General features: G+C 56.0%; 6 protein-coding genes and 2 long non-coding RNA genes across 9 annotated transcripts; 4 read left to right on the plus strand and 4 right to left on the minus strand.

The window, feature by feature from the left end:
- Nucleotides 1-15,529: 15,529 nt before the first annotated feature.
- On the minus strand, nt 15,530-18,004 carry LOC104564136 (folate receptor gamma). The gene is made up of 4 exons (XM_062020311.1): nt 17,858-18,004; nt 17,069-17,257; nt 16,076-16,211; nt 15,530-15,891 (listed from the first exon to the last, which is right to left on the minus strand). The coding sequence occupies exons 1-4, from the start codon at nt 17,999-18,001 to the stop codon at nt 15,530-15,532; spliced, it is 831 nt and encodes a 276-aa protein (XP_061876295.1). The 5' UTR covers nt 18,002-18,004.
- Nucleotides 18,005-31,849: 13,845 nt separating this feature from the next.
- LOC133624902 (uncharacterized) lies at nt 31,850-70,011 on the minus strand. Its single transcript, XR_009818185.1, has 3 exons — nt 69,277-70,011; nt 34,619-34,716; nt 31,850-31,979 (listed from the first exon to the last, which is right to left on the minus strand). It is a non-coding gene; the product is annotated as an uncharacterized LOC133624902 (long non-coding RNA).
- On the plus strand, nt 57,536-60,361 carry LOC133624900 (hemoglobin subunit rho). The gene is made up of 3 exons (XM_061990013.1): nt 57,536-59,011; nt 59,111-59,333; nt 60,185-60,361. Exons 1-3 carry the CDS (start codon nt 58,920-58,922, stop codon nt 60,311-60,313), a joined length of 444 nt encoding a protein of 147 aa, XP_061845997.1. The 5' UTR covers nt 57,536-58,919; the 3' UTR covers nt 60,314-60,361.
- Nucleotides 66,050-67,418, plus strand: LOC104554582 (hemoglobin subunit beta). Its single transcript, XM_010197670.2, has 3 exons — nt 66,050-66,192; nt 66,295-66,517; nt 67,178-67,418. The coding sequence occupies exons 1-3, from the start codon at nt 66,101-66,103 to the stop codon at nt 67,304-67,306; spliced, it is 444 nt and encodes a 147-aa protein (XP_010195972.2). The 5' UTR covers nt 66,050-66,100; the 3' UTR covers nt 67,307-67,418.
- A 476-nt stretch (nt 70,012-70,487) lies between the features above and the next one.
- On the plus strand, nt 70,488-76,979 carry LOC104554581 (hemoglobin subunit beta). Of its 2 annotated transcripts, none has more exons than XM_061989989.1 (3): nt 70,488-70,683; nt 75,422-75,644; nt 76,732-76,979. In XM_061989989.1, the coding sequence occupies exons 1-3, from the start codon at nt 70,592-70,594 to the stop codon at nt 76,858-76,860; spliced, it is 444 nt and encodes a 147-aa protein (XP_061845973.1). In that variant the 5' UTR covers nt 70,488-70,591; the 3' UTR covers nt 76,861-76,979. The 2 variants fall into 2 exon arrangements, with proteins under 2 accessions (XP_061845973.1, XP_010195971.1); XM_010197669.2 differs by lacking the exons at nt 75,422-75,644; nt 76,732-76,979 and adding exons at nt 70,774-70,996; nt 71,744-71,991 and having other exon boundaries at nt 70,507-70,683.
- Nucleotides 72,582-75,412, plus strand: LOC133624901 (uncharacterized). Its single transcript, XR_009818184.1, has 3 exons — nt 72,582-72,993; nt 73,116-74,271; nt 74,778-75,412. It is a non-coding gene; the product is annotated as an uncharacterized LOC133624901 (long non-coding RNA).
- A 14,498-nt stretch (nt 76,980-91,477) lies between the features above and the next one.
- On the minus strand, nt 91,478-92,452 carry LOC104559985 (olfactory receptor 51E2). Its single transcript, XM_010205173.2, has one exon. The coding sequence runs from the start codon at nt 92,450-92,452 to the stop codon at nt 91,478-91,480; it is 975 nt and encodes a 324-aa protein (XP_010203475.2).
- Nucleotides 92,453-97,119: 4,667 nt separating this feature from the next.
- LOC104561363 (olfactory receptor 51G2-like) lies at nt 97,120-98,094 on the minus strand. The gene has a single exon (XM_010207012.2). It carries the CDS (start codon nt 98,092-98,094, stop codon nt 97,120-97,122), a length of 975 nt encoding a protein of 324 aa, XP_010205314.1.
- Between the last annotated feature and the right edge of the window lie 38,494 nt (nt 98,095-136,588).

Here is a 136,588-nt window from a genome sequence, read left to right on the forward strand (position 1 = left end):
GGCAGCATTTTCCATTCCCATTCCTTGCTTTTCATTTCCCACTTCTCATCTGGAAATGTTTCCAGGCAGAGTGGGGTGTAAACAAGTCTCTGCAGCCCCGGCTTCGGCCGTGCAGGCACGAAGGGCTTGCTGCAATCTGCTGAGTGACGCCAAGAAACGGGCTCACAGCCTGCTGGCAGCCAGGAGGTGAAGCCTGGGCTGGGCAGAGATGTGACAGTCCTGCCTGTTCTTGGGCTTTTGGTGGCATTTTGAAGCTGATTTGTGTGTGGTGGCCAGATGAGGCTGGTGTATTTCACTGCTCTGATCAAGGCCAGCACACCTTGGGCTTCCCGACATCTGTGCTGTCGTCTCTTTCTTTACAGTGTAGCTCCAAGAACAGCACTTTAAATGATGCTTTGCAGAGCCTGAGTGCCTTCTGGCACTGGGATCACCATGGACCAGCAGCTCCTGGTGCAGGACTCTTCCCTGTAAATGGGAGGATTACTTTCACCACGGTTTGCCAGGATGAGGTGACAGCCCAGGACCCTTCAGACTCCCTGGATTCACCCTGCCTCTTGTCCTGTCTCCTTGCCACACACTCAGAGATGAGCCATGGTGCTGGACCACCCTCCAGGCTCCAGGAGGCTTCTGTCACCGTCCTTGGCCTGGGGTGGGAGGTGGTGTGGTTGCAGCAGGGTCTGCTGCTCACGGGGGACGTGCACAGACCCTGAGACAGCGCTGTGCTTGTTGGGGGCAGCTCCAAGGTCCATCTGGCTGGTGCTGTGACCTGGGCCGTGCTCAGGAAAGCAACCAGTGCATGGCAAGGCATCATTCCTCTGCTGACCTCTATGGACCTGAGGCTCCAGCACTTGCTGAGCCAAGAGCAGTGTTTTGTGTTGGATGTTCTTTGATGTTGTTGTTTCTTCCTGTGGATTTGTCTTGCTTTGCACCTGAGCCCCTGCAGGTTCCTGGCGTTTGCATCTCGCTCTGTCAGGCTGCTCCAAAGCTTAATCCTGTTGAGTGAAAAGCTCCTCCTGTAATTGCCTTTAAATTTGCCACCTGCTATTTTATTTAATGCATCTTTGTTCTTGTATTAAGAGTCAACAAGCAATTACATCTGAATGTCCTCTTCCAGTCCACTCCAGGTTTACAGAGCCCTTCCCTGCCTCTTCAATCATCCCTCTCCCAGGCTGGAGAGTCCTGCTTCACACAGCTCTCCCTTGCCTGGAAATTACTGTAGGCCTTTGACTGTCATTTCTGCCTCTTCCCAAAACACTTCCAGTCTCTGCAAGGGTAAGTGGAAGATGAGAGCACCTGCTTCGCTGAAGTTGCCAGAGCAGGACCTTTGCAACTCAAAAGCAAGAGTAACAGGGAGAGGCACAAACCACAAACCTGATAGATGTGAGGACAGCAGCAGGCTAAAACTCTCCAGCCACGAAATGATGGGCCATTGGGAAACTCCAAGCTCAGCTTTGGAGAGGGTCAGCCTGGCCTCTGCAGCTGGTGAGGAGGAAACGATGGACATGAGGATTTGGGATATCTGAGGGTGCTGTAGGACTGTGCAAACTGATACAGGAACCCTCAGGAGAAGGTTCAAAAGTGGGAAAGGGGGGTTGGGGGGAACAGAGGGGCAGGGAAAATGTGCTGGGCTACCAAAGGGGCTGATTGCAGCCTCACAAACACTGAAGCAGACTGAAGGATCCATCCTGCCCTGTGTTTCTGCAGTGCAGCCTGGAGGAAATGTAGGAAAGTGGGCAGGAGCCACATTTGGTACGTGCTGGGAACCTTTCCAGCCTGGTCATTACTCCAGAGACTCTCTGTCTCAGTATCACTAACACACACTGCACTGAACCCAGCAGCTTGTTTATCTCCAAAGCATCTTCCAAAAGGTTATTCAGTCAAATTCTAAACCACTGAAGAGCTGGAGAATTCAACATGTTCCCAGTGTTCCTCCCAACTCCTTCCAGTGGTTAAACACACAGAGCAAGCATCTGCTCACGTGGACTCTGACAAACCCGCTTCTTGACCCTGGCACTCTGGTTATTCTGGAAAGCAAACTCACCCAGTGAAATCCCTCCCCTGTGGGGTGACTTCTGAACTCTGCAGAGCAGGTGGTGAGTTGTTGTGCTGATCAGAGCGAAACGAATGTGGTTGCTGGGGTTTTGGGAGGCGCAGGGATGTGAACGAGAGCAGCGTTTGGGTTTAGCGTGATGCATGGGAAAACGTCCCTGGTGCAGAGGAATCAGTGAGTCTCATGACTGAAATGGGATGAAAAGAACCAGATCCCCATTCCCCTGAGTCCTCTCAGGCTTGGTTTGTGTGTCTTTCTGCCTGAGAGCAACTTCTGCATAGCACAGGTGGAAGAAACCAGGCAGCTTGGGTACCACGGCGAGCCCAGCCCTGACTGAACACAGCTCACTGGAGCTGCCTGAGTGCTCCAAGCTTCTGGGAACACACTGTCTGCCTGCACTGAACTCTGTTCTGTCACAAAATGCCAAATGTTCAGCCATGCCTGTGCTAAGCTGCAGTGGCAGCTGCTGTAAATGCAGCTGCAGACCTCCCACCTCACTGGGCATGACACCCCCAGCACTGCACAGGGCAGGGAGCTCGTGTCTGCTCACACTGTGTCCTGTGAGCTGCTGTACAGCCCTTCTCTCCATCTCCCCATCCTGTACAGGGCAGGGAGCTCGTGTCTGCTCCCACCATGTCCTGTGAGCTGCTGTACAGCCCTTCTCTTCATCTCCCCATCCTGCACAGAGCAGGGAGCTCGTGTCTGCTCACACCATGTCCTGTGAGCTGCTGTACAGCCCTTCTCTTCATCTCCCCATCCTGCATGGGGCAGGGAGCTCGTGTCTGCTCCCACCATGTCCTGTGAGCTGCTGTACAGCCCTTCTCTTCATCTCCCCATCCTGCATGGGGCAGGGAGCTCGTGTCTGCTCCCACCGTGTCCTGTGAGCTGTTGTACAGCCCTTCTCTTCATCTCCCCATCCTGCACAGAGCAGGGAGCTCGTGTCTGCTCACACCGTGTCCTGTGAGCTGCTGTACAGCCCTTCTCTTCATCTCCCCATCCTGCATGGGGCAGGGAGCTCGTGTCTGCTCCCACCATGTCCTGTGAGCTGCTGTACAGCCCTTCTCTTCATCTCCCCATCCTGCACAGAGCAGGGAGCTCGTGTCTGCTCACACTGTGTCCTGTGAGCTGCTGTACAGCCCTTCTCTTCATCTCCCCATCCTGCATGGGGCAGGGAGCTCGTGTCTGCTCACACTGTGTCCTGTGAGCTGCTGTACAGCCCTTCTCATCTCCCCATCCTGCATGGGACAGGGAGCTAGTGTCTGCTCCCACCATGTCCTGTGAGCTGCTGTACAGCCCTTCTCATCTCCCCAGAAACCTGCACAGGCTTTACTGCCCAGACAGCAGCTCAGCTTGCCATCACCAGGGATTTCAGCTGAGCTGAGGTGTTTTCCAGGCTGTGTGGACCGCCTCAGCCAGACCTCAGTGCACGTCCTCGCTTGCACGTGCAGACAGAGGTGATGGACACAGCTGAGGCAGACAGGGTGGCTTTGAGGCTGCCAGTAGTCAGAATGGGCATCCCTTTGAGCAGGTGAAGCACACTGAGCAGGTGAGATGCCAGGTAGGTGTGTGCCTGCTGCAGTCATCTCTTGAGCAGAAGTAGGGCAGTTTGGGACCTGGATATCTCAGTCCAGAGAAGCTCTTTTGGGTGGCTCTCATGGCTGGGAACCTTTTCACCTTCACCTGTCATCGTCTCACCAAGGCAGGAAGGATATTAGCATCTTATATGCTTTCTTTTAGCATAGGTGACATCTCTCTATGGAAAGCACAGCACCAGCTACATCAGTCTTCTGACATGGGGCTAACTATTCCCCTTTTGTACTTATGGGGGGAAATCAGCATCGATGAGGGGTTGTTTGTCTCATCCTATAGATGCATAGCATGAGCCAGGCAAGCTCCTGGCAGCGTCTGACTCTCCACTGGGTAGGGAAGGTGACAGTAAGCATTCAGATGGACACCTTTTCAAGGCTTATGGTGCTTGGCCTCGAGCCAAGTGAGCTTTCCCCAAAACCTTCTCTTTTGTGCTCTGATTGTTATGTCCTGGATCATTTATTGCCAGGAAAATGAGAGCACAGCACCTGCCACGCTACGATGCAGAAGCCTTGCAAGTTGTCTCTTTCATCCCAAGCACAGTTCATAGATGTCAGAGGCTCTATGCACCACGAATGTGTTTGTTCCTGTTTTCAGCCTGTTTGCTCAAACTGTTGACTTTTGCAAGCTGCCCAAGGTGCATTCAGCTGTGACTAGACAGGTAGTTCCCCAGCATAATGCAGAAGAGCCAGTCTAAAAAGCAGAACCCATGAAGCAGAGCACAGTGGAGCTGGACTCAGTGTACAGGGCTAGAGAAACCTTCAGGGAAAACCCAGATGAAACCTGGCACAAGGGGAAAAAACCCCAAAGAACTCAAAACCAGGGCACACTGACATCTTTCCCAGGGTTTTCCTTCTAACCACATTCCCAGTTTGGAGATGAAGAGCTCTGCTCCCATGTGATGGAATTCAGACCCTCTGGGGCTGTTGTGTGACTCGAAATGACTTGGGCAGTCACAGAGAGCATTGCTCCCCCTGGAGCAACGGGTGCCATTTGTTTTTTGCATGTGGGATACTAAGATTTGGGTCACATTCAGTGCCCTGAGTGCTGGGTGTGATTTGCTGTGACAGCCAGGCTGGGGGCTGACAGATCCAAGGGAGAAGGTTCCTTGCTGTGTGTGGTGTCTCTCAGGAAACAGGCGCTGCTGAAGCCAACCAGGCTGATGAGGAAAGAGACTGGATAGCAAGGTCATGGCTGGGATAGTGGGCTGAGTTTTCTGAAGCCCTTCATTGGGTATAGAAACCCTGCTTTTGATCACTTGCAGGTTGAACGCTGAGCTGCTACTTTTGCTTCCCCTTCCACCTTTACATCTCGACCAGCTGGAGTGTTGGGCACAGAGGAACCTCATGAGGTTCAATAAGGACAAGGGCAGAGTCCTGCAGCTGGGGAGGAACAACCCCCTGCAGCAGCACAGGCTGGGGGTGAGCTGCTGGAGAGCAGCTCTGCAGAGACAGACCTGGCAGTGCTGGGTGATAATGAGCTCAGCAGGAGCCAGCAACGTGCCCTCGTGGGCAAGAAGCCAACGGCAGCCTGGGGGCAGCAAGAAGAGTGTGGGCAGCAGGGCCAGGGAGGTTCTTCTCCCTCTCTGCTCTGCCATATCTGCTGAGGCCTCATCTGGAGTCCTGTGTCCAGCTCTGGGCTGCCCAGCTCCAGAGGGACAGGGAACTGCTGCAGAGAGGCCAGTGCAGGGACACCAAGATGATCAGGGCACTGGAGCATCTTCCTTGTGAGGAAAGGCTGCGGGCCCTGGGGCTGTTCAGGCTGGAGAAGAGGAGACTGAGCTCAGGGGCAGCTCATTAACAGTGACAAACATCTCACTGGTGGGTGTCAGGAGCTTGGGGCAGCACTTGTTGTATCCAGCAACAGGACAAGGGGTGATGGGATGAGGCTGGAGCACAAACAGTTCCATTGAAGCACAAGGACAAAGTGTTTCCCTGTGAGGGGAGGGAGCCCTGGCCCAGGCTGCCCAGGGAGGGTGTGGAGGCTCCTTCCTTGGAGCTCTTGGAGACCCCCCTGGACACGTTCCTGTGTGACCTGATCGAGGTGGGAGCTGCTCCTGCAGGGGTTGGGCTGGATGAGCTCTACAGGTCCCTTCCAGCCCCCCCATGCTGTGACTCTGTGATCCAGGTGTGATGGATTCCAGCTGATGGATCCAAGGGGCCAGGGTCACGTGCGGTTTCATCATCCAGCTCATCTCACAATTGCTCCCAGTTCTGGGAAACAAACCCTTATGGAGCCCTACTGACACCTCCTGCTGACCTCTGCTGTGCCCCTGCCAGTGACAGTCGTCACATCAGGGTGACTCACTCCTTACAACAAGGTTACTTCCCCAGCAGCAATTATTTCATCTTTGTTTATCAGAAGGACAGGGCTTTGCTTTTGGGAGCAGCGAATTCCCCTTTAGGAAACGGGCATGGATCATCTTTTTGAGCAGCTAATCCCTTTAATGCTGGGTCCTTTTTACCTCCAGCAAACAACCACCACTGACGACTGAAAACCACTGCTAATTTGTGAAAAATGTGGCTTCACCAGGTGTTTGCTGCCTGGCCTGCTTCACAGGAGGCATCATTCCTCCTATTAGCCCCAAGGAGGTAGCTGGAAGATGAAGCTTGTACAAGAACCTTTGTTCTGCTGTAGATAACAGCCTCTGATGGCACCTGGCTGCTGCCACTCTCTGCTCCATCACTTGGGCTTGTAGGGGCCCTCGTGGTTTCATACACAGAGGAGTCAGCAGGGGAAACCTCCCTCTGTGGGTTTCTGGTGGGAAACTCAGTGTCTGTCCAAGTTACAACAACACTTCTGCTCCAAGCCAGATGGATCTTCAGACCTGAGCCTGGATGAGGGGGCTCCTGGGGAACAAAGTCTGGCTTCAACTCGGGAAATAGGTGAGAAACCCAACCTGCCTGTGCAATTTGCTGATGAAAACACAGGGAGGCCAAGAGTGACCTGACCTAGGTGGGAGCTGCTTCTGCAGGGGGTTGGGCTGGATGAGCTCTAAAGGTCCCCTCCAGCCCCCCATGCTGTGACTCTGTGATTCTAAGAGTGAGGGCAGGTCTGTGCCAAGACCCAAGTGTTATCATCACTGAGATAAGACCCCCCCCATCACTGCTTAGTGATGGTCAACGTTATCACTAGGCAGAAGGTGCTATCCCATATGTTGATGGTGGGTGTCAAAACACACACACACAACAGATGAGGTGCACAGGACAGTGGCAGAAAATGCTCCTCTAATGGGGAGGTGAAATGGAATAGAAGGGACCTCAAGAGATCTTGCAGTCCTCCTGCCACCCTGAAAGGGAGCAGCTTACTTAGCCTGACCCTGAAGGGTGTTTACTGGTGGGAGCAGTCCAGGGGTTGTTGGCAGATTTCTCTGGGAATGAACCAAAGAGAATGAAAACCGTTCCTGGAAAACCTCACCCCTAGAAGAACTCCTCATGCTCCATTTTCTGTGGAGGCTTTATTGCTTTGTTGCTCTCCTTTTGCTAATGGGACTTGGTGTTCCCTCACAGAAGGTGCCCAACCTGTGGGTCTGGTGCTGAGAAGGGGAAAGTTACTCCATGAGCCCTGAGGAGAATCACAGAATAGAATCATTTGGGCTGGCAGAGCCCTTTCAGCCCATGGAGTGCAGCCTCTGTCCCAGCCCCATCACCCACCAGCCCACCCGGCTCTGAGACCCCTCCAGCAGCTCCCTGGGCAGCCCCTTCCAATGCCTGACAGCCCTTGCAGGCAAGAAACCCCTCCTCACATCCAGCCTGAAGCTCCCCTGGTGCAACTTGAGGCACAGCACTTGCACACCGTCCCTGACCCAGCCTTCACTTTGGGTTTTACCTGGTTTGCTTTAGCAGGTTGTGACACTGCTGCCAGCGCTGGCTGCCTGGTCTCTGCTGCTGCCCAGACCTGTGCTCTAGGGGTGCTGCCCACTCAGTTTCATTAAAGATCCACCTCCCACCCCCACACTCACACTGGGATGTGCTGATTAAAGGCCAGGTCTCTTCAGCAAGACCGGTTCTACTCCCCACAATGACAATGGGCACATTCACACCCAGAGAAACCACCTTTTCCCTTAAGGCTCCTCAATGAAAACAAGTGAACAACTGCAGAGATAAGACAGGAGCCTTCAAATCCCTTTGCTCTGACAATGAACAACTGGTAACTTTTCATTGAAAAAGTCCTTTTTTCCCCCAACAACTCCTGCCTTTGCTTCCTGGTGGTTTCCTTCAATCCTCTCTCCCTTCTCTTGTTCCTGGGTAGGTGAAAAGTGCCCAAAGCATAACTACAGCCCAGGCAGAGTTAATTTGCTGCTTCTTCCCTGCCAGGGAGGTGTGTTGTCCCATCTAAAGGGGGCATGAGATTGCTGTGTCAGCTAAGGGACCTGTCAGCAGCCAGTGCTGCTGATTCCCTCCCTGTGCCACGTGTGCTCTGGGAAGATTTGTCCTGTCTGTTTCAGTATTTGTCAGCACACAAATGTTGATCCCACTGGTTTCTAGTTCCCTGCTGCCCCTTTACTCTCTCCCACCTTTGTGAAGCGAGGATGCCCTGGGGTTACCTTCTGCCAGTCTGGTTTTCATTCACATTCCTCTTCATTCCCAAAGAACTCTGCCAGCAACCTCTGGACTGCTCCTGCCCCGTCTCTGAGTGCTCTGAGGGGAATGTCACTGCCTTACACTGCCCTTGTCATGGTTTGGGTGGGTGTGAGGAGGCTGGAGCCAGGCTGTGCTCAGGGATGGGCAGTGACAGGACAAGGGACAAGCTGGAACAGAAGAGGTTCCAAAGCAACACAAGGACAAACTCCTTCCCTGCTGAGGTGAGGGAGCAGTGGCAGGGGCTGCCCAGAGGGGCTGTGGAGGCTCCTTCTCTGCAGCATCCCAACCCAGCTGGATGAGTCCCTGTGTGCCCTGCTCTAGGTGCTGCTGCTCTGGCAGGGGCTGCACTGGCTGAGCTCTGCAGGTCCCTTCCAGCCCTTGAGATTCTGTTGTTGCCCATGTGTTTTACTTCACTGCTGATGTTTGGCTACTTCAGGGAGAAACAGTTCATAGTTTTTAAGGAGATGCCTGTTGTGTGTGCTCCTGCCATTCCTCATTCAACGTGGCATGTGGACAACAAAACCTTTCTTGCATTGTGTCCAGCTAAATGCAAATTGCTTTTTGCCTTCCCCTTCCTTCCTCTTTTTGCTCTGGGTGCCCTTGCTGTTTCTTCCTATACATCATTGCTCCTTTGACCAAGCTCAGACACTCCTGTCTTTTCTTTGCCTCATGCTAGGGATCCCTGCAAAGGTGGTGATTTATGCATGAACATTTCCACTGTCTTGCTTATTCATTCTATTGGTGAGGGCTGAAAAAAACAACCCCCATACTCTTTTTTATTGCATCATTAATGAACTGCACAGCTTCCTGAAAAACATCCTCCCAGGCATTTCCCTCATGAGATGCCTCAAGCTCAGCTCTGCTGAAGCCTGGTGCTTTCAACAGTGGAAAACAACCAACCAACCAACCAGCAAAAGCAAATAAACCCCCCCTGCAGAAGGAAGAACTTGTAAAAGTTGTGATTCCTTTCAGTGGCACTGCAGCTTCCCTGGAAATAATCACCATGGATACTGTGGGAAACTCAATACTCCCTGTACCTGCCTGCAGAGCTGTTGCTTGGGCAAAGACATAAGCCCCAGACACAAGTCAAATATCACAGGGGAGAGAGAAAGGTGTTTTGGAAGAGAGATGAGAACAGTTTCTGTTCATCTTGCTACCAGATCCTGTCTCTCTCCTTGCAGCTGCCCATCTCCTCCTCTCCATCCCCTCCTGCCCTGGCTGTCCTTGGATCACACAGTCACAGCATGGGGGTGCTGGAAGGGACCTTTAGAGCTCATCCAGCCCAACCCCCTGCAGAAGCAGCTCCCACCTCGATCAGGTCACACAGGAACGTGTCCAGGGGGCTCTTGAAGCCCTCCAAGGAAGGAGCCTCCACACCCTCCCTGGGCAGCCTGGGCCAGGGCTCCCTCCCCTCACAGGGAAACACTTTGTCCTTGTGTTTCAATGGAACTGTTTGTGCTCCAGCCTCATCCCATCACCCCTTGTCCTGTTGCTGGATACCATCGAAACAGGACAAAGGGGCAGAGCCCTTGTAGAGCCCAAGACTGTGCCCATCCTCACCCTGCCCCATCCTCAGCTCCAACAACATCCCCCAAACGTTGCTCACCCAACAGCCTGTGCCACAGCAGCCTTCTGCAGAGCAGCCACCTGCTGCTTTTCCACTGGTTGGTTTGGGGATGACATTCCTCAGCCTCTCCATGTTTTCCTGGGCAAGCTGTGTATGCAGCTTCCACCTGCACCAAACCCCACCACTTCTGGGATGAAAACCAGTCAGATCTGGGAGAAACTGCTGGAAACCACAGAGTTGTTTGGGTTGGAAAAGTCTTTTCAGGTCATAAAGTCCAACTGTTAACCAGGCACTGCTGTGGCCACCACTAAGCTTTAGGCAGAACTGTGTCCCTGAGAGGGGTGTCAGCCCTGTGCCAGGCTGCCCAGGGAGCTGGGGCAGTGCCCAGCCCTGGAGGGATCCCAAAGCCCTGGGGTGAGGTGCTGAGGGGTCAGTGCTGGCTGTGGCAGGGGGAGCTCAGGGCTGGGCTCCAGCAGCTTCAGGGGCTTTTCCAACCCAAATGATTCTGTGTTTCTATGATCATGCCCCTAAATACTCAGCCCTTAGAATCTGGTGTCCTCCCACCACACCATCCCTGCAGGAGGATGCTGGGGGACACTCACAGACACTGTGGCTGTGCTGATGCTGCCCTTCCATCCTCCTCTCACCCTTGGCAAACCTTTCCTTATCTACACTGCCTTGGCGTTTCCCTGGATATCCTGATGTTTCCAAAGCAGTCAGTGTGCAAAGGTGACCCCCATTTCATCAGCCCTTCCTCCACCCCATCCTGACACCCACTGGCTGCCTTCCTGAGTCTTGGTCTTACTGCCTCACATGGGGCTTTCACACTGTCCTGACTCTGGCTACTGCCTCAGGGATTTAACTGGATTCTACTCAGCCCCCACCAGACCCCCCTGCAGTGCTGCCTCGAGCTCTGGGCACCAACAGCAGAATGACACAGAGCTGCTGGAGCGAGCCCCGAGGAGCCACAGGGATGGTGTGAGGGCTGCAGCCCCTCTGCTCTGCACACAGGCTGAGAGAGATGGGGGGGCTCAGCCTGGGCAAGAGAAGGTTCCAGGAGACCTCAGAGCAGCCTCCAGCCCCTAAAGGGCCCCCCAGGAACATGGGCAGGGGCTTTGTGCAAGGGGCTGGAGGGATAGGACAAGGGCTGCTGGCTCCAGAGGGCCAGAGGGGAGACTGAGGGGAGCTGGGAGGCAGAAGCTGTTCCCTGGGAGGCTGCTGAGGCCCTGGCACAGGCTGCCCAGAGAGGCTGTGGCTGCCCCAGCCCTGGCAGTGACAGGATCAGGGCTGCCCCAATATGGGACAGAGTTGTTGAGAGCCTGAGATGTTCCCTCTGGGATGTGATGCTCAGAACAACCCTATGAACCAGCTGATCTCAGACACAGGTGAGGGCTAATGCCAGAAAGAGACTGGTTAAAGCAAAGCCACATCAGCCACTGACCTCAGTGATGTCTGCACACAGCAGCGTGGTCAGGTCCTGATGCACACAGTGGGAGGGCACATGGGGCTGGCAGAAGGGCACATGTGGGGAGGGACAGTTGGTACAGCACATCTGCACAGGGCAGAGAGCCCAATCCTGCCCATCCTGGCACTGGTGAGGATGGAGGAGCATTTCCATGGGTAGCAGATGGCCACATAACATTCAGAAGCTGTGGCCAGAAGCAATGAGAGCTCCAGCAACCAGGGTGAATGAATCCTAAAAGCCTGAGCAAAGCAAATGTCAAGACTAACGTGCCTGGTGTAAAACCAGAGCACACTCATCACAGCTGGCAGCGTAGGCAAACCCAGAGGAGCTGGCACAGCAGCTGATGGAGCCTGGGATCAGTCCTGGTGATGCTGCCCAGAAGGGACACGCTGCAAATGAAGGTGAAGAGACACAGATGTGGTCAGTTTACAGCCCTCAAATACCCATAAGCACAGATGTGACTGCTGTGGGCACGGGCTCCTTGAGAGGCACGCTGTGTCAGACACAGCCTGCAGAGAAACATCAGAGCTCCAAGTGGTGAGGCTAAAGGGACACAGCAAACACTTGTAAAGGTGACAGATGTGAAGCCCAAGCTGAGAGAACCCGGGTGTCAAACAGGGACATGGACCAGATGCCACAGACTTCAGGTCCTGGAGAGCCCAGCAGATGGGCTTTCAGTTATCTTAGGGTACAGGCACACACAGCAGACATCTACAAAGCAGCTCATTTTGGGGTTCTCTGCATCACAGGAGCTGCAGCACTCTGGTTTTCAGAGAGAGTGTTGCTTATAGAAACAGTTCTGCACACACTAAACAGAGGGGACTGGAAAATGTACCTGTGTCCTATCCAGCCCAGTCTGCCCCCAGCCCCAGCCTGGGACACTGCCAGGGCTGGGGCAGCCACAGCCTCTCTGGGCAGCCTGTGCCAGGGCCTCAGCACCCTCCCAGGGAACAGCCTCAGCAGCCTCCCATGTCATCTGATTCAGAGAATGTTGTTAAAAAGGTGTTAACATCTGACTCACAGGGGATGTGACTTGAGTGGGGTGTTGGACCACAGGTCCCAGACCTCCCCTCCCCACCTGCATGACTCTGATCCTGGTGCACTGCTCCTGCAAGGAAGGAGGGTCCTGGCTTGAGGGGTGGGCAGGGAGCTGCTGGTGAGGGATCTGCAGGCTCCTCCAGAAGGGCTGTGGGCAGTAGTGGGGAGAGGTTCTGCTCCACCTCTGCTCTGCCCCCATGAGCCCACAGCTGGGATGTTGTGTCCAGCTCTGGCCCCTCAGTTGCAGGAGGACAGGGAGCTGCTGGAGAGAGCTCAGTGCAGGGACACAGAGATGCTGGAGTGCAGCATCTGCCTTGTGATGAAAGGTGAGCCTGTGGGCAGCAGGAGCTGCCTGAAGGAGATTTCCCTCAAGTAGCTTTGCCTGGACATATTTTGTGTCCCTTATGAATGTCACTGTGATGGATGCACTCGATCCCCCATGGCCAGCACTGCAGTAGTTTGGGATGGGCTCTAAAGCAGGCAAAGGCCAGACCAAGAACTGCCCCAGGAAACCCACAAAGGAGCAGGGTGAGCCATGGGGCACCCGTGGCTGTGAGCATGATTCATGTGCTCATTGCAGGAAGAACGAGTGGGCTTTCCAAGATTTGTCAAAGGAAGGAGTGGGGCCAAGGAGTCTTGTGCAAGTCTCTCCTTCTGGATGCAATTTGAGTACAAGGCAGACACCTTACACCAGAAATACATCAGCTCCAGTGAGCCTTCTTTGAGCTCTCCCTGCTAAGCTTTCCCCCTGAGCTGGGACACCCCTCAAAGCTGCTTCTCAAGCAGAGAGACCTTTTTACCAACAATGGGTCATTGGATGAGCCCAGCTTGAGTTCTCCCTGAGCTGCAACTGCACTACAGGGCTGGTGTCCCTCCCCCCTTGAGCTGGACACCTCTCAGTGTTTGAGACTCCTTACCAGAGACTGAGTCTTCTTTACCCGAGGCAGAGACAGCCCTTGTTTGCAACAGGGTCCTCAGTAAATGGCTGATGGCATGCTGAATCAATGCTGATGAAAGCCACACAGCTGGTTGTTAGACATAAACCACTGACCAAGCCTGAGTCCTGTTGGGCTGAGCCACGCCTGGGCTCCATCAGCAGTTTAGAGACTGATGTCTCCTCTGCACCTCATGACTCAACAGGAGGGTTTTTTCCTTACCCTTTGCATCAGTTCCATTGGAAATAAACCATTTACTAAGTCTGAGACCAAGCCTGGATCCAGACACAGTTTAATCCTCTCTGAGGGGGAGTTTAGAAGACAAGAGGGTCCATCCTGAACCGTGTGGCTCAACAGAGGCTCTCCCTGACCCTTTGGCAGCTCCAGTCTCTGTGTAAGCCATTCTGGCTCAGTCCTAACTCGGTTTTTCCTGTGTGTTGCTTCCATGTAGTGAGCAAAGGAGTGAACCTTGCCATCAACCCCTGTTAAACTGCATTTTTCACCAGTCAAAGTCCCTTTGGGCAGCACCTTCAGCAGCATTTCTCTGCAGGCTCCAAACCACTCACCTGTCACAGGAGTCGGCTCCAGATGCTTCCTCTTCCCCATCCCCAGCTGAGTCAGGCAGGGCAAACCCACAGCCCACACATGGGCCAGAAGACCTTCATGACTTTAAGCTGGGGTCAGTCCTAGGATCAGCTCCCACTTTTGCAGACGAGGTGCTCGAGTTAGAGAGCGAAATAAAGAAACAAAGCTTCTGTTTCCTACAAAGGCAAGGAACAAGCAGCCAGCCACAACAGAGGCTGTACCATCAGGAGCATTTAAAAACCCCAGTAAAGCAGGAAAACTTCAGGGAGCAGCTGCTTTGGTCTAAAGGCTCAAAGAATGAAGCACTATAAAGCTCCACAGAGTGGGCTGTGCCTAACCCAAGCAGCCCTCTGCATTTCCCCATCGCTCTCTCCTTTGCCATTGCTTTCAAGAGTTGCTAAAGCTTTGCTATAACTTGTGTTTTCCCTTCAAGGAAGGAAAAAGCAGCACAGGGTGAGCCTTTGCACAGCTGCCAGTGATGTCTGTGAGTCCCAGGTGGGAGGCTGTGAACCACTGCCCCAAGGAAAGAGAAAGTTTTGAAGCAACACAGATATTCAGCCCAAACCAGGTCATGGGCAGGAGGGGGAGGAGACGTATCAGCAGCCTAAACTGCCCAGCAAAGGGAAGGGAGCTTTGCACATCCAGTAACAGAATGGTGGGGGTTGCAAGGGACCTTTAGAGCTCATCCAAGTCCAACCCCCCTGCAGCAGCAGCTCCCACCTAGATCAGGTCACACAGGAACATGTCCAGGGGGGTTCTCTGGACATGCTGCAGGACCAGGATGGTTCTGTCAAGATGCTGCTCAGAGGGACTTGCTGGGCTGGAAAAGCAGATGCCACTGGCACCAGGCTGCAGCAGGGATTTGCACGTGGCTCCATGCACAGGTCAGGCTGCTCCTGCACCCAGCCCAGAGGGAAGGGGAAGAATCAGAGAGCTGTTTGATTGGAAAAGCCCCTGAAGCTGCTGGAGCCCAATCCTGCCACAGGCAGCACTGAACCACAGCCCTCAGCACCAGGGCTTTGGGATCCCTCCAGGGCTGGGCACTCTCCCAGCTCCCTGGGCAGCCAAGGAGCACGGAGCAGAGGCTATGACCAGGGAGGAGACACTTCTCATGGCTGGCTGTGGTGTGCTGCAGGCAGGCAGGTGACTCTGCACCTCCTCCAGCAGGATGTGGCACAGCAGCTGAGGATCCATCAGTACCCCAAAGATCTGCATCTACCCAGGAGGTTACATCCTTCCTACTGCCCTGGCAGACTCCTACATGTACAGATCCTCACACCCACCACTCCCAAGTCCAGACCAGCCTTGTTCCACCCCCTCAGAGCACTTCTGTCCCCTCCCATCATACACAACCTTCAGTACAGCAAAGCTGATCCAGAGGAGCATTTTATTCTCACCCTTGAAGGAGACAGAGCAGTCTAAAGCACCAGACACCACAGCTCAGCAGAGGACCTTGAACAAATCACAGACAACCCAGCCATGGAGTGGGAACAGATGTGAAGATGCTCCATCCTCAGAGCAGGGACACATGGTATTGCCCCTTTCTAGAGTGGAAAGAGCTGCCTGTGTCAGCAGCTGCAAGTAGGGACAAGTACCAAGGTCCAACAACACAGCCCCTGCAGAGCACTTGCTGGGGTGTGTAAGCAGCCTGAACAGACCTGAGGTGCCTGTGCCAGCTCCTCATGGGCTGCCCCATAAGCCCCATCCCTTAGGGAGCAATCACAGGGAACCCCATCCACGGGACTCACAGCCCCCAGCTACCCCAGAGACCAGCACGAGGGTCAGAGGCAGCAGGACCAGGACAGCCCGTGGCCGAGCACACGCAGCTCTGCCGGTCTCAGGAGCCATGTTCTCCAGCCCAGCAGAGGAGGATCTCTTTTTCCAAGCATAGTACTTGGCCACAACCACGTTGGGGTTTCCCTGGGCAGGGTCAAACCACATCTGGATGCAGCGGCCGCTGCCGCGCCGCTCGGCCGTGTATTTGTAGGAGTTGGACCAGATCTTCTCACACAGGTCCTTTGGCCGGGGGAACACGAGGCTGAAGGGTCTGCACATGGAGCCCCAGGGACAGCGGTTTGTTCCTGCAGACAGCACCCAGAAAGAGGGAGAAGCGTGAGCTGGCACATTGCACCTCAGCTGATGGGTGCTGGCTTGGCCACCTCCTAGGCAGCAACACCACAGGCAAGTCTTGGCTCCAGCCAGGAGAAGGCAGCAGTGACACTGCCAGGGTGAGGAGGACATGCTTCCCCCACACAGCCCACCAACCTGTTGCCCAGTTCCAGCCCTTGTGCCAGTTCTCTTTGCACGTGACAAAGTCCTTGCAGTCCTCCCACCACTCCTCGCAGTCCTCCCTACAGAGGGGCACGTGAAGAATCCTCTCCCGGCGCCAGCTGCTGTCGGCCTGCGAAGGAACAGGGTCACACACACACAGCAATGGCCTCTGGGACCTAGGGGGCAGGATCTGGCACATCCCAGAGACCCACCCAGCCCCTTCCATCAGGCTCCACAGCTGATCTCTGAGGACTTTCAGCCCCACGCCTCGACAACAAGCTGCTCTTCCATCAGCCTGGCTGAATACCTGAGCAGAGGCTTAGCAAAGCCTTTGGAATCTTTCATAGAATCCCCCAATGCTGGGGCTGGCAGGGCCCTGCAGAGCTGCTGCAGCCCCAGCCCCTGCTCCAGCAGCTGCCCCTGGCTCAGGGGGCACAGGAACGTGTCCAGGGGGGGTTGGAAACCTCCTGAGCAGGAGCCTCCACACCCTCCCTGGGCAGCCTGGGCCAGGGCTCCCTCCCCTCAGCACCAAAGCACTTGCTCCTGAGCCTTTCAGCACCTTGCAGGAGCCTTTAGGTGCTTGTGAGTGTTGCTGAGGTGCCCCTGAGCTCAGGCTTCTGTTCCCCAGGCTGAGCAGCCCCAGGGCTGCAGCCTTTCCTCCTCACACACATGTTGCAGCCCCTCAGCACCTTGGCAGCCCTGCACTGGCCTCTCTGCAGCCCTTCCCTGTCTCTCTGCAGCTGGGCAGCCCAGCCCTGGCCACAGCACTGCAGATGTGGCCTCCCCAGCTGTGGCAGAGCACAGGGGCAGCACAACCTCCCTGACCTGCTGCCCACACACTTACTGCATGTTTCCAGCAGCAGGAAAGCCTGCAGTGTCCCTGGAACACATGCTCCCACACATGCCATTGGAGAATCAGCACATAACAAACACACCACGAGGCCAGCACAAACCCTGCTGTCTTAACCCCAGCAGACCTGCTCCTACCTGGTCAATCCAGGGCCCCAGGTTGGGTGAGCATTCATACAAACACGTGTCCTGGATGAAGTGGCGCTTGCACTTGGGTGGCATCAGCCCACAGTGGTTCCAGTTGAAGTTGTACAGGTTGGATTGGTCCTTGTGGGCTTCAGAACTGGTGTTGGCTGTGCAGCAGGCATTGTCCTTCCAGGGAGCACACTGCAGCAGAGCAAGAGGCAGGCAGGTCAGGCAGCAGCCTGGTGGAGTCAGAGGGTGCTGCAGGTGCCAGGTCCCTGTATACCCTGCAGCAAGAACCCTGCAGCAGCATCCCTCCTCCAGCAAACCCTTGGGCACTTTGAGCTGAACAGTTCAGGGCTGCAGCAATGTGGGGTTGGAGAAAGAGGTCAGATCCTCACCAGAAATCAGTGCCAGCCTGAGGAATACAAACAAACTCCCTTCCCTTGCACCTGGGTTGCTCATAGCCACACTTCCACCAAGGACTAGGTGAGCTTCAGTTAGCAAGGGGAGGGTTTAACACAGAGTGGGAAGAGAAGAGAGTGTCTTTCCTTGACATCTTTTACCTTGTTTTGATCTTGGATACCTAAACTTTGGGAAGGGAAGGCTTCCTGGTGAACAAGGGGCAACACTGAGCTAGCAGAAGCCCACACACCACTGCATCAGCCCTGACAGACCTCACATCCAGCTTTCTTCCTCAGGCAAGAGGTTGCTAAGCCCAAAGCACAAGCCATCCTGTATCCTCTGAGGAGACAGGAACAGGGCTCCCCAAGAACCCCACTGAACCCATCCATGGAGCCATACCTGGTTGTGCAGCATCCCCTCTGGGCCAGGCTTGGTCTTGTGGTGCTTGGCATCCATGCAGACGTTCAGCAGCGGGTCCTTGGCAGCCAGCACCACACAGGCAGCCAACAGCAGAAGCAGCACTTGCCCTGCTCCCATCCCCATGGCCAGCCCAGGCAGTCAGGGAGCTGGACAGGAAGGGGACAGCATGAGAGGGAGCTTGCCACAGTCAGAAATAAATCAGCCTGCAGAAGAGAAGGGATCCCAAAGCTGTGGGGCTGAGGGCCATGGGTTAGGGGTGGCTGTGGCAAGGTGAGGGGAGGGTTGGGCTCCAGCAGCTTCAGGGGCTTTTCCAACCCCAATGAGTCTATAGAATGGAGGGGCATGGAGCTCAGGCACTCCCAAGGACACAGAATCACAGATCTCAAGGGCTGGGAGGGGTCTGTAAAGCTCATCCAGTGCAGCCCCCCTGCCAGAGCAGCACCACCTAGAGCAGCTGGGGTTGGGATGTCTCCAGAGAAGGAGCCTCCACAGCCCATCTGGGCAGCCCCTGCCAGTGCTCCCTCACCTCAGCAGGGAAGGAGTTTGCCTTGTGTTGCTTTGGAACCTCTTCTGTTCCAGCTTGTTGCCCCTTGTCCTGTCACTGGCCATCCCTGAGCACAGCCTAGCTCCAGCCTCATTCCATCACAGCATTAAAACACAATCACAGCCCCAAACTAAATGTTGTCCCCTAGACAATGCCACACAGCCCTTTTAGTTCTTGGGCTGTTCAACTGTTCACCTTAAGCTTCCCTGATGGGAACAGGGATGCTGTGAGAGCCATTCACATCAGGGTCCTTTTGCATGAAGCCACCTCACTGTTTCAGCACAGAGCTTTCAGCTCCTGAACTTTCTGCAGCTAGGCATTGGTAGTTAAGGGATCTCTGTGGCTGGTGGTTCAGAGGAGGTGTGTGCATCTTGTGTGCATCATGAGCTGCAGCACATGAAGCAAAGAAAATGCCTCTATCTGGGCCTTTGGGGACCCACAGCTGAGGTCTCCAAGGGAAACTTGACTTAAGCAACAAAAGCCACATCATCTCATCGTGCTTTCGCCTCCTCTGCCCACCTAGAGGCTGAAAGGGCTTTTGGAGTAGTTAAAGACCCCACAAACCAAAGCCAACAACAAAGAAACCTACCAAAATTGCCCCCTTAAGACAATTACCACGGTCCCTGCAGGAGCCCCTCACGTCACTCAGCAACACAACATAAGGATGTACAGAAAACCCACTAAAAGAGCCCCAAAGTCACCCTTTAGAACACATTTTGCAGAAGACAGGAGCAAAATGAATCCCTCATAGTGCTGAAATAGCATAGAACATAATAAAATGCAGCACATATGGAACTAGGGAAGCAGACATAGACCTGAGGACGAGGCAGCAGCCAACTGCACCAGAACTATGGATATACAGAAGAAAAGACCCCACCAAGATGAAAAAACCCCTCAGAAACAAACCTTACCAGTCCAGACAACCTCAAGAACACTCAGCACAGCAGCTCCCTGGGGTCAGCTTTAATAGGAAAGTCTCCTGCCACAGGTGCTGGCACTTGAAAGTACCTTCCTAATAGGTTTAATGAGGTTTAACTTCTGCCAGCCTTTGTTGGCTTAGAAGTGGTTGTTTTGTTGATACCCAGCTTGCCCAGCTTCTTTCACAAGCAACACTGTCTTGCCTGGGAAACAGTCCAGTGTTTCTGTCCAAAGGCAGGTCTCTTATCAGCCTTGGCTGTTCATAACAAGCCCTCCTTGCTCCAGGCAGCTTTCATCTGCACCATTGCACGAGACAACAACAAAGCAGCCCAGCAGGGGCAGAGCCAAGATCCTGCCATGCACCAAGAGTAAACAGAATAGAGCTGATGCCCATCACAAGACAAATGCCATGCTGGGATGTGTGTGCTTGCCTCAGAAGGAAGGACAACACGCCTGCTGATGAGGAGGAACACTGCACCCTGTGGCAAAGCCCTGGGAACAGGGGCTGAAGCTGGAGGACAGGGTTTTCTCACAAGCCCCCTGGGAAAGCCCTCCTCTCTGGCAAAGGGGAAGGGTCTTCCTCCAGGAACAGCAAAGGGCTTGGGGCTGTTTTGCTCTTTTCTTCAATCACATCACTGATCAGTCACAGGATCTCAAGGGCTGGAAGGGACCTGCAAAGCTCATCCAATGCACCCCCCCTGCCAGAGCAGCAGCACCTAGAGCAGCACCTAGACTCATCCAGCTGGGTTGGGATGCTGCAGAGAAGGAGCCTCCACAGCCCATCTGGGCAGCCCCTGCCAGTGCTCCCTCACCTCAGCAGGGAAGGAGTTTGTCCTTGTGTTGCTTTGGAACCTCTTCTGTTCCAGTTTATACCCATTGCCCCTTGTCCTAAATGATGTTCTTGCCCTAAATGATGTCCCAACTGATATCCTGATGATGCTCCTTGCCTAAGGAGCTCATCTTCCTCAGTTTACCACATGAACACGTCTGGCTGGAGGAGACCCTGCTTTAGTGATCCCCACAGCCTCACACCACACCCCGTGAGCAATGGCCCCTGCTCATGAACCAGACAAGTGCTGTTGCAACGTCCCAGGCTTCCAGCTCTCACACTGGAAGTGACGAGGAGCAGATCTCCCCTCTCTCCTCTTCGAGCCTTTGCCACCTCTGTCATATCTCCCCTTCCTTGTCCCTTTCCAACAGAAGCCACGGGCTGCTCCCTCATCCCCCTGAGGGGTGTTTTGCTCCCTGAGGCACCAGGACTGCAGCAGCCTTTCAGATGTCCTGGACCCGTTTTCTGGCCCTTGCCTGGGAGCTTTTGCTGTCTGGATTGTTTGTGGAACTGTTGGTCACTGACCTGTGTTGTTGTAACGCTGTCAGAACTGTGACAGCTTGTTCCTGAGAGATAATTGTCAGCCACCAGCCTGTCATTTTCTACCCAAAGTGTTCCCTGTATTCTTTGTTCCCCAAGTGCATCACTGTGTGTTTATCTGAGCTGCCTTTTCTTTGTCTGCTGTTTCATTGTTCAGGGACTCAGCCTTATTGGGGTCTTCTGTAGATTTTTGCAGCTGGTCCTCCTGTTCCTGGAGCAATTTAATATCACCAGGAACTCGGTTGCTTTGCTGTTTTCCCTCCCTTTCCCAGCAAAAAGTGGGAATCCCAGTACAGATTCCTGCAGGGCTTCACTGTAAAGGGCTGCCAGGCCCCTTTATTTCATGCAGCAGTGCTGTGTGAAGGTTTGCTCTCATTCCATGGCTGATTATTTGGTGATCTTCAGTGGTGACATTGCTCAGAGCCCTTTGGAATCCAGGTAGACTCTGTCACCTGGCTCTGCCCTGGGCAGAGCCCTTTGCAGCCTTTGGAGGATATGCAATATGTTATAGGCAGTCTTGTCTGCCCTTAGAAGAGTCCACACTGACCCTTTCCTTGTGTCACATGCCCATACACATGGCTTCAGCCCTTCCTTCCCACACAGACACCACGTCCATGCTTGTGCAGGTCCCCCAGTCTCTCCAGGAAGCCTTTTAAGGTGTCCCCTGTGAACGTGCAGAGCTCGTCCTTGCAGGAGGTGCCTTTACAGGTGACAGGGCAGAACATGAGGAAGCTCTCTCCCTCTCACTGAGCCCTGCCCATATCCTTGTGCTCAACAGGACAACCACAGCCCCAGTTTCTGCCTCTCCCCTGGGATGGGTGGCTGTGTGCATCCACGTTCACTCCATTGAGACGATTTGCCTTGTGCAACCCATCTCTGCTGCTTGGATGCTTCTTCCCTTGGGTCAGACCTGGATGAGCAGCAGCTGTCAGGAACGTGCCCAAAGGAGACCAATGGCAGCCTGGGGGCATCAAGGTCAAGGGAGGTTCTGCTCCCTCTCTGCTCTGCCATATCTGCTGAGGCCTCATCTGGAGTCCTGTGTCCAGCTCTGGGCTGCCCAGCTCCAGAGGGACAGGGAAGTGCTGCAGAGAGGCCAGTGCAGGGACACCAAGATGATCAGGGCACTGGAGCATCTTCCTTGTGAGGAAAGGCTGCGGGACCTGGGGCTGTTCAGTCTGGAGAAGAGGAGCCTGAGCTCAGGGGCAGCTCATTAACAGTGACAAACATCTCACTGGTGGGTGTCAGGAGCTTGGGGCAGCACTTGTTGTATCCAGCAACAGGACAAGGGGTGATGGGATGAGGCTGGAGCACAAACAGTTCCATTGAAACACAAGGACAAACCTGTGAGGTGAGGGAATGGTTTCAGCTGGAAGACACCTTTCAGCTCATGGAGCCCAGCCTTTGTCCCAGCCTATCACCCACCAGCCCATTTCCCTCAGTGCAACATCCACCCACCTCTGAAACACCTCTTAAACACAGCTCTTGGATCACTTTGGCCTTGTAACAGGGAATGAGAAGGTCCCTGAGCCGCTGCACGCCAGGGAAGCTTGTTGAGCTGCTGAGGTCAGTGGGTCGTGGTGGATGATGAACCAAGCGGTTCTGTCTGAGCGGATGGCTCAGATGAGACAAGAAGCTCTCTCTGATGATCAAAAGGATGCTGGTCACTCAGGTGCCTCAGGGTGAGGAGGTGAGGGTGGGGGGACAGCAGATACACGTAGAGAGGCTGCAGAAGCTTGTTTGTTCTGCTGCTGTTCTGCCACAAAACATCCGACTTTGTTTTAGTGGGTAACACACTGGCACACGCTGCTGGCTGCAGGGTCAGGGACACAAACTCCCTCTTGGTGATAAAGTGCTTTAATATCTCTGAATGAAGAGGCTATACATATGGAAGTAAGCTAAGTGTGAGACAGAACCTGAGAACAGAAAGCAAGGAAGGACCTGGGGACCGGGGATGCTATAGTGAGAGATACATGGATGAAGACAGAGCCCCAGAGGGATCTTTCTCAAGGATTAAAGCTCCTACCTGACAATTAAATGTCTCAAAAGCCTCAGAGACTTCCCAGGGAGGTTACAGACGTGTTGTCTCAGACACAGAAAGGGAAGAATCTCTTCGGGAGCCACGAAACGAGATGGAAATTGGCCTCTGAACACACAGGCTGGGAAAAGAAACCCATGTGCACGTGGGAAATGCAGAGGGAAGGCAGCTCAGCACAGAACGGAGAAAACTGAGTCCATCCAACTGCTAAATCCTGTATTTTGACTTGTTTCCATTAGATTTGTGTTGTTGATGGTGCTGTCTGGAGGTGAACTGAGGGTGTTGCTCCAGTGTCCTGGCCCAGTGCTCCCAGTGCATCACACAGACCAACCCTGGCACGAGCTTCCTCGCTGTGCATGAACGTGTTGTAACACTGACGAGGGGTGAAACTGGAAGAGTGAGGTTTTAGGCCCCCAAGATCATCCCTGAACACCAACAATGAATCAGAGAATCGTTTCACTTGGAACAGACCTTGGCCAGCACTGAGCCACAGCCTCGGCACCTCAGCTCATGGCTTTGGGATCCCTCCAGGGCTGGGCACTGCCCCAGCTCCCTGGGCAGCCTGGCACAGGGCTGACACCCCTCTCAGGGACACAGTTCTGCCTCAGCTCCAGCCTCAGCCTCCCCTGGGGCAGCTCCAGCCCCTTTCCTCTTGTCCTGTCATTCATTACTGAAGTATGCAGCTCCTCATTTTGTCTCTCTGTTCTGACACTGCTCTCAGCTCTGCTGCATCCCCTCCACCCCAGCTTTCACCCCTGGGGCTCTTCAGCCTGGAGAAGAGAAGACTTAGGGGGAACCTCATTAATACTTAAGTACCTAAGGGGTGGGTGTCAGGAGGCTGGGGCTAGTGTTCGGTGTGTGGTGGCCAGTGGCAGGACAAGGGGGAAGGGGCAGAGGCTGGGACACAGCAAGTGCCCCTGGCCCAGGAGGTGCAAGTGCTTTGGTGCTGAGGGGAGGGAGCCCTGGCCCAGGCTGCCCAGGGAGGGTGTGGAGGCTCCTGCTCAGGAGGTTCCCAACCCCAGCTGGACACGTTCCTGTGCCCCCTGAGCCAGGGGCAGCTGCTGGAGCAGGGGCTGGGGCTGCAGCAGCTCTGCAGGGCCCTGGCAGCCCCCACCATCCCATGGTTCCATGTTGCATCAGTATTTGAGCTGTGGGAGGTGGGTGGCAGAGCAAGACCATTGTTCCTTGCTTGGTGTCTCCTCTGAGGGTGTTTTCCATGTCAGACCATTGCAACAGTTCTGCTCCTTCCTCACAGAGCAGCAGCTCTTTGGCTGCCAGTGTCCACACAGGAGGTTGCTGGGGTCCAAATGGAGGGTACAAGGCTTTGGCCAATTTCTTCAGTCCTTTCCCCCCACAGTGCCCCAGCTCCCACTCTTGTTTTACTGGTGATTTTTGACTGCTCACTAGAACCCATTTTTATTGCCTCATTAGCTTACAGAATCACCTTTGAACTCCCTGACGTTGTCCCCCCTTCACGTCTGAGCGTGGAAACGAGTTCCAGAAATGTCTCTGTGAAAGAAACGTTGTTCTCTGTGTCAAACTCCTTTCCTACTCGTTTCAAGGAGTTTTAGCGTTGGTGGGTGACTCCTGAGCCTCCAGACCAACACTTCCCAGCCTCATACATCTCCTACCAAAGCCTGACTGGCAGCAGTCGTTCATGTCTGCTCAAAAGTGATGCTTTGCCAGACAAACTGCCAAGGTAACATCAGTGCAAAGATGCTTTATGTGTGGTTGCACAGGACTGTGAGAGCGTGGAGAGACTTTCTGGATGAAAACTTGATGGAGATACATGGAAACCTGTTGGAGACACATGGAAACCTGTTGTTGGAGACACATGGAAACCTGTTGTTGGAGATCCATGGAAACCTGTTGTTGGAGACACATGGAAACTTGTTGTTGGAGATCCATGGAAACCTGTTGTTGGAGATCCATGGAAACTTGTTGTTGGAGACACATGGAAACCTGTTGTTGGAGATCCATGGAAACTTGTTGTTGGAGACACATGGAAACCTGTTGGAGATACATGGAAACCTGTTGTTGGAGACACATGGAAACCTGTTGGAGATCCATGGAAACCTGTTGTTGGAGACACATGGAAACCTGTTGTTGGAGACACATGGAAACCTGTTGTTGGAGATCCATGGAAACCTGTTGTTGGAGACACATGGAAACTTGTTGTTGGAGATCCATGGAAACCTGTTGTTGGAGATCCATGGAAACTTGTTGTTGGAGACACATGGAAACCTGTTGGAGATACATGGAAACCTGTTGTTGGAGACACATGGAAACCTGTTGGAGATCCATGGAAACCTGTTGGAGATCCATGGAAACCTGTTGTTGGAGACACATGGAAACCTGTTGTTGGAGATACATGGAAACCTGTTGTTGGAGATCCATGGAAACCTGTTGGAGATCCATGGAAACCTGTTGTTGGAGACACATGGAAACCTGTTGTTGGAGACACATGGAAACCTGTTGTTGGAGATCCATGGAAACCTGTTGGAGATACATGGAAACCTGTTGTTGGAGACACATGGAAACCTGTTGTTGGAGATACATGGAAACCTGTTGTTGGAGATCCATGGAAACCTGTTGGAGATACATGGAAACCTGTTGTTGGAGACACATGGAAACCTGTTGTTGGAGACACATGGAAACCTGTTGTTGGAGATCCATGGAAACTTGTTGTTGGAGACACATGGAAACCTGTTGGAGATACATGGAAACCTGTTGTTGGAGACACATGGAAACCTGTTGGAGATCCATGGAAACCTGTTGGAGATCCATGGAAACCTGTTGTTGGAGATCCATGGAAACCTGTTGTTGGAGATACATGGAAACCTGTTGTTGGAGACACATGGAAACCTGTTGTTGGAGATCCATGGAAACCTGTTGGAGATACATGGAAACCTGTTGTTGGAGATACATGGAAACCTGTTGTTGGAGACACATGGAAACCTGTTGTTGGAGACACATGGAAACCTGTTGGAGACACATGGAAACCTGTTGTTGGAGATCCATGGAAACTTGTTGGACACTCTCATTTTTCCACAGTTAGGGGGAAAAAAAGTGTGATTTTTGACAAAGAAAGGGAAGCAAATGGTCAGGAAAGAGCTGGGACCAGTGTGTAACCACAGAAGAAACGCACCTGCAGCCAGCCAAAGGGTTCTCCTGGTATCCAGTGTGCTCTGAGCAGGGCTGACAGCTCACATGCCATTCTCACTTTGGGTCTGTTTCTATCTGTGGGTAAATAATTGAGGGAATAGGGAAGAAACCAGCTGAAGTCAGGGGTGCCTGTCCCTGCCAAGCCTCATGCCTGGGATCCCTGGCAAGCGAGCCAGAGCGTGGGACGTCCCTGGGACTCTTTTGAGATGAGAGAGCCAGAAGCACACGAGGTCTGACTGAGTGAACATCAGCTCTGTGCAGCACAGCAAGGGCTGCTCCCTGATTCCTGTTAACACTCTCTTTGGTCTCTTTTTCTCTTTTAAATCCTTCCAAGTGTCAACCACAGAGCTGCTGAGCAGGGAGCAGACAGATGGTTCAGCGTGCAGCCCCTGGCCCTGCTCTGCAGCCTGCTGAGAGGCACTGACAGACAGAGCTCAGACCTTCACTCAGGAAAGACACCCAGGGCTGGAGCCTCCTGTTAGCACCAGGCACTGGATAATGCAAAACCAGGGCTAAAAATGTGCTCCTGGTTTTAACTGAGCCACCAAACCTTTGTGCCTTCAGCAGCTGAGGCTGTTTCTCTCTGCCCTGCTGCCTCAGAGCGTGCTCTGGTTTCAGAAAGCTGCTTCCCAGCCACAGTGGCAAATCCACTCTGAGCTCAGGTTTACCTGCCCAGCATAAAATAAGATGCTGGTGTCTGGTGTGAATTATTCAGATGGGCATTGCTATGCCTCGTTGTGCTCCACTGCTCAGTCAAAGACAGTCAGAGCAGACGTCCTGAGCCCTGCCAGGGCTGAGGAAACTCTCCATGGATGAAAGGAACACACAGCACTTCTGTGGATGCACCCTGTGTGTTTGTACAAACAGCACAGCTTTCCTGTCAGCTGCTTCTCCAAGCCTGTTGTAAAGCACAGGAGATCCATGCAAGGACCCAAGGGATATTCCCTGGCTGTGTTTAGGTAAGGGAGGGATGTGTGATACAGTGGCACCTGGAGATGTGGCTCCTCAGCTGAGCTGAGCTCCTTGAAACCCAGGCACTGGAGCATTGGTTGGGTGGGAAGAGAGGAGAGTGAAGCCTCATCTCCTCCAGCAGCCAGGGCAGAGTCCAGACTGCTGGGCAGCACTGTCAGATTCATCATGGGAAGGGAGGTTGTGACTTGTGTCTGGAAGCAAGAAAACGTGTCAATGGCACAAGGTGTCTCAACTCCATAAAGCAGCAGCCCTGAAATGCCACAAGTGTGTGTCTGAGCTGATACAGAACCACAGAGTCGTTGGAGAAGCCCTTGAAGCTCCTGGAGTCCCCTCACCCTGCCACAGCCACCACTGAGCCCTCAGCACCTCAGCCCAGGGCTTTGGGATCCCTCCAGGGCTGGGCACTGCCCCAGCTCCCTGGGCAGCCTGGCACAGGGCTGACACCCCTCTCAGGGACACAGTTCTGCCTCAGCTCCAGCCTCAACCTCCCCTGGGGCAGCCAACACCTTTCACTGGGCATTATTTCCCTGGGGAACAACTGCAAAGTTTCCTCCCTCAGATCAGGGGTGTTTGTAATAACAATAACAGTGCAAGTTGATGTTTATCCCAGCAGCCTTCAGGCTCACAGGAATGCAGTATTTGTTCTTTCCACAGCCAAGTGCAATGTTTACACCTTTAGTGGTGTGTTTCTGTATCACCACACTCCCATTTAAACAAGAGCTTGTTCTGCAGACCCCTGAGAGAGCTGCAAAAATCTGTGTGCTCAGGTTTGCCAGATTTATGATGTTGGATCCCTTCTGGTTGGTGCTTCTCCCTTTGGTTCATTGTTCACAGCACTACCTTGCCTTTTTGTGCTCTAGCTCATCATGCTGTGTTGCAGCAGAACCAGTTTCTCTCTCATTCCTCTCAGGCTGTTCACCCCAACCCTTGTTCATCCAGGAGTCTGGCTCTCCATCCCTTCCCCTTGCATTTCCATTGCATCACTTGTGGGGAGCTGCACAATCCTCTTTGTCACTGGGACTGATCCGAGGCCCCGTGAGCTTCTGCACTGTTACCTCTCCCTGCTGTCCATCACTGGTTTGGGTTTGTCTCTGTCCACACCACCTACTGGGATGAGCATTTTCTGGGTCAGCTACAGGGAAACCAGCTTTGGAGCGTGTTTTGCTCAGCTTCACGTTGTTCATTCCTTCTTCATGGAGCCCTCAGTGCTTCTGGCCACAGCCTTTGAACGTTCTGTGGCCATGTACTACCTGCTGAGACACTGCTCCATCCTCACCAGCGCCAGGATGGGCAGGACTGGCCTGGCTGCTCTGTGCAGATGCCTCTTAGAAGAGCTGCCATCACTCTTGGAGCTGAGAAGATTGCTCCAGCCCCATGTGCTCTCCCACCCCTGCTCTCTGCATCAGGAGCTGATCCAGCTGCCCTGTGCACACATTGCATTCCACAGCTGGTATGACTTTGCTGTGGCCATTCTGTTTCTGACATTTGACCTCATCTTCATGTCACAGTACTGATTGAAAGGGCCATCCTGAGCATCACATCCCAGAGAGTGTCTCAGGCTTTGAACAACTGCCTGTGCCACATCCTGCCAGTCCCTGCATCCCTGATGTGTCTGCAGTGCTCTGGTACACCAAGCTTGTGTTTCTTCCCACCCCTGTTTTCACATCCAACACCTACCTTCTGCTCCTCTCTGCTGAACCCCATCATCTGCAGCAGAAACACTAAACAGATATGCAGGGATCTACCTCAGGGGCCTCATGTCGAGGAGGAGCTTCTCCAGTGGGACAGGGGAGATGTCCCTGGCAGAGGTGAGTGCTCTGAAGGTAACCATCCAGATGTCAGTTCTTGTCCTCTTGCCCTGATGAGGAGCAGCCAGGAGTTTTCTCAGGTCCACAGATTTTAGCTGACCCTTAGAGCACTTCAGAGCCCCCAGTAGCTTGTAGTTAGCCATGTCTTTTGACTCCCTTCCCACCCTGAGTGCCTCAGTTACTCCCTGCTCCATCTCCACGCTGCACAACCAGGCACGAGCCAGGTTCAGTGACAGTGCAGTAGCCATGGATGGTTATTTGATGTTTGCCTGGCTGTGTTGCTGCACATGAAGTCTCACCTATTCCAGATGATTTTGATAAGGGAAGCCATGTTAAAATAGCAATTTAAATCATCCCAGCCCTGTTTTCCAGCTGATTCTGCTCATGAACCTCATCAGGTGCCTCTTGTTTGGCTGGTGCTGTAGAGTGACACAAGCAGCTCCTGCAGCCTCTCGTGATGACCCATGCTGTCTGCCCCTTTTTCTCCCCTTATTTATCTGTCTTATCCTGTCCTTAGATCTGAAGATCTTGGTAGCAGAGATTGTCCTTTCACTCTACACCTCTAACACCGTTTTTAAAGGATCTGACCTGTGCTTCGACAGACAGCAAAGGCACAGATGCTAAATACTGCTGCTGCTAATTGCTTCTCTTCCTGGGCTACATGACTGAGATGCTAAATAACAAGAATACTGAACAACAACAACAAAGTGGATATTGAACAGCTCTTGGTGCTGCACTTGTGTGCCACCTGCATCTGTATCTGGATTCGTACAGGTACAGCGTGTGACCCAAGGAGTGAAGGAATGATGTCTGCAGCTCAGAAACTACTCTGTCACTTGGGAAAACCAAGTTCTTAATTCTTCAGCCTGCTGAGAGGGCTGGAAAGAGAAACAAGAGCACTGGCAAGCAAAGAAAGTGGCCACCACAGACGGAAAGGCTTCTGCTTATAGTGATGTGTTCCGAACTAACAGCGTTTGCTCAGGGTGAGAAGCAGCAGCTCTGGGTCTTGGGCTGCTGAGCTGGAACCTCTGCAGAGACTAGAGATGGGGAGAAAGGAAGCAAAGAGCTGAGGTGGTTGGAAAAGGGCATGAAGACAAGTTTGAGAACATTGAGAATGGTCATTGAGGCACCTCAGTGGAAGATCCAGGAGGGAGAGACAAAGGATGGGGCAGGAGAAGGATGACTGAAGGACAACGAAGTGATACGACACTGTCACTGCTTGTTTTGAGCAGGGAGCCAGGCACTTATCGCTCTGATAAGGGTGTTCCTGGCAAAGCACTGCCTGCCAGGACATCTGCCTGTGGGGTTTTGTTTAGCTGGGTAGAAACACGAAGGGAGGAGTGTCATGGTTTTGTCTGGGATGGAGTTAATGTTCTTCATCGTGGCTTGTGAGGGGCTGTGTTTTGGGCTCATGATGCAAGCAGTGCTGATAACACAGGGGTGTTTTAGCTACTGCTGAGCAGGGCTTGCACAGCATCAAGGGCTTCTCTGCTTCTCACACTGCCCCACCAGTAGACAGAGGGTCAGAAGGAGCTGGGGAAACCTGTGTGTGGTGCTTGCTCCTGAGAGCTCCATCTGCCTGTCCCACGGTGATGGGCCAGGGCTGTGTAAAGCTCCCCTGTAGCACTCTGGTGTCTTTTATCTCATCCTGGACAGAATTACAGGTTAAAGACTACCTGGATTTTCTTGTGCCATGCCTGAATCAGTGCTTAGAGTCACAAAATCCCCCAGTGCTGGGCTGGCAGGGCCCTGCAGAGCTGCTGCAGCCCCAGCCCCTGCTCCAGCAGCTGCCCCTGGCTCAGGGGGCACAGGAACGTGTCCAGCTGGGGTTGGAAACCTCCTGAGAAGGAGCCTCCACACCCTCCCTGGGCAGCCTGGGCCAGGGCTCCCTCCCCTCAGCACCAAAGGACTTTCCCCTCCTGGTCCAGGGGCACTTGCTGTGTCCCAGCCTCTGCCCCTCACCCCTTGTCCTGCTTCTGCAGGGGGTTGGGTTGGATGAGCTCTAAAGGTCCCTTCCAACTCCACCACACTGTGATTCTATGAAACACATCTGGCTCCTTCCTGAGCATCAGTCAACACTCTTTACCTTCAATGCCCACCAAAGCATCCTACAAAGCCAGACACAAGCCCCTGAGAAAGACCTGGGGAAAGGTTTCATGCAGCTACAAGCGTGGAGCTGTGGCAGAGGCAGTGCTTGGTGTAGCTAGAAAAAAGATGCCCTGATAAATATGCATCTACTGCAAGCACATAGCTGCAGACATGTCAGACAAATATAGTTTGTGGTGAGAGGTGCTGCCTTTTATTAGATGAACTTGCAGTCAGGAGAACAGCTATAAAAATCTCTCAAACTCACAAGCTGTTCCTACAGTTGGAAAGGCAGCCACATCCACAGCTAAACACATCTTCAGGAGATCAGCTCTGGGATTGATGGCACCTGCCTCACAGCTCTGTTCAATGCCTGGTTTTAGCATCCAGTGGAACCAGTTTGCACTGTTGTGGTTCTCTGCTGCTTGCCTTGTCATCCTGAGATGAGAGGAGGTTCCCTTTGTTTCCCATGTTTCTTGAGGACAGATGGGTCTCCCCACCTCTCCCAGGGAGCTCTCCATCCTCCACAGCCTGGAGCACCCATGTGAGAGGACAGAGATGCCCCATGGTCCTCAGCCACGTCCCAGGAACCATCCGAGGAGCCTTCCCAGAGTGACACGCCGTGTCCTTCCCAGTGCTCCCAGTTCCAACCCAGGGGCAGGGCACAGCTCCTCCTGCTGCTGAGCTTTGTGATGCTCCCCAAACACCTCCCCCAGCTGCCAGCAGTTCACTCCCTGAGATGTTTTTCCTCTTGCATTTAGGGTAAAAGCCACAATCCGGGGTAAATTTACACAGAAATGGTCAAACAATGGTGGTTTTGGTAAATGAGACAGGCAGAAGCTTTGGCTGATTTGTCAAACACAAATCACATCCATCAGATCTCTCCTCTCGTGTGGAAGGGCAGCAAAGTGTGTACACAGGGGGAAAGAATGTCCCTCCTAGCTTTTGAGATGAATTCACTTGCATATTGCATGATGTTCCCACAAATGAGACAGAGGCTGTTGCTGAGCTTGAACCATTATGGGGAGGTTTCCAAATCCCTTTTCTCGTGCTGCTGCAAAGAAAGATGAAGCAAGGATCTGAGAGAGCAGCCTGGACCTCATGGCAGCCTGGTGGCAGAGTAAAGGGAGTGTTTATTAAATCCACAGCACAGGAGCACAGGAGGATTAATGCTCAGGGTCACTCTGAACAATTGAAGGAATGATCTGCAAAAAAAACCCCACAAAGGCAACAAAACTCACATTCAGAATCATGGAATCACAGTGGTGGGGGCTGGAAGGGACCTGCAGAGCTCATCCAGCCCAACCCCCTGCAGAAGCAGCTCCCACCTAGATCAGGTCACACAGGAACGTGTCCAGGGGGGTCTCCAGGAGCTCCAAGGAAGGAGCCTCCACACCCTCCCTGGGCAGCCTGGGCCAGGGCTCCCTCCCCTCACAGGGAAACACTTTGTCCTTGTGCTTCAATGGAACTGTTTGCGCTCCAGCCTCAGCCCATCACCCCTTGTCCTGCTGCTGGATACAACAAGTGCTGCCCCAAGCTCCTGACACCCACCAGGGAGATGTTTGTCACTGTTAATGAGCTGCCCCTGAGCTCAGGCTCCTCTTCTCCAGACTGAACAGCCCCAGGGCCCGCAGCCTTTCCTCACAAGGAAGATGCTCCAGTGCCCTGATCATCTTGGTGTCCCTGCACTGGCCTCTCTGCAGCAGTTCCCTGTCCCTCTGGAGCTGGGCAGCCCAGAGCTGGACACAGGACTCCAGATGAGGCCTCAGCAGATATGGCAGAGCAGAGAGGGAGAAGAACCTCCCTGGCCCTGCTGCCCACACTCTTCTTGCTGCCCCCAGGCTGCCGTTGGCTTCTTGCCCACGAGGGCACGTTGCTGGCTCCTGCTGAGCTCATTATCACCCAGCACTGCCAGGTCTGTCTCTGCAGAGCTGCTCTCCAGCAGCTCACCCCCAGCCTGTGCTGCTGCAGGGGGTTGTTCCTCCCCAGCTGCAGGACTCTGCCCTGACAGAGTCAGCCTCTGGGCAATCAGCCAGTGCTCCCAGTGTGGTGCCAGCAGGGCACTTGCTGAGGGTCCCTCTGTGCCCTCACCCAGGTCAATGATGAAGATGTTGAACCAGACTGGCCCCAGAACCCATCCCTGTGCAACTGCACTGGCCACAGGCCTCCAGCTCCACTCTGTGCCATCGGTGTGTCTGCCCCTCTGGCAGGGATGGATGCCACCCTTCTGACTGTCTTGTCATTGCTGTGCCAGAACCTGCAGAGAAGATCCCTTCACGTGACAGGGGGATTCCCAGCTGCAGGGGGGTGTTTCCATGAGGGGGTTGTGAGCTGTGGCTTGGGCTCATCCCAGCTCCTCACGAGGCAGCTGTAGGTGAGCACCAAAGCTGTTTGGGTGGCTGAGATGGCAGGAGTGTAAGTGAAGTGGCTGTGGGTTGATAATCTCACTAACATCAGAAGGGTTTGAGGGCTACAAATAGGGGGCTGTTTAGAAAGCAAATCCCACAGAGCTGCAACGTTCAGCTGAGCCACGAGGGTCAGTGGCTGTCATTAATGACAATTAGCACCAGTGAAACAGGGCCTGAGGACGGCTCCTGCTGCTGCCACTCCTGGCCTTGGGTCTAATTAGATTTGTCAGGCTGGTTTTGGGTTAAATTTCATTGTAATTGGTGCTTTTATTCCAGGTGTGTGGCCAGAAGGAGATGTGTGGAAAAGGGTCTGGAGTCCTGGGGGTACAAACCCCCCCAAATCACCAGGAGCCCTCACAGTGAGGGTGGATGTTTGAGGGTGCAGGGCAGTGGCTTCCCAGCAGTTCAGCCCTGGGCACTGGGTCCAGGTTGGGTCTCCCAGTACAGCAGTGACAGGCTGGAGGTGCTGGGCTGTGTGGGTTTGATTACCCACCCACACCTTCTCCACCATCAAATCTGCTGTGCTCACAGCTGTGGCTTTTGACCTCTGTGCCATGATCTGCAGCCCCTGAGGTCTATGTCATAGACTCAAAGTCATTTCAGTTGGAAAACACCTTTAAGATCATCGACTCCAAGCACTAACTGTCCCTCCTGACAAACTCTGGCACCAGCATTGGTTTGGGGTTCACCACCCAGCTGGTACTTCTGGTGCTCCTGCCCTCCTTTGTCCCAGAGATGCTGGGGACAAATGATCCCTTTCACTCTGTCTTGCCTACACCAGGCTGTCCCCAGTGTCACTCACTCCATTTATGAGACAGCAGCATTTTGCCCAGGGAGGGTGTGGAGGCTCCTTCCTTGGAGCTCTTGGAGACCCCCCTGGACACGTTCCTGTGTGACCTGATCTAGGTGGGAGCTGCTTCTGCAGGGGGTTGGGCTGGATGAGCTCTGCAGGTCCCTTCCAGCCCCCCCATGCTGTGACTCTGTGATTTATGGCTTAAGTATTTGTTCTTTCCCCAAAGACTTTTGTGCACCATGATCCTTAAGACTGTCTTGAGTACTGCAGCCAAGGAGGAGGGACCCAGGGCCTGGCACCTCCCATGCCTGTGATGTCCTAATCTTAAACCTTACAGTCATCAGCCCACCCATGATTCACAAGTCCCACTTGTCCCACTGTTCCCACCCTCACAGCCAAGCTCTGATCATCCCATCACAATGAACCTGTGCATGGTATGAAAACCAAACAGATCTAGCAGCTGGACTGCCAGAAAGCTGCAAGAAGCCAGATGTGACTTCACAGTCCTGGTGTGAGCTGCACTGGAGCTGAGACCTGCCTGTGGCTGTGTGGGTAGGTGAGTGGGTAAAGCCTTGCAGGTGGAGTCACAGGGCTCAGAAAGGACATGAGAATGAAGTTGCAAGTTTAAGGGCAAGCTCATCACCTGATGCCAGCTGCAGAGACTTGGGCAGGCAGATTCCCCTTGGAAGCTGTGCCATTTGTACACCCAGATGTGGCTTCTTCCATTGCACACATGAGACACTATTAATTAGGAGAAATGCATGTCACTCTCAGGGATACAACTGCATAAACACTTTAAGCAATTTCCTCTATTGATTTGCCTCTTGAAGTGATGTCTAATGGAGAATGATGTCCTGTCCACTTCCCTTAGTAAAGAAAACCTGAAGGAACAAATACTTCAATGAGGTTTACAGTGCTGCAGCAGGTTGCTGGGTATATCCAGCAACATTACCCCAGGAATATCAGCAACTGGCACGAGGGGAGCACAGGGGTTATCAGCAAGAACAGTTATTCTCAGTGGGTACAACGGGGAGTTAAAGATTAACCAGCCAAAGCAAATGCAAGCTGTCACCTAGATTGGGTGGGTTTAAGAACCAGACCTGTGGGTCTGCAGAGGAGCTGACAAGGGAGGTCCTGAGGTGGGATTCCTCTCAGGCAGACCAGAGAAGCTCTGAGATCCATCACGAGGATGGGTTTGCCAGAGGTCCCCCCAGGGTTTCATGCACAAGTAAAGGTTTGCATCTGCACCATGAGCCTGGGGTTTCCAGGGCATGGCAGGTCCTGCTGCCTGGGCACAGGGTGGGCTGGCAGCCCACCAACAGAGAGAACTGGGGGTGTTCCTCCCTCAGCAATGCATGCATGATTAACCCATGCATTTGTCACATGCTGCTGTGTCCATCTAACCAAACAAGCAGCGTTTGGAGCAGGGGGGAGTTATTTTTGCTGCCTGGCACTCAAATGTCCCATTCCACCAGCATTTTATACCCATTCTGCTATGGTGTGAGCTCCCCAAGCTTCGCCTCCCTTTGTAAGCAAGGGCTCTGTGTCTGCCAGCTCCTGACCCTCTAATGAGCTGATGCCCAGCTTTGGGGCACAGAGGTAGCAGTAAGGACAAGACACACATCATCAAGACCCATCCTTGGAGAGCATTAGTGGTCTACTTAAGGCATCTCAAGGGAAAGAGGAATTCCTCAGGGCCTGGTGCTCAGGAGCACTGTCCCTCATGTCACGCTGGATGCTGAAGGCAGAGGTGGATTCACATGTGTCTGGCTGAGAGAGGCAACCTCTGGCTGTTTATCACCCTGCTGTGATGCAGCCTTACTCATCCCACAGCCTTACACCACCAATCCTGCCTGTCCCAGGACCGTGAGATTGCCCATGACCATGCTGGGGGTGACTGGGGACTTTCCTGCATCTGCCTCCCTTGAGGATGGGGGGATGGAGGATTTTCCAGTTCACAGGTGGATTTCCAAAGCAAGGTCTGGCCGTTGCCATTCCCCATCCCCACAGAGCTCCACACAAGCAATCAGACAGTCTGGGAGCTCTGGTTTGTTCAGGGGTGCTTGGTAGCCCCAGGTGTGAGCTTCCCCCTCTTCCCCTCCCAGCACACTCTGTGACCTCCTTCTCCACCTTCTCCTTTCTACCTTCCCAGCCCCAGGATGCAGGACCTCCAGAGAATTGCCAGAGCTGCCCTCTTTCCTCTCAAGCTCTCCATCACCTGCAGACATGATGCAATTCCCTGTAATTCTCTGCTTCAACTCTTGCTGCACAAACAGGGGGAATTTATACTGGGGGGAGTTCTTGCTCCTTTTTTGCCTGTTGGACAAATCTCTGCTCAGCACTATTGCAACCAAATCACAACCCAACAGGGACCAAAGAGTCCTGCTGAGCAGGGCAGCAAGTGCTCTTTGTGTCATGAGCCTGGACTCAGTGCTGTGTGAGCAATCCCTGTGCCTGGGCAGCACTGGGGTCCTGGGGTTTGGGACAGGCAAGGGGCACATCCCAGCTGCAGGTCCCTCACCTGGCTCTGGCTATTCCCTGCAGCCATGGAGCTGTGGGCTGCTTGTGTGGGTCATCCTTACACAGCACCAAAAGCCTCCACAGCTTCTAAATCTCTTCAGCACCAACCATCTGCAGCTGCAGATTGGATAAAGCCCTGGGTTTATTGTTCTAACACCACCTGTGGAGACTCATGGAGGGGAAATATTCCCTCACTTGCATACAGCAAAGCTTTAGCAATTGGCTTTTTCCTCCAGGCAAACGTTCCCTGAGCATTTCTACCCTGGCTGACACTTTCCCTCTCCCTGCAATGACTGAGTGACTCCTTCATTCTCTCTTTCTCAGTCACTGCTTGGAAAACCTCTCTCCCAAAGTCATTCTTCCTCCTGCTTATGGAGCTTTCTGTGTGAAAGAAACCCCCACAACTCTGTGTGAATTCCCCACTCTTCCTACATCCTGAACCCCATCAGCTTCCCCTGTCTTCCAGCTCTCACAGTTCCTTACAGCTGGTTCATCTTCCCCTGCAAAGCCAAGCGAGCGAGGTGTTTGTGTCAGTGGCTGTCTGTCACATCCCACATCAGCTCTGCTTTTATTTAATGATTTCTGGTTCCTTCCAACCAAATCTGACAGAGATGGAACAATCATGGGGATATCAAGAGCCTCCAGGTTTCATGAGTCAGGTCTCTGGAGAAGGGAGATCCTGCAAAGTGACAGGCAGGAGGGGAAGGTCTGGAGAGACAGCTCAGAATCACACAGTCCCTGAATGGTGTGGGCTGGCAGAGCCCTGCAGAGCTGCTGCACCCCAGCCCCTGCTCCAGCAGCTGCCCCTGGCTCAGGGGCACAGGAACGTGTCCAGCTGCGGTTGGGAACCTCAGAGAAGGAGCCTCCACACCCTCCCTGGGCAGCCTGGGCCAGGGCTCCCTCCCCTCAGCACCAAAGCACTTGCTCCTGAGCCTTGCAGCACCTTGCAGGAGCCTTTAGGTGCTTGTGAGTGTTGCTGAGGTGCCCCTGAGCTCAGGCTTCTGTTCCCCAGGCTGAGCAGCCCCAGGGCTGCAGCCTTTCCTCCTCACACACATGTTGCAGCCCCTCAGCACCTTGGCAGCCCTGGACTGGCCTCTCTGCAGCACTTCCCTGTCCCTCTGGAGCTGGGCAGCCCAGCCCTGGCCACAGCACTGCAGATGTGGCCTCCCCACTGCAGCTGGGGCAGAGCACAGGGGCAGCACAACCTCCCTGACCTGCTGCCCATGCTCTGCTCGTGCCCCCAGGCTGCCATTGGCTCCTTGGCATGTGGCTCATGTTTAATTTGTTCACCTGAACTCCCAGGCCCAACTGGTCCAACTGCTGAGCATCAAAAGCTACGTGGGATGCAGAGCAGGGGAGGACAGACTCTGATGCTCCCGTTGTGCTCAGCTGTCTGATGTTTAACGTGGTGCTGAGGGTCGTGGGTCAGTGGTGGCCGTGGCAGGGTGAGGGGAGGAGTTGCACTCAATGAGCTTAAAGGTCTTTTCCAGCCAAAATGATCCCGTGAGTGTGGCTCTTGGGAAGATGCAGAACCTTGAGCCACAAACCACTTTGTAGCAATTCATCCCATTTATTAAGACTTCTGCTTTTGTTTTCCTGGAGAAGAGACCTGAGCCATTACAAATGAGCAGAGCTGCAGTGGCACAAAGGCAGCAGAGCTGACCCTTGGCAGTGGGAAAGGCCAAAGTAGAGATGAAAGGATGGATTGCATTGATCCTGCTCTCACTGAAGAGGTCAGAGACACCCGATCAGTAACCCCTGCACTGAGCCCAGCACAGTATGTTTCTCTCACTTTATGCCTAGGAAAATGTCTGGTGCTTTCTGTGAGACACAAGAGATGGAAACAGACACTCAGTGGGCAGCTGGAGGTGGCAAAGCCCAAGCAGGATGCATGCTCATCACCACCTAGGTCCAGCCAAACCCTTCCTTAACGCTCTGATTGATGGTGAAACACCAGGTTGCATCATCATGGGTTCTTGCCTCTGGTTCCCCCACCAATTTATCCTTTTTTTCATTAGTTTTAGGAAACATCCAGCAGGAAAATTGATCAGCAGCAATGCTGAGCTGAATCTAAAGTGAGAGAAACAGAAATACAGAATCACATGGTGGGGTTGGAAGGGACCTTTACAGCCCATCCAGTCCAACCCCTCTGCAGAAGCAGGTCCCACCCAGGTCAGGTCACACAACAAAGCCACCCATGAGGTCAGTCAGCATCAGGCAGATGTGAGGAACAGCCATGAACCCTCCACAGACAACGTGTGGCTACACATCCCAGTCCCTGTACTGGGAATTGCACTGGAGAGGCAGCCTGAGGTCACCAGGAAGGCTGTATCCTCAGCTTTTTAGAGCCAGGCTGTGATCCCCTGCAGGAAATGCTGCTTCCAGGGGGGCCTGGGAAACTCTCCTGCAGGTCACAGCTGCAGGTAGCCCATTGCCCAGCTCAGAGGGCCCAAAGAAGCTCCTTTTACCTGATAAAGTGCCCTGCAGATTGGAGCAATCTCCAGGGGGTGGGGGGGGGGTGTTTCTCCCAGCTGTAGAATCTTACCCTCTCGTTTGAATCAAGCACAACCAGCCACAGAAACCTGCCAAGTGACAGCTCCTGCAAATAACTCACCTGCTGCTGTGAGAGCCAGGAGCGAGGAGCTGCCTCTGAAGCCCAGGGACATCTGCAGAGGGGCAGGGAGGCAGCGATGTCCATGCACTGCCCTGGGGCTCCCAGGCAGCAGGGGCTGCAGAGCTCTGCTCTGTGCTGGGGGTGCAAATGGGGGTGCAACTCCTTTCTTGTGAGCTGCCTGGGGAGACACCACCTTCCACTGCCTCCCCAGACCGTGGCGTGGGAGGGGGCACGAAGGCTCCCGAGCGCCGTGTCATCCCCTTTGCAGTGGGGCTGGATGAGGTGGGATGGCTGAGGACACCTGGGGAGTGATGCTGACCTCCCCCAGCCAACCCTCCCGAGGTGACAAGAGTCTGCTGCCTCCAGCCTGGCTCTGCCTGCCTCTGGGGGTGTTCAAACACCAAGGTGAGCGGTGCTGTGCCTGTGTCTGCTCTCTCCAGCAGCCTTTCATCACCATTGCTGGCTGGAGCGCTCAGCTTCACCTTGTACTTGGTGTGGACTCTCTTTGGGGGCATAAAAGGAAAATCCAATATTAGCAGAGAGTTAAAGATGCTGTGAGGGAATGGAAACTAATAAAAGTACGAAGAGACACAAACTTTGTTACCTCAAATTAAGCACTAAATCTAGATTTACTTGCTGAAGTAAACCCAGACAGATTGGCTGGGGACAGACTCTTTCTTCCTCAGATGGATGTTGTCTTTTCCCTTCTTTCTTTTTGTTTCTGCTTTTTCTTACCCTCCCCTCTCAGGGAAATTACCCTGGCTCAGGGCAACTCTAGTGTGAGAATTGGTGAGTTTATTTGAAGTCCCCAGACCCCAGTGAGTCACTTGTGGCACAGGCAGGGCAATGTTTCCTGACACCTGGCAATCACCTTCACACTGGTAAAGCTGGAATGATCTATTGTATTCCCACAGCTAACGTGGCCATCCCTCCCTCTGGGTGAGGCAGTGGCACACAGCTCTCATCAGGGTGGAGGATGGACCTCACCTCCTCCTGTCTCTCTCTGCATGCAGGGCACAGGACCCAGAGCAGTCCCAAAGAGTCACCCAGTCACAGCATGGGGGTGCTGGAAGGGACCTGCAGAGCTCATCCAGCCCAACCCCCTGCAGGAGCAGCTCCCACCTCGATCAGGTCACACAGGAACGTGTCCAGGGGGGTCTCCAAGAGCTCCAAGGAAGGAGCCTCCACACCCTCCCTGGGCAGCCTGGGCCAGGGCTCCCTCCCCTCACAGGGAAACACTTTGTCCTTGTGTTTCAATGGAACTGTTTGTGCTCCAGCCTCATCCCATCACCCCTTGTCCTGTTGCTGGATACAACAAGTGCTGCCCCAAGCTCCTGACACCCACCAGTGAGATGTTTGTCACTGTTAATGAGCTGCCCCTGAGCTCAGTCTCCTCTTCTCCAGACTGAACAGCCCCAGGGCCCGCAGCCTTTCCTCACAAGGAAGATGCTCCAGTGCCCTGATCATCTTGGTGTCCCTGCCCTGGCCTCTCTGCAGCAGTTCCCTGTCCCTCTGGAGCTGGGCAGCCCAGAGCTGGACACAGGACTCCAGATGAGGCCTCAGCAGATATGGCAGAGCAGAGAGGGAGCAGAACCTCCCTGGCCCTGCTGCCCACACTCTTCTTGCTGCCCCCAGGCTGCCGTTGGCTTCTTGCCCACGAGGGCACGTTGCTGGCTCCTGCTGAGCTCATTATCACCCAGCACTGCCAGGTCTGTCTCTGCAGAGCTGCTCTCCAGCAGCTCACCCCCAGCCTGTGCTGCTGCAGGGGGTTGTTCCTCCCCAGCTGCAGGACTCTGCCCTGACAGAGTCAGCCTCTGGGCAATCAGCCAGTGCTCCCAGTGTGGTGCCAGCAGGGCACTCGCCGGGGGTCCGTCTGTCGCTCACCCGGAGGCTGGTGAGGGCGTTGAACCGGAGCGCCCGGCGCACCGCGGGATGAGGCTGCGGGGGCCGGCTCCGTCCCGCACCGCCCCGCAGCGCCAGCAGGGGGCAGCCACGAGCCGCGCTCCGGCAGCCTCGGGGGTCCGGCCCGTAACGCTGCCCGCTGCGGGCTGGGATGCACCGGGACGCCCGGCCGATGCCTCCGCGCTGCTCGGCTGCCATGGGAGACGGGACAGAGCTGCGACGAGGCAGCTCCAGCGCTGCCCAGCCCGGCCAGAGCCCGCACTGAGCTGGGGAAGGGGCTGGAGCACAAGGGGCTGGGCAGGGGCTGAGGGAATGGGGGTGCTGAGCCTGGAGAAGAGGAGCCTGAGGGGACACAGCAGCACTCTCTGACACTCCCTCACAGCAGCCTGTGCCTGGGGAGGTTGGTCTCTGCTCCCCAGTAACAAGAGGAAAGGGGCTGGAGTTGTCCCAGGGGAGGCTGAGGCTGGAGCTGAGGCAGAACTGTTTCCCTGAGAGGGGTGTCAGCCCTGTGCCAGGCTGCCCAGGGAGCTGGGGCAGTGCCCAGCCCTGCAGGGATCCCAAAGCCCTGGGGTGAGGTGCTGAGGGCTGTGGCTCAGTGCTGGCTGTGGCAGGGTGAGCTCAGGGCTGGGCTCCAGCAGCTCCAGGGGCTTCTCCAACCCAAACGCTTCTCTGATTCTGTGATCTCTGGGGAAGGGTTTAAGCACAAGGCAAACACACAGTGTTTTTGCAAGGTTTTGAGACCGGATCTAGGTGGGAGCTGCTTCTGCAGGGGGGTTGGGCTGGATAATCTGTAAAGGTCCCTTCCAACCCCCACCATTGTCTGACTCTGTGATCTATGCACAGTGCTGCTGCTCAGCATGGAACAGCCACAGGCTGCTTTGGTACCTAGAGATTGCTCCCCAGTGAATTCCTGTTGCTGCTTTTTGAGCTTGCAGAAACCTCTGTCATCCCCAACATGCTGCAGAGCTCTCCAGGACAGTGGGTCTCACCCCGGAACGAGGCTCCTGGGCTCAGGTTGTCTCATTCAAGCTTCTCACCCAAACAGCCTCAAGCTTTGACCCTGGATGAAGCAGAGTTACTGCTCAGGGTCTTCACTCGGGGCTTGTAACTTCATTACACATAAGAGGATGCTTATATGTGTCTTTGTGGGTTATGAAGATGTGTGCCATGGGGTCTGAGCCTGGAAAGGGATCCACTGGATCATTGAGAAGGGTTTAAATAGCTCCCAAGGATGTGCTGGTCAGTTTGGGTGCACAGCCCAGGACGGACACCGGTGTCAAAACAGCTCTTAACATTTCAGGTGGTTTAAAACCCTCCTCCAAGGGCAGAGAGTTTATGCAGGGCCTGCAGCTCTGGGTCAGCTGCAAGAGAAGCTCCTTCAGAGACAGCCCCCTCGGTTCCAAAGGGAAGGAATCAGTCTCCCGGGTCTAAAGGAGCCGGGCGGAGGCGGCGCTGCCGTGGCTCAGGGAGGCTGCACGTGCTCATCAGTGCCTGCTAAGTCAGGGATGACAGCTAGCTCAAGGAAATCAGGCAGCCAAGGGAGGGAAGCACTTGTGTTTGAAAGAGGAGACATCAGTTTTGCTTAATGTCTGAGAGTCTGGAAGGGACTGCTTTGCATGAAGGGTTCCCCTTGCACGCCTGGGGGCTGCTTCTCCCATCAGCCTTGTCTGGGACAGCAGCCCAGCTGTGGCTGTGGAGGGTGAGCCTTGCCAGGCCTGGCCCTCGCTGCTCCTAATGGCCCTCATCCTCTAGCTCACACACAATGGATCAAAACCAAAGGTACCCAGAGCACAGAGGGGCAGCAGACCACATCTGAGTGGTTTCTGTGCTGCAAAACCACCCAAAGAGAATGACAGGAACCTGCTCTGGCTGCTCTTGGTCCTGGTTGGGATGAAACAAAGATGCTTCATCTCATCCCTGAGTAGCTGCCCTGGGATGAAAGGCAGAAGGGTCATAAACCCACAGATGCAGTAAGACAGAGGATAGTTGGGGAGCACTGGATCAAAGGCATCAGCCTGACCAACAAAGCTACAGCCAAGCTTTCCAGAGGCTGTACAGCAAGAGTCTGAGGGTGCTCACCTCCCCCTGCAAGCACACAGGCACAGAAGCCATGCTCAGGCACAGAACACGTGTGTGTGGCATTCCCAGTGCAGGCAGGTCCTAATTCTGGCTGCCTGGGATAGCAGGGAATGAACAATTCCCTACAACTCCCTCACAGGAGGCTGCAGGGAGGTGAGGGCTGATCTTTCAGTGATGAATGAACAGGACAAGAGGAAAGGGGCTGGAGCTGCCCCAGGGGAGGTTGAGGCTGGAGCTGAGGCAGAACTGTTTCCCTGAGAGGGGTGTCAGCCCCTGTGCCAGGCTGCCCAGGGAGCTGGGGCAGTGCCCAGCCCTGGAGGGACCCCAGAGCCCTGGGGTGAGGTGCTGAGGGCTGTGGCTCAGTGCTGGCTGTGGCAGGGGGAGCTCAGGGCTGGGCTCCAGCAGCTCCAGGGGCTTCTCCAGCCCAAAGGATTCTCTGCTCCTACAGCTCTGGCAAAGGCTGAACTGTGGGTACACACACAGCACTGCAGAAACATCTGGGGGGCTGTTTTCCTTGCTCTCCTTTCCCAAAGCACCTCACACAAGTGGCAGCATCATGGACAACCAGCTCTGTCCTTGCTGGAGGAGCTCAGCTGGCTCAGCACTTGCACCCCCTGTCCCTTCAGCCTGGCCTCTCAAGGGCAGAAGGGACTTGGCAACACCTTTGCTGGCCACACAGTCTTTGTGCTGAGGCTGCAGGTGGATCCTGAGGAATGGGGATGGCAGCAGAGCCATGGGAGGTGATCAGATGGGAACCAGCCCCTGATCATGGCCAGTGTGGGCAGCTTCATCTGCATCTACCAGGGAGGAGCTGGGGCAGAACTGTGTCCCTGAGAGGGGTGTCAGCCCTGTGCCAGGCTGCCCAGGGAGCTGGGGCAGTGCCCAGCCCTGGAGGGATCCCAAAGCCCTGGGGTGAGGTGCTGAGGGCTGTGGCTCAGTGCTGGCTGTGGCAGGGTGAGCTCAGGGCTGGGCTCCAGCAGCTTCAGGGGCTTCTCCAGCCCAAAAGACTCTGTGATTCTATGACAAATCACCCATGAGTGCTGGTGTGAATGAAAGCCCAGAGAGGGAAGTTGCAGAGCATCAGAGAGGGCTGTGGAGAGCTCTGATCTTGAGTCTTGTGCTTTCGCTGGGGATCTCTGGTGAGAGAAGAGGAGCTGATGACAGATCAGACCCTGCTCTGCCTGTGGGAACAGAGCAGCTTTCTTAGGAGTGGGGACCAGTAGAGCCTGGCCCTTTTAAACCAACAAAGCATAGGCCATCTACAAACACACAGAGGGAAAAAGGTCTGCTGAAGCTGAAGGACTGTGATTCCTCACAAAGCAAGGGGTGTGAATAGCACATGGAGAGGTGTGAGCCACAGGGACATCCTCTCTGGACACCCACTGCACAGCAAGGGAGGGGGAACAGAGCTGCTTTCACAAACTCAAGCTGCCAGGAAGGGATGGGGACAGGGCTCAGGGACTGTCATCTCTGCAGTCCCACAGCACTGGTGAGCTTTGCCTGGCTTTGATGCTCGTGTCAGCCTCTGAAGGACCATCCAGCCACAGAGCATCCACCTGTGAAAGGTGCTTGAAACAAGCTACTGCAAAAGCACTGCCTTGCAGAGCAGCAAGATCCATCTGTCCACCCAGAGAACTGCAGAAGTGTTGACACTGTGTCCTGGAATCCACAAGGCACAGCAGCTCCCTGCTCTTCCCTGCCTCAGGGCAAGGTCTCTGGCCCCATGCAGCACCCCTGGGAAACAGCAGAGACAGAGCAAGTTGCTTGGGCTGACCTGGGCTCACTCAAAGCTGCAGCCTTGAAAGTGTGGGAGGGTTTTTTTCCTGGTCCTCAGGCTTGTGAAAGATCATCCTCCACACTACATGGAGGGCAAGAAGGAGGAGTGAAGGGATAAAGTTATCTTCAGACACAGACATCTGCCAAGAGCAGTTACAGCAGCTGCAATGCCCAGCTCAGTCTCCACCCTGAGAGCACAGGGACTGTCAGAGGTGGGTTTTAATTGCCCAGCATTCCTGGTACAGCTCGTGTCTCCCTCCAGAGCTCTGGCTCTGCTTTACATGAGCTGTGAGAGATGGAGGCTCCCACATCTGACACCAGAGCCATGGGAAGCTCCCACGTGTCAGGAAGAGCACAAAGAGGGTGAATCCCTTCAGTTCCCTTTCTGGGTGATGAGTCACTTGAACTTACAGCTTGTCCCATGGATGCACCCCAGGATTTCACAGGGCTGAGAGGAAAGGGGGCTGTACCCTGCTGTTGGGGAGGGGTGGCTGAGCAGATGCAGGGCTGCACATTCCCCTTTGCAAGCAGGGAAACACGAGTTCTTTCCAACTGGCTGATGGTGAAACCATCTGGCACCTGGGGCAGACACATCAACAGATCAACACCTTCTGGGGTCTTACACTGAGGGGCTGCAGCATGGCCAGAGCCAGCAACCAGAGCTGGGGAAGGGGCTGGAGCACAAGGGGCTGGGGAGGGGCTGAGGGAATGGGGGTGTTGAGCCTGGAGAAGAGGAGCCTGAGGGGACACAGCAGCACTCTCTGACACTCCCTCACAGGAGGCTGCAGGGAGCTGGGGGTCAGGCTCTGCTCCCCAGTAACAAGAGGGAAGGGGCTGGAGCTGCCCCAGGTGAGGCTGAGGCTGGAGCTGAGGCAGAACTGTTTCCCTGACAGGGGTGTCCAGCTCCTGTGCCAGGCTGCCCAGGGAGCTGGGGCAGTGCCCAGCCCTGGAGGGATCCCAAAGCCCTGGGGTGAGGTGCTGAGGGCTGGGGGTCAGTGCTGGCTGTGGCAGGGTGAGCTCAGGGCTGGGCTCCAGCAGCTTCAGGGGCTTCTCCAGTCAAAATGCTTCTCTGATTCCATGATCCTGTGGTTGAGTGGGCACCTAGTTGAGCCCCCATCAGTGACATGGTGCTGACTTGTATGGCAAAACAAAGACCCCACTCACCCACTGCCCTCATGACTGCCCTGCACTTCCCACCAGCTCTGCTGCAAGGAAGCAGCCTGACCCTGGCCTGGCACTTGTGACAGCAGAGGATTTATAGGAGCTCCTGAGCAGTCTCTGTGGGAAAGGGCTGGCCTGGGAGCAGGAGGCATCTGGGGCTCTTGGTTTCTCAATGGTCTCAGAAGATGCATTGACCCCCAGAGCATCAGGGGCATCCTGCTGTGACACAGCTCTGCACCATCAGTCCCTGGAGCAGGCTGCAGGGGATGAACTGCCAGATGTGCTGAGTTTGCCTTCCAGCAATACCTGTCTCAAGCTCTTTGGAGCCTGAGGGACCTGTATCTGTGTGGTCCCACATCTGCATCTCTGCCATCCTCCACCTTCCAGCTTTCTTCTTCAGCCACTGTTTCACCACCTGCCACCCTGCCCACGTTCTGCTGGCCAGCCTGGACCACCCAGGCTGTAAACCTCACTGGGTGTGGGGTGAAGATCAAGATGTGGCCACGGGTGTTTGGCTGCTCTGTTTGAAGCAGCTCAGCCTGGAGCCCAGCACTGCTCTGGCAGGGGAGGCTGCATGAGCCTGGATTCAGCAGCCTCCCTCCTGGCTGTCCCCAAAATGCCCTCCTGAGCAACTCAGCTCCCTCCAGCTGCCCTGGGTGGTTCCAGGCTCCTGCAGTAACTCACACAGCTTTTAGTCCTCCCATTGGGGTGCTTTGGGGTGCAGAGCACAGTGAACCCCTGAGTGCAGCCAGGAGAGAGCAATGGGACTGTGAGAGGGTCTCAGGGCCCAGGGCATGAGCACTCTGCTGGGTGAGATGCTGAGTTTGGCTGGAGAGAAGCTCCAGGACTTCCAGCTCCATCCCCATCAGCTCTTTGTGGCTCTTCCCTGCACAGACCCTGGCTGTGCCCTTGCTGTGTGAGCTCAGGCACTCTTGCAGCGTTGCAGTTTCCCTCAGAAGGTCGGCAGCATGTCTAGGAACGACCTTAAACCCCTCTCAGCCCTCAGCAAAGTTGTTGTGGGAGGCAGAAAGTTCGTGGGAGGGTTCTTCTGAAACCTTGGAGTGGATTTTCCTGCAGCACTTGGTGCATCAATGGGCAGATCTCAGTATCTCAGGGTGTAGTTATTACTGTGCTCTCTGGGGCAGGTCTTGCCCCAGCACTGAACAGTGATGAAGAAATATGGTGCAGAGGGGTGTGGTGAAAGCATTTGCATTGCAAGGAGGAGTTGCATTAGGGAAGCATGACAGACCCAAGCCACCTGTGTTTCTGCAGTGGTTTGGATGGGCAGTTGCTAGCACAGCCATTGCAAGCCCCTCAGTGACCGTGGGGACACTCCAGGCTGGAGCTGCTCTGCTGCTGAGCCCCAGGCTTGAGCTCTCCCAGACCACAGGACTGACCACAGCAGGTCCTGCCTGGGATGGTGGCCCAGGAGCAGTGGCAGGTGCCTTATTTCCAGAGTGAACTGAGATAAACAGACCAGGTTCCCATCCTGGATTCCACACAGACACACACAAAACACACAGCTGCCAGTGAGGGAGCTGTGGGCAGGATGAGAGTTGGGCACAGAGGAAGGTGCTGAGGGTCCCCAAGGGCAAGGGCAGAGTCCTGCAGCTGGGGAGGAACCAGCCCCTGCAGCAGCACAGGCTGGGGGTGAGCTGCTGGAGAGCAGCTCTGGGACAGGGACCTGGCACTGCTGGGGGGCAGCAGCTGCCCAAGTGCTGCAGAGAGGCCAGTGCAGGGCTGCCAAGGTGCTGAGGGGCTGCAACATGTGTGTGAGGAGGAAAGGCTGCAGCCCTGGGGCTGCTCAGCCTGGGGAACAGAAGCCTGAGCTCAGGGGCACCTCAGCAACACTCACAAGCACCTAAAGGCTCCTGCAAGGTGCTGAAAGGCTCAGGAGCAAGTCCTTTGGTGCTGAGGGGAGGGAGCCCTGGCCCAGGCTGCCCAGGGAGGGTGTGGAGGCTCCTTCTCAGGAGGTTTCCAACCCCCCCTGGACACGTTCCTGTGCCCCCTGAGCCAGGGGCAGCTGCTGGAGCAGGGGCTGGGGTGCAGCAGCTCTGCAGGGCCCTGCCAGCCCCCAGCTCTCCCTGGTTCTATGATCCCCCCCAGGCTCTGCTCTGTGTTCCTCACTTCTGAGAGTGGCTTTGGATTAACTCCCAGGTTATCAGTGGGTTGCACCAAACACAGCCTGGCTGATAATCAGCACCCAAAGTGGGGAAGTGCCTGGAGCACCCAAACCCCAGCACCTCCTCTGCAAATCCCAGTTGCTGGTGGGATCAGGTCTGGAGGCAGATGAGCTGCTGCTGGGCATCATCCTGCTCTGTGCCTGTGGCCATGGCAGAGTGAGCTGACAGGTTGGACTCGATGATCTTAAAGGTCTTTTCCAACCAAAATGATTCTGTGAGTCTGGCAGCAGGTGGCCAGGGCCGTGCCTCAGTTTCCCCTCTCGCTCCATCCCACCTCGCTTTGGCTTTGCACACCGAGGGGTTTCCCTGACACCAGAGGGAGCAGCAGCCCTGCCACAGCTCTGTGTGTCAGCTGGGGCCTCACAGTGCCTTTGCCACCCTGAAACTGAGCAGGGTCTGGGGCTGTGGGGCTGGTGCTGTGCCAGGCAAAGCCACCCACACAGCTCACACGGTGCTGTGGGGGCTTGTGGGGAGGTGATGGGGGGTCCTGCATTGCTTTTTCTTCCCCATCCTCCCTTCCTTAAACTCCTTCCTCAGTTTCCCTGCCTGGAAAAAGAGGGTTTGCTTTCATTTGCATCAGTCACAAAGTGTGTTAAGCATTGGAAGAGGCTGCCCAGGGAGCTGGGGGAGTGCCCAGCCCTGGAGGGATCCCAAAGCCCTGGGGCTGAGGTGCTGAGGGCCAGGGCTCAGTGCTGGCTGTGGCCACCATGAAGGGAAAAGTCCTTAATGCCTGCAATCCTGCCTGTGTGGCAGTTTGGAAGGGGCTCACCCAAAGCAGCAGCCCCTGGGATGAGGGGAGCTCCCAGGTGAATTCTGTGCCTCGTGATTCACAGGAGCTCGGTCTGGATGCTCCCAAGCACAAAAGTCTCTCTCTCCCTGTCTCTCTGCAGCTGGGCAGCCCAGAACTGGACACTGCACACACTGCAAGCTGCTCTGTCCACTGGCCAGTGCAGGGGAAGCAGGGAGCCCTCTGACCCCCCGAGACCCTTCCCCATGGGAGGGGGAGCAGAGTGAGGTGCCTCCCTCTGCTATGGGAACAGGGAAGGTCTGAAAGCAGCTGACACGTTTCACTGCCCCCTGCCAGGACACAGACTTGACACAGGGCAAAGGGGGAGGATGGAGAAGAGGGACTGGCTATTGGGACACATCCTGCCACCCCTTTGGGATGTCCCCTGAGCCTGCTGTGGGCTCTGCCCCAGGGATGGAGGGCAGCCATGAACCCCACACTGCTGACCCAGGGTCTCCCCCTCTGCCCTGGGTCTTCTACAAAGAAATGAACCACAACAACAACAACAAAGGTGCTGAGTATGCAGCAGGAGCCTGGCAGGCTGCCTCAGCAGAAGGGATTTCTGCTGTGTCACAAGACTGACTCAGCATAAAGGGGAAAGGCTGAGCTCTGCCTTATCTCTGCACAGCCTGTTTGTGCTGCCCAGCTATCAGGGCAGCCCAGGGGCTGGGAGAGGCTCTGGTGACTCAGCACCCCCTGCCCCAGCTGCTGCTGCAAGGCTGGGCTGGGATGGGGGAGGCTGCCCCAGCAATGCAGCTGAAACATCCCGCTGCTGACAATGGCCTGGGCACGGGGGGGAGAGCCCTGACCAGCTCTGCCAGGCTGGGGGAGATGGTGTCTGAGCTGCCTGGCTGAAGAGGAGCCTCAAAATAAATCATCCCTCTGGGCTGGGGGGAGACAGAGACAGGGAATCATGGAATATAGAGTCCTTTCAGTTGTTAAAGCCCCTGAAGCTGCTGGAGTCCAGCCCTGCCATGGTCACCACTGACCCCTGGCCCTCAGCACCTCGGCTCTGTGTGTTTTCACTGTCTCCAGGGATCTCCCCATCTCCCTGGGCAGCCTGGCACAGGGGCTGACAACATTCTCTGACCTTGGTCTCACCTCAGTCCCACAGACATCACAGCATCATCCTAAAGGCTGGATGGGACCTGCAGAGCTCAGCCAGTGCAGCCCCCTGCCAGAGCAGCAGCACCTAGAGCAGCACACAGGGACTCATCCAGCTGGGTTGGGATGGCTGCAGAGAAGGAGCCTCCACAGCCCATCTGGGCAGCCCCTGCCAGGGCTCCTCCTTGGTTCCCCCTGGGGAAAGGGGCTCTGCCCAGCGTGGGGTGCTGAGCCAGGGGCTTGGTGCTGTGAACACCTGAGCAAAATTCGTGGTGACCCTCAGGCCTGTCCCTGGTTCACCCAGGAGTCCTGGGAACACAGAGGTGCTGGGGCGAGCTGCTGACCCCCAGGGCCTCAGGCAGGGGCTGCTCTCCTGTGCGAGGGGCACACGGTGCCAACAGCCCTCAAACAGCTACTCAGCAGCCACAGAGGCTTTGCCCCGGCTGCCATCCCATGTCCAGAGCCAGTTCTGCTACTCTGAGTAAGTAGCAGGTACCAAGTTGGAGTCAGGTCTCCCTTTGTGCCTTCCTAAAGCCAATTCCCAGCACAGACACAGGTCTGGCTCTGCCCACTGCCACCTGGAACTGCCTGAGTGCAGAACCGGCTGGGAGAGGAGGGGAGAGCAGCAGATGGCATCTGCCTTGGCTTCAGCAAGGCTTTGGACACTGTCTCCCACAACACCCTCATCAGAAAGCTCAAGCAGTGTGTCTGGATGAGTGGAGGTGAGGTGGATGGAGAGCTGCTGAGTGACAGAGCCCAGAGGCTGGGATCAATGGCACAGAGTGGAGCTGGAGGCCTGTGGCCAGTGCAGTTGCACAGGGATGGGTTCTGGGGCCAGTCTGGTTCAACATCTTCATCATTGACCTGGGTGAGGGCACAGAGGGAGCCTCAGCAAGTTCCCTGCTGGCACCACACTGGGAGCACTGGCTGATTGCCCAGAGGCTGACTCTGTCAGGGCAGAGTCCTGCAGCTGGGGAGGAACAACCCCCTGCAGCAGCACAGGCTGGGGGTGAGCTGCTGGAGAGCAGCTCTGCAGAGACAGACCTGGCACTGCTGGGTGATAATGAGCTCAGCAGGAGCCAGCAACGTGCCCTCGTGGGCAAGAAGCCAATGGCAGCCTGGGGGCAGCAAGAAGAGTGTGGGCAGCAGGGCCAGGGAGGTTCTTCTCCCTCTCTGCTCTGCCATATCTGCTGAGGCCTCATCTGAGTCCTGTGTCCAGCTCTGGGCTGCCCAGCTCCAGAGGGACAGGGAACTGCTGCAGAGAGGCCAGTGCAGGGACACCAAGATGATCAGGGCACTGGAGCATCTTCCTTGTGAGGAAAGGCTGCGGGCCCTGGGGCTGTTCAGTCTGGAGAAGAGGAGCCTGAGCTCAGGGGCAGCTCATTAACAGTGACAAACATCTCCCTGGTGGGTGTCAGGAGCTTGGGGCAGCACTTGTTGTATCCAGCAACAGGACAAGGGGTGATGGGATGAGGCTGGAGCACAAACAGTTCCATTGAAGCACAAGGACAAAGTGTTTCCCTGTGAGGGGAGGGAGCCCTGGCCCAGGCTGCCCAGGGAGGGTGAGGAGGCTCCTTCCTTGGAGCTCTTGGAGACTCCCCTGGACACGTTCCTGTGTGACCTGACCTAGGTGGGAGCTGCTTCTGCAGGGGGTTGGGCTGGATGAGCTCTGCAGGTCCCTTCCACCCCCCCATGCTGTGACTCTGGGTGATTCCATGAAGGGCACAAGGGGAATGTAACCCACGTGCAAAATGTGCTCTTGGACTCTTGTGCCACAAACAGGAGGTGAAAAGTCTGAGCTCAGCCATGCACTTGGCCTGTAGGAGCCTTCCTTGCTCACAGGGACATCTCCTCTGTCTGGGACACAGCTCTCATGGTTCCCATCCAGTGCTGGGGGGGTGTCAGACATTAAGGGAACCTTCTGCAAAGCAAGGACAGGCAGAGACAGTTGGGTCTGCAGCAAGATCCCATCTGATTGCTGGGAGGACTGGCTGGGAAAAAGGATGCCAGAGCTTTGCCAGGAGGAAAGTGAGTGTGTTTGCACTTACTCTGAGCTCTGGGGTTTATATCTGAGGCCTCTGCTCTCTACCTCTGCCCAGCACAGGCACAGCCAAGCACCTTCCCAGGGCAGTGGGCTCCTCTGCTCTTAGACTCGTGGAATCAGAGGATGATTTGGGTTAGAGAAGCCCTTGAAGCTGCTGGAGCCCAGCCCTGAGCTCCCCCTGCCACAGCCAGCACTGAGCCACAGCCCTCAGCACCTCACCCCAGGGCTTTGGGATCCCTCCAGGGCTGGGCACTGCCCCAGCTCCCTGGGCAGCCTGGCACAGGGCTGACACCCCTCTCAGGGACACAGTTCTGCCTCAGCTCCAGCCTCAGCCTCCCCTGGGACAACTCCAGCCCCTTCCCTCTGGTCTTCTTCCTGCAGCAAGTCTCAGTTTGCCCACAGGGCCCTGGGCTCCTGCAGTGAGTGCAGGTGAGGGAGGATGTGTGGAGCAGAGGGGAGCAGCAGCAGCTTTCTGATGCTGTGATGTGAGGCTGCTCCCTGAGGCAGGGGCAGGAGCAGGGAGGCAGCACAGGAGCACGTTACCAGCTGAGCAAAGTAGATGGCAAGTGCCCACTTTGAAGCCACATGTGCCTCGAGGGCACAGCAAAAGCCACAGGGCTTCCAGAGGCAGAGGTTTTGTGCCTTTGGTCTGAGGTCCTGAGGATGGTTCCCAACCCCCCTGGCATGGCTGGGCTCCCTTCCACAGGCATTTACCCCCCAGCCTGTCCCTCAGCCCAGACCCTCTGTGTTCCCTGGGCTGATCCCAGCCTGTCCCAGCACCTATTTGGCTCTGTGGCTCTGTAAAGCCCCCCAGGGTCCATCCCTGGGCAGTGGGTCTTTCTGGCCACTTTCTGCCCTCCTGAGTTGGTGACTGTGAGTTTGAGCCCTGCAGCAGCAGAGCTGCATTTGCACAAAGGCTGAGTGCAGGGGAACTGTCAGAGTGCAGAGCCTCAGGGAGGGTGAAGGCAGCAGGACCCCCCAGCTCCAGGCTCTGTGCAGAGCCCCAGGGGCACTGCAAACCACCAAGGAGTTTTGGCTGAGCTGAATTGCCAGCAAGGGACAGGAGAGGGGCTGCACTGCAGGGCTGGGGTGTGTGACACAGGGACAGTGTGGTGCCCAGGGCTGCATCGATGCCTGGGGGCTGTTTCCTTTGCAGGGTCTCTAACCAGGGCACTACAGGTGGTGTTGCTGCTGTCCTGTGCCACTGCAATCAGCTTCTTTCATCTGCATGGGCAGGAGAGCCCAGAAGGGATCTTTTCATCTGTCCTCTGCTCACCTCCTGCCCTGGCAGTGCCCTGGGGAACACACACTCAGGGATCCTCACATGGCTAGAGGGGCAGAGGGGAGGGCTGTGTGGCTGAGAATCAGCTCCCATCCCCCTGATCAGCTGTTCTGGTGTGAGCTCTGCCTTGGAGCACTGAGCAGTGATGGAGGAGATGCTGAAAGCCTGTCCTGTGGCACCTCTCACCCACCCTAAGGGGGAAAACTGAATTCACCCAACAGTTCTGCACCCTGGTACCGGGAGCAAATGATGGCAAGTGGAGTGTGATGGAGGGGTGCCCGTGTGCCAGTGGGCAGCAGAGCCTCACCACAGCCCCAGCAATAACACAGCCCCTTTCTGCCAAAGCCAGGCTCAGCAAACAGCCTGTCACACCTTGAGCAGGGCTTTTATCTCAGGCTGCAGCCAGGGTGGTGAGGAGCTATCAGCACAGGGCTTGCAGGGTGTGGGCAGCCACGGGCTGCTCCTGGGTGATAGAGGGGAGCTGGGCATGGCTGGGGTGGGGGGTCCCAGCCAGGAGCTGCCTGGCTGATAGCTGAGGGCTGTGGGATGCTGCTGCCCCAGCCCCAGCACGGCTCAGCAAAGCAGAGCCCCTGCTCTGGGAGCAGAATGGTGCAGCCTGACCCAGTCCAGCAGCAAAAGGTGCTGAGATGGAGACTCCTGGCACAGGGGCTCACAGCTGGAAACCCACCTGGCTCCCTCAGCCCCTGCCCTGCAGCTCTGCCCCTCTGCACCAAGCACAGCCCTTGCTTGAGCTGCCTCACTCACAGCTCTCAGAGCCCAGGGCAGAGGCTCTGGGGGCAACCAGAGAACCATTTGGGTTAGAAAATGTCTTGAAAGCTGCTGGATTCCAACCTCTGAGCTCACAGTGCCACAGTCAGCACTGAGCCACAGCCTCAGCACCTCACCCCAGGGCTCTGGGATCCCTCCAGGGCTGGGCACTGCCCCAGCTCCCTGGGCAGCCTGGCACAGGGCTGACACCCCTCTCAGGGAAACAGTTCTGCCTCAGCTCCAGCCTCAACCTCCCCTGGGGCAACTCCAGCCCCTTTCCTCTTGTTTTGTAGCTCAGGAGCAAAGAACAATTAACTCCCAGGCACAGGCTGCTGTGAGGGAGTGTCAGAGAGTGCTGCTGTGTCCCCTCAGGCTCCTCTTCTCCAGGCTCAACACCCCCATTCCCTCAGCCCCTCCCCAGCCCCTTGTGCTCCAGCCCCTTCCCCACCACCCTTATTCTCTAGGAAGCCACAGGCTGGACCCTTTTGCCAGCAGCCAGAGTCCCTCTTGTGCTGATCAGATGGAAACCCATCGAGGGTGAGGGCTGAGAGCAAAGCATCCACTCGGTTACAGGCAGGAGAAACGCTGCTTGGTGTGACACTGTCCTGGAGACAGCTCACGTGGGTAAAAGGCAGCTTTGGCCTGTTTCTGGATTGCTATAGCCAGAGTTCTTGTGGTGAGGGATAACTCAGAAGCTGCTTGATTAAACCTCTAGCTTTTCCCTGAATATCCTGGCTCTTATGCCTCAGCTGATGCCTTTCATCCCTTCACCTCACTCAGCTCTCACACCCCATAGCCTGGAGCACTGGGTCCTGGAGAATCCCTTCCCAGTGATGTAAGGACAGGGGCCAGGTCACATCTCCTGGAGTTCCTCTGAGCATTTCTGTTGCAAACAGCCCCCAGATTTCAGACCCAGGAGATTTCCTGCAGAATGAAAGCCATTATGATAAAAGCCTCAAAGTCAATGAAAACACCAAGGCCTGTGCCTGAGTGACTGTGGGACGTGGCATTCAGGCCAAAGCAGGCAGAGCAAAGGATGCTCCACGCCTCTCTGAGCCAGGCCTGAAGGGTTGGACCTGGGTCCTGAAGTTACAGACCACTTTAGGGGCAGAGAGGCTTTCATTTCACCTGCAGCTATATTTTCCCTTAGTTTATTGTTACAGCAGCAAGCAATTTGAAATGTCTGTGTGTTGAAAGCAGAGAGCCTTGGGCAACGAGCCACAGCTGAATTAGATAACTCTGCTCCTGGCAATAACATCCAGCTCTCTGCCTGGGGGCTGGGAGACTCCAACCTTCCCCCAGAGTCACACAGTCAGAGTGCTGGGGCTGGCAGAGCCCTGCAGAGCTGCTGCACCCCAGCCCCTGCTCCAGCAGCTGCCCCTGGCTCAGGGGGCACAGGAACGTGTCCAGCTGGGGTTGGGAACCTCAGAGAAGGAGCCTCCACACCCTCCCTGGGCAGCCTGGGCCAGGGCTCCCTCCCCTCAGCACCAAAGGACTTGCTCCTCCTGGGCCAGGGGCACTTGCTGTGTCCCAGCCTCTGCCCCTTCCCCCTTGTCCTGCCACTGGCCACCACACACCCAAGTGGCACCTCCTGAGCCTTTCAGCACCTTGCAGGAGCCTTTAGGTGCTTGTGAGTGTTGCTGAGGTGCCCCTGAGCTCAGGCTTCTGTTCCCCAGGCTGAGCAGCCCCAGGGCTGCAGCCTTTCCTCCTCACACACATGCTGCAGCCCCTCAGCACCTTGGCAGCCCTGCACTGGCCTCTCTGCAGCACTTCCCTGTCTCTCTGCAGCTGGGCAGCCCAGCCCTGGCCACAGCACTGCAGATGTGGCCTCCCCAGCTGGGGCAGAGCACAGGGGCAGCACAACCTCCCTGACCTGCTGCCCACACTCTGCTCATGCCCCAGGCTGCCCACGAGGGCAGTTGCTGCTCATGGGGAGCTGCTGCCCCCCAGCACTGCCAGGGCCCCGTCCCAGAGCTGCTCCCCAACTCATGTCCTCTGTGGCATGACCACACTTCTCTTTGTGGTCTTTCCTATCCTCCCTTTCCCTCCTTAGGAAACAGAGCACATTGTCAGAGATGCCCCTTGCCTGCCCTGTCCAGCTTTGTGAGCAAGCAGCCTCAGCCAGGCAGGGCTGGGTGAACTGGGCTGACGTGGAGCAGCGGCTGCTGCTCTGCAGCTCCCTGAGCTCGTTACTGACCACATCCTGACGGGTTCCCAGCAGCCTCTCTCCAGCTTCCTTCACAGACTGTGAGCATTTGGTAAAGCTTGGCTCTGCTCCTGCCTTTGGGGCTCACCTGTGCAGTGGCCTCAAGTCCCCTTTTGCCCCCAAGCACCGTTTTCTGGAGCATCCCTTTACAGCAGCACAGGGCAGGAGGGGAGGTCAGCTCTGGCCTTCAGTTAAATCAAGGCAGCAGTGCTGGACTGCACCCAGCCAAAAGGACCAGTGTGTAGGAGCAGGCTGGGGCTCAGGTGTGAATTTACAGCCCAAAGTGACTGCAGAAGGTCATTGCTGTTGTGGAGTCTCCACACCCGGAGGTGTACGAGCCTCCAGTACCACCCTGGCATGATTAGTTGCCTGATTCACCTGCTGTTATTCCTTTCCTGTGAGAGCTTAAAGAATTACTGTGGCTATAAAAGAAGCCACTTAAAGGAATCAATACAGGAAAGCAGCACTGGATGAGCTGGAATGACTTCAGCTCTGTCCCTCCTGTCCTTCCTCTGCCCCCCACTCCCTTCAGCGGGGTGTGAGCATCATCAAACCATCCTGTGAAGATCTGGGTTCTGTTCCAGCAAAACCCTGCAAGAGGCCAAAGCATGGGAGCTGAGGTTTGTCCCCACAAGCCAGGTCTCTGCCTGCTCTTCTGCAGCATTTACCAACCACAGACCCTCGCTGACAGCGATGCTGCAGCTAATACCCCGCTCCAAGCCTCTGTGTTTGATGCTGTCCCGCTTGCCCCAGCTTCACCCTCCTCCTGCTCCCTGCCACCTCTCCCCAAGCTCTTCTCATGCTGCTGTTTTCATGCTGCTGCCATTGTCCTTTCTCCCTTAAAGTTCAGCTTTGCAGAGCTGCAAAATGAGGCTCCTGTCACAGGTGAGGCAAATGCTTTCCTCACAACAGACCCAGATGCAGTTGGGGCTTTACTTTCAGCATGGATCTGCCAGGAAATGCAGACTGCAGGGTGGGAGAATAAGTGAGAAGGCCATGGAAGGTCATTTATTGAGATGCCCCAGCTGAGGGTGCAGCTGGTTTGGGCAGCTCTGTGCTGGGTGGTAGGGGCTGTCTGGCTCACATCATGGGGACATGAGGCTGCAGGTGTTTGGTTTCATCCTGTGAGCCCTGAATTATTGACCACTGATGATTTTTGGAGCCTTCAGATCTCCTTCTAAAGCAAGGGCTGTGTTTCTGCTCTTTAGGTGAGGAGCCACAGCAAGCCCTGGCCACCTGCACCATACCTTTATCTGCACCAAGCAGCCCCTGCTCTGCTCCGTTATCAGCCCCTGGCTGCTGGAAGGGGCTCCTCACTGCTCAAAGGGCCTTGCCCTGCAATCAGAATGAGTAATGCCTCCTAGGCCCACGGAATCATACAATCATGGAATGGTAGGGCTTGGAAGGGACCTTTAGAGACCATCCAGTCCAACCCCACTGCAGAAGCAGGTTCACCTACATCAGATCACACAGGAGTGTGTCCAGATTGATCTGCAACTGGAATGGGTCAGAGGTCTGGATGAAACCTCCCAGGCTGCCTACAGACAGCCCCAAGGCCCATGGTCTTGTTGGGATGCCTTTGGCTTTGGGAGCATGGGAGCAGAGCTTCACTTGAAGGCTGAATACCAGCAACACCCCTGTGCAGCTCAAAGTGACACCCAGAGTCAAACAAATGCCTTTGGTCAGAGCCCAGACTGGTGGCAATGGATGCTGCTGGTCTGGTGCTAACATGGGGCAGGTCCTGCTATCCTTGTGCAAGGCATTTAATGCCCCAGAGGGAGAGGCCTGTGCAGTGGCTGCCTTGCTAACGCTGCACACAGGAGGGAAAGAGCAGAGGAGACTGCCCCCAGCCACATCACACAGGCATTCCCTGGAACATGGGGTGATCTCTGTCTCATTAACACCAGCTGGAGCTCCAGCACGTAGTTCAGGTGTGGAGGAACCAGACAGGCTCATGTTTTCCACTGTTTCACCTGAAGAAAGGTGAGAAGAGACAGGAGCCTCTCTGCAGGTCAAGGGCAACATCACTCAGCATCCCCAGCACCCTGCTCCCATGCAGAAGGGGCTGTGAAGCGCCCAGCTTCACAAATCAGGTCATCTGTCCCTCCAGAGACAAAGCCCTCAAGCTCAGAGAGCCTGCAAACCCTGCAGAGGACTCAGGGGTTGTGTTCTGGTGGCACAGGGCTGCGGTGCAGCACCCGGCACACGGGTCAGGGGCTGCTGCAGGCTGCAGGGACCCAGGGGCAGCGGCAGGGGGGAGGGAGATAAGAAGTCACCCTGTCCTGAGCCTCCCTGTTAAGCAAGTCACAGGGCTTTTCCCTTGGAGACCACACCTCACCACAGACTGACCACTCGATGGACAGGCCAACCCAGACCCCTCCATGGGGCTGCAGCCAATGGCCCCGCTGCGAGGGACGGGGAGGAGCTGCTGGCAGTGGATAAAAAGCCCCAGTGGGGTCTGCAGCTCAGCTACAGGGTCTGTGTCCTCCTGCAACCCGGAGCAAAACCGCCTGCCACCATGGTGCACTGGACAGCTGAGGAGAAGCAGCTCATCACCAGCATCTGGGCCAAGGTGAACGTGGAGGAATGTGGTGCTGAAGCCTTGGCCAGGTAGGTGCAGCCCCTGGGCATCTGCTCAGGAGCTCTGGCGATTGCATTTGGGAGCGTTCACGTGTCTGTGCCCGCCCGTGACCCCCCGTCTCTCCCCAGGCTGCTGATCGTCTACCCCTGGACACAGAGGTTCTTTGACAACTTTGGGAACCTCTCCAGCCCCACTGCCATCCTTGGCAACCCCAAAGTCCGTGCCCATGGCAAGAAAGTGCTCACCTCCTTCGGGGAAGCCATCAAGAACCTGGACAACATCAAGGCGACCTACGCCAAGCTGTCGGAGCTGCACTGCGAGAAGCTGCACGTGGACCCCGAGAACTTCAGGGTGAGCTGCACTCAGGGCTCGACCTTCCCCTCCCTCCATCCTGCAGAGGGTCTCAGTGCCTGGGGGCTTTCAGACAAGCATGAATAACACGGGGGATTTGACTTCTGGAACAAAAAGGGGCTGGCTCAGGTGGGAATGTGGGGAGATGGGAGCGTTGGGCATGTGGCAGTGCCGGGGAAATGCCTGTGGGGGGCTTGAGGACACACACAGGAGGGCAGGAGGAAAGTCCTGCTGGGTCAGTGCCGTGGGCAGCCTCTCTGGCACCTCCTGACCCCAAGGATGGGGAACACTTTGTCTCCCATTTCTTCCCCAAGGTTGGCACTCACGTGAGGAGAGGGAAAGTCAAGTGTGGGATGGTGAGGGGCTGGCCACTGCTGGGAAGAGGTGCAGACTGGGACTAGAGGCAGGTCTAAACGTGGGGACAAGGTGAGGAGATGAGGGTGGGCAGCAGGAGGGGACTGAAGCCAAACAGATCTGGGGCTGGATGTGGCTGAATGGCCTGTTTCAGACTGTTTAAACCCAGACCCTGGGGACGTGGCAGCGCTGCTGCTGACCCTCTGCTGGGTCAGGCAGGAGGTGTCATAGCAGTGAAAAGCAAAGGGAAAAGACAGAAAGTGTCTGGAAATGAAGTCCAGAGGCTGTAAGAAGCAGGTGTGAGAAGCAGCAGAGGCAGGGCAGGTGGATGTTGGTGCATGTGGTCGGCACAGGACTGAGAGGAGCTGGAGGAGCTTCCCTGGGTCGCAGCCTCGAGGTCTCCTGAGAGCCCAGTTCCTTTGCTCCCTGGGGTCTTGTGCAGGCTGAAGGGTTGCTCAGCACCTTGGGGACCTGATTTCCTTCCTTCTCTTCTCCAGCTCCTGGGAAACATCCTCATCATCGTGCTGTCTGCACACTTCACCAAGGACTTCACTCCCACCTGCCAGGCCACTTGGCAGAAGCTGGTTGGGCTGGTGGCCCATGCTCTGGCCTACAAGTACCACTGAAGGCTCTGCAGGCAGATGTGTTTGTAACAGTCAATAAAATTCCCACATCTTCTGGACTTCTGAGCGTGCTCCTGTGTCTCTGTGGGGTGGGATGGAGGGAGGCAAGGTGGGAAGATGGGCTCTGGGCTGCCAGGAGCACCGTGCTCCCCAAAGGCCAAAGCAAAGGCTGCTTTGCCTGGCTGCTTGGGCTCAGTGAGGCTGGTCCTGGCCCTCCAAGTGATGCTGAGGTGCCCCTTGGATGCTGAGCTGCAGTGGGACACCTGAGGTTACCGTCCTCTAAAACCATGTCTCAGGCAGCCCACAACCTCTGAGCGTGCTGGGGGGATCTGTGAGCTGTTGTGTGCCAGGCTTCTGTCCCTCTGGCCATAAACCTTCCAGCTGTGATCCTTGCAAGGACAGAAATTTGCAGAGATCCACTGCAACCAGCTTAGAGTCTGCAGAAGTTTGGCCCTTTGTGTTTCAGTGCTGATGCAAGGAGGGGGGTTGCACTGGATGAGCTTTGGAGGTCCCTTCCAACCCTTCAGATTCTGTGACCCTGTGGAAAAGCACCTTCTGAATCTGCAATGGAAGTGCTCTCACCCTCACCCACATGCATTTGGACCAGAATGGGATATCTGAAAGGAAATGTGCCTGATGCTGAGAGGAGGAGGTGAGGGCAGCATTTAAATGGGGCTGATCAGAGCTCTTCCTCACTCAGGTTGGGAGGATGGGGGGGTTTGTGGGGGGGTTTCCACAGGAGTGGGAGGAATCTGTGTAAGCAAAACAGTTTCAGCAATGCTTTTCCAGGAATGGCTTTAAAAAGCACCAAGGAGAGGCACACCAGTGTCTCAGTGGTGAAACCCTTGTTGTAATGACTTAGGAACAGCCTCCTCTTCCAGGTAACACAGAAGTGCTGCTCAGCACCCTGAAAGTCGCCAGGGAACAGAGGAGATCTCGTGCCCTGGAGGCATGGGTGGCCAGAGCATGCACATGGCACACTCTGTTCCTCTGGTTGTACCTCTGGGTCCCAAACCAGCAAACACTTGCACAGTGGCAGTGATGGGAGCTGCTTCTGCAGGGGGGGTGGGCTGGATGAGCTCTAAAGGTCCCTTCCAACCCCACCATTCCATGACTCTATGACCTCACCAACTTGTTTTCAGCCCAGAGTCTGTGAATGCCTGGCTTGCTCAGTCCCTCCTCTCCCACCACAGACACATCCCACTGGGGATGTGCAGCGTCCTGCTCCCTGACCACACACTACAGCCAGCACCTGGATGGCCTTGAGCTGCAGTTAGGGGTCCAGGCAAGGGGTGGGATGTGGTGCTGGTGTTGCAGAGATGGTGTGAGTTTCCAGGTGAGGGTTGTCACCTTCTTGCATGAAGAAAGAGCAAAGTTACATCAGCCCATCTGACCCCTCTGCAAGCCCAGTGTTGAAGTGACACAGCCTGGTCCTTGCAGGGTTGAACCAGCGCCAAGAGTGGAGGCTGGAAGGGACCTTTAGAGCTCATCCAGCCCAACCCCCTGCAGGAGCAGCTCCCACCTAGATCAGGTCACACAGGAACGTGTCCAGGGGGGTCTTGAAGCCCTCCAAGGAAGGAGCCTCCACACCCTCCCTGGGCAGCCTGGGCCAGGGCTCCCTCCCCTCACAGGGAAACACTTTGTCCTTGTGCTTCAATGGAACTGTTTGTGCTCCAGCCTCATCCCATCACCCCTTGTCCTGTTGCTGGATACAACAAGTGCTGCCCCAAGCTCCTGACACCCACCAGTGAGATGTTTGTCACTGTTAATGAGCTGCCCCTGAGCTCAGTCTCCTCTTCTCCAGACTGAACAGCCCCAGGGCCCGCAGCCTTTCCTCACAAGGAAGATGCTCCAGTGCCCTGATCATGTTACACCATTGCAGTGAGCCCCCTCTGCTCAGTGTGAGCCCCAGGGGCCTCCCCATGCTGCAAACAGCCTTTTGGAGCCCATAGCATCACCAAAACACTTTGGTTGGAGAAGCCCCTGGAGCTGCTGGAGCCCAGCCCTGAGCTCAGCCTGCCACAGCCAGCACTGAGCCACAGCCCTCAGCACCTCACCCCAGGGCTTTGGGATCCCTCCAGGGCTGGGCACTGCCCCAGCTCCCTGGGCAGCCTGGCACAGGGGCTGACACCCCTCTCAGGGAAAAAGCTCTTCCTCAGCTTCCCCAGGCTGGCCAGGGCAGGGCTGGCTGCACAAAGTCCTGTTTTGCCTCCTGTTGCTCCCACTGCAGCAGCAAGGACGAGCTGCTGCTCCCAGCTGGGACACCACGAGATGCTGGAGTAGGGTGAGGTGATGCCAGACAGGGCTGGTGAGCTGGGAAAAGAAGATCACAGCAAATAAAGTGACAAGAAAGACATGCACAAGACCTACTGGGTTAAAGCCACAGGCTTGGTTGGCCTGGATTCAGAGGCACAGGCTGAGCTCAGCTGCAGCTCCTGCTGATAAGGGCTGTGGTAAAGCTTGGCACGGGATGCTGCCTGCTGCAATCTGAGTGACCAGCAAACGTGGCTTGTTTCACAGGCAATGTCACTCAGCTGCCTTTTGCCATCACTGGGGTGGCTGATGTATAAAAGGGGAAGGTTTCCCATCCGTGGAAGTGGGCACAAGGAGATGAACAACAACTCAGGGAGATGTTCCATCCACACACACCAAAGGGAAGAGGGAGCTGGAGGGGTGCCCTGAGCGCAGGCAAATCCACCCCAGGCAGACAGCAAAAGGGCCCCTGGTTTTCCTTCTGGGGATAAGGCAGGGAGAAGTGACATGGGTGCACCAGGAGAAAGGAGATCTCCCTTTTGTCCCTGTGAGCTGGAGAAAAGCTGCAGCAGGAATTGCCTCTGCTTGGCACATTGTGATGAACGCTTCCCCTCCCACCTTGTGCCACCAACGAGCCTCCACATCAGACCTGTGCTGGGAGCAATGAGGGTCCTGAACTGGCCAGACAGGCTCCTGCTCCCCAGCCACAAAGCAGGGGAATTTAGAACGTGCTGAAAATGAACCCTGTCTTATAAAAACTGATGGATGGATCCCCTGGAGAAGCCCCAGGCAGAGCTCAGGGCTGGATGGATCGCCTGGAGAAGCTCCAAGCAGAGCTCAGAGCTGGATGGATCCCCTGGAGAAGTCCCAGGCAGAGCTCAGGGCTGGATGGATCCCCTGGAGAAGCCCCAGGCAGAGCTCAGGGCTGGATGAATCTGGAGAAGCTCCAAGCAGAGCTCAGGGCTGGATGGATCCCCTGGAGAAGCCCCAGGCAGAGCTCAGGGCTGGATGGATCCCCTGGAGAAGCTCCAAGCAGAGCTCAGGGCTGGATGAATCTGGAGAAGCCTCAAGCAGAGCTCAGGGCTGGATGGATCCCCTGGAGAGGCCCCAGGCAGAGCTCAGGGCTGGATGGATCCCCTGGAGAAGTCCCAAGCAGAGCTCAGGGCTGGATGGATCCCCTGGAGAAGCCCCAAGCAGAGCTCAGGGCTGGATGAATCTGGAGAAGCTCCAAGCAGAGCTCAGGGCTGGATGGATCTGGAGAAGCCCCAAGCAGAGCTCAGGGCTGGATGGATCCCCTGGAGAAGCCCCAAGCAGAGCTCAGGGCTGGATGGATCCCCTGGAGAAGTCCCAAGCAGAGCTCAGGGCTGGATGGATCCCCTGGAGAAGCCCCAGGCAGAGCTCAGGGCTGGATGGATCCCCTGGAGAAGCCCCAGGCAGAGCTCAGGGCTGGATGAATCTGGAGAAGCCCCAGGCAGAGCTTAGGGCTGGATGAATCTGGAGAAGCCCCAGGCAGAGCTCAGGGCTAGATGAATCTGGAGAAGCCCCAAGCAGAGCTCAGGGCTGGATGAATCTGGAGAAGCTCCAAGCAGAGCTCAGGGCTGGATGAATCTGGAGAAGCTCCAAGCAGAGCTCAGGGCTGGATGGATTCCCTGGAGAAGCCCCAAGCAGAGCTCAGGGCTGGATGGATCTGGAGAAGTCCCAAGCAGAGCTCAGGTCTGGACTAAAAAGCCCTTGGAAGTCTTTCACAGGGAGCTGAATCTCATGCTTTTCCCTTTCTATCAGCTGGTAACTGCCCTGTGGCACAAATGCAACTGCTGGAGATTATGTGCAAAGCACTTTGAAGGAATCATTTGCCAGGGTGACACGTGGCAGGGACACCAGGAGCTCAGGAGATGCTACTGCCCACAGCAGTGGGGTGAGGAGGGACAGGTAGGAAGGAGAGGGAGGAAAAGGTAAGGCAAAGCCCCATCCTTTGCTGCTTCTCCCTGTTTAGCAGCTCACCTCACACCTGGGCCGAGTGTCTGAACCTGCCCTCGTGGGATGGAGCCTCTGAGCTGCTCTGGTGCAGAGGTACCACAGGACTGATGCCACCAGGTCAGGTCACCAGTCCAAGCTGCTGGTAAAGAACCTGGAAGCTGTGCCCACAGGGTGAGTCCCTGACCTTCCAGCCTCCTCATTGCTCAGGTCTGTGTGAGCAGGCTCATGAACCAGCTCACACACACAGCAGAGCTGCAGCTGCAGAATTCAGCCTAAGGCCAGCTCAGCACTCACAGCTGAAGGCAGAGCTCAGTACCTGGCTGTATCAGAGCCCTCTGGCATGAATTAGAGAGCATCAGCACATCCCAGGGTGCATCAGCACCCTGGTTGCAAAGCCATACTGCTAACAATGCTTTTGTTCTCTGACAGCCCCCCACCCTGTTAGTAGGAATCAGCTCGGATTGAGACGCCCTGTCAAGTGGGAAGGGGGGGAAAAGTCTCAGCTTCCAGAGAGACAGTGGCTGCAGGAGCCAGTGGTATCAGAGACACTGCCTGCAGTGGAATCAATCAGAGGTAAAGGCTGGAAGAACTTCTTGACAGTTTTATTTGGAGCAGGCAGATGAGAGGCAAGATAGTGCCAGTTGCCAAGAAGGAGGCGAGAGGACTGGTCCCTTCCAGCCTTTGTGATGCTGTAAGATGCTGTAAGAGGTGTGCTGTGCATCAAAGTCACTCCTTCCCTACAGTACAAGCAGCATCTGCACTCCAGAGCTTGTCAGTGCTGGTGCCTGGCATAGCAAAACCATCCCACTCTTGCCAAGTTACTAAACTAAGGGACAGTCACCAGCCCCATCCAGCAATTCATTCAGATTGAAACGAGCTCTGTGTTGATCTCCAGGTGGATCCATTCTGACTGATGACAGGGAATTGCACCAGAGCTGGGAAATAGGAGAGCTTGGGCTCAGAAGAGCAGGGACAACAACGGGCAGCAGTGACAGACAACAGCTCTGCAGCTCTTTGCTAGGACAGGCAGGAGAGGGATCCCCTTAGGTATGGCAGTGATGATCCAGCCCTTGTTTGCCAGGGAGCCTCTGGCCCTTTGAGCTGGGGTGGGTGATGCTCAGGGTGAACCCCAGCAGTGCAGGGTGACAACACACCATCAAGGGTCTGAAAACACCACCAAGCTGCAGACTGAAAACTCTTTCATGGTCGCTGCCTGTCTTCTTGGGTCTGCACCACAGGCTCAGCCCCCCAGCCCCTGCCATCCTGGAAACCCATAGCCAGGGAGGAGCCTGTGCTGGGGGGCTGTGAATACCAGTGTGAGATGATGCTGGTCCACTCAGAGGCAGAGGGGGCAAAGGGCCTCTTTTCCCCTTGGACACCATCCAACATCGCTATCTTTCCTTGTGCAGCCCAGCTCCCTCCCCAGCCCCAACCAATAGCTACATGAACTGAGATTAGGACAAGCTGCTACTAGTGTATAAAAATCCCTGGGGCAGCCTTTGGCTCCACTTCCACACCATTGTCTAAGGGAAGCCCCAGGCAGCCCCTCCAGCCCACACCATGGTGCACTGGACAGGCGAAGAGAAGCAGCTCATCACCAGCACCTGGGGCAAGGTCAATGTGGCCGACTGTGGTGCTGAGGCCCTGGCCAGGTAGGTCCAGCTCCCCCAGCTGCACCCTGGGCAGAGAAACTGCTCAAATCATGGGTGCATTAACGTGTCTGTGCTTGCTTGTGCCCCTCTGTCTCTCCCCAGGCTGCTGATCGTCTACCCCTGGACACAGAGGTTCTTTGCTTCCTTCGGGAACCTCTCCAGCCCCACTGCCATCCTTGGCAACCCCATGGTCCGTGCCCACGGCAAGAAAGTGCTCACCTCCTTCGGGGAAGCTGTCAAGAACCTGGATGGCATCAAGAAATCTTTTGCCCAGCTGAGCAAACTCCACTGTGACAAGCTGCACGTGGACCCCGAGAACTTCAGGGTGAGCCGTGCTGGGGCTCCAGCCTCAGATGGGCAGAGAGGCTTTCGGGGGTCTCTGAGGTGTTTGACAGCGAGACCTGGGCAGAAACCCAGGAGCCTGCTGAAGGCAGGGGCAGGGGGGAGAGGGGGGAGTAATAAGGTGTGTTTGGGAAGGACAGGGAGGAGTTGTGGGACTGGAATCTGTGAGAGGAGGGACTCGGGCTGGTGAGGTGGAGGGGGATGAACTGCAGAGCTGTGGGTACTTGCTGGTGTGAAGCAACGTTGACTTGCAGCAGCCAGAGGCCAGAAGGGGGAGAAAACGAGGAAAGGTTTGCAGGGAAGAGCTGAGTTTGGCTGTGATGGAGTGATAAACCAGGAGAGAAAACAAACACAGCCCCTTCAGCAGCAGGAGGGCACCTGAGCCCAGGGCATGGGAAAGGATAAACCCAGTCAGAGCAGAGGGAGGGCACTGCACAGCAGGCAAAGGAAGGTGTTTGGAGGGGAGGATTCAGCAGCTCCAGGCATCCTGGTGAGTGCCAGAGATCCAGCTGTGCAGGAGGCTGGGGACGTGGTGGCTCCCCCAACACCCAGCGTCCACACGCCAACACCCTGGTGATGGGACGGCGGGGAAGGAGCTGGGGGGCAGCACCAGGCTGACATCTTCTCCTCCTTCCACTTCCAGCTCCTGGGTGACATCCTCATCATCGTCCTGGCTTCCCACTTCGGCAAGGACTTCACCCCTGGCTGCCAGGCTGCCTGGCAGAAGCTGGTCCGTGTGGTGGCCCACGGTCTGGGCCACGAGTACCACTGAGCCTCCCACCAGCACTCCTGCCTGCAGCAGCTCCTCCTGGCTCCATGGGGAAACACCCCTCTGGTTCTGCTGGTCTCTAATTGACAAATAAAACACCAAATGCTCCAAGCCATGCCGAGGTGTCTGCCTCTGTGTGCTTTGCTGGGGTGCTGGGGGGCGGGATGGGGATGCTCACACGCACGCCACGGTCTTGTGTCTGAGGCCGTGCCAGTGAGAGTCATCTGAGCTGGGGGATCTAGGAGACTCCACACAAACAAACACACACCACAGAACACAGAAACACCCTCTGCTTGTCTGGGACAGCAGGGAACAGTGTTGGGGTTAAGGGTTCCTGTCTTTCATGGGTTAAATGGAACAGAACGGGAGAAGTGGCAGTGAGATCAGGTCCAGTGCTGGCAGCTTCCCTCATGGGAGGAAAAATGGGGGGTTCTGATGGGTTTTGTTGTCTAATTGTTACCCTTCTCAGGTCATTGAAGGCAGAATGTAACAGACACAGCTATTTACTGGGGAGAAAATGTGCCAAGCGTGGGAATTTCATGTACAGGAGGGATGAAGCTTCTGCTTTCACTGACCCCTACACTGAAATCATAGATCCACAGCATGGTGGGGGCTGTGAGGGTCCTGCAGAGCTGCTGCACCCCAGCCCCTGCTCCAGCAGCTGCCCCTGGCTCAGGGGGCACAGGAACGTGTCCAGCTGGGGTTGGGAACCTCAGAGAAGGAGCCTCCACACCCTCCCTGGGCAGCCTGGGCCAGGGCTCCCTCCCCTCAGCACCAAAGCACTTGCTCCTCCTGGGCCAGGGCTCCCTCCCCTCAGCATTGAAAGAGTTTTTACTTATGTTTAAATTGATCTTGTTGTGTTGCAGCTTCATCCCACCACCTCTGGTCACTGGACACAGCAGCAGAAGTGCTGCCCCAGCCTCCTGACACCCACCGTCGAGATATTTGTGACTCTGATGAGCTCTCCACATGCAAACCAGACTTCCCTGAGCAGTCTCCGTGCCCCACCGAGCCCCTGGGCAGCCTCCTGCCCTCCTTCCAGCCTGGCAGCATCCCCACAGCACCGAGAGCAGCTCAGGGACACATCTGGGGTTCCTTATCAGGGAGCAGGCAGAGCGGATGGCTGTGGGGCAGGGCTGCAGCCAGCACTGCACCCGTTCAGCGTGGGGGGCTGGGGAGCTGTGTCACCTCCCCAGCCCTGTCCCCCTGTGTCACCTCCCCAGCCCTGTCCCCCTGTCACCTCCCCAGCCTGTCCCCAGGCTCCTTGGGCCAGGCTCCCCCTCCTGAAGTGAGCAGGCAGAGGAGAACGGGTGCAGCAATGGCAGCCCGTGGCTCGTGGCCCATGCAAACACGTTGCCCTGTGGCATCATCCAAACCCTTCTGGCTCAGTTGCCACTCCTGTGTGCTGGCTGTTTCCACCTCCACAGGCTCCATCCCCATCCCCAGCGCCTGCATCCCACCCCACCACCTCCAGCCCGCTCTGCCAGGGGCAGATGTGCAGCCCCAGGAGGCTCAGCCGCCTCTCCCACCTCCTGGGAAGAACCCTGCTCAGACCCCAGCTCCTCCAGCTCCCAAACCCTGCCTCCTGCTCCACACCTGCACAAACATCTGCAGGACACCCCGTCATCTTCCCTGGGAGGCTGCTGAGCCCCTGGCACAGGCTGCACTGAGAGGCTGAGGCTGCCCCAGCCCTGGCAGTGCCCAGGGGCAGGTTGGATGGGGCTGGGAGCAGCCTGGGCTGGGGGAAGCTGTCCCTGCCATGGAAGGGGGATTGGAACCAGATGATCTTGAAGATTCCATCTGACCCATCATATGATTGTCTGACTCTCCACCTCTCCTGGGGTTCCCATGAGCTAATGCCCTGCAGGCATTCGGTATGCCCTGTGTTATGGGATTTCCCTTCCAGCCTTGCTTGGCTTTTGCTAACAGGCTCTTTTGGGACAGCAGCTCTCTCTTACTGCAAGCCAACTTACCAGCAGTCCTTTCTTAGTGTTACCCTGAAGTTACCAAACTGCCAAACAGCTGATAGGAAAGCACAAGGAGAACCCAAAGCCTGACTGGTCCTGCAAGAAGAGGGCAAAGAGAAACAGCTTGCACAGTGCTGGTGCATTCAGAGGGAGAATCCAACAGCCCCAACAGATCCAACAGCTCCAACAGATCCAACAGCTCCAACAGCTCCAATAGACCCAACAGCCCCAACAGCCCCAACAGCTCCAACAGATCCAACAGCTCCAACAGACCCAACAGCCCAAACAGACCCAACAGCCCCAACAGACCCAACAGCCCCAACAGCCCCAACAGCCACACAGCCCACTGTAATTTGCACCACCTGAAGGGCATCAGGCCTCACACATTCCTCCTTCTAAGGGCTTATTGATGATCAAGGTGATCAGACCATCAAGGGAGTGGAGCAAGTTTCTTATGAGGAAAGGCTGCAGCCCTGGGGCTGCTCAGCCTGGGGAACAGAAGCCTGAGCTCAGGGGCACCTCAGCAACACTCACAAGCACCTAAAGGCTCCTGCAAGGTGCTGAAAGGCTCAGGAGGTGCCACTTGGGTGTGTGGTGGCCAGTGGCAGGACAAGGGGGAAGGGGCAGAGGCTGGGACACAGCAAGTGCCCCTGGCCCAGGAGGTGCAAGTGCTTTGGTGCTGAGGGGAGGGAGCCCTGGCCCAGGCTGCCCAGGGAGGGTGTGGAGGCTCCTTCTCAGGAGGTTCCCAACCCCAGCTGGACACGTTCCTGTGCCCCCTGAGCCAGGGGCAGCTGCTGGAGCAGGGGCTGGGGTGCAGCAGCTCTGCAGGGCTCTGCCAGCCCCAGTATTGTACAACTCTGACTCTCTGATCCTTCCCCTGGCCTCACGTGGTGCCACGCTCAGACGTGGTGCAGAGCTGAGTGCCAGCCCTCAGCCACAGAATCACAGTGGTAAGGGCTGGAAGGGACCTGGGAAGCTCATCCAGTGCTGCCAGAGCAGCAGCAGCTAGAGCAGGGCACACAGGGACTCGTCCAGCCAGGAGCTGCAGAGCTGGAAATCAGAGACAGGGGAGGTCGAACCGCAGCCGGGGCTGGATCTGGGCACCTTGCCCCGAACCCCACCCTGACGCCCGTCCCGTCCCTCCCTCGGGGTGCCAGGGCTGGGCCCCGTCCCAGCCAATGGATGGGTGCAAGGGGCAGAGGAGGGGCCCCACGGAGAGTATAAAAGTGGGTCTGGGGAGAGCCCCTCACCGGCGTGCGATCCCCTCGGGAGCCAGAGCGGAGACTCCGGACCAGCCACACGCTACCCTCCAGCCGACACCATGGTGCACTGGACAGGCGAAGAGAAGCAGCTCATCACCAGCACCTGGGGCAAGGTCAATGTGGCCGACTGTGGTGCTGAGGCCCTGGGCAGGTAGGTCCAGCTCCCCCAGCTGCACCCTGGGCACATCACGGGTGCATTAACGTGTCTGTGCCCGCTCGTGACCCTCCGTCTCTCCCCCAGGCTGCTGATCGTCTACCCCTGGACCCAGAGGTTCTTTGCTTCCTTCGGGAACCTCTCCAGCCCCACTGCCATCCTTGGCAACCCCATGGTCCGTGCCCACGGCAAGAAAGTGCTCACCTCCTTCGGGGAAGCTGTCAAGAACCTGGATGGCATCAAGAACACCTTTGCCCAGCTGTCCGAGCTGCACTGCGACAAGCTGCACGTGGACCCCGAGAACTTCAAGGTGAGCCGTGATCCCGGGCAGGGAAACCATCCTCTGCCCAGCCCTCCCTCCCCTCAGCCTGAGCCCCACGGCGTGGGGGCAAGAGGGGCTGCGGCTGGGGCCGGGGAAGGGACCAACTGCGCCGAAGGGGCTGAGCCGTGGCGGCCGTCTGGAGGGCGCAGGCCGGGGTGTGTGGGAGGCAGGAAGGCAGAGGGGAGGTGGTTTCAGTGGGGAAAGGGAGGGGGAGAGCGAAGCCAAAGCGGCTGTTGAGCAGGGAAGAGGTTTGAGCCAAGGGGAAAGCGAAGGAGCAGGAGAGCAGCTTGGCACGGAGCAGAGATGGATGAGGAGAGAGGGAAGTCACAAGCAAAAGAGGGATGGGACCTAGAGGGAGAGAAAACTCTTGCTTGTGTGCAGCTGAGAGTTTCCCAGCAGGGAAGCAAGCCCAGCACTTGTCAGTGGGGCTGGCAGAGCCCCCCTGCAGCAGTGTCGCTGCTGCCCTCCGCACGCTCAGCGCTGGCTCCTGTGCAGGACCAACTCCCAGACGAGGCCAGAGGTTTCTGGGGGGTTCTTGGTTGCCCTTCCCACAGCAGCACCACCTGAGCCTTTAGAGTAAAAGCAGAGAAACTGTTTAAGCCCCTAGAGAGGGACTGCAGGGAGATATTTGAGCCCACAGAACGCCCAGAGGTTTCCCTGGGGCTGATGCAGGTGCTCGTGATCTGCAAGCTCCTGGGCACTGCTAACCCAAAGGTGTGCTCCTGTCCCCTCCAGCTCCTGGGTGACATCCTGATCATCGTCCTGGCCTCCCACTTCACCAAGGATTTCACCCCCGAGTGCCAGGCTGCCTGGCAGAAGCTGGTCCGCGTGGTGGCCCACGCTCTGGCCCGCAGGTACCACTAGGAAGCCTCGGCAAGGAACCCTCCGGCAGCGCCCCCAGATGCGTGTCCTGCACACCTGACACCCTGCCCTGGGGCTGGCAGCTCGGAACAACCAAATAAAAGCTCATCCTGTGAAGCCTCCGCTGAGTCCTGTGTCCCTCGGAGGGGCTGCTGGGGTGGGGGCCCGGGGTGCCCTGTGGGCGGGCTTGGGGGGCGAGCTCGGGGTGAGGGGGGTGTTTTGCTCCCAGGGAGACAGCATCTCCCTGTGTTCTGTGTGGGGGTTTTGGGGGGGCTGTGGGGGGTTGCCTGGACATGCTGCTTGCAGAGGGTGGGATGGGCGCTCTGCTGCCGCCCTGAAGTTTGCACCCAGGAGCTTGTGGGCATTTCACTGTGGGACCTGCCAGGTTCCCTGCAGGCAACTGGAGCATCCAGCACATCTTTTGCAGGGGGGATAAACAAAGTGAAGGCTTTTTAATCTACCCTGTCTCATTCCTGGCATAAAGCCTCCCAGGAATAGCTGAGTCACCCTGGCCAAGCAGCCATCTGGGTGGGGGCAGGTTTTAGATAAGCATTTTGCTATCAAGACCCATCCAGACTTTGTTTGTGCACTTCTGGCTCACCCTGTGCCACCCACTCTGCAGTTAAGGGGGGGGGAGGCCCAATCCTGCCAGCACTGGTGACTGTTGATGGTGTGCTGTTGATGATGTGCTGCATGTGGGTGCACACGAGATGCTCTGGGCACCCAGGGTTTCGGGGGGGTTGCCTGGCAGAGCAGGACTCTGTGAGGTGGGGTTTGTCCTTGGTGTGGGGATCCCCATCTGCCCCATCCCAAGTGAGTGTGAGACAGCAAGAGCAATGGTTAGCTGAAAGGACATGCTCACTCCTTCAAGGGAAAAGGGAGGGGATAGCTGTATGACCCAGTAACTCTGACACCCTCTTGGCACTCTGTCCCTTGGGGTTGGACTAGATGGTCTCTAAAGGTCCCTTCCAACCTCTAACATTCCATGAATCTATGATTCTCCCTGCCCCTGACACACTGGAGGGTATTAACCCCCACCCCGTGACCCCATCATGCCCCTTCTCATGCACATTGCTCTGAGGAAGAGGCATTTTGTTTCTGGAGTCAAGACAGACATGGGGAAGGTGAGAAGAGGGTTTGTAGTGAGCCCCAAAGTGCTTTTGTCCCTGCAGGGCAGGCACAGACTCGTGGTGTCTTGCTCAGATGCCCAGGGCCACAAAAAGCTGATTCTTGCATGATTTTGCAGAGGTTTCATGGCAGATGTTTGTTAGCTTTGTGAACATAGACTTCAAGCAGAAGTGACTGAGTTGCTTGCACAGGTTTGTCTCCTCCTGCAAGTGAGGTGTTGGGCTGGAAACATGCTGAGTAGACCTTCCAGGTTAGACCCTATGGGTAAGTACAGCAGGGAGGGCTGGGTGCTTCCCAGGGCTGGGCATTCTCCTGGGATGCCCCTTTCCAGGAGCAGGGATGATAAGGCTTCACCCCCCTGCAGCCAGCAGCATGGCAGGACGGGTACTGTGCCCATGGGGTATGGCACCTCAGCCCCTGTGCAAACACATCCCTGCAGGATGTCCTGGAACCACTGAATCGTTGGGGTTGGAGAAGCCCCTGAAGCTGCTGGAGCCCAACGCTCCCCTCACCCTGCCACAGCCCCTGGCACCTCAGCTGGCATCTCAGCTGTGTGTTCTCCAGCCCCTGCACACACACAGTCCCTGCTCCACTTGGCTCCCCCTCCTGCTCCAGCACAACACCCCACGAGATCCTCTGGAGGAAAGGCAGATGCAGGGAACCCTGAGGAAGATTATCCATCCCTGTTCCATTGTGGGGAAAGGTCTACAATGCAAGGGGGAAAGTGATCTCTCCAGCCTGAAACCTTCCCTCGCTGGGTGCTTGCTTCTGATTGATTTCCCTTCCATTCCTGTGTCTCCAGGACAAGGCCAAGGAGTGCACTCTCAGCAAGGACAGTGTTCCCTGAGGCCTCTCGTGCCAGGCACTGCTCCTTCTGAGGGTGCAGCATCCCCAGGGCACTCAGGGCTGTCCCAGAGGGGGCTGGGGAAAGGTGAAGTGTGGCAGCCTTGTCAGGGCAGGTTCAGAAGGGAAAAGCATCCCTGAGCTGAGCTTTTGCTGCCTTTGGAGCCCACAGCAGGTCCTGCAGTGGAAAACCACGTGTGCAAAGCACAGTTCACCTGCCCTTTGTGGATGTGGAGGAAAGCAGAAGTCACAGAGTCACAGCATGGGGGGGCTGGGAGGGAGCTGCAGAGCTCAGCCAGTGCAACCCCCTGCAGGAGCAGCTCCCACCTAGATCAGGTCACACAGGAACGTGTCCAGGGGGGTCCTGAAGCCCTCCAAGGAAGGAGCCTGCACACCCTCCCTGGGCAGCCTGGGCCAGTGCAGATGTGATGGTGAGAGCAATGCTGTTTGAAACCTGCTCCTTGTGCACCAGCACTGCACCTGGGTGGGCTTCTTACCTCTGAGGGGAGAAAATCTGGGTGAGCTTCTTACTGCTCCCACAGAAACAAGTTTGGGGAGACACACTGTTGTGTGGTGGCCATTGGCAGGACAAGGGGGAAGGGGCAGAGGCTGGGACACAGCAAGTGCCCCTGGCCCAGGAGGAGCAAGTCCTTTGGTGCTGAGGGGAGGGAGCCCTGGCCCAGGCTGCCCAGGGAGGGTGTGGAGGCTTCTGCTCAGGAGGTTTCCAACCCCAGCTGGACACGTTCCTGTGCCCCCTGAGCCAGGGGCAGCTGCTGGAGCAGGGGCTGGGGTGCAGCAGCTCTGCAGGGCTCTGCCAGCCCCAGCACTGGGGGATTCTGTGATTCTGAGCAAACCAAGTCAAGTTCTGCAAGAGGAGCAGAACATGAGGGTTTATGAAGCCTGAGCCTCCTCCAGCTGCCTCTGGCATTGCCCACAGGTCGTGGTGGTGCAAGGAGACTGGCTGTGTTTTGGCAGGGGCTAGAGAAGGCAGAGTCCAGCAGCTGGGGGAACCACAGCACAAGGCTCCCAACCCAGCTGAGCCCCGTGTGAGCACCATAAATGTCGATGGACTATTGCACAGTGGCTTGAGCAGCCCGTTCTCTGCAAAGGGGCCCACATCTGTTAAGTGCAATGGAGAGCTGCCTGCACAGAAGGGAAAGGATAAAGCTCCTGATCTGAGGATAACCAGAGGCCCCTACTCGGCGTGACACACCCTGTCCATCCCGTCCTGCTCCCGCTCTGGTGGGACCCCGCTGGGGCTGCAGCCAATGGCCCCGCTGCGAGGGACGGGGAGGAGCTGCTGGCAGTGGATAAAAAGCCCCAGTGGGGTCTGCAGCTCAGCTACAGGGTCTGTGTCCTCCTGCAACCCGGAGCAAAACCGCCTGCCACCATGGTGCACTGGACAGCTGAGGAGAAGCAGCTCATCACCAGCATCTGGGCCAAGGTGAACGTGGAGGAATGTGGTGCTGAAGCCTTGGCCAGGTAGGTGCAGCCCCTGGGCATCTGCTCAGGAGCTCTGGCGATTGCATTTGGGAGCGTTTACGTGTCTGTGCCACTCGTGACCCTCCGTCTCTCCCCCAGGCTGCTGATCGTCTACCCCTGGACACAGAGGTTCTTCTCTTCCTTCGGGAACCTCTCCAGCCCCACTGCCATCCTTGGCAACCCCAGGGTCCGTGCCCATGGCAAGAAAGTGCTCACCTCCTTCGGGGAAGCCATCAAGAACCTGGACAACATCAAGGCGACCTACGCCAAGCTGTCGGAGCTGCACTGCGAGAAGCTGCACGTGGACCCCGAGAACTTCAGGGTGAGCTGCGTTTGCTGCCTGAGCCCCTTCCTTGTGTCACAGGGGGAAAGCCAGGCTCTGCTCCCTAAACTCTGGGGGGTGTTGCCTCCAGCAGTGCTGTCTGGGGGTACTTTGGCTGGTGGGGGCAGAGTGGCTGTGCAGCCCCATGCAGGCGACAGCTTGCGCTGGGCTGTTTGCAAGAGCGTGGGGTGACTCACACTAAAAGGGTCCCATCTTTAGTACAAGCACAGCAGCGGGGAGAAGAAGGTATGGGGAAGGAGATCTGGATGGGGACAAAAGGAACAAACCCAGGGAAGGTGTAGCATGAGCTGCAGGAGTCAGAGGCAGAGGGAAGCCAAGCAGAGCATTGAAGGAAATCGTAGGTCCTGCAGCAGGATCAGCATCTAGTGTGCTTGGAAACCTCAGGGCGGGTTTCTTCCTCGTCCAGCACGGGCTGTCTGCCTGCATGGGACACTCCTTCCTCCTCCCACAGTGCTGACTAAACATGGATCACTTCCATTTGCATCTAAAGAGCAAGAAGCCCAGCATTGTGCAGAGCAGTGGGTGTCAGGCCAGGTGGCTTCAGCGTCCTGAACACGAGGGGAAACGGCTTCGCTCATCTTTGTTTTCTCTTTTAGAAGAATGAGGGGCACATTCTTTTCCCCAAACCCAGAGCTTGGTGTGCTGAGACTGAGGACTGTGGTGCAGCAGCCCCAGGGAACGGTGCTGGCCCTGGTAACCAGCCCTGCAGCCCAAGGGCAGCTCTGATGAGGCACAAGGGCTGAGGAGCAGAAAGGAGTGTGCAGCGTGTCAGAGTCCTTCCAGGAGGGGAATTCAGCCTCGGGGAGAAGTCAGGAGGAAGGAAAAGAAGCCTGTGGGTTGCAGGGTGGTGTCAGGGAAAGAGAGAGACTAGAGGGGACTCTGCAGCAGGAAAAGCAGGGAGACAGAGAGCTTGCATAAAGGAAGAAGCTGTTTTGGGCTGAAGACATGGCAGGACAAGGTGGAGTCTGCAGCAAGAGCACAGAGCTGCCTTCGAGAGGCTGTGCCAGGCCCCTGCTCTGTGGTTGCTGCAGCACTCACCCTGTCTGCTTTCCTCTTTCTCCTCTAGCTCCTGGGAGACATCCTCATCATCGTCCTGGCCGCCCACTTCGCCAGGGATTTCACCCCTGCTTGCCAGTTCGCCTGGCAAAAGCTGGTGAGTGTGGTGGCCAATGCCCTGGCCCGCAAGTACCACTGAGCACCGCAGGGCTGGCTGCGTGAGGAACAGCCCCTGCGCCTCCACGAGCACCTCTGGGCACCAGGAGATGCCCTTTGGGCGTCAACAGGCTGTAACCACCAAATAAATGCTTCCTAGCACCATGTCTACAGAGTCTCTGTGTTGTGGAAGGAGGGGGGTTGGGGGAATTGCTGTTGAATGCAATCATAGAATCGGTTTGGTTGGCAAAGCCCCTGGAGCTGCTGGAGCCCAGCCCTGAGCTCACCCTGCCACAGCCAGCACTGAGCCACAGCCTCAGCACCTCACCCCAGGGCTTTGGGATCCCTGCAGGGCTGGGCACTGCCCCAGCTCCCTGGGCAGCCTGGCACAGGGCTGACACCCCTCTCAGGGAAACAGTTCTGCCTCAGCTCCAGCCTCAGCCTCCCCTGGGGCAACTCCAGCCCCTTCCCTCTTGTTACTGGGGAGCAGAGCCTGAGCCTCCTGGCCACAGGCTGCTGTGAGGGAGTGTCAGAGAGTGCTGCTGTGTCCCCTCAGGCTCCTCTTCTCCAGCCTCAACACCCCCATTCCCTCAGCCCCTTGTGCTCCAGCCCCTTCCCCAGCCTCACCCTGCAGCCTCTGTCTCCAGGCTCTTGCTCCTTCAGCCCTCTTGCTCCAACTCCAGCCCCCTCCCTCTTGTTTTGGAGCTCAGGAGCAGAGACTGACCCTCCAACCTCAACCTCCCCTGGGCCAACTCCAGCCCCTTCCCTCTTGGCCTGTCACTTGTAGCTCAGGAGCAGAGACCAACCTCCCCAGGCACAGGCTGCTGTGAGGGAGTGTCAGAGAGTGCTGCTGTGTCCCCTCAGGCTCCTCTTCTCCAGGCTCAACACCCCCATTCCCTCAGCCCCTCCCCAGCCCCTTGTGCTCCAGCCCCTTCCCCAGCTCTGCTGCTGCCTCTGTGTGTCTTGCACTGAGGGGCCCAGCACTGAGCACAGGCTTTGAAGTGAGGCCTCCCCAGCACTGAGCACAGGGCATCATCAATCCCTTCACCCTGCTGCCACCCCAGTGCTGATCCCAGCCAGGCTGCCCTTTGCTTCTTGCCCCCCTGGGCACGCTGCTGCCTCCTGCTCAGCCCCTGGCACCAACCCCCCCAGGCCCTTTCCCTGCAGCAGCTCTCCAGCCATTGACCTGCATCTCTGTTCTCAGGGATGCTGCAGGCTGTTTCCTCAGCTCTGCATTGCTCTCTCATGTGCACTCCCTGTCACTGCACACTCTGGGCTGTGTGAGAGGAAGCCCTGTGAAGGGCTGACCCCTGGCAGTGTTTTGGAGGGTGGCCTGGTTTTGGCTGCAATGGAGTTCACTTTCCCCCTGGCAGCTCCTCCAGACTGTACTTTGTGTCGCCCAGGTTTGGTTCGGGTTTAGTTTAGAAACAGTAGAAAACTCCTGAATCCCTGTAAACTGCATCATGCAGCCCCAAAAGAAGGGGAAGCTCACAGCAGCAGGCTGATGGATTGTTCTGCTCTCAAACCTGAGGCAGAGCTGCAAACCCCTGATGAATGAGCCCACCACGAAGGGAAGGACGGGAACCTCCACACCAACAGCAATGACTGAACGAATCGTGTGGCAAGAGGATTGCTTCTCATGAAAACTGGTTGGAAACAGCATTAGGAAATAGTGTCAGATTATATAAACCAGCAAACAGTTGGGATTTGTGGCTGTGGCACTTGTTCTCCCTCAGCCACGGGGAGACTGAGCCCTCACTCCTCCTCCTGCAGCCTCCCCCCATGGAACTGAAGCCCCCAGGTTTGCAAAGGGTGGGGTGGAAGATAAAGCTTCTGATTTATCTCCTAACACACACTGTTTGTCACTTCTTGCAGGTCCTAAACAAAGAAGAAAATGAGGCAATGACCCGTGCTGGAATCATTAATGGAGCCTGTGCAAGGAGTCTTTGTGCTGATGAGAGAAGCTTCACGCTGCCTCTACAGCAAAACCTTCCTGCTGGCTGCTGAGGCATCATGCCTGGACAATGGGGCCTTAAAAAACTCCTGCTTTAAATAGGATGAAGGAACCAAACCCTCAGAGCTCTGAGGAAACCTCATTTGAAGCTGAATGTCAGCCTAAGGAGCAGGACTCTGGGGTTAAATCATTCCTGTGCCATTCCCACGCTTAACCAGCACAACAGGAGCAGAAAACACCCCCCACAGCGCTCACTCCTCAAACATGCACCAAAACCACTCGTTGAACGACTCTCTGCTGCCCCTGCTGGGGTTGGGTAGAGAGCAAGGCATGGTGGTGGCTCTGGAGGGGATTCTCTGCCAGGAGCATCAGCGTTAACTGAGCTCCTACAGCTGGTGGGACTGGCATCTAATCACAGCCAACCTCAGCCAGCCCTGGCATGTGTCTGTTGCGTTTTCCCCCACCACAGACCCTAAGGGGAGTTTGTGAGAGGTGCTTTGTGGCTCTTTACAAGTAAAGAAGGGTGATGTTTTCTGCAGGAACCAGCAGGGAGCTGCCCAGCCTGCCCCAGGGCTCCTGCCCCAACCATCCCCGGGTGTGTTTTACACCTCACCTCACCCCAGGGATGCAGATATTTGGGCAGCAAATCTCTCAGCCTGTGAAGCAAAGGGGGACCCTGTTCAGCTCAGCACATAGGAGAGGGTTTAATCTATATGGCCACCAGCAGGGGTGAGGCTGCAGGGGCAGGGGCAGCTTTGCCACGCTGAGCACGGGCTGCCTGGGAACAGCACCATAACTTTTACCCCTGTCACTTGCAAAATCTGATGTCATGGCAACTGTAGTATTGCTGCTGCAAAACCAGAACAGCCCAAAGCCAAACCTTGAGGAATATTATTTGGATATGACGAGATTCGTACTCACCCCCCTCAGTAACTTTGGAGAAACGAAGGTTTGAAACCCCAGAGTGACTTGTCAAAGCTGCTCTGCCTCATCTTTCCTTTCCTACACCCCCCCACCTCCTCCCACCTCTGCTCAGTGCCCTTCCAGCCCAAATCCTCTGCAATAAGAGAAGCAGACACGTTCTCCTTTTCCACCTCAAACCAGAGCTGCCAGGGGTAAGTGTTTGAGAGGATGGGGAGTTTCACACCCCAAAGCTGTGCTGAGGAGTTTCACACACACCCTGGCCAGCAGTGCAGGAATTGTCACTGTCCAGCACAAAGAGGATTCAGAAACAAAACTACTCCTCTGTTTTGTTTGCTATTTTTGTTGGCAGCCTGTTGTCATGTCTCCCTCATAGAATCACAGAATCACAGCATGGTGGGGGCTGGAAGGGAACTGCAGAACTCACCCAGCCCAACCCCCTGCAGGAGCAGCTCCCACCTAGATCAGGTCACACAGGAACGTGTCCAGGGGGGTCTCCAAGAGCTCCAAGGAAGGAGCCTCCACACCCTCCCTGGGCAGCCTGGGCCAGGGCTCCCTCCCCTCACAGGGAAACACTTTGTCCTTGTGCTTCAATGGAACTGTTTGTGCTCCAGCCTCATCCCATCACCCCTTGTCCTGTTGCTGGATACAACAAGTGCTGCCCCAAGCTCCTGACACCCACCAGTGAGATGTTTGTCACTGTTAATGAGCTGCCCCTGAGCTCAGTCTCCTCTTCTCCAGCCTGAACAGCCCCAGGGCCCACAGCCTTTCCTCACAAGGAAGATGCTCCAGTGCCCTGATCATCTTGGTGTCCCTGCACTGGCCTCTCTGCAGCAGTTCCCTGTCCCTCTGGAGCTGGGCAGCCCAGAGCTGGACACAGGACTCCAGATGAGGCCTCAGCAGATATGGCAGAGCAGAGAGGGAGCAGAACCTCCCTGGCCCTGCTGCCCACACTCTTCTTGCTGCCCCCAGGCTGCCGTTGGCTTCTTGCCCACGAGGGCACGTTGCTGGCTCCTGCTGAGCTCATTATCACCCAGCAGTGCCAGGTCTGTCTCTGCAGAGCTGCTCTCCAGCAGCTCACCCCCAGCCTGTGCTGCTGCAGGGGGTTGTTCCTCCCCAGCTGCAGGACTCTGCCCTGACAGAGTCAGCCTCTGGGCAATCAGCCAGTGCTCCCAGTGTGGTGCCAGCAGGGCACTTGCTGAGGCTCCCTCTGTGCCCTCACCCAGGTCAATGATGAAGATGTTGAACCAGACTGGCCCCAGAACCCATCCCTGTGCAACTGCACTGGCCACAGGCCTCCAGCTCCACTCTGTGCCATTGATCCCAGCCTCTGGGCTCTGTCACTCAGCAGCTCTCCATCCACCTCACCTCCACTCATCCAGCCACACTGCCTGAGCTCTCTGATCAGGGTGTTGTGGGAGACAGTGTCCAAAGCCATGAGGTAATGGGCTCAGGTTGTGCCAGGGGAGGTTTAGACTGGACATTCATAAGAACTTTTGTACCAGGAGGGTTGTTAAGGATTGGGATGTGCTGCCCAAGGAGGTGGTGGAGTTCCCGTCCCTGGAGATACTCAAAAGGTGCATAGAAGAGGTGCTGAGGGACAGGGGTTAGTTTAGTGCCAGGCCTGGCAGTGTGAGGGGAGTGGTTGGACTCGATGACCGAAATCAATTGCCTGTGTCTTCAGAAGGGTTTATTGGGATTCCACTGCTGGTGTTTGAAAAAGAACCTGTAAGAGCACTTTTGCATGGCCAAAAAAGCAACCTGAGCCTGCACCCGTGCTGGTGAACACTGAGCTTGAGGACACTGCACCTCCCTCTCTCCATCCCTGACCCAGCCATCATCGTTTTGCCTCAGAAGGGCTTCCTTACATCTTCCCAGGCACACACAAGGCTTGGCAGGGATCTGTGTATTCTGCTAGGGCTGCACAAGTCTACAGATGCACCCTCCCAAAAGTCACAGATAGAAACTCACAGATCTGTTGGAACAGGGAGGAAAAATCCAGTGGAAGCTGTTGTTTGTTTTCATTGCTGCTCTGACCAGCATCTCCTAACCATTTATGGTCCTTGTGGTTGCTCTTGCAGCATTTACATCTCTCTATCCATTCTTCCATCCATCCATCCATTCCTCCATCCATCCATCCCTCCATCCATCCATCTCTCCATCCACCCATCCATCCATCTATCCATTCCTCCATCCATCCACCCCTCCATCCATCCATCCCTCCATCCATCCATCCCTCCATCCATCCACCCTTCCATCCATCCCTCCATCCATCTATCCATTCCTCCATCCATCCATCTATCCATCCACCCCTCCATCCATCTATCCATCCACCCCTCCATCCATCCATCCATTCCTCCATCCCTCCATCCATTCCTCCACCCATCCACCCATCCACCCCTCCATCCATCCATTCCTCCATCCATCCATCCCTCCATCCCTCCATCCATCCATTCCTCCATCCCTCCCTCCCTCCATCCCTCCATCTCTCCATCCATCCATCCCTCCATCCATCTATCCATTCCTCCATCCACCCATCTCTCCATCCACCCATCCATCCATCTATCCATCCACCCCTCCATCCATCCATTCCTCCATCCCTCCATCCATTCATCCACCCATCCATCCACCCCTCCATTCATCCATTCCTCCATCCATCCATCTACCCCTCCATTCATACATTCCTCCATCCATCCATCCACCCCTCCATCATCCATCCATCCCTCCATCCACCCCTCCATCCATCCATCCATTCCTCCATCCATCCATCCACCCCTCCATCCATCCCTCCCTCCCTCCATCCATCCATCCCTCCATCCATCCATCCCTCCATCTCTCCATCCATCCATCCATCCATCCCTCCCTCCATCCATCCATCCATCTCTCCATCCACCCCTCCATCCATCCATCCATTCCTCCATCCATCCATCCACCCCTCCATCCTTCCCTCCCTCCCTCCCTCCATCTCTCCATCCACCCCTCCATTCATCCATCCATCCCTCCATCCACCCCTCCATCCATCCATCCATTCCTCCATCCATCCATCCACCCCTCCATCCATCCCTCCCTCCCTCCCTCCATCCATCCCTCCATCCATCCATCCATCCATCTCTCCATCCACCCCTCCATTCATCCATCCCTCCATTCATCCATCCACCCATCCATCCATCCATTAACCCATCCATCCTTCCCTCAGTCTCCCCCTGTTATGGTTTAACCCCACAGACATTCAGTGAACGCTCCCTCTCCATCCTTCCCTCAGTTTTTACTGCTAGCCACCATGTCCTATGATGTGGAACATCCCTTTAGTCACTCAGGGTCCTGGCTGTGTCCCTTCCCAAGTGCTTGTGCACCCCCAGCCCTGAGGAATAAATAAAACACCAGTGTTTTCTCAGCACTTTTGTGGCCACAAACTCAAACCAGGGCTGGTTTGAGCTGCTATGAAGAAAATTAACTCTCTCTCAGCCACAATCAGTGCACCCTCCAAGCCCCTCACCTCATCAGCCCAGCAGCTCTTGCCAGCACAGCCCTTGGCTGATCTTTCCATCCTCACCCTACATCACCCAGCCCTATTTCTGCCCTGCCACCCTGTCTCCTCTCAGTTTCCCACAGCCTGGGTGCCTCTGGCTGCAGCACAGGGACACTGCAGGGATGCAGCTGCTGCCATTTGGAGCTGAGAGTGGACATTTCTACAGAGGGCAACGTCCAGAGTTAGAACAGCGTGTTTCAAACAGGATTTAAAGCCCCAAAGTGAAGCTTAAACAACTGTGGGGTTTTTTTGCATGGGATCTTTCACCAAACACTGATTTTGCCCATTCTGCTGATGGGGTGCTGCTTTGCTCCTGCCTCTGAAGTGCCTGGTGCACTTCCTCTGGTCCTTCCTCACTGGGAGCCTGGCAGACAGTGCTGAAGCACAGCTGAGCAAGGATTACACTCTGCCTGCAGGCTCTGTGCTCTCTGTGCAGAAACTGGGCTGTGGCAAGTCATCCTGCCCCTGTGAGCAGACACGTGTCTCAACAAGGACAAAAACACAAGGAGGATGGGAGGAGCAGGCGAGGGATGCTCCATCCTCCATCTCACAGTGGAGCAATCAAGGTGAACAGCTTCATGCAGGGGCTCTGTGGGGGGAAGGACACCCAACCTCATGGGTGCAGGATGGGCCTTTCCCCTGTTTAATGAGTGTTTACAGCAGCCAGAACAGCCAGTGATGCACAGAATGAACCAAGCAATGCTTTTGTGGGTGTGAGACACCCAGAGCACGTCCACAGACGATGAGGGCGAGGTCCATGATCAAGTCTCTGCACAGATCCAGATGCTTAAATCCATTTCTTCTTGCTGAAGATAATGAGAGCGCCCTGGAAAGCTGTCTGCTAATTGAACTTACCAAGCTAATTATTTAGCTGGCAAAGTAAAAAGTGGAGGCACAGATGTCTGGAGCTTTGTCTGAGAAGTGGGGCAGTTGGAAATAGAGTTGATTCCATCTCTCACAGCAAGGCTAATGAGGTGAGCCACATGCCCTCCAATTAAACAATGCCATGTTCCCTGTTTACATGGACAGATGAAGCGTGAATTCCTTGAGTGCTGAAAAAGTCTTAACTTCTTCCACACCAGCCACTGAAGCCCCCGAGAAGGGCAGCAGACAAGCCAGGCAAATAATCACCATAGGTGCAGGAGCATTTCATAACATATTTCTTCCCTTTTTTTAACCCAGAAGGTAGAGCCTCTGGACCCAAAGCTCAAGCCCTTCCAGCAGAGCTCTTCTTTTACGACTTGCACGTCACACAGCACCGTCGTTCCCTGTGGGCTGTGGGTTGGAAGCCCTTGGCTGACAGCTCTGCAGAGGAAATGAGAGCTGGCTTTGTGCACACATTGCTTAATCTCACCCATCACTGTTAGCTGTGATAACAACATTCCTGCCAAGAGCTACGGTTGCTGGGTAGGTTACCAGCACATGTATTGACTGAAACACCACTTCAGGATCCCCAAGACAATGGGGTGGCACTGGTTTTTTCCTGCTGCCTCCAGTGACAGGACAAGGGGTAATGGATAAAAGCTGCAACACAAGAAGTGCCCCTTAAACACAAGGAGCAAGTGCTTTGGTGCTGAGGGGAGGGAGCCCTGGCCCAGGCTGCCCAGGGAGGGTGTGGAGGCTCCTTCTCTGAGGTTTCCAACCCCAGCTGGACACGTTCCTGTGCCCCCTGAGCCAGGGGCAGCTGCTGGAGCAGGGGCTGGGGCTGCAGCAGCTCTGCAGGGCCCTGCCAGCCCCCACCATGCTGTGAATCTCTGATTCTGTGTAGCTGGAGGACAAGCAGGACCGTCTCTGTCAAGAGAAGTGGCTGTAGTAACATCCTGGGAGTGATGCAGCCCCAGTGCAAGCAATTATGTTATTGACTTTACTGGTGAGGAGCCTGGGGAAAATCAAGCAGGAAAAAGGACTGAACTGCCAGTGCAAAGTGCTCTGCTCTGGCACATCTTCAAGGAGGAGAAAAGAAATGAGATCTTCACACCGAAACAGCAGACTGTTCCTTTTCATTGCCCTTCCAAATCTAATCCTGCATTACCTCTGAACTGGTAATGAAAAAGGCAGGCAGAGAGTCAGCCTGGAGCAAGCACGTCCCCAGGGAACAGCAGCTAGTGCCCTGGCTTTCCTGTGACTGGCATTCCCTGGATGGCTCCTTCCCTTGCTGCCTGACGTGCCTCAGGGCAATGCTGGGAAATGGCACCGTCCTGCTCACTGTGGGAGCGAGTCCAAGGCTCCACCAGCCCCTGAACTGCTTCCTTTCCATGCTGCCCAGCACAGGCCTGAGCCTGCCTCTGTCCACACTGCCCATAGTGCCTTTGGTTCATCTTTTGGCTGGGCACTGGGCAGATCAGGTTCTGGTCTGCCTCAGCCAGGTGCTCAGCATCCATGCCTTCTCCTCCCTGGAATCCTCAGTGCAACACAACTGTGACAGAGATGTGGTGGGATACCTCCCGTGCCTGGAGTGCCAGGGCTCTTCAGGAGGGACAGGCAGGGAAGGAGAGGTGCTGGAGTGGCCCTGCATGTCAGGGACTCTTATGAATGCTCAGAACTTCAGTGTACTGATGATGGGACTGAGGGTGTTTGGATTAAGGGGCAAGGCCAATAGAACTGATCTTGCTGTGGGAGTGCTGTAGACCCCCAAACCAGGGTAGGGAGGTAGATGAAACATTCTATAAGCACTCGGGAGAACTCTCATGGCCACTTGGTTCTTGTTGGGGACTTCAACTTCCCAGGTATCTGCTGGAAATCCAGCACAGCAGAGAGGGAACAAAGCAGGGAGGTTCCTGGAGCTTCCTCACACAGCTGGTGAGTGAGCTGAGCAGGGAAGGTGGCTGCTGGAGCTCTTGTGTGACCAGAGAAGGTCTTGGCAGCTGGGGGCTGTCTGGGGAACAGCGACCATGACACGGTTCAGCTCCCTGATCACAGAGATGTCAGGAGGCAGGGCAAACTGACACTTTGGACTGTCAAAGGGCAGGCTTTGATCTGTTTAGGAGGCAGTTTTGAAGGGAATAGGAGTCCAGGAAAGCTGGACACTCGTTAAGAAGGAAATCTTAAAGGCTCAGGAACAGGCCATCCCCACGTGCCATAAGACAGGCTGGAGGCAAAGAGGACTGGCCTGTCTGAACAGGGAGATTTGGCTTAAAATCAGGGGAAAAAAGCAAGTTGGTGGCCTCTGGAAGAAGGGGCAGACCACTCAGAACGAGAACAGGAACACTGTTAGGTTATGTAGTGAGGTAATTAGGTCAAAAGCCCAGCTACAAGTCAAACTGGCTTTAGAGGCAAAGGGCGATGAGGAAAGTTACTATGAAAACATTAACAACAGAAAGACCAGGGAGAGCCTCCATCCCCTGTCAGATCCAGAAGGAAACTTGGTCCCACCACATCAACCACCCCATCCATACTGAGCAACGATCCCCATGTCACAGCCCACGGAGGAGGCAGCCTGAGCTGGTGGTGATGATGCCCCGTGCTCAGTGCTGGGGAGACCTCGCTTCAAAGCCTGTGCTCAGGGCTGGGCCCCTCGCTCAGAGCCGGGCACAGAGCTGGGGAAGGGGCTGGGGCACAAGGGGCTGGGGCACAAGGGGCTGAGGGAATGGGGGTGTTGAGCCTGGAGAAGAGGAGCCTGAGGGGACACAGCAGCACTCTCTGACACTCCCTCACAGCAGCCTGTGGCCAGGAGGCTCAGCCTCTGCTCCCGAGTCACGAGCAACAGCACAAGAGGTTGTTGTGTTGAGGGTGTTGAGGCCTGGGAGAAGGAGGCTGAAGAGAGGCCTTGCTCTGGGCAGCTCCCTGCCAGGAGGCTGAGGCAGGAAGGGGTGGCCATCTTTGCTCCCAAAGGCCAAGCGCCAGGCCGGGAGGAAAGGGCCTGGAGCTGCCCCAGGGGAGGCTGAGGCTGGAGCTGAGGCAGAACTGTTTCCCTGAGAGGGGTGTCAGCCCTGTGCCAGGCTGCCCAGGGAGCTGGGGCAGTGCCCAGCCCTGGAGGGATCCCAAAGCCCTGGGGTGAGGTGCTGAGGGCTGTGGCTCAGTGCTGGCTGTGGCAGGGTGAGCTCAGGGCTGGGCTCCAGCAGCTCCAGGGGCTTCTCCAACCCAAAGGATTCTCTGCTCCTACAGCTCTGGCAAAGGCTGAACTGTGGGGACACACACAGCACTGACAGAAACATCTGGGGGGCTGTTTTCCTTCCTCTCCTTTCCCAAAGCACCTCACACAAGTGGCAGCATCATGGACAACCAGCTCTGTCCTTGCTGGAGGAGCTCAGCTGGCTCAGCACTTGCACCCCCTGTCCCTTCAGCCTGGCCTCTCAAGGGCAGAAGGGACTTGGCAACACCTTTGCTGGCCACACAGTCTTTCTGCTGAGGCTGCAGGTGGATCCTGAGGAATGGGGATGGCAGCAGAGCCATGGGAGGTGATCAGATGGGAACCAGCCCCCTGATCATGGCCAGGGTGGGCAGCTTCATCTGCATCTACCAGGGAGGAGCTGAGGCAGAACTGTGTCCCTGAGAGGGGTGTGAGCCCTGTGCCAGGCTGCCCAGGGAGCTGGGGCAGTGCCCAGCCCTGGAGGGATTCCAAAGCCCTGGGCTGAGGTGCTGAGGGCTGTGGCTCAGTGCTGGCTGTGGCAGGGTGAGCTCAGGGCTGGGCTCCAGCAGCTCCAGGGGCTTCTCCAGCCCAAATGATTCCACAAAATTAGTTCAATTCATTACCACTTGAAATAGAGAAGTGTAATGAGAAAGAAAACCCTACATCTTAAAACACCTTCCTCCCAGCCCTTCCTTCTCCTGGGTCTCTCCCTCCTCATCCCCCCAGCAGTGCAAGGGGACAGGGAATGGGGGTTACGCTCAGTTCATCACAGACTGTCTCTGCCACTCCTTCCTCTCAGGACAAGGGCTCCTCACACTTCCCCTGCTCCAGTGTGGGTCCCTTCCATGAGCTGCAGTCCTTCAGGACAGACTCCTGCAGCGTGGATTCTCCATGGGGATCACAAGTCCTGACAGCAAATCTGCTCTGTGTGGGCTTCCCACAGAGTTAGAACCTCCCTCAGGCATCCCCCTACTCCAGTGTGGGGTCCTGCAATTGAATCTCTGCTCCACTGTGGCCTCCATGGCTGCAAGAGCAGGGATTCACCATGGGCTTCACCACGTGCTGCAAGGGAACCACTGCTCCAGCGCCTGGAGCAACTCCTCTGCTCCTTCTTCACCGACCTTGGTGTCTGCAGAGCTGTTGCTCATCTCAACTCCTCTGCTCCTTCTTCACTGACCTTGGTGTCTGCAGAGCTGTTGCTCATCTCCTTTGCTCTCACACAGTGACTTTTTTTGCTGCTTCTCAGTTATGTTGATCACAGGGCTGTTACTGCCATTGCTAATCGTCTCAGCCTTGGCCAGTGGTGGGTCCATCTTGCAGCCAGCTGGCACTGGCTCCATCAGACATGAGGGAAGCTTCCAGCAGCTTCTCACAGAAACCAGCTCTGTACCAAAACCTGGCCTTGCAAACCCAACCCAGCTGTTTATTGGCACAGCTGACTTATGTTAGCATCATGCAGTCCTGCTAGCAACGAGCTCTCTGTGACAGGTGGCTTCAAATCACAGCATCAGCAGGGATTTCCATCATTTGGGGAGGTTTTATGTTTACAGGGGACTTTGCTAGAGTAGGATTATTGTAGGGTTTGTCTTCCTTTCAACAAAAAAACAGGGTTAATGGTTAAATTGGAATTGTACCCATTTCCTTCTACAAGGACAGGCACCTCTCCCATCTGAGCACCTTCCCACACAACTGTGGGATCATTGTGCTTGGAAAAGCCCTGTCAGATCATCAGGTGCAACTGGAAACCCAACACTGCCAAGTCCACCACTAAACCACGTCTCTGAGCACCTCAGCTACATGGCTCTTAGATAACACCACACAGGCCAGGGAACAACCTTCACGAGAGCAGCTCTGCAGAGAGAAACCTGGGAGTGCTGGGGGATAATGAACTGCCCATTGCAGCAGCATGGGCTGGTGGGCAAGAAGCCAATGGCAGCCTGGGGGCATGAAGAGAGTGTGGGCAGCAGGTTGAGGGAGGTTGTGCTGCCCCTGTGCTCTGCCCCAGCTGGGGAGGCCACATCTGGAGTGCTGTGTCCAGTTCTGGGGAGAGGGAAGGGAAGGGAAGGGAAGGGAAGGGAAGGGAAGGGAAGGGAAGGGAAGGGAAGGACCACTCCAGCCCCATACAACTCCTTGTTGTCTCTGTTGCCATCTCCAGGCTCCTGTGACTCTCCCCACTTCCATATTGCTCTCTCCTCCCTCCCTCTCCTTGTCCACTCCTTCCCTTTTCAGTCCCTTTTGCAGCTGAACCCAGCTCTTTCCCCACTCTCCCAGAGCCAGCTGTGCCTCAGCAGTCAGTCCATCCCCATCTCTGGCTCTTGACCCAGATGTTGGTCCAGATCCTGGATGGAGTTTTCCTTCTGCTGCAGAGCAGAGGTGCTCTGGGGCCTCAGCAATGGGCATTCCAGCTGGAAAGAGATTGCCAAAGACACACGTTGGAGAAGTGGTCATGTTCCCTCTAAAACAAGATGGAGAGTGAGAACCCCACACAGTTTCCACCTGCACCCAGGAGGAATTCATCGTGCCCCCCTGCGCTGAGGCTCCATTAAGCGTCTTTCTGGGAGACAGATGGATTGGAAATGTAATGCAGCACTTTCATTTGCTTTTATTTATTCACCTTTTTTTCTCTCAGCACAAAAGGGAAAGGGGGGGAAAAAACCCCCTAAGCAAGGAACATGTGGAGAATGAGCAGGAGCCATTCCTCAGTGCCATGGGGAGGGTTTGAATCCACAGCACACCTCTGCAAAACTCATTTGCACTTCCCAAATCACATTAGGTGCAGGTACAGGTTGTTTTCATTTCTCTGGGAAATGGGGTTTTTTACCTTTCTAACTTCTAGTAAAACACAAATATGACTAAAAATGACAGGGGGCAAAATTGCTTTTAAGTCCCAGATGGCCACTACTTGTGACTCACTTCTGTGAGAGAGTTTGTTCGGGGGGGAAAAGTGCTTTAATTCAGCACGAAATGTTAGAACAGGGTGTGTTTTGCTGAGGCTGGAGCTGTACAGGCACAGGCTAGGAAAAGGACACTCATTTTACTCTCAGTAGTAGCTGGCAGTTGGAAGAAACCACCCCAAGCTCCACCAAACCTTGCTGGTGTGTGAAGGCAGCACCAAAGCTGTTGCTGACCCGCAGGCTCGTTGGCTTTCAGTGCAATGGAAGAGGCTCGTGGTGGCGTCCCACTGGCAAAAGAGTGGTGGGAATACAGAGGGGAGAGGCTGTGAGGGAATGTGGCTCGTGGGGGACACCTGGGAGGTGTTAGAGAAGCTTGAAAGGTGGAAGCCTTGGACTTAATTCATAGCTTGTTGGGAGTTCCAGGCGTGTGTGAAGTCAGAGGTGCGAGACATCGCTTCCTTCAGCTTGGGGGTGTCACTAACAGCTTGCCTGGTTTTGTCATTTTACTGGATAAACTTCTTAACTGGATATTTTTCCTTGCTGATTGCAACCAATAACTCTGGGTCTGACTTTTTGTCTTGTGCCAGGAGGCTGAGCTGCCCTGGCTGAGCACCCAATGGGTCAGAGCGAGGCCGTGGAGGTGCAGGGCTCGTGCTGAAGTGTTTCTGCAATGTGTAACATCACCTGCTGCAATGATCTTACCTAGCAACTGATGTCACAGCCAAAGTGTCTGGCAAAAACTCCTCTAAGTGGTTTTTGCACAGTGAATCCACCACAAGCACAAGCCCTGGATCAACCAGATTGTTCAAAACCAGAGCTACAGGGTTGATTCAGCTCTGCCGCTGCTATGGACGAGGTGGGAACAGAGAAGTGTGATGTCAAGACATCTTCCCTAGTTGGTGGAGCCACTCTTGGAAGCTTACAATTGCCATTTACTTTTTGTCTCCTGGTAGCACCTCAGAGTCTCCCACAGAATCACACAGTCACAGCATGGGGGGGTTGGAAGGGACCTTTGGAGCTCATCCAGCCCAACCCCCTGCAGAAGCAGCTCCCACATAGATCAGGTCACACAGGAACGTGTCCAGGGGGGTCTCCAAGAGCTCCAAGGAAGGAGCCTCCACACCCTCCCTGGGCAGCCTGGGCCAGGGCTAAAACAGCTTTTCCTTATGTTTCAGTGGAACTGTTGGTGTTCCAGCCTCTCCTCCCACGTGCCAGGTTACCACACAAACAGAGGACAGTCCTGCCCCAAGGGCTGAGTGCAAAGCAAGAGGAGCTGGAGTGAGGGCACAGGAGTCAGCAGCCACGCACGGATCCCTGAGCAGCTCTGCTGCTGTACGTGTGGATTAGATTCAGGATCCTCCCCCGGATCTGCTTGGTCCTCACCCCGTAGATGATGGGGTTGAGCACAGCAGGCACCAGGATGTAGACGTTCCCCATGATGACGTGGACCAGTGGAGCCAAGTCCTTCCCAAACCTGTGCACCACGGACAGCCCGATCAGGGGCACGTAGAAGGCCAGGACCACGCAGATGTGGGCAACGCAGGTGCTGAACACCTTGATCCTCTCCTTCCAGGAGGCCAGCCTCAGGACAGCCCTGAGGATCAGGATGTAGGAGAGGCAGATGAGCACGGCGTCCAGCCCCATGACCAGCAGGATGGCCGTGAGGCCGTACACCACGCTGGGGGTGGTGTTGGCACAGGCCAGGTTCATCACGTCCTGGTGCAGGCAGAAGGAGTGTGACAGCATCCTGGAGCTGCAGAACGGAAGGGGCAGGAGGAGCAAAGGCAAAGGCAGGAAGAAGAGAACGCCTCTGGCCGTGGCTACCAGCCCCACCTTGACCGTGGCAGCGTTGGTGAGGATGGCGGCGTGTCTGAGCGGGTGGCAGATGGCCACGTACCGGTCCAAGGCCATGGCCAGGAGAATAGTGGACTCGATGGCTGACAGGGTGTGGATGAAGAACATCTGGACAAGGCAAGCTCCAAAGCCAATCTCCCTGGTGTTGAACCAGTAGAAGGAGAGGACACGTGGCACCGTGGAGGTGGACAGGGCCAGGTCGATGGCAGCCAGCATGCAGAGGAAGAAGTACATGGGAGCGTGCAGGCTGGGCTCTATCTTCACTATGAGCAGCACCATGCAGTTGCCTGTGACTGCCAAGATGTAGGTGGAGCACAGAAGGATTGCCATCCAGAAATGGGCAGCCTCCAGCCCCGGGATGCTGGCCAAGATGAAGGAGGATGGGCTGAGGTCAGAGCTGTTGGGGAAGGACATGGCACGTGGGGTGAAGCGTGCTCATGCTATGCCACGGCACTCCCCTGCTGCAAGGCAAAGAGAAACAGCAGCTTTACAAACCCTTCCCCATGACTGAAGCCCACGAGGCTGTGCCTGTGGAGTGTGAGGGAATCTCACAGCTGTCATGCAGAGAGCTCCTCTCTCCCTTCTCTTCAGCCCATTGTGGCTTTGTGCAATAGGTGCAGCAGGTGAGCAGGAGTTGCCTCAATTCTCTTAAATGCACAACAGTGCTGCAAAATCAGCATTTTAACTGGTAAACCCAGCAGCTGAGCCTGGTTTGTTGCATTTCCTTTGTAAAGGGCAAAATTCAAAGGGAAAAGAAAAAGGCAAAGGGTAGTTTTAGTGCTTCCTGCCAAACCTTCAGCTCTGCCTGAGTTTTCCCGTATGTGCTGTCAGATATGTGCCCTGTGAAAGCGGCTGCTGCACCTCCCACGGTCCCCAGCACTCCCAAGTGCCACAGACGTTGGGATTTCACCCTTTCTGCCTGAAAACAGACCTGGAAATATCAGGGCATCTGTAGAAACAAACCCAAACAATCAGATTCTTCACCTCCTCCTGCATCTGTGAATTCCCAGGAGCGCTGCAGGGGAAGGAGAGTGACAAAAGCCTTTGCTTTTGGTGCCTTTCTCTTCTCAGGGGTGAGGTTTTGTTAAATTCCTGGGATTTGCAGAGTGTTGGGAGGGAGCAACAAAGGCTGATGCAGCAGCATCAGAGCCCCAGCCCTTCACAGCCCCTCCTGGCACAGGAAAGCTGGGGACAGGGCTGCAGACCCTGTCTGACTTGCAGCCCTGAGCTCTGAGCTGAGGGAAAAGGGGGATTAGCTCAACCCCCAATGGGTCAGCCACATCACTACAACATCACTGAGGCTCCTGACTCTTCCTTTAATGCCCAGTCCGTGCAAAACACTTTGCATGGCAAGCTCTGCAGGCTGCTGGTGGAGCTGTTTGAGCACCTCTGGAGCTTCTGTAGCAAATGACATCCCTCTTCCAGCTTTTCACACACAGTTTACACACAGTGTAGGTGGGCTGCTACTGTCAACTTGCCTACAAAGCTGGGTTTTTATTCAGCAAAGCACTCCCATTAAGACACAAGATGAATGAACAAAGTGCTCCAGTAATTGCCAATGAGTGTCTGAGCCAACTTACCTGCCAGGCACTGAGGGGCAATTACAGTCTCATTGCAGAAAACATCTGCCACCCTATTCATTTCTTGGGAGAGAATGTGGTTTTGTGAGAGACAGGCACACAAAGCAAACAATCCCTGGATGTTCCAGTTCACCTCTTGCTCTGTGGCATCCACAAACTCATCCACAAACTCTGCAGAGTTTTAAACACAGCAGTGAGTGCAGGTTTCATTTCCCAGGGTGATGCTCCCACCAGCAAGCCCTGGTTACTGCCTTGAACGTGTGTCAGCACGTGCAGACAGCAAAACCATCCGAGCCACAGGGCCACTGGCAGCAGCCACAGCAGCTGATCTCAGTAAACGCTTTTAAACGTTGACCAGACTTGTCCCATGGAGACAAAACTGGTCTGAGACAAACTGACCAGCATGGAGCAGGAAATGGGACCAGTCTCCAGCATCTGAATCCCCCCCGGGCTGCTCTCTCCTGCCTTATGGCAGTGAGAGGGGAATGCACACACACACCCCCTCCAAAGCCCTCTGAGGCATTCTGAGTGTGAGGCTGCTTTTCCATACCATCTCACCAGAAAACAGGAGCAGAAATGTCACTTCAGAGGGGAAAAGGGACCAGGGAAATGAAAGCCATGAGGTGTCACTCCAAGCCATTTCTGAACCAAAATCAACAATCACCTTAATCAATGGGCTTTGTTTGGGGTTTCTTCCCAGCTGTTTGTCATCACTGGGAAGCAGAAAAACTGTCCCTGCTTGTGGCTCTGCTGCTGCTTTAGGAACCTGCCCAGGTCCTGGCTAAATCAGTCACTCTGGGCTGGCACTAGCTGTATTCAGAGCCACACAAGTTCTGCCTGTACTGAGCCTCATGCCACCGTCATCCACACCATTAACCTGCTCCTCACCTCCAGGACCAGCCTGCCCTGCCCCAGGCACTGCCTGGGCATGAAGGAGGGGGTAGCACCAGCCAGAGAATAACGTCCTCTGGGCTGTGGAGTGGAGCCATGGTGGTTAGGAAAGGAAGAAAACACAGAAGTGGCTGTGGCCACTGTGCACCAGTGTCTGCAGGACAGAGAACTGTCCTCACCCCTCTTTTAATTACAGTGTGGGCAAAGCCATGGAGCACAGCAGGGACTGCAGGCGTGAGGGAAGGGGGAGAGTGTTCTGGGGCAGAGGAGATGCAGAGCACAGGGCTCAGGGAGGGCTGGGGATGGCAGGAGCTGCCAGTGGGAACCAAATGACAGGAATGGCTTTCCTTCTTCTCCATCTCTATTTTCCTTCTTCTCTTTTCCCCCTTTCCCTTCTCTTTCCTCTTCTCCCTCCATCTCCCATTTGCCACCTTCCCTTCTCCTTCCCATTCTTCTGTCCCTCTCCTCTCCTCTCCTCTCCTCTCCTCTCCTCTCCTCTCCTCTCCTCTCCTCTCCTCTCCTCTCCTCTCCCTTCTCCTCTCCTCTCCCTTCTCCTCTCCTCTCCTCTCCTCTCCTCTCCTCTCCTCTCCTCTCCTCTCCTCTCCTCTCCTCTCCTCTCCTCTCCCTTCTCCTCTCCTCTCCTCTCCTCTCCTCTCCTCTCCTCTCCTCTCCTCTCCTCTCCTCTCCTCTCCTCTCCTCTCCTCTCCCTTCTCCTCTCCTCTCCTCTCCTCTCCTCTCCTCTCCTCTCCTCTCCTCTCCTCTCCCTTCTCCTCTCCTCTCCTCTCCTCTGAAATGCCTCTGACAGGTCTCACTGCTCTTCCTGTGCCTCATAGGAAACAAATGCATTGGCAAATGCTGTAAGTGACCCCATGGTACAGGGTGGAGAGCTCAGGGCACCACAGGACAGGAATTAGCAGCTTTAAGTGGTTCATCTCTCTCACACAGATGTCAAACCACAATTAAGTTTCCCATTCCCAAAGGTTTGTGAACAGATGTCCCTAGAGCAACAAAAAGACAGCTTCATAACTTGTAGACATGGAAGATTTGGGGCCATTTTATCCTGTCTGTGGGAAGGCACAAGCCAGGAGGATGATGAACCCTTTCTGCGTCCCTGGCTGAGACCCATCCTAGAGCCGAGCAAGAAGATGCTGAGACACTGACACCTCCCATCTGTGGACCACCCCTGGAGAGCTCTTCCTCCCATTCCCCTGGGTCACTACAGTCACTACCTGTCAGATCTCAGCTGGCAGATTGTAGCACGAGGTCTTCAGTGTCAGGAAGCCATTCCTACTGTATTTTTTAACCCCTTGTTTTTCAGCAAGCAATGGAAGGAGCTGCCCAGATGGGCTGTGGAGGCTCCTCTGCAGCCATCCAGCCCCAGCTGGATGAGTCCCTGTGTGCTGCTCTAGGTGCTGCTGCTCTGGCAGGGGGGTTGCACTGGATGAGATTTGTAGGTCCCTTCCAGCCCTTAACACTGTGATTCTGTGCAGCAACACCAGACCCCCAAGCACCATCCTGATGCACACCTAATTCATACAGTCCTCTGCTCAGCTACAGCAAACGCTGAAGGCTTTAAGCAACTGCAACCTAAGACCTTTGCATCATATAAACAGGGGGGGAAAAGGACTTCATCAATTCTTTTGACCTTTTACAACCAACACACGTCTTTTATTGAAGGCATTGCACACACACGTGACATTCAATGCACAACCATGGCTGGAGCATCAGACTTTGCATCAATGACATCAAAAAGAGATGCAGAAGCAGCACTGTTGACACACTGCAGGTGTGTATGGCTCTTTAGAAACACAGATGAAGATGAAGGCTGAGCCTCCTTTTAGGACTGAGAGTGCCTTGGGCCCTCTTAACCTCCAGAATATGCTCTGCACTCAGCCCCTGCAACTGAACTCCATCCCCGTGGGATGTTTCCAGCTCAACAACTGATGACTGGGGTATTCAGAGTGGCTCCAAACTCTTGCCCCAAGCCTTGTCCAGTTGAGGTTGCTGCCTGTGTTAGTGGTGAGGGAAGGATGATCCCATGCAAGGCAGTATGAGCAAAGCTCACACACTGTTAGCTGGCTGCTGGAGTTTGCATGACACGTGTTGCAGAGCTTCTGATCCACCCCATTGCATGACCTAGATGGGACCTACTTCTGCAGGGGGGTTGGACTGGATGACCTCTAAAGGTCCCTTCCAACCCCCACCATGCTGGGATTCCATGGCTCTATGTCTTGAAAAGAGAAAGACATTTCTCTTTCATTGTCTCCCTCTAATCAGTGCTTCCACCTGTGTCTATCACTGGATGCTTGGGGTGCTCACGGGCTGCTGGAAGGGACAAGAGCATCACGCTCGGACGAGACGGAGAAGATCACAGCTCTGGGTTGAGGGAGAGCCTCTGAGTGGTTCTGCAATGACCCACGTGGATGGAGCACCAAGAAACAAACCAGCCCTCTAACACTGACCAAGGCACCAGCCCACTAGCACTGACCAAGAGACCAGCCCTCTAGCACTGACCAAGGCACCAGCCCACTAGCACTGACCAAGGCACCAGCCCTCTAGCACTGACCAAGGCACCAGCCCTCTAGCACTGTGCAGTAGTGGTGGAGGAAGCTACCAGTCAGATGCACCCTTCCTGCAGAGAGCCTTGAGCAAAGCCTCACGGATGTGGCTGGACTTTATGCTGTAGATAATGGGGTTGAGAGCAGGAGGAATCATCAGGTAGGTGTAGGCCACCAAAGTGTTGACCAGAGGAGGAACGTTCTTTCCGAAACGATGGATCATAGACAGCCCGATCATCGGGATGAAGAACACCAGGACGGCACAGATGTGGGAGACACAGGTGTTCAGAGCCTTGAGACACTCCTCCTTGGTTGCAAGGCTGATCACAGTCCTGATGATGAGGATGTAGGACAGCACGATGAAGATGAAGTCCATCCCCACTGTCGATAAGAGGATGATCATGCCGTAGAAGACGTTGACTTTGATATCTGCACACGCCAGGTTCATGATGTCAGGGTGGAAGCAGAAGGAATGAGAAAGCTCTGTCTTCCCACAATAGCTCAGCCTCTTGAGCAAGAAGGGTATGGGGAGGAGAGACACCATCCCTCTCAGCACTATGGCCAGGCCTATTTTGAGGACAGTAGCCTTGGTCAGAATGGACGGGTGCCTGAGGGGGTGGGAGATGGCAATGAAGCGGTCAAAGGCCATTGCCAGCAGCACAGAGGACTCAATGAAAGACAGGACGTGGATGAAGTACATCTGGGTGAGGCAAGCATCGAAGCCAATCCTTCTCATGTTGAACCAGAAAAGGCCCAGAGTAGTAGGCAGCGTACAGAGCACCAAGCCCAGGTCTGTGACTGCCAGCATGGAGAGGAAATAGTACATGGGCTCGTGAAGACTTTGGGTCTTCCTGATGATGAACAGGATCATGCAGTTTCCCAAGAGAGCAGTAAGGTAGAGTGCACAGAAGGGGATGGAGATCCAGTGGTGAAGGGCTTCCAGGCCTGGGATGCCCATCATGAGGAAAGCTGAGGGTTGATAGAAGGAGCCATTGAACTCCCATGGGGTATGTGAGTCATGCTCCATCCCAGCTCACCTCTCACATGACCTACACCTAAAACAAATCAACAACACAAACTCCACGCAGTCAGACTCTCCACTGAATAGACAAGTGGGTAATAAGTGCTACATCCCCACACCCCCAACCTGCTCAGGTGCCCCCATGATGTGTCACACACTGTTATCTCAGGAGCAGAATTGCTTTGGTTGGAGAAGCCCCTGGGGCTGCTGGAGCCCAGCCCTGAGCTCACCCTGCCACAGCCAGCACTGAGCCACAGCCCTCAGCACCTCACCCCAGGGCTTTGGGATCCCTCCAGGGCTGGGCACTGCCCCAGCTCCCTGGGCAGCCTGGCACAGGGGCTGACACCCCTCTCAGGGACACAGTTCTGCCTCAGCTCCAGCCTCAGCCTCCCCTGGGGCAGCTCCAGCCCCTTTCCTCTGGTCCTATCCTTGTTACTTGGGAGAAGAGACTGAACCCCCTCACTCCACCCTCCTGACATCAAAAGGCCAAAAGTTGCACCCTGAGTCCTTAGTTAAGAAATCAGCACTGGAAACCAATGCAAAGCTCAGAGGATGGGCACAGGGGTGGGATTTCAGCAGCTCTCACATCTGAGCTGCTGTTAGTGCCACCACCTGACTCACAGCTGGGTGAAGGGGAGAAAATGGTCAAAGCCCTGCTTGGGAGTGCCTTTTACTCATCACAGGCAAAGGCAAGTCAAAGCACAGCGTGCTGCAGGCTCAGGAGCACTGCAGGGGCAGATCTCTGGGTCTGAATCACAGGAGAGGGGCACAGGGGGATGTGGTGGGGTTTGTAGGCAGGGATCAGGAATAAGAGGGCAGTGAAGCCTTCACAGAGATCCAGATGTTCAGCACAAGGCCACTGAGGAGGGTGTGAGCTGGGGAAATGCCCTGGGGTAAGAGACCAAGGAAAGAGGCCAGCAGAAGAGAACTGAGATGGGTAGGGGCTGGAGGGATGCTGCAGGGTAAGAGACCAAGGAAAGAGGCTTGTTCAGCCTGGAGAAGAGAAGGCTTTGCAGGGACCTAACAGCAGCCTTCCCCTACCTACAGGGAAGCTACCAAGAAGGCCAAGCCAGGCTCTTCACAGCAGTGCATGGCAGAGGATGAGAGACAAAAGGCATAAGTTGAAGCAAGGGAGGTTTAGACTGGGCAGAACAAGAGATGCTTCCCCATGAGGCTCATCAAGCATGGGAGCAAACACCCAGAGAGGTTGTGCACCTCCATCCTTAGAAGTTTTCAACTGGGTAAAGCCAGGAGCAGCCTATGTGAGCTCATAGCTGTCTCTGCTTTGAGCACACACCTCAAGTCTCTCCAACCTGACTTGCCCAATGAAGCTGTGAGCCTGTGATCTTGCCACAGGTCTCAGTCCTCTCGGAGGATTCAGCCATCACAGCACCCAGCCTCCCACACTGCCTGTGACAATACACCCTGGCAGAGATGCTGGAGAGGCTGCCAGGGTCCCTGAGCCCTTCTGTGTCAGAATGGGTGGATGGGGGGAAGCAGTGAGTGTGCAAAACAAGAGCTAATGAGAGGGAAAGAAACATTTGTGGCTTCAGCCTTAATTGCATCAGCTGTAGGACACAAACCAAGAGTGCCTGAATTATCAGCAAGAGGGTTTCCTGCAGCACAGCTCATTCTTGACAAAACACATTTCTTCCACCGTGTATTTGTTGTGTCCCCAACACGGTTTTGTTCCACCAGCCTCCTGCAGAGACTGATGTGCCAATAAATCCCAAAGCTTAGCAAGGACAAACATCTTCCTGCTCCAGGGCAGAAGCAACACATAACTGACAGCAGCTGGGGAAGGCTCCAGGTCATTTCGTTTCCTCCAGACAGGGACACTTGATCCTCACCTTCAGTTTGTGTGTGTGCAGCCCCTGTGTGTCAGAGCCAGGGAGCCACAGCCCTTTCTCAGAAGCCTCACCAGTGAGTCAGATGGTGTGGGTGTGGATGGGCAGCCCTTGCATTGGCCAAGGGGAAGCATCCAGAGGGACCTGTGGCGCTGAGCACTGGCTTGGAGCTCCCCAAAGGTAAGAGATGTCCTTCTCTGCTCAATGCCACAGCAGCTGAGTGGAGAGGGTTAATCTGCAGGCTCCAAAGGCTGGCTTAAAGGGACTCCAGGCCTCTGTGTGTGTTGTCTGTCTGTCTGTCTCCCCTACAGCAGCACCTGCCAGACAACCAGAGCCCTCAGGCACACAGAGATTCGAGGTGTCCAAGAAAGCAGAGCTCGATGGAGAGCAGAGGCTGTTAGAGCCCAATGGGAAAGGCAGGACTGGTGAGAACTGCCTGGGCTCTGAGGGATGCTCCTGCAAGGAAACCTTCGTGCAAACCTGACTTTGTGAGGCACTGACAACTCCTACCACAGTCTATGAAGTTATTTAGAGAGGGGTTTGCTGTCTGCTCCCCTCTGAGCTGCTCTGCTTTGTATCTGCTCCTGCAAGTCACAGACACAGACCCCAGTCCAAGCCATTTCTCTCCCCTCCTTGTGCTCTGTGTGTGTGTGAATTACATGCATATCAACACATGAAATAGAACATATAGACAAGCAATGCCTATGTGTGCTTAGCTCCTGTCTGGTGAGTGCACAGAGCACATAACACACATACATATGCTTCACCTCCCAGCTGACTACCATGGGGCACCAGTTACACCTTTCCCTCTGCAGCCAAGCCCTGGACAAGGAAACAAACCTCCAGTTAGTGGAGGATATCAGTTTAATATCAACACCTGGGCAGTGTTGCTGCTAGGCTGGAAAGGCTCCCTGCCACAGAGAGGAAATTGCTCAGTGCCCAGTTTGTGCTCTCCAGGCTGCCTGGGGAAAGGGCACAAAGGCAGATGTCTCGTGGAGGACACGGTGCCATTCCTCCTCCTCCAGCCCTCAAAAGCCACCTTCTGGTTTCTTGCCTGTCTCTGTCTCACTTAAGCAAAGTACTTTGGCAGAGGCAAGGGAAGGATGAGACCAAGAGAGCTGCTTTCTTCCCCCCAAGAGGAGACTTTGCTGTTTCCACAGCCGCTGCCAGCTCCAGCTCCAGCGCTGGATGCTCAGAGAAGGGAGGAGGACTTGCAAAGGGGCTCTGGGGGTGCAGCACCCACACAGACGACTTCATGCTGACTTTTACACATCAGGACGGGCACAAACCCTCCCCACCAGCTGAGCTGGGCCAGCAGACCATGGCAGAGCCGTCTGACCCCTGCACAAAGCCCACGGCACAACGGCACTGGCTGGGTGTTGGAGTGGGGGGGGCTGGAAGGGACCTTTAGAGCTCATCCAGCTCAACCCCCTGCAGAAGCAGCTCCCACCTAGATCAGGTCACACAGGAACGTGTCCAGGGGGGTCTCCAAGAGCTCCAAGGAAGGAGCCTGCACACCCTCCCTGGGCAGCCTGGGCCAGGGCTCCCTCCCCTCACAGGGAAACACTTTGTCCTTGTGTTTCAGTGGAACTGTTTGTGCTCCAGCCTCATCCCATCACCCCTTGTCCTGTTGCTGGATACAACAAGTGCTGCCCCAAGCTCCTGACACCCACCAGTGAGATGTTTGTCACTGTTAATGAGCTGCCCCTGAGCTCAGTCTCCTCTTCTCCAGACTGAACAGCCCCAGGGCCCGCAGCCTTTCCTCACAAGGAAGATGCTCCAGTGCCCTGATCATCTTGGTGTCCCTGCACTGGCCTCTCTGCAGAGCCCTCCCCATCCTCACACCTCAGCCCCCCGCTTCCTGCAGCACCCCCAGCCCGGTGGGTTCCCCACACACACCTCCCCACCCGTGCTGGTGTCCAGCCCCACGAGCCACAGCCAGCACAGGACTGAAAGGGGCTGCAGCACGAGCTGCTGGTTGCCCCGGGGCACTTACCCAGCGTGGCAGCGGCGGCTCAGGGGACGGCAGCTCAGCCCCCGCCCCGGTGAGATGCAGAGCATCAGCAGCGTGGAGGGCAGCCCTTATAACCCACCCCGAGCTCTGAGCACGGCCAATCAACCAGGAGCCTCAGCTCCCCCTGTGCAAACACCAACCAGCGACAGCCGTGCGTGGAGCCCGCCATGCGCTGCCCGGCAGGGACCGTTCTTCCCCTGCTGCTTCCTTGGGTGACGTGTTTGTGGCCCCTCTGGGACTGGTGGCTGGCAGGGCACGTCATTTGCACCGTGAGGGTGGATGTGTAATGCAAACAGCAACAAATCCTGCCAGAGGAGTTCTCACGGCATCTGTGGGGGGGAGTGACGGGGGGAGGGAGTTCTGGCTGCCCCCTGTGACCCACGGGACAGGGGATGCTTCATTGAAACCAGCCCATAGAGCAAGTTCAACACTGCACAGGCCCCTGGGGGATTTGCTCTCGGGCCAGAAACCTGCTCCATGTCTCCTGGGGATGGGTTTATCTTCGCCGTATCAGCTGTGATGTGGAAAGTGCTGTTAAGCCGTTTCTGTGGCTGCCAAACCCAGACACAGGGAGCTAATCACAGAGTCACAGACTGGTGGGGGCTGAAGGGACCTGCAGAGCTCATCCAGCCCAACCCCCTGCAGAAGCAGCTCCCACCTAGATCAGGTCACACAGGAACGTGGCCAGGGGGGTCTTGAAGAGCCAACCAGCACTTCAGCAGCTCCCAGGCAGAGCTCAGGACCCTGCATAGTGTTGCTGCCTCATGTGGGGTCATAGAACCACTGACACATTTTGGTTGAAGCTGCTGGAGCCCAGCCCTGAGCTCCCCCTGCCACAGCCAGCACTGAGCCACAGCCCTCAGCACCTCACCCCAGGGCTTTGGGATCCCTCCAGGGCTGGGCACTGCCCCAGCTCCCTGGGCAGCCTGGCACAGGGGCTGACACCCCTCTCAGGTAAAAAGCTCTGCCTCAGCTCCAGCCTCCCCTGGGCCAACTTGGTGGAGGGGGAAATAAATATGCAGAGGCTAAAGGGTTTATTGGCAGGATCCTGGGCACCTGGTGCTGGGTGGTCCCAGTGCCAAAGAGCAATTAATTCACAAGCCTTGTTTTAAAGCAAGGCAGCTGCCTGCTCCTGCTTGGTGGTTAAACTTCACAGCCAGGCTGATGGCTGAAGACACTGAGCCTGCCTGACACCCATCAAAGGGTCCTGGCAGAGGGTTGTTAGCCCTAGATATGCCAGAGGTGAGAAAGAGAAGAGGAAGAAGTAGTAAAGCCAGCAAATGTCCTGGAGCAAACGTAGGGAGAGGAGAGGAGAGGAGAGGAGAGGAGAGGAGAGGAGAGGAGAGGAGAGGAGAGGAGAGGAGAGGAGAGGAGAGGAGAGGAGAGGAGGTTGAAAGGGACTTGGAATGATCAAGTGGATCAAGTAGAAGGGGATGTTATCAGGACTCTTCAGCCTCCAGGACAGACAGTAAAGCCCTACAGTGAAGGTCTATGGGCCAATGAATGGGGCATAATCACATGGAATGATTGTTCATCTGTTCTCACACTGTGCACTATCAGGGGGAGAGCACACCCTGAAAATGGCAGGCAGGAGATTTCCAACAGGTCCAAAAGCACCTTGTAAAAGGGCTTGTAATAACGTCCCTGCTGCATGTGTGCAACTGAAGAAAGCATTAAACAAACCCATAGGTGAGAGATGAATTGGTATTTGTGAGGCATGAAGGTGCCTGAGGTGCTGCCTCCTGTTCAGGGAGCCTCTACATGGATTGCTGGATGGTGGGGACATGTGCCAAGGGAAGGACAAGCTGCAAATTACCTTCCTAAGCAGCCATTAATAACCCCTCTCCAAAGCAGGATGACAGCACCCAGGGACTTCTCACTTCATCTAGTGGAATCGCTCTCATGGCCTTCAGAGCAAATGAGGTTTAGCCAGAGAGCAAAGTCTTTGTGCTGGGAAGTGAGAGCTGTGTCACTGCTGAGCACCAACTCAAAGGTGGAGCCATGGGTTCACGTGCCACGGTGCAGAGCCAGAGCAGGAGACGACCTCGGAGGCAGCAGGGAAAGGAAAGTGTCCTGCAGCAAAGCAAAGAGGCTGCAGAGACTGGGGTAAGCAGAGCGTGGGGCTAAGGCCAGGTGCCATGGGCTGAACTGGCACGGAGGAGCCCTGAGGTCAGGGGTGAACAGAGAGGCAGGGCAGGGGCTGGCATGCTCCTGGAGGGCAAAGGCACAGCTGAGGTACCCTCTGCACCCTTCCAGACCTGTTCTTTCCACAGCTCTGCAGACCTTGAATGCTTTTGGACCGTTCTGTGGTCCATTTGTGCAAATGGCATGGAAACTCATCCTCTGCACGAGCTCATCTCTCACACCCCTGCTACGCTCAGCACCTTCCCCTTGGGATTCTCTGCCATGGCTTTACTCCACGTAGCAGGCAGTTTCCAGCTTTGCTTGTCCAGCCTCCTGCCCTGAGGGGCTGCAGACAGACCATATGCATAGAATCATGGAATCAGTTGGACTGGGAAAGCCCTTGAAGCTGCTGGAGCCCAACCCCTCTCCTCACCCTGCCACAGCCACCACTGACCCACAGCCCTCAGCACTACGCTGAGCAAACCTGTGTGTATGCAGATAGAGGCAACATTCAGTGTGCAAACTGCACCATCCCCTCTAGGAACTGCCAGGGAGAACACTTCCCCTCGTTACCCCTCTCCTGTGCACTGGCATGACAACCTGGTTCCAGTATGAAGGTTGTCCCCAGCATCCTCCCAAGCCCAGCGTGCTGAGCAGCCTGGCTGTGTGCATGGCACAGAGACATGAGGTTCCAGAGGGGCTGCTGGGACAAGGGAATGGCTTGGAGATGAAAATGTCAGCTCAGAGTTTTCCATCAGAGCCGTGGGTGAAAGGGGGAAAAGGCACTCACAAGGAAACACCCAACATGGGTCTCGCTTTGCATCACCCTGTGCTGGGCGCTGGTCTGCTCTCCCAGGCAACAAGCCACAGGACAAGAGGAAAGGGGCTCAGGTTGTCCCAGGGGAGGTTGAGATTGGAGAAGGGGAACAGTTTCTTCATGGAAAGGGCTGCCCAGGGAGCTGGGGCAGTGCCCAGCCCTGGAGGGATCCCAAAGCCCTGGGGCTGAGGTGCTGAGAGCTCAGTGCTGGCTGTGGCAGGGGGAGCTCAGGGCTGGGCTCCAGCAGCTCCAGGGGCTTCTCCAACCTCAACCACTGTGGGATTCTCTGATTTTATAACTTAATCTTGTACCAAACATGCTCCACCCCGTGCTCCCACCGAGTCACTGGTGTTGGCTTGCTCCTCAGCCCCTTTTCCCAGGAGCAGGGGTATTGCATGGACACAGGGAGGGGTGTGAGGAGCTGCTCATCCGTTTTCCCATCATAAAAACCAGCAAGACCCTGCTTTCCCAGAGCCACAGCTGAGGGGGAGCACAGACACCACTTGGCACACAGCAGCCTGCTTACTGGAAGTGTTTAGAACTTGAGCCTGATCACATTTACTGTAGAGGCCAGAGTTCAGTGAGTGATTACTGGTAGGAGTCTGAGAAGGGATGGTGAGGAGAGAAGGGAAAGGTGGCAGGGCTTGGTCCTCTCCTGGCCTTTACAAGACCCTCTTCAGAAGGTGCTCGTGGCTTTTAGGAAGGTGATGCTTGTTTGAGGTAAATAAAGAGTAGGAAAGGGTTTAGGAAGATCCAGGAGAGCAGGAGCACTGTTGCTACCTGAAATCACCACCCTGACACCACTTCTGGCTTCCTTCTTTTCTCCCAGCGAGGGATTCCACTGTCAAAAGGTGAGACTCCAAGGCTGCTGCAGTGTGGGTTTCATCCCTGTCAGCCCAGCAGTGACCCTCAGGGTTGCTCCAGCTTTGGCAGACCCAGGGCATGAGAGGAAGGCCAGCACACCTCCCATCCTCCTCTCCTTCCATGCTTCACCAGTGCAAAGGCTCTTTGATCATAAGCAGTTTTCTCTGACTGCAGAGGCTGTGTTGGGCTGGACAAAAACATCCCAGCTGCCTGGAGGGAGAGATTGCAGCCCAGAGGGATGTCCTCTCCTTGGCAGGTTGTCCTTCCTGCTTGCTACCAGAGGAGCAGCTGACCTCGTTGCCACCAGCAGCTCTGATGGCACCAGCACTGATGCAACACTTCTCCACATCAGCCACTCACTGAGGCTCAAAAATAGCACTGAGGAAAAGAGCTCAGCAGGACCTGGACATGGACCAGCTGCTCTGATGACAGATCCCCCAAAGGACTGTGTAACCCTGGGGCTGGGCAGCTCTCCTGCTTGGGGACCTCCCTGGGACATTAAGGGGATTCCCCTTCTGCTGAGCTCCAGGGATGAGCTCGTGACAGCATCTCGTGGGATGTGTGATGGGTAGGCAGTGCTGGTCCCTGCTCTGTGTGTGTGTGTGTCTGGAGGGGTTTTGGTTGAAGAATGTGGAACTGGTGGGGTGGAGACATGTGGGTAGATGCTGGAGAAGCACCTCATGGGCTTTGGTTGTGGTGGGAAGTCACAGAGTCACCAAACCACTGAGGCTGGAAAAGCCCCCTGAGATCATCGAGTCCAACCATGGACCCAGCACTGCCACAGGCACCACTAAACCACGTCCTCAGGGCCTGGTGGAAGCTGGAGAAGGGAGGATGGAGAAGGGAGGCTTCATTCAGGCTGAAGCTGGCTTTGCAGTAAGTGCATGAGGGACTTACACAGGGCAGGAGCAGCTGTACATGTGCACAGGTGAGGACAGACAGCCCCCTGTCCCCTGTTTGCAATCCCTGTCTTGCAAACAGGATTTGCTGCAGACACCTCTGTGAATGTCACCACTTCAACCCTGGACATCTAAGTAGCTCTGAAAGGGGACAGGAGGTCCCTCTCTTCTGCCCATGCCCTTGCTGCTGTGCCTGGAGTCAATGGTGGGTCCCAGGACTCTGTGTTTGAAGGATCTGAGCTGTCTGCAAGGCTTCTTGTAGTCTGAACTGTGAAAGGCAGGATCCAGAGGTGGTGAAGCCCAGGAGTGATTGCATCCATGTATTTCTGTGCAGGGCTTCTTAGCAACCTCCAGCACTGCATTAGCCCTGGCTGGCTCTGGTCCTGTGCTGAGTGCCCTGCCAAGGAATCTCTGTGCAGAACCTGTGGCTAAAACCCCCCCAGACTCTCCCAGGTTCATAGAATCACCCAGTCACAGCATGGGGGGGCTGGAAGGGACCTTTAGAGCTCATCCAGCCCAACCCCCTGCAGAAGCAGCTCCCACCTAGATCAAGTCACACAGGAACGTGCCCAGGGGGGTCTCCAAGAGCTCCAAGGAAGGAGCCTCCACACCCTCCCTGGGCAGCCTGGGCCAGGGCTCCCTCCCCTCACAGGGAAACACTTTGTCCTTGTGTTCCAATGGAACTGTTTGTGCTCCAGCCTCTTCCCATCACCCCTTGTCCTGTTGCTGGATACAACAAGTGCTGCCCCAAGCTCCTGACACCCACCAGTGAGATGTTTGTCACTGTTAATGAGCTGCCCCTGAGCTCAGTCTCCTCTTCTCCAGACTGAACAGCCCCAGGGCCCGCAGCCTTTCCTCACAAGGAAGATGCTCCAGTGCCCTGATCATCTTGGTGTCCCTGCACTGGCCTCTCTGCAGCAGTTCCCTGTCCCTCTGGAGCTGGGCAGCCCAGAGCTGGACACAGGACTCCAGATGAGGCCTCAGCAGATATGGCAGAGCAGAGAGGGAGCAGAACCTCCCTGGCCCTGCTGCCCACACTCTTCTTGCTGCCCCCAGGCTGCCGTTGGCTTCTTGCCCACGAGGGCACGTTGCTGGCTCCTGCTGAGCTCATTATCACCCAGCAGTGCCAGGTCTGTCTCTGCAGAGCTGCTCTCCAGCAGCTCACCCCCAGCCTGTGCTGCTGCAGGGGGTTGTTCCTCCCCAGCTGCAGGACTCTGCCCTGACAGAGTCAGCCTCTGGGCAATCAGCCAGTGCTCCCAGTGTGGTGCCAGCAGGGCACTTGCTGAGGCTCCCTCTGTGCCCTCACCCAGCTCAATGATGAAGATGTTGAACCAGACTGGCCCCAGAACCCATCCCTGTGCAACTGCACTGGCCACAGGCCTCCAGCTCCACTCTGTGCCATTGATCCCAGCCTCTGGGCTCTGTCACTCAGCAGCTCTCCATCCACCTCAGCTCCACTCATCCAGCCACACTGCCTGAGCTTTCTGATCAGGGTGTTTTAGGAGACAGTGTCCAAAGCCTTGCTGAAGCCAAGGCAGATGCCATCTGCTGCTCTCCCCTCCTCTCCCAGCCGGTTCTGCACTCTCAGAAGGCATCAGGTTGCTCAGACAGGATTTCCCCTTGGTTAAGCCATGTTGCCTCCCCCTGATAACCATCTTCTCCTTCATATGTTCAGTGATGACATTCAGGATGAGCTGTTCCATCAGCTCTCCAGGTTCTGTCTCTCAGCTGCATTTCTGGATGCTCACGGATCTTCCCCACGTGAAACCCCTCGTTCACTCGCTGCTAATAGAGACCAATCCTCTGCCAGAGCACCAGTCTCCAGCTCTATTACCCATCCTAAAGCTGACTGTAACTTCAGCACTTTATCAACAACAGGGTGACCTCCACACAGAGCTTGGAAGAAGGGAGAGAGGCAGACAGTGTCACTCCAGCCTGAGCTCCTGCAGGGAGCAGAGCAGTTAGAGCTGTGCCCAGCACTTCCAAGCCCCTGCAGCTGCGTCTCGTTCAGAAGCCAAGCACTGCTGCAGCAGGAAAGCTGCCTTTAATTGAGATCATCACCAAAGCCTTGGGTAAAGAGAAGTGGTGTCAACCAATTTCCTGAGCTGTGTCCTGCAGGAGGGGACGAGCTCCTGCACGGGCAAACATTGACATACGTGACGCCTGACTTGCTGCATCGGGTCAATAATGCAATGGGGTGGGGGGTGCTCAGAAAAGGACAGGCAAAGGCAGCTCAGGGGTGGAAAATCAAACAGCCCCAGAGAAACCTGCAAACACTGCAGAGCCCAGTGTGTCATTTCCCTGTGTTAAGCAAAGCTGATGGGCAGAGGCGATGCAGAGGCGACCGAGAGGTGAATGTAGGTCAACGTGACCCTGCATATAACTGGCTGGAATACAAACCCTGAGCAGCAGCGTGCACAGCACATCCCAGACCTCCACCAGCAGAGCAGCATCGTCTGAAGGCTGGAAATAACAGCTGGGATGCTGTAAATTACCCCTGATGGGGAGGGAAGGAATGTCCAGGCAAAGCCGTGAAACTCAGGGCCCCTGTGTGAGATCCCAGTGGGAGCAGAGCCTGCTTCCCGAGCTCAGCTGTGTGTGGCATGAGCCTTAGACAAGCATCATTCATGGAACTATGGGATGGTGGGGTGGGCAGGGCCCTGCAGAGCTGCTGCAGCCCCAGCCCCTGCTCCAGCAGCTGCCCCTGGCTCAGGGGGCACAGGAACGTGTCCAGCTGGGGTTGGGAACCTCAGAGAAGGAGCCTCCACACCCTCCCTGGGCAGCCTGGGCCAGGGCTCCCTCCCCTCAGCACCAAAGCACTTGCTCCTCCTGGGCCAGGGGCACTTGCTGTGTCCCAGCCTCTGCCCCTTCCCCCTGCCCTGTTGGCCTTTACACCTAGAGAGGTCAGCTTCTCTGCCCTGGGCAATAGCTTCTGGATGCCATAGCCCAGAGTCACCAATGCAGTGCCCTGCAGCAGGGGCAGAGGTGAGTGCCTAAACCAGTGCCCTAAGGACAGTCAAAGCCATGATGCTGTAGTTTTGTGCTCTCTGTTCTGTGCCAATCCTAGAAATCATGTACCATTTGGTGAAAGGGTCTACAAGAGGCCACGATTCATCCCTCACACCTAAATGAGGCTGGATGAACTCACCCTCTCTGCAAGGAGGCACAATGGTAGGGCCAAGAGCCACAAAACTCACCACACTTAACCAATGTACCAAGAGAAGAAGGAAGAGGAGATGGGAGACCCATCAACAGAATCTGAAGGGCTGGAAGGGACCTGGGAAGCTCATCCAGTGCAACCCCCCTGCCAGAGCAGGATCACCCAGAGGAGGGCACACAGGGACTCATCCAGCTGGGTTGGAATGGAGAAGGAGACTCCACAGCCCATCTGGGCAGCCCCTGCCAGTGCTCCCTCACCTCAGCAGGGAAGAAACTCCTCCTTGTGTTTCTTTGGAACCTCTCATGACCCATCCCCTGGTGACAGCAGGCAGCATCTCCTCCAAACATGGGCTGACCAGGTCCAGGCATGATCCCACCAGGCTGGCCTCAGCAGCCATGGTTCCTCACTTTCCCCCACAGCTGGGAATTAGGATTATTCTGCAAACCCTGGAATCCACTCAGCATGAGCTTCTTGAAGGACACTTGTGAGGTTTAATAAGCCCAAGGGTTTATCCCTCATGACCTACAGAGCTATCAACATCTCCAATGGGTCCTGCACGCTGGGTGAAACTTAAGATGAAGTGTTTGGTACCTAGGAAGTGATTGTGGGGGGTGGGATTCAGTTGGAAGGTTCCTTGTTTGAACCCACAGAGCATCTCAGCTCACTTCAGAGCAGATGTGCCCCAGAGCTCCATGGACTGCATTGACTCACCCCGTCTGACTCTCGTGGGAGCTCGGACCCCAGGCTCGTGTGCAGTCCCAAACGTGGGGCACAGAGCTGAATGTGGGGGAAAACCCAGAAGCTGGAGTTTGGGAGCCTTTCCCTCAGCCCTTTGAAGAGCTGGATGCCCTTTTATGGTGGCACACTTTGTGTCCAGCCCATTCTGGCCTCAACCATGACCCACTTCATCCTCAAGGCTGAGATTAATGTGTGAAGTCTGTTTGTGTGGATCCTACAGCTGCTCTGCCCAGGAATGTGCAAACATAAGGATATGGAGGCACAAAGTGAGGGTTTTTGTGGTCTTAAACGAGGTCAGGACATTAATCCACATCCAGTTCCAAGCAAACTTTCCCAGCCAACGTGTGACCCTTCTCAGGATCACCCCACTCACACTGACTTACTGCAGAGTCTCCTGGAGCTGGACAGGACCCCACGATGTCAGTGGTATGCATCAGAGCTCCCCAGATGTGACCCAGGTTTGGAGCTTGTCTTTAACCTCAGAGTCAGGGGCCTGGGTTTTATGTCTTGCAGAGCAGGTGAAGTTTTACCAGCCAGAAAGCTGAGCTGCTGCACAGAGCCTTCCCCCAGCCTGGGAAGAGGAAAATACCCCGGTGAGATCACTGGGCAGGAGCACAGCTGAATGCTGTGGGGTTGTGAGGGCTGTGTGTGCTCAGCTGCTGCAGCAGGGAAGATGCACAAGTGCTGAAAACGTGAGACTGGTGCAAAACACAAACACCCCCCAGAAGAAGCAGCGAGGGAGGCGGCGTCTGCACACCGTGGTGTTCTTCAGCTCTCTGGGTAACGGCACCAGAGCTGCTGCTCTGACCAGGCTGGGAAGTGCTAAACAGGTCAGTGGACTGGCTGATACCCCAGAGGCTGAGCCATTCAGTGGGATCTCAACCAGCCTGAGAGCTGGGCACAGAGCAACCTCCAGAGGTTCAACAAGGGCAAGGGCAGAGTCCTGCAGCTGGGGAGGAACAACCCCCTGCAGCAGCACAGGCTGGGGGTGAGCTGCTGGAGAGCAGCTCTGCAGAGACAGACCTGGCAGTGCTGGGTGATAATGAGCTCAGCAGGAGCCAGCAACGTGCCCTCGTGGGCAAGAAGCCAATGGCAGCCTGGGGGCAGCAAGAAGAGTGTGGGCAGCAGGGCCAGGGAGGTTCTGCTCCCTCTCTGCTCTGCCATATCTGCTGAGGCCTCATCTGGAGTCCTGTGTCCAGTTCTGGGCTGCCCAGCTCCAGAGGGACAGGGAACTGCTGCAGAGAGGCCAGTGCAGGGACACCAAGATGATCAGGGCACTGGAGCATCTTCCTTGTGAGGAAAGGCTGCGGGCCCTGGGGCTGTTCAGTCTGGAGGAGACTTAGCTCAGGGGCAGCTCATTAACAGTGACAAACATCTCACTGGTGGGTGTCAGGAGCTTGGGGCAGCACTTGTTGTATCCAGCAACAGGACAAGGGGTGATGGGATGAAGCTGGAGCACAAACAGTTCTACTTAAGCACAAGGGAAACCTTTCTTGGTGTCAAAGTGATGGAGCCCTGGCCCAGGCTGCCCAGGGAGGGTGTGGAGGCTCCTTCCTTGGAGCTCTTGGAGACCCCCCTGGACACGTTCCTGTGTGACCTGATCTAGGTGGGAGCTGCTTGTGCAGGGGGTTGGGCTGGATGAGCTCCAAAGGTCCCTTCCAGCCCCCCCATGCTGTGATTCTATGATTCAGTGGTTGAACTCTGTGATCTTAAAGCTCTTTTCCAACCAAAATGGCTCTATGGAAACTCACACCCTGTGCTGGCAAAAGGGGGTTCTGTGATGGCCAAGGTAACACACAGGCACAGGGCTGAGCAAATGCAGGGACAGGGAAAAGGATCAGCAGGGAAAAGGTTCAGCATGTGGAAAGCACTCACAGGAACACTGGTGTGGAAAGTCAAACAGGGGAAAGCAAACAGCAGCGGTTCAGGAGACTCAGGCCCCCGTCAGTTGTTAAAGGCAGGTGGCAAATGGCTGTGCCATGGGGACAGATGGGGAGGAGCAGGCTTAGGGGAGCTGCAGGGATGGGGAAGGCAGCACCTTGACCTGCAGTCAAGGCACCTGGACACATGGGGGGGATGTGTTTAGGATAAACACAAACTACAACTGCTGCCAATTTCATTAGTCAGCAGAGAATCATTTCAGCTGGAGAAGCCCCTGGAGCTGCTGGAGCCCAGCCCTGAGCTCACCCTGCCACAGCCAGCACTGAGCCACAGCCCTCAGCACCTCACCCCAGGGCTTTGGGATCCCTCCAGGGCTGGGCACTGCCCCAGCTCCCTGGGCAGCCTGGCACAGGGGCTGACACCCCTCTCAGGGAAACAGTTCTGCCTTAGCTCCAGCCTCAGCCTCCCCTGGGGCAGCTCCAGCCCCTTTCCCCTTGTCCTCTCATTCATTTCTGGGGAGCAGAGACTGACCCCAGCTCCCTGCAGCCTCCTGTGAGGGAGTGTCAGAGTGCTGCTGGCTCCCCTCAGCCTCCTCCTCTCCAGGATGATAAAGCAGCATCACACAGAGCTTTGAGGCAGTAACATGCATTGCCATAATCCATCCATCTGCAGAGGGGGAAGAGCTGTGTTGCAGAAGATGTGACAGGTTGCCCCTGGAAAGCGAAAGAGCATGACTGGTTTTCCCCAGCTCAGAGGGTTTTCCTCTGAGCAACCAGTCTGCAGAGGAGAGGAAGGAGGGGACTGGTTTAGGGGCATTGCCACTCTGGGACTAGAGCTGCTGCTGGGTCCCTCTGTGGCAGAGCAGGATGAGGATCTGCCTGCAGATCTGTTTGGTTTCCCAGCTGTACACAAGTGGGTTCAGGAGAGGTGGCACCAGGAGGTAGGGATAAGCCAGGAGTGAATGAGTGGGGGGGTGCAGGTGCTTCCCAGACCTGTGGGTGATGGACAAGCCAATAAGTGGGATGTAGAAGATCAGAGCAGCACAGGGATGGGGGATGCATGTGCTAAAGGCTTTGCTTCGTGCTTCCTGGGAGGTAACGCTCAGGATGGCCCCTGATGGTCACCATGTGTCAGGAGATTTGGTGCTCAGCCCTTTGGGGGTGCCTCAAATCTCAGCACCACAGCCTGGGGACAGGGAACTCCTGCCAGGGGATAGTGGGATGGGGGTCAGCCCTGGGAACAGGACTGGAGCATCCAGATGGGAGAGGGGAGAGGGGATGGAGATCAGCCCTGGGAACAGGGCTGGAGCACCCAGACAGGAGAGGGGATGGAGATCAGCCCTGGGAATAAGGCTGGAGCACCCAGACAGGAGAGGGGATGGAGATCAGCCCTGGGAACAGGGCTGGAGCACCCAGACAGGAGAGGGGAAGGGGAATGGAGATCAGCCCTGGGAACAGGGCTGGAGCACCCAGATGGGAGAGGGGAGGGGGGATGGAGAAGGGAGAGAGATGGAGGCAGAGAAAGGTCAATGTTTGTGCTGAAGTGAATGCAGTCAGACCACAAGAGATAACATCTCACTCTGAGACCAGAAGTGGTCCCATTAAGTGTGACTGTATTGATTTCATCCCTTTTTATTTAACTATGGCAGGCTGCATCGTGTTTTAGGGAGCCTTTATCAGCTCACCCTGCGAGTCAATTAACCAAACTGACCCTGACAGGAGCAAAATGGATCTGTGCTCTGCAGCTGCCAAAGAGGTTAAATGGAAAGGAAGAAATTTAGAGGCTCAAACAAGACCAAGAAGCTGAAGTGGTGATTCATCTGCCCCAGGCCATTAAGAAAACCCAACAGCAAACAGCCCGTCTGAGCACCCTGGAAGCTGCTGCAGCTGCCCTGGGAGCACCAGAACCAGCTGCAAGGCTCAGCCAGGGGAGGCTGGGGCACATTTCCAGGGGAATATTCCAAATGCAGTTGATTTTAGTGCCTCCCAAAAGCAGCCAGTGGCCTCAGCAGCAGAGCCTTCAGCCCTGGCCACGGCTGAGCAGGGAGAAGCTGCAGGTCCCTGCTCAGCTGGAAACGCACGAGTGAGCAGCACAAACTGCAGAGGGTTTACCCCAGAGCGTGTCTGCTCACACCCTGAGACCTTATCTGCTGTCAGAGAGAGGGAATGCATCCAGGTTGCATGTGTCCAAAGGGTCAGGGCTGAAGGAATGAGCTGGGGGAGCGCTTGTGCCTCAGCTCCAGCAGCCCTCAGAGCCCAACAGCCACATCCCTGAGGGGGGAAAGAGCCACGTAGGGACAGAAGCAAGAGCTGGGGTGAAGGGGGACAAAAACCTCTCTGAGACTGAACTGAGCAGCGAGGGAGAGGTGGCTGAGGGGGTAAAGAACCTAAAGCTGAGGAGCTGAAGAGTCTGTGGGGAGCAAAGGCGTTGGAGGAACAGGCTCAAAGGTTCTGACTGTGTGGTATTGGGGGAGGTCAGTGATGGGCTTGGCAGGGTGAGGTGAGTTCTGCCAGCTCAGTGCTGTGTCCCAGGGACAGAGAAGAGGGTCCTCTAAAGTGGGGCATCCTGAGCTCCCCAGACACCCCTCTGTGATGAGCAGTGCAGGTGTGTCTGTGCCAGTGAGGCTGTTGGGGTTTGGTCTCCAGGTTCTCCTCCATCATCGATGCGTGACCTGGGATGCAGCAAGAAGAGTGTGGGCAGCAGGTCAAGGGAGGTTCTGCTCCCTCTCTGCTCTGCCATATCTGCTGAGGCCTCATCTGGAGTCCTGTGTCCAGCTCTGGGCTGCCCAGCTCCAGAGGGACAGGGAAGTGCTGCAGAGAGGCCAGTGCAGGGACACCAAGATGATCAGGGCACTGGAGCATCTTCCTTGTGAGGAAAGGCTGCGGGCCCTGGGGCTGTTCAGTGTGGAGAAGAGGAGACTGAGCTCAGGGGCAGCTCATTAACAGTGACAAACATCTCACTGGTGGGTGTCAGGAGCTTGGGGCAGCACTTGTTGTATCCAGCAACAGGACAAGGGGTGATGGGATGAGGCTGGAGCACAAACAGTTCCATTGAAACACAAGGACAAAGTGTTTCCCTGTGAGGGGAGGGAGCCCTGGCCCAGGCTGCCCAGGGAGGGTGTGGAGGCTCCTTCCTTGGAGCTCTTGGAGACCCCCCTGGACACGTTCCTGTGTGACCTGACCTAGGTGGGAGCTGCTTCTGCAGGGGGTTGGGCTGGATGAGCTCTGCAGGTCCCTTCCAGCCCCCACCATGCTGTGACTGTGTGATTCCATGACTTAGATCAGTAGCTTTGGGGCTGTGGGACGTGCTGCTCCCCTCTGGCTCTGCAGCCTGCTGCCCTGGCCCCTGCCCAGCTCTCAGCCACTGTCACAACACAAACAACAGTAATTAACGACTGCAAATTGTTGAGCAAATACACTCTGTGCAAAGAACACTGGTGCTGCCATAAAAGGCTGCTCAGGCTCAGCAGGTTGATGTCTGTATGGATGCAGTCAGAGCCCTTCAGGAGTGAACCCTGAGCTGGGACTTGCTCCTTCCCTTGCAGAGCATCCCAGCAGGGCAGCCAGGCACCGCCAGGTGAAACGGGACGGAGTGAGAACGCTTTCATCTCCCTTTCCTTGCCTCTATCCACTGCCTACAAGTCAGAGGAGCCTTTTTTGGAAGGAGCAGACAAAGAGCACTTTGTAGGAGCATCAATTTCCATCACAAATCTGATTAAGAGCTTCCTCTCCTGAGCTGGGAACAAATCAACTCATTGGCCAACGTTTGTAAACAGCAGCTCGAGACTGTGTGTGGGGAGGTGCCCTGGGTGAAGCTGGTAAGGTTTTGGTAGTGTGGAGGTGGCCAGGAAGGGCCTCCAGGCCTGTCCTGTGCCAGACACAGACAACAGACCCATCACAACACCAAAGCTGAGCCAGGCAGGGGAGTCTGAGCTGCCTCTGCAGCAGCATCTGTCAGAAAGGGCAGAAAACGTCAGGCTGAGGGTGAGAAACAGCAAAGGGAACACCAAGGTCAGAGCAGCCAGAGGGGCTTCATGGTGGGAGAAACACTTCCACCCCTGTGCAGCCTGCAGGACCCACAGGAGAGCAAGTGCACCCCGAAGGAACTGCAGCCTGTGAGTGAGCTGGGGCAATGCACCCCAGCACTGAGGGACCCCCACGGGAGCAGGTCCATCCTCAGCAGGGTGCAGCTGGGGATCAGCCCAAGCTGGAGCACTGGAAGTGGGGGAAAAGGAAGGAGTGGCAGAGAGAACTGGAGACTGGATCCCATCTGGTTTCACTCAGCACAGGCATCACCAGAATCTCAGCTATTCAAGTTGCCAGCCCACAGCAGATCAAGACCTCCATCAGGACTCGGTTCAGACCCTCTTTCCCTCGCCCCCACACAGCTCCAGGCTCCCCAGGATGAGTTGTCACCCTGCTGTGAGTGTCCCCTCCAAGGACCTCTGTGTCTCCAGCCTGCTGAGCAGACTCCAGAAGCTGCCCTGCAGCTGGGCAGTTGGCAGCCAAGCTGGGTCCTGGGAGGCTTCAGAAGCCAGCAGGCAGCCTCCTGTCCTTCCCTTACCCACCACAGAGTCACAGGAGCTGAAACCCAGGTAAACCACATCCACTGCCCTACCACCATCTGTCCACCTGGTTACATCTTCATCAAAGGCTCTCAGGTGGGGCAGATGTGACTTCCCCTTGGCAAAGCCACGTTCACTGCTCCCAGTGTCCCTCTTGTCCTTTAACTGCCTGGAGGCAGCACTCAGGAGTTGTTCCATCACCTTCCCAGGGATGGAGCTGAGGCTCACTGCTCTGGAGTCACCTGGAGCCTCCTTCTTGCCCTTTTTGAAGGCTGCAGTGATGTTTGCTCTCCTCCAGCCCTCAGGCACCTCTCCTCATGACTGAAGATGATGGAGAGTGGTTCAGCAATGACTGCCCCCAGCTCCCTCAGCATCCCTGGGCACCCAGCCTGCTCAGCTCATCCTGAACCCAGGACCCACTCACCTTCAGCTCCAGAAGACCAGGATTAACTCTTTAACTCTTAATTCTTGAAGGAATCCCTTACAGCAGCAGAAGGGAGGAAGGGCAGTGATTCACCTTCTCCCTGTTTCTCCTGACCAGGGGCCCAGCAGAATTTCCCTGTCTCTTTTGTACAGAACCCAAGGATTTCATTACAGCCACCACCTCTGTGAGGCCCATCCAACCACCCTGAGTGCCCAGCATGCCCCAAGATCTCTTCTCCAGCTCTACCAGAGGTCTCATCCTGTCTGGGTGACCTTCCCCCACCTTCTGCCACTGTCACAGCACTGGGAGTGAGGTGCAGAGCCCCAGGAAGGGGGAAGGAGGTGGGTGATGGGTGTTCAGTGGGTAAAGTGCTTCATCTTCTTCACCTCTGCATCAGCAGCAGCAAAACTCCACTCAAGTCTCCCTCTTTGCTGTTGTGCCTGAGAGCAGAAAAGCCACCCCGTGTCAGGCACAGGGATGTGACCCCTTTGCTTGCAAAGGATGGGAGTCCATCCATGGGGCTGCATCTGGAGCACCAGGCTGGCTGGCAGCTTCCACATCTGGCTTTTGTTTACAAGCCATTGCTCTTCCTGGCTATTCCCAGAGATGATCAGTCTCTCAAGTACCAGCAGGGAGTGATTAAGCTGATCAGGTTCACCTGAGACATATAAACATTTCCACTGGGGTCCTTTGGGCAGGTTGAGGAGTTGCCTGGTTGTGTGTCAGAGCAGCAGCAGCAGCAGCAGCAGCAGCAGCAGCAGCAGCAGCAGCAGCAGCAGCAGCAGCAGCTGCTGCTGATGCTGCTGCTGATGCTGCTGCTCACTGGAAGGTGATGTAGGTACCTCCAGGCTCCCATCCCAACCATGCAGGTGAGCTGGAAGGGTTTTGGTTTAGCATTTAACCCTGTGCTATGTCAGGATTCCTGAGCACAGTGCCAAGCCCTGAGCCAAGTTCCAGTTTTACCCAGATCAAGGTGGGATAAAACACAACCTGCTCAGAAAAGCAACTATGCCAACACATGTCAGGGCACTTTGTCTCTGATGGAGCTGATGAGCTACCTCATTGCTACCACCATTCTAGGATTGCTTCTAGCTATCCCACATTGAGTGAATGTTGTGGTGGAGAGAGCTGCCAGTCACACACCTGCAACCTCAGTGGCCTTCCTTGCACAGGTTCATTGCAACTGTGCTAATGGCTTGGCTGCAAGCATGTTGCTTGGTTAAATCACCTCCAGAGAAGCTGCAGCCAAGGAGGTGTAACATCTGCTGACCCAGTCAGCTGTGAGGACCTGAGCACAGCTCCAGCCCTGTCCTTCCTGCCTGTGCAAACATGAAGAGGACAGCAAGCACCACAAGGAAGGTAATCATTTGCTCTTCTCCCTTACAGGAAGGACAGAAGGTGTGAGCTGTGCTGAGACACAGGCTTGATGCCAGCACAATGCTCTGAAACAGCTGTTTTGGGGCAGGGATGTGGGGTGGGTGACTGCTCCAGCTCTCAAAACCCAGCATCCAGGGATGTCTGTTTCCTGGCAGGCTGAGCGCTGCTCAGAGGTGCTGGGTCAGCATGTGGCTGCAGAAGGGCTTGGCTGGGTGTTTCTCAGGGGCTGGGATTGCATGCATTGGTGGGTTTCCACACAAACCTGGCATCCAAGTGTAGCAAAGCTGGTCATTGCCTGGCAGCACAGAGGCTGAGCTGAGCAGCACCAGTGGGGAAACAGCTAAAATCCCAGCTTCGAGAGCCAGGGTTGATTCACTCCTCACAATGCCAGTGCACCAGCAATCAGAGACTCCAGCTCCTTTGGCACTTGGCCCTACACTGAGCACCTCAGTCTCCTGGGGGTATTTTAACCAGTTTCACTGAGTGACAGTGAAGTTTGAAGCAAGTGCAACGTGGCACATCAATCCAGGTCAAGCTGCCTGGCCATGCCCCCCATTCCTAGAGAGTCTTCTGGGCTTTGGCTGCTGCAATGAGCAAAACTTGTCACTTTGCAAGTTCCTGAACTTAGTTACCCAGAGTAGAGCCCTGTCAGGGGCTCAGGAGATGCTGCTCAGCTGTGACAGCTGAAGCACAGTGGGGACAGCCTCTCTGGTTGTTTCCTTGGTGTTTCATGTGGTTTTGTGCAGCCAAGCAGTCAGACCCTGCTGTGGGAACAGGGCTGCCACAGCACTGTGAAAGGACCCAGCAAAAACAGTCAGATGCTTGGTGAGCAGCATCATTTAACCACCTGGAGAGCCAAGGTGAGTTCCAGGCACCGCTGCCCAGAGCAGCACAGGACCTGCAGGTCAATCACCTCTGACTGCAGGGAGTTTCTGTCCCAGGGTTACAGGATCTCAGGCAGGTTTGCCCTTTCCAGATGGATAATGCTGGCAGGAGACACCTTTCCTGCTGGACTGGCTTATGCCTCCCTGAACTTGCAGCCCAGGTAGCTGACTGCAGGGCAAACAGAGTCCCCATTCCAATGGACTGCCATAAACAACAGAGTCCTGGCAGCATCTCCACAAGAGTGGCTCTGGAGTCCTGGCAGCATCTCCACAAGAGTGGCTCTGGAGTTTTGGTCTTGCTTTGTACCCAGCAATGACCAGGAGCAGACTGAAATGCCTCTTGGTTTATGTCATGTGGAGGGCTTGAAGCTGTTTGGAGGGGAGGTGAAACTGTTGAGGGGGTCAGGGAAGTCAAATGCCTGGGAAGCCAGGGAGGTGGAGTCTGGCCCTTGGGCATGTTGGGGAAACAGAGGGTACAAGTGCCTGGGAATCTTGCATCCACATCTCCTGGCAGCAGGCTCGTTTAACCCTTCTGTGCCTCTGTTCTCCCAGTAAAACAGGGACAACACACAGCACTTGCTTCTCTGACCAAGGGCTTGAGGTTAAGGGGTTTTGCCCACCAAGGGCTCCAGCCTGGAACATCCCCAGAGCTGACAGTGCTGATAACACACACTGGTGTTTCACCATCAGCACCTCACCTGCTCCTCACGCTGCCCCACCAGTCAGGAGCTGTGGGGTGCACAAGGAGCTGAGAGAGGATGCAGCCAGCACAGCTGACCTGACCAAAGGGAGATCCCAGACCAAGTGGCATCACACCAGTAAAGGCTGGTGTGGGGGGGAGGTTTCCCAGGGCTGCAGGTGCCTGGGACTGGCTGGACATCATCTGGTGGGGAGTCACTCATTTCCTTACATCATTTTCTGCCCTGGGCTTTGTTTTCCTTTGTTGTTGTTGGGTTTGGGTTGTTTTTTCCCTTCTGTTCTTAAACTGTCTCTATCACAACTCACACTTTATACTCCTTCTGGTGGGGATGGGGGTGGGTGAGGGGCTGTGTGGGGCTGAGCTGGGCACTGGGGTTGAACCACAGCAGCCATCGTCCTGCAGGGACCCACAGCAGCAACCTGGGGGCTGAGGCTGCTCTGACATTCAAGCATCACACAAGAGGGGAAGGTGCTGAGGGTCCCCAAGGGCAGAGTCCTGCAGCTGGGGAGGAACCAGCCCCTGGGGTTCAGCAGCACAGGCTGGGGGTGAGCTGCTGGAGAGCAGCTCTGGGACAGGGCCCTGGCACTGCTGGGGGGCAGCAGCTGCCCATGAGCAGCAACTGCCCTCGTGGGCAAGAAGCCAAGGGCAGCCTGGGGGCATGTCAAAGGGCCCTGGGGTACTGCCCACAGCTGGGGGTGATAATCACTATGGGATGCACAGGAAAAGCACTTTAGGGCTGCAGCATCCACTAAGGGATGGTTAGTGAAGGGACCAAAGGCTGGGCATGGGAGGGATCAGGGGAAAACAAGTGTGGGAAAACAGGGATAAGAGGATGAAAGGGTCCTTTCACTGTCAAACAGGCTGATGGGCATCGTGCCCTCTGGTCAGCACAGTCTGTCCTGTCTCCTCCCTACACTCCAGTTCCACCAACATCCCTAGGTGAGGCTCCCTTGATCTGTGTGAGCACCAAGGGCTGAGCACCAGCTGCTGGAGTGGAGATCATGGACCATCAGGGCCCACAAGCCCAGGGTGCCAGCACCTGGAGAGGCTGGGGGGGCACACACAAGGTACATACCTCAGTGTGCAATCACTAGCAGACATCAAGCAGGACCAGCCAGTGAGTAAGCTGAGATATGGGAGCCAGGATACCAACCAGGCTGTAGGTCTGGGTTGCACACTGGAGACACCAGAAAGTCTGACTTGCTGCTGGAGGGATGAGGAGGGATCCAAGATACTTTGCTGCAGAGACCATGGCAATGCCACAGGACTCAGACAGCAACTGGAGAGAGACATCTGCCCTTGTGTATGTGCATGAGGGGAGTGGGGAGCAAAAGCACAGCTACCAGAGGGATCCACACTGTGTTTGCTTATGCACAATTCCCTCTGAGAGCATCCACCTTGGTCAGCCAGAGAGGAGAGCAGGCTGAGGGCAGCGATGCTGTTGGGGTGTGTGCTTTCAGTCTGCTCCCTCATGTGTCTGCTCCAAAGAGGGACAGGAGATTGGAAGAACTTCCCTTGGGAACAATCATAGTATCACAGAATGGTTTAGATTGGAAAAGACCTTCCAGATCATCTGGCTTCAACCCCCCAGCCATGAGCAGGGACCCCTTCCCCCAGCCCAGGCTGCTCCCAGCCCCATCCAGCCTGCCCCTGGGCACTGCCAGGGCTGGGGCAGCCACAGCCTCTCTGTGGACTGAAACTTCTTGCCCTGTCATTGAGACATATCAACCAGAGAAGTGAATTCCAAGCAAAACAGCCTCAACAGAAGAGTTGTTCTTGAAAGCTTTCTCCCTCCCTGCAGCCTCACACTCTGTCCCTGCCCCAGTGCACGACCTGACGGCTGCAGACATTCCCTCTCCTCATTTTGTGTGTGTGTGGAAAGGAGAAGCTGCCAGGCATCACTGCCTCTCCCACACAGAGATCCCTGCAGAGGGGCAGCTGAGTCTCCTCAGGTGTGGAGAGGTTGTGGGTCCCTGGAGGGGTAAGCCCAGGGCAGGACAGATAACACCGAGTCCATGGGGACCACCCGAGGGAATGGGGATGTGTTGGAAGCTGCATCTTCATCTCACACCCTGAGCCAGGACGTGGGGGCTGTGTGGAAAGTGCTGTCAGGGCAGGGGATGCACCTGCAGAACGTCCCTGCTGAAGGAAAACCTTCCCTTTCTGACAGAGCCTCGAGGAATGCATTCCCTGCACATCACAAGCAAGTGTGACACCTCCTCCCCCATCTCACACCCCCCTCGTTGCTGAGCCAGTCCTGTGCTGCTCAGGGAGGTTTTAGGGGGGAAGGAGCAGGAAGCAATGAGAGTGAAGACAGATGTCAGTGGGACAGGGTTGGGATGGAAGCTCTGCTGGGCACCCCCACCTCTCCCCTCAGCCTGGCACAGTGGAACTGGGGGACCTGCTGGCCTTACCCCAGGCAGGACAGCTTGGTGTGGATGACAGGAAGCTAAAGGACAAGCTCCAGGGTGCTGCTCCTCTTGCACGGCACTTCTGCTCCCTCACACGTCCTTTTCTGGGGGAAAACAAGGTGGGCAATGAGAGGAAATGAGGGATTTGCCCCCTCCTGAGCTGGGATTCTGCTGGTGGCCCTTAGAGGCAGCCTTACACCTCCTGGAGCGCTGCCACCACGTGTGGCTCCCCTGTGCACCACCATCCCTCACCTGCATGGGCTCAGGAGCCATCCCACCTCCCCATGGGGATTCTGGCACAAACTCCTTTCATAAGGAGACATCAAAGTTTGCTGCAGCAGTTCCCTCTGAGCAGAAGCCTGGAGTTTCCAGAGCACCTTCCCCTCCCTGGCAAAGCCAAGGGGATTCCCCTCCACCTCAGCTGGGCTCTCTGCGTTGGTCTCGTTGGCACCCAGCAGGCTCTGGACACCACCCCAGCCCCTGAAGGTGTGACACCAAGGTGAGAGAAGCTAAATGCACACAGAGATGTGCTGCTGCAGCTCTCCAGGTGACAGTCCTGCAGCTGGATCAGAAGCCTTTGTTCAGCCTGCAAAGCTCTTCTGTGCTGCTTCTCCATCTCCCAGGAGAAGTCCCTGTGATCAGGGCTCTTCAGTGCTGCTGCAAGACTGACAACAAGGTTGTGCCAGGCACTGGCTGTGGGAGAGAGCTTCTGGAAGCAAATCTACCCTTGCCTTGGGTGCAGGCAGCTGGGGATGCAGCTCTGGGTTCAGACACACCTAAGTCTGGCTGATGATGCTGTGATTCCAAGTGCCTGGAGGCAGCTGTCCACACATGTGCTGTGTCTAAGCCCTGAGTATGGGTCAGTGGATCCTGGAGAGCAGCTCAGCTCGTCCTAGGGCAGACCCCTACACTGAGGTGGTCAGTTACTCTGCAGGCTCCATGCTCAGGCTCTTCTGTGACTGCACTGGATTCTGAGACCCTTGGGTGTCACTGCACTGCTTCTTGGATGCCTACAGCAGCCTGAGACGCCCCTGGGTGCCTGAGGCATTAGGAGATGTTTGGAGGGTGGCCAAGGCTGCTGCCCTGCACACCTGCAGGAAAGGGGGGCTCAGGAAGGTGAAGGGAGCAGCGAGAGCTGCAGCTGAAGCCCCAGTGAAACGGGGGAGCTGGTCAGGACCTGACGGGAGCTACGAGGTGTTCAGTGGAGAAACCAGGTAAAAGCAGATGAAGGCACCTGCTCCTCTGCAAGGGGAAGAGAGAGAGAGAGGTCTGTGCCTGCCTGGGAGAAAGGCAATCAGGGAACTTTCTCTTGTAATGACATTTAATGGTGTGGCAGCTGTGAGGGACAGAAAACAAGACTGGGCAGTTCGCAGGAGGGAAAAAGCATCTCCAGGCTGGGCAAGGAGAGCTCTGACCTCCTGTGCCAAACTTTCCCGAGTGCTGGCACGCTGCTGGGCTGCAGAGCTTCCTCTGGCCATTCCTTTAGCCAGAAGGTGAGGTGATGTGATGAGCTGCAGATGTTCAGCCTGACGTCAGTGCCCAGCACAATGCCCAAGGACTTCACAGGAGATTTGGTCAATCAAAGGCTTTAGAGGATTGGAATGGAATGAAATTACAGCCACCAACGGGGCTGTGCAGGCTCCTGTTCAACAAACCTGATTTCATTGTCTGATGAGAGGGAGGGGGTCGAGTTGATCCCTGTGTGTGGGGCTGAGCACAGTGCACAAAGTGCACAAAGGCAGCTAAAAGGAACGTGTCCCCACCACTCTGCTCTCAGGAGAGGAGCTGGCAGGGTGCAGCAGCCACGGGGCATCAGCAAAGGGGGTGAGGGACTCCACAGTTAAGGGACCTCAAAAAGCAGCTGCCAGAAGCTTCACCACAAAAAGCTGCTGTTTCTGCAGCAGTGCCACAGGGGCTGCCTGTCCCTCTGGTGAGAGGCTGAGGGAGCTGGGGCTCTGCAGCTTGGAGCAGCCTGAGGGCTGAGCTCAGTCATGCTACAGACACATCAAGGTGGGTGTGAGGAGGCTGGAGCCAGGCTGTGCTCAGGGATGGGCAGTGACAGGACCAGGGGCAACAAGCTGGAACAGAAGAGGTTCCAAAGCAACACAGGGACAAACTCCTTCCCTGCTGAGGTGAGGGAGCACTGGCAGGGGCTGCCCAGAGGGGCTGTGGAGGCTCCTTCTCTGCAGCCATCCCAACCCCAGCTGGATGAGTCCCTGTGTGCCCTGCTCTAGGTGGTGCTGCTCTGGCAGGGGGCTGCACTGGCTGAGCTCTGCAGGTCCCTTCCAGCCCTTGTGACTCTGTGATTGTATATAACTTCCCTCAGCTGTCCCCAAATCAGCACAGACTGTGTCAAGCCACACCAGGGAAAGGCGAGTCGTGCAGAGCAGTGGAAAGAACCCGTCAGCCCTGGATGTCCAAAGGAGCTACCTGCAAGAAGCTAAAACACCAGGGTCAGGAGGCTTGGGCAGTGTTTCAGAGAGAACTGTACCCTGCAGAGCTGAGGCTCTGGAAAGCAGCTGGGAGTAAGGCTGGGGCACAAAGGGCTGCTGCAGCTTTGGGAGCAGGGAGAGGAGAAACAGAAGCTGTCGTTTTTTGTTCAGAAAAGGTGCTGAAATCTTGGAGGTGTGCAGAAAAAATACCCCAAAAGCCACCCTCTCAGTGAGAGATGAAAGCTGAGGGGAGGTGAGGACTTTGCAGCGCTGAGTCTGCGTCAGGAACAACTCTGGGCCAGCACAGAGCAGGATGGGCCGTGGCAAATGGGAACAAAAGCACCTGGTTACAGCCACGAGGACGACTGGCACTCGAGGCAGTGGTTAAGGGATGGAGGTTCTCCATCCCCAGCTGCCCACAAGCCTGTACTGGTGTCACTGTGCTTTGCAAAGCCATGCCACCAAGCTCCAGGGAGCAGGAGGTGGGTGCTCCTGACAGGACAGTGCTCTGCAGCAGCCTGGCCTTCAGTCTCATGGAGGGCTGAGTGTGGAGGAGGGGTAAATCACATTTCAGTGGGACCTGTCTGGACTGCAGCCAGCAGATAAGAGTCTGGCAACCATGCTGGTGGCCCCTTGGTGTGCTGTGACAGCTCACAGCCTTGTTTTGCTGCCTGCAGGGTTTCATCATGGACATCATCTAGCTGCAGCCTCTCCATGACCCAAAGTGGCAACAGGATGGAACCTGGGTGACCTGGGCCCATAATCCCAGTCCTCTCTCTGAGCTGGGCTTAGTTGCAAGTAGTTGCAGCAGGTCCTGAAGCCCATGGGAGTGATGGGACAGCCAGGACTCTGCAGTGTCCCTCTGGGAAGCACCAGCATCAGTTTAAAAGCCAGACAACAAGTTCAACACGAGGGAACTGTGTGATGCTGGAGCACTGCAGCCTGCACAGATCTGTGACCAAGCCCATGGCCACAAACCCTGACTCTTCTGTCAGTGCTACAGGGAATTGAGGTTGGGAAGCAAGATGCTCCTTGTCCCAGCTCTGCCCTGCCAACCAACCCACCAGCCCTCTGCCTTTTCTCCTGATGGGCATCCCTGGCCTGGAAGCTCTCCACACGTGGATCTCCATCCCATTCTGCTCTCCCCACACCAGTGCCTTGCTGGGGAACAGCACAGAGCTGCTGTGAGGCTGCACCAAAGCCTCCACCAGCACAGGGACCGTTTCATGTCTCTGTTGGCCATCATCAACCTCATCCTCTCAACAGCTGCACTGCCCAAAGGCTGGTGGGACTGCAGACACACTGGGTTCGAGGTCTGCTTCATCTGGCTGTTCTTCACCCACAGCCTCACTGCTGTGCAGTCAGGGGTGCTCCTGGCCATGGCCTTTCACTGGTACGTAGCCATGTGCAGCCCTCTGAGACACAGCAGCCTCCTCAGGAGCTCCAGCAGCAGCCGGGTAGGGCAGCTGCCTCTGGCCAGGGAGCTGCTGTGATGCCAGCCTGGGTGTGCCACCCCAGCAGCTGCACAACCAGGGTCACCCTCCTCTCAGGGACCTGCCTTTGGGTTGGCACCTCACATCCAACTGCTGGGGCTGGGAACTGTCCCTGTGGCTGATGCAATACTGATGGGTGCTGAGCACCTGTCCCTGTGGCTGATGCAATCCCGATGGGTGCTGAGAAACTCTCCCTTTGGCTGATGCAATACTGATGGGTGCTGAGCACCTGTCCCTGTGGCTGATGCAATCCTGATGGGTGCTGAGCAACTCTCCCTTTGGCTGATGCAATACTGATGGGTGCTGAGCACCTCTTCCTTGGGCTGATGCAATCCTGATGGGTGCTGAGCAAATCTCCCTTTGGCAGATGCAATCCTGATGGGTGCAACAGTCCCTTTGGCTGAGCACCTCTCCCTGTGCCTGATGCAATCCCGATGGGTGCTGAGCAACTCTCCCTTTGGCTGATTCAATCCTGATGGGTGCTGAGCAACTCTCCCTTTGGCTGATTCAATCCTCATGGGTGCTGAGCACCTCTCCCTGTTGCTGATGCAATCCCAATGGGTGCTGAGCACCTGTCCCTTTGGCTGATTCAATCCTGATGGGTGTTGAGCAACCATCCCTTTGGCTGATTCAGTCCTCATGGGTGCTGAGCAAATCTCCCTTTGGAGAGCCTGCTGTGCCACAGGCTCCCTGAGCAGCGCCCTCACACGTGCCTCTGCCTCCCTGCTCACTGCCAGAGGTGCAGGCTCTGGGCAGCAGGACTCAGGGAGAGCAAAGGGAAGGTAAATGCAGCCCTGCACAGGGAAGGTAAATGCAATGCTGCACAGGGAAGGTAAATGCAACCCTGCACAGGGAAGGTAAATGCAATGCTGCACAGGGAAGGTAAATGCAGCCCTGCACAGGGAAGGTAAATGCAATGCTGCACAGGGAAGGTAAATGCAACCCTGCACAGGGAAGGTAAATGCAATGCTGCACAGGGAAGGTAAATGCAACGCTGCACAGGGAAGGTAAATGCAATGCTGCACAGGGAAGGTAAATGCAGCCCTGCACAGGGAAGGTAAATGCAACCCTGCACAGGGAAGGTAAATGCAGCCCTGCACAGGGAAGGTAAATGCAGCCCTGCACAGGGAAGGTAAATGCAATGCTGCACAGGGAAGGTAAATGCAGCCCTGCACAGGGAAGGTAAATGCAATGCTGCACAGGGAAGGTAAATGCAGCCCTGCACAGGGAAGGTAAATGCAACCCTGCACAGGGAAGGTAAATGCAGCCCTGCACAGGGAAGGTAAATGCAATGCTGCACAGGGAAGGTAAATGCAGCCCTGCACAGGGAAGGTAAATGCAGCCCTGCACAGGGAAGGTAAATGCAATGCTGCACAGGGAAGGTAAATGCAGCCCTGCACAGGGAAGGTAAATGCAGCCCTGCACAGGGAAGGTAAATGCAATGCTGCACAGGGAAGGTAAATGCAATGCTGCACAGGGAAGGTAAATGCAGCCCTGCACAGGGAAGGTAAATGCAGCCCTGCACAGGGAAGGTAAATGCAACCCTGCACAGGGAAGGTAAATGCAGTGCTGCACAGGGAAGGTAAATGCAGCCCTGCACAGGGAAGGTAAATGCAACCCTGCACAGGGAAGGTAAATGCAACGCTGCACAGGGAAGGTAAATGCAATGCTGCACAGGGAAGGTAAATGCAATGCTGCACAGGGAAGGTAAATGCAGCCCTGCACAGGGAAGGTAAATGCAATGCTGCACAGGGAAGGTAAATGCAGCCCTGCACAGGGAAGGTAAATGCAACCCTGCACAGGGAAGGTAAATGCAACGCTGCACAGGGAAGGTAAATGCAATGCTGCACAGGGAAGGTAAATGCAATGCTGCACAGGGAAGGTAAATGCAGCCCTGCACAGGGAAGGTAAATGCAATGCTGCACAGGGAAGGTAAATGCAACCCTGCACAGGGAAGGTAAATGCAGCCCTGCACAGGGAAGGTAAATGCAACCCTGCACAGGGAAGGTAAATGCAACCCTGCACAGGGAAGGTAAATGCAGCCCTGCACAGGGAAGGTAAATGCAACCCTGCACAGGGAAGGTAAATGCAGCCCTGCACAGGGAAGGTAAATGCAATGCTGCACAGGGAAGGTAAATGCAATGCTGCACAGGGAAGGTAAATGCAGCCCTGCACAGGGAAGGTAAATGCAACCCTGCACAGGGAAGGTAAATGCAACCCTGCACAGGGAAGGTAAATGCAGCCCTGCACAGGGAAGGTAAATGCAATGCTGCACAGGGAAGGTAAATGCAGCCCTGCACAGGGAAGGTAAATGCAACCCTGCACAGGGAAGGTAAATGCAGCCCTGCACAGGGAAGGTAAATGCAACCCTGCACAGGGAAGGTAAATGCAATGCTGCACAGGGAAGGTAAATGCAATGCTGCACAGGGAAGGTAAATGCAACCCTGCACAGGGAAGGTAAATGCAATGCTGCACAGGGAAGGTAAATGCAATGCTGCACAGGGAAGGTAAATGCAACCCTGCACAGGGAAGGTAAATGCAACGCTGCACAGGGAAGGTAAATGCAACCCTGCACAGGGAAGGTAAATGCAACCCTGCACAGGGAAGGTAAATGCAATGCTGCACAGGGAAGGTAAATGCAATGCTGCACAGGGAAGGTAAATGCAACCCTGCACAGGGAAGGTAAATGCAATGCTGCACAGGGAAGGTAAATGCAATGCTGCACAGGGAAGGTAAATGCAGCCCTGCACAGGGAAGGTAAATGCAACCCTGCACAGGGAAGGTAAATGCAGCCCTGCACAGGGAAGGTAAATGCAATGCTGCACAGGGAAGGTAAATGCAATGCTGCACAGGGAAGGTAAATGCAACCCTGCACAGGGAAGGTAAATGCAATGCTGCACAGGGAAGGTAAATGCAACGCTGCACAGGGAAGGTAAATGCAATGCTGCACAGGGAAGGTAAATGCAGCCCTGCACAGGGAAGGTAAATGCAACCCTGCACAGGGAAGGTAAATGCAATGCTGCACAGGGAAGGTAAATGCAGCCCTGCACAGGGAAGGTAAATGCAACCCTGCACAGGGAAGGTAAATGCAGCCCTGCACAGGGAAGGTAAATGCAATGCTGCACAGGGAAGGTAAATGCAGCCCTGCACAGGGAAGGTAAATGCAATGCTGCACAGGGAAGGTAAATGCAGCCCTGCACAGGGAAGGTAAATGCAACCCTGCACAGGGAAGGTAAATGCAACCCTGCACAGGGAAGGTAAATGCAGCCCTGCACAGGGAAGGTAAATGCAATGCTGCACAGGGAAGGTAAATGCAACCCTGCACAGGGAAGGTAAATGCAGCCCTGCACAGGGAAGGTAAATGCAATGCTGCACAGGGAAGGTAAATGCAATGCTGCACAGGGAAGGTAAATGCAACCCTGCACAGGGAAGGTAAATGCAGCCCTGCACAGGGAAGGTAAATGCAGCCCTGCACAGGGAAGGTAAATGCAATGCTGCACAGGGAAGGTAAATGCAACCCTGCACAGGGAAGGTAAATGCAATGCTGCACAGGGAAGGTAAATGCAGCCCTGCACAGGGAAGGTAAATGCAGCCCTGCACAGGGAAGGTAAATGCAACCCTGCACAGGGAAGGTAAATGCAGCCCTGCACAGGGAAGGTAAATGCAATGCTGCACAGGGAAGGTAAATGCAATGCTGCACAGGGAAGGTAAATGCAACCCTGCACAGGGAAGGTAAATGCAACGCTGCACAGGGAAGGTAAATGCAATGCTGCACAGGGAAGGTAAATGCAGCCCTGCACAAGGAAGGTAAATGCAACCCTGCACAGGGAAGGTAAATGCAATGCTGCACAGGGAAGGTAAATGCAGCCCTGCACAGGGAAGGTAAATGCAACCCTGCACAGGGAAGGTAAATGCAACGCTGCACAGGGAAGGTAAATGCAACGCTGCACAGGGAAGGTAAATGCAACCCTGCACAGGGAAGGTAAATGCAATGCTGCACAGGGAAGGTAAATGCAGCCCTGCACAGGGAAGGTAAATGCAGCCCTGCACAGGGAAGGTAAATGCAATGCTGCACAGGGAAGGTAAATGCAATGCTGCACAGGGAAGGTAAATGCAACGCTGCACAGGGAAGGTAAATGCAACGCTGCACAGGGAAGGTAAATGCAACCCTGCACAGGGAAGGTAAATGCAGTGCTGCACAGGGAAGGTAAATGCAGCCCTGCACAGGGAAGGTAAATGCAGCCCTGCACAGGGAAGGTAAATGCAATGCTGCACAGGGAAGGTAAATGCAACGCTGCACAGGGAAGGTAAATGCAGCCCTGCACAGGGAAGGTAAATGCAGCCCTGCACAAGGAAGGTAAATGCAGCCCTGCACAGGGAAGGTAAATGCAACCCTGCACAGGGAAGGTAAATGCAATGCTGCACAGGGAAGGTAAATGCAGCCCTACACAGGGAAGGTAAATGCAGCCCTGCACAGGGAAGGTAAATGCAACCCTGCACAGGGAAGGTAAATGCAGCCCTGCACAGGGAAGGTAAATGCAGCCCTGCACAAGGAAGGTAAATGCAGCCCTGCACAGGGAAGGTAAATGCAACCCTGCACAGGGAAGGTAAATGCAATGCTGCACAGGGAAGGTAAATGCAGCCCTGCACAGGGAAGGTAAATGCAGCCCTGCACAGGGAAGGTAAATGCAACCCTGCACAGGGAAGGTAAATGCAATGCTGCACAGGGAAGGTAAATGCAACCCTGCACAGGGAAGGTAAATGCAATGCTGCACAGGGAAGGTAAATGCAATGCTGCACAGGGAAGGTAAATGCAGCCCTGCACAGGGAAGGTAAATGCAGCCCTGCACAGGGAAGGTAAATGCAGCCCTGCACAGGGAAGGTAAATGCAATGCTGCACAGGGAAGGTAAATGCAATCCCTTCTGCCTCTGCTCCCTGCTCTCTGCAGCCAGAGCCAGCCGAAGCCTCAAACCTGAGCTGCAACAGAAGCCACAGGTGGGGCTCAGCCTGACCCATCCCATGGGCAGAGATGCTCAGGAGGTCTGGATGATGGCACAAGGACCCCTCTGCCCAGCACACACACACCGTGCCCAGCCTCACACACACCCTGTGCCCAGCCTCACACCCCCTGTGCCCAGCCTCACACACACCCTGTGCCCAGCCTCACACACCCTGTGCCCAGCCTCACACACCCCCTGTGCTCAGCCTCACACACCCTGTGCCCAGCCTCACACCCTGCAGCTTTCAGCTGAGCTACCAAAAAATACCCAAAGGGGAAAAAAACCCCTCCAGACTGTGGGAACTTGGTCCAGAGCCACTGACATGGGGCAGCCCTGAGATGAGCTGGGCTCCAGCCTCCCTGCACTCTCTGGTTAGATGTAGAATCACAGGTTCCCACGATGGTTGAGGCTGGAGAAGCCCCTGGAGCTGCTGGAGCCCAGCCCTGAGCTCACCCTGCCACAGCCAGCACTGAGCCACAGCCCTCAGCACCTCACCCCAGGGCTTTGGGATCCCTCCAGGGCTGGGCACTGCCCCAGCTCCCTGGGCAGCCTGGCACAGGGCTGACACCCCTCTCAGGGAAACAGTTCTGCCTCAGCTCCAGCCTCAGCCTCACCTGGGGCAGCTCCAGCCCCTTTCCTCTTGTCACTTGGGATAAGAGATGAACCCCCAGCTCCCTGCAGGCTGCTGTGAGGGAGTGTCAGAGGGTGCTGCTGTGTCCCCTCAGGCTCCTCTTCTCCAGCCTCAACACCCCCATTCCCTCAGCCCCTTGTGCTCCAGCCCCTTCCCCAGCCTCACCCTGCAGCCTCTGTCTCCAGGCTCTTGCTCCTTCAGCCCTCTTGCTCCAACTCCAGCCCCTTCCCTCTTGTTTTGGAGCTCAGGAGCAGAGACTGACCCTCCAACCTCAACCTCCCCTGGGGCAACTCCAGCCCCTTCCCTCTTGTCCTGTCACTTGGAGCTCAGGAGCAGAGACCAACCTCCCCAGGCACAGGCTGCTGTGAGGGAGTGTCAGAGAGTGCTGCTGTGTCCCCTCAGGCTCCTCTTCTCCAGCCTCAGCACCCCCATTCCCTCAGCCCCTGCCCAGCCCCTTGTGCTCCAGCCCCTTCCCCAGCTCTGTGCCCGGCTCTGGCCATGCTGCAGCCCCAGGGACAGCAGCACAGACCCCCCACTGCACCCCGGGGCTGTCCCTGTCACCTCAGCTCTGTCCAGGGGGTGATTTTCCCCTGCTCCAGCCATGACCCTGGGGAAGGGCCCCTTTCCCTTGTTTACCCTCCCCAGCAGCCAGGAGCAACAGCAGGGGCTGCAGCAGGCTGAGGGAGCAGCCTGGGGGCACTTCCAGCTCTCAGCTGTGACTGCCCTGCTGATCTTTAACCTCTGCTTCAGGTGGAGTGGCCAAAGCAAGCAGCACTTTAACCCTGTGAGTGCTGGCTTTGGGGTGGCTCAGCTGGGACCCCCCCAGCCCTGGAGCTGCCTCTGGGAGAGGCTGGCTCCGATTCTTACAGCCCTTGGGAAGCTTTGGCTGCTGCTCCTCAGCCCAGGCAGCTGCCCCAAGGACCATGGGGAGCTGCACCGAGCCCTGAGCACGGGGTGCTGAGGGAAACCCACCCTCTGAGCACCAGGACTGGGCTTGGGGGGTCCCCAGGGACAGGGACCTCCCTCTGCAAAGGGGACAGAGGGGTCCCAGCGGTGCCCCCCTGCAGGGCTCCTGCACAGGGTTGGGGACAGGACAGTCAGAGCTGCTGCCACAGCCCCAACCAAACACCAGCAGCTGCAAACGAGCTAATTGCTGCTAACTGGTGCTAATTGGTGCTAATTGGCCTCTGGACACCCAGCCCCGGGGCGATGGGAGAGGGGGATGAGCCTGGGGCTGTAGCAGCCCAGTGCTGTAATTACCATCCAGCTCATTAGCACTAATTGACCTTGTGTCTTGAAAACAAGACCCGAAGTGCAGCTGCTTTTAACTTTGGCTTGTTGGAGCCCTGAGAGTCCCACAGAGCTGGGGCTGTGAGGGCCCTGCAGAGCTCATCCAGCCCCAGCCCCTGCTCCAGCAGCTGCCCCTGGCTCAGGGGGCACAGGAACGTGTCCAGCTGGGGTTGGGAACCTCCTGAGCAGGAGCCTCCACACCCTCCCTGGGCAGCCTGGGCCAGGGCTCCCTCCCCTCAGCACCAAAGCACTTGCTCCTCCTGGGCCAGGGGCACTTGTTGTGTCCCAGCCTCTGCCCTTGTCCTGCCACTGGCCCCCACACACCAAGCACCAGCCCCAGCCTCTCCCACCCACCCTTCAGGTACTTCTGAGTGCTGCTGAGGTTCCCCCCAGCCTTCCCTCCCCCTTTCCAGCCTAAACAAACCAGAGACAGCTCAGAGGGATGCTCCTGCCTCCTGTCACTGGCCACACAACCCACGCCCAGGGGATGGGGCTGGTGTGGCAGTGGCCTGGGACAGAGCCTGGGTGCGGAATTGGCCTGGGACAGAGCCTGGGTGCAGAACCGGGCCGGGACAGAGCCTGGGTGCAGAACTGGGCTGGGACAGAGCCTGGGTGCAGAACCGGGCTGGGACAGAGCCTGGGTGCAGAACCGGGCTGGGACAGAGCCTGGGTGCAGAACTGGCCTGGGACAGAGCCTGGGTGCAGAACCGGCCCGGGACAGAGCCTGGGTGCAGAACTGGGCTGGGACAGAGCCTGGGTGCAGAACTGGCCCGGGACAGAGCCTGGGTGCAGAACCGGGCTGGGACAGAGCCTGGGTGCAGAACCGGGCCGGGCCCGTCTCCAGCAGCTCTGTGCACGCTGTGGCCGGTCCTGGCTGCGGGCTGAGCGGGGCTGGGGCTGTGCTGAGCGGGACCCGGCAGAGGAACCGGCTCCAGCCTCTGCCCAGCGCTCCGGGCACGAACGTGGAGCACGGGAGGCACCTCCTGGACACGGGGAGCATCGCCAGCCCCGGGCTGCACCAGCCCTGCACCCCCTGAACAGCCAGCACCCCCTGAACAGCCTGCACCCCCTGACAACCCCTGCACCCCCTGAACAGCCAGCACCCCCTGTCCCCCCTGGACACCCCCTGCACCCCCTGAACAGCCAGCACCCCCTGACAACCCCTGCACCCCCTGACAACCCCTGCACCCCCTGAACAGCCAGCACCCCCTGACAATCCCTGCACCCCCTGACACTCCCTGAACAGCCAGCACCCCCTTGACACCCCACTGACACCCTGACACCCCCTGCACTCCCTGACATACCCTGCACCCCCTGACACCCTCTGCACCCCAACACCCCATGCACCCCCAGCACCCCCTGACACCCCACTGACACCCTGACACCCTTGACATCTCCTGCACAGCCAGCACCCCCTGGACACCCCCTGCACAGCCAGAAACCCAACACTCCACTGACAACCCCTGACATCTCCTGCACAGCCAGCACCCCCTGACACCCCCTGCCACCCTCCCCAGCACCCCCTGCACTACCCTGACCCCCTTGGCCAATCCCTGGCCCCACCACCTGCCCAGTTTCAGAGCTCTGGGTGCCCTCAGCCCCAGGGATCCCTCCAGGGCTGTGCACTGCCCCAGCTCCCTGGGCAGCCTGGCACAGGGCTGACACCCCTCTCAGGGAAACAGTTCTGCCTCAGCTCCAGCCTCAACCTCCCCTGGGGCAGCTCCAGCCCCTTTCCTCCTGTCCTGGGGAGCAGAGAGCAACCCCCAGCTCCCTGCAGCCTCCTGACCACAGCATCACACAACCACAGGATGGTTTGTGGTGGAAGGAACCCTGGAGCTCATCTCATTCCAGCCCCCAGCCGTGGGCAGAGACACCTTCCCCAGCCAGGGCTGCTCCCAGCCCCAGCCAACCTGCCCTGGGCACTGCCCCGTGTTTAAAATGACCCTTCCTGGGTCGATGCTGCACAGACCCAGAGCTGAGCTCCAGGGACTGACACTGCCTGAGTCCTGCCAAAACCTGGGGTCCCCCAGACACTGTGTCAGGAACTGCAATGAGCAGCTCTGCTGGGAGGGGAGGACACACCTCTGTTCTGCTCTGGGAGCACCTCACTGCTGCTGTGCCCCATCCTCCTGGGCTGCTGAAGCCCCCTCACAGCCTGTGCCCCATCCCCCTGGGCTGCTGAAGCCCCCTCACAGCCTGTGCCCCATCCCCTGGGCTGCTGAAGCCCCCTCACAGCCTGTGCCTGTCCCCTGGGCTGCTGAAGCCCCCTCACAGCCTGTGCCCCATCCCCTGGGCTGCTGAAGCCCCCTCACAGCCTGTGCCCCATCCCCTGGGCTGCTGAAGCCCCCTCACAGCCTGTGCCCCATCCCCCTGGGCTGCTGAAGCCCCCTCACAGCCTGTGCCCCATCCCCTGGGCTGCTGAAGCCCCCTCACAGCCTGTGCCCCATCCCCTGGGCTGCTGAAGCCCCCTCACAGCCTGTGCCCCATCCCCCTGGGCTGCTGAAGCCCCCTCACAGCCTGTGCCTGTCCCAGCTGATACCTCGCTTCAGCTCACTACAAACCCCTCAAGCCCCCTCCTCCCAGCCTCCCAGCCTCTCCCTGGTGCTGGGCAGGGGAAGCCAGGCTGAGATGAGGGAGAGCCTGGGGGTGTGAAGCCCCCGTGGGCTGGCTGCCCTGCAGGGATGGGCTTTGCACAGGGAGCAGGAGCTGAGCCAGCTGCACGGTGTCCAGCAGCAGGAGCTCCCAGCACTGCTGCACCCTCCTGAGACAGGCTGGTGCTATGAAACCAAGCCCAGGCCAGGCTCTGGAGGGGCTGGAGGAGGAGGCAGGAGCTGCCCCTGGGCCAGTGCCAATGCCTGTGGAGCTCCGTGGAGCTGTGGGGAGCCAGCCAGGGCTGCTCTGGGTTCCTCCTGCCAGCCCTCAGCAGCCTGTGCACAACGGGCACAGGAC

Source organism: Colius striatus, chromosome 1, assembly GCF_028858725.1.
Source record: "Colius striatus isolate bColStr4 chromosome 1, bColStr4.1.hap1, whole genome shotgun sequence".
In the NCBI taxonomy this organism is placed as follows: domain Eukaryota; kingdom Metazoa; phylum Chordata; class Aves; order Coliiformes; family Coliidae; genus Colius; species Colius striatus.

Bases quoted from the DNA above. Each gene is read 5' to 3' on its own strand.
- LOC104559985 (XM_010205173.2), bottom strand. From the start codon at position 92,452: ATGTCCTTCCCCAACAGCTCTGACCTCAGCCCATCCTCCTTCATCTTG.
- LOC133624900 (XM_061990013.1), top strand. From the start codon at position 58,920: ATGGTGCACTGGACAGCTGAGGAGAAGCAGCTCATCACCAGCATCTGG. The intron at 59,012-59,110 runs GTAGGTGCAGCC...GTCTCTCCCCAG, and splicing joins GGTGCTGAAGCCTTGGCCAG to GCTGCTGATCGTCTACCCCT. The intron at 59,334-60,184 runs GTGAGCTGCACT...TCTCTTCTCCAG, and splicing joins TGGACCCCGAGAACTTCAGG to CTCCTGGGAAACATCCTCAT.
- LOC104554581 (XM_061989989.1), top strand. From the start codon at position 70,592: ATGGTGCACTGGACAGGCGAAGAGAAGCAGCTCATCACCAGCACCTGG. The intron at 70,684-75,421 runs GTAGGTCCAGCT...TCTCTCCCCCAG, and splicing joins GGTGCTGAGGCCCTGGGCAG to GCTGCTGATCGTCTACCCCT. The intron at 75,645-76,731 runs GTGAGCTGCGTT...TTTCTCCTCTAG, and splicing joins TGGACCCCGAGAACTTCAGG to CTCCTGGGAGACATCCTCAT.
- LOC104561363 (XM_010207012.2), bottom strand. From the start codon at position 98,094: ATGGAGCATGACTCACATACCCCATGGGAGTTCAATGGCTCCTTCTAT.
- LOC104554582 (XM_010197670.2), top strand. From the start codon at position 66,101: ATGGTGCACTGGACAGGCGAAGAGAAGCAGCTCATCACCAGCACCTGG. The intron at 66,193-66,294 runs GTAGGTCCAGCT...GTCTCTCCCCAG, and splicing joins GGTGCTGAGGCCCTGGCCAG to GCTGCTGATCGTCTACCCCT. The intron at 66,518-67,177 runs GTGAGCCGTGCT...TTCCACTTCCAG, and splicing joins TGGACCCCGAGAACTTCAGG to CTCCTGGGTGACATCCTCAT.
- LOC104564136 (XM_062020311.1), bottom strand. From the start codon at position 18,001: ATGGGGATGGGAGCAGGGCAAGTGCTGCTTCTGCTGTTGGCTGCCTGT. The intron at 17,258-17,857 runs GTATGGCTCCAT...GCTCTGCTGCAG, and splicing joins AGGGGATGCTGCACAACCAG to TGTGCTCCCTGGAAGGACAA. The intron at 16,212-17,068 runs GTAGGAGCAGGT...GTTCCTTCGCAG, and splicing joins TGGGGCCCTGGATTGACCAG to GCCGACAGCAGCTGGCGCCG.